General features: G+C 36.6%; 1 protein-coding gene across 1 annotated transcript; it reads left to right on the forward strand.

Annotated features, from left to right (window-relative positions):
• The first annotated feature begins 4677 nt into the window (after window positions 1–4677).
• Window positions 4678–74262, forward strand: LOC149816745 (P-loop containing nucleoside triphosphate hydrolases superfamily protein). Its single transcript, XM_089986766.1, has 15 exons — window positions 4678–4914; window positions 5103–5261; window positions 21591–21680; window positions 22809–22937; window positions 31185–31285; window positions 32847–32961; window positions 52853–52984; window positions 60980–61045; window positions 70278–70454; window positions 70908–71003; window positions 71816–71956; window positions 72273–72355; window positions 73222–73259; window positions 73360–73577; window positions 73841–74262. The coding sequence occupies exons 1-15, from the start codon at window positions 4726–4728 to the stop codon at window positions 73940–73942; spliced, it is 1836 nt and encodes a 611-aa protein (XP_089842892.1). The 5' UTR covers window positions 4678–4725; the 3' UTR covers window positions 73943–74262.
• The last annotated feature ends 69917 nt before the right edge of the window (window positions 74263–144179 follow it).

Below are 144179 nucleotides of genomic sequence, written 5' to 3' on the forward strand. Positions count from 1 at the left end.
TACAACTTAACAATCATTAGGGCATCTGCAACTTAACAGTCATAAGAGCATATGCAGCTTAATAGGCATTTGAGCATTATTAATTTCAAAACATTTTGGTCATTGAATATTTCAGAAAATCATTAATGACATAAATTAGTTTATGAAATTTCAGGGATTTTCAAGGACAAACAACAAGAATTCATATGAGCAACATCTGTCTTGAATGATTAACTATTTGTAGCTAGAGCAAAACAGAATTTGAACCTACTAGGTATAGACGTTTCAAGTTAGAGAAATCGACAACCACATCATTCATTTTTAACACATTTATGAAAGAACTCCTAGCATTACCTATAATCTTTAAAATATAAACATAGATTAATCTATGTTAGGTAGTTAACAGGGAAAATCATTGAAGTTTTGGGTTTTCGTCAATGTCCAATAAGAATGTCCTTTAATTGAATCAATAACATATCCTTCAACATAGTTCACAAGATGCATACTAATGCAGATGTTTTAAAGTATATTTCATGGGTATGTATGTATATATATATATATATATATATATATATATATATATATATATATATATATATATCAGATATTCCATGTATCATGTTACACGAAAAGGGATTTAATGTTCACGCTGATAGTCTATGCTTGCACATGAAACCAATTGCTAACTAAATATAATACATGTTGTTTAAACAATAAAATTCCAATACAACTCAATACAAGGAAACCAATAACCACAAACTTCGATGTCCAACCTAAATATTTGACATGTTAAATTTTAAACGACAGACCTCACAAGTTGCAGGAATGATAATACTACCTCAGACTTATTATTATTGCTCGCTTGACCGACTGCAACTAGTGTAAAACACAGGTTTGTAGCATTTTCTATATGTGCAAAGTCGTATGTAACACAAGTTTACAGGTACTAATGTATGATTGTGAAAGGAGTTAGCCCAATCTTAACCCACATGGTAATTACATATATTTTTCAAAGGACATGACTTTGAAATAGTTTCTGTCCATACTCCTACTGCCGCCAGACCAATATTGCCTGCTAATACTAATAAAAAAGTAACTCTAATGCATTTGTTGCAGAACAATGTAAAAAAAAACATTTGGATCTTAAGTTTATCTTGCTTGTCCAAAAAATATACACATGTTAGGACTAAGGCAATACTATAACCTAATGTCCAAGCTCAGTAAGCAGATTAGTAGAAAAAAATTTGCATTCAACCCTAGAGCATGCAGAATCATTCTGTTTCTTACATACTAATGTTAAAATATATAGACCAGTTGGATTCATTCTTCATGGTACACAGTTAGGAAATTGTGATGACCAAATCAATAGACACTTTGATACGAATAGTCACATGCAGAGAAGTTAACAAAGCCTGACTAGAGACAAATCCAAGGGGATATTATGCTGGACTGAACCAGGATGAGGATTCCCCCATATCTAGGTTTGGCCCCAACTGGCTGCAAGTGGTAAAATCTTTCTAAGACCGTTGAATCAGGACTCCCAATCCAATCTTATAGTGCATAGCACATAAGCAGAAGCAAGGTTATGTGTTTTCCCCATTTTTAACGACGAAAATGGTTTGTGCCGCAATAACTCACACACTTGCAACAAAGGATACTGCAAGGTCGTAGAAAACCTACATTACATGCTTGCAACGCAGAACTATATCATGAAATTCAAAAGAAGATAGATACAAAACTAAATCGTGAAATCCAAGGGAATATACATAGGTCTAAACCATGCATTTCAAAAGAATATACCTGGGGTCAGCTCATGAAATCTACAAGAATATGTACAGGATTTAAGCATGCATCTATCATTGATTAATCTGATGAAAGAAAACACAAGTCATTTACAACATTTAGGCATGATAAGCATATTGCCTTTTCACCTAATACAAAAGTAATAAAAAAAATGATCACTATTAGGCGATGTATACAAGCATGAATCCTAGTCAATATCTCAAATACATAATCATTTAACTCAATAATTACATACAGATTTTTCCAACACAGATCATGCAAATATAACGGTCGGTGCTAGCACATACGTATAACTAAGATTCTGCGTTTGTGCTATGCCGAACAAACAAAATGGATTGTGACACCCTAGTTCGTATGCTTGCATAAGATACACTGCAATTCAGTTGCACAATAAAAAAAAAGATAGGCAAGGCTCATTAAAACGACTTAATGAAATTAAATTTTTTTGCAGAGTCAACACATCGATGTACCTGGGCTAGCATCAAACCCCTTAACAACCCTTCGATTTGGGAGGTACTAAAATAGAATACGGGCACCACCTAATATAGTTAGGCACAAAGACCATGAATATGGATTTCCACAGGGATTGAGGAGCCTACCAGATCCAGATCATATTAGCTCTTTATGCTATATCACGTGTATTTTATATGAAGCGTGGATTTGGATTTATCTGAATTCAAAAAGGGCCTCAACCATTTATAACACCATAATGAAATCCAACTAAACACTTATTTGTTAATGAGAAACCAATATCCAAACCCGATCTAAAAGAAGTTATGGAAAGTAAACGAGCCTATCAACTCGAGATTTTTGGGATTTCGGATACCCTAACCCCCACACCTTCCTTTCGATAAAAGACTCACACTCATCCGAGACCCACAACCTGTAAACATTCTAAATCAACCCTCCTTCTGAAATCCAAAATCCCTCAAATAAGAGATTTGAGGTTTTCGGTAGCATAAGCCCCCAACCCCCCTTACTATCCGAATTAGGGTTTCTCCGCAACCCACATTGACTGCTCGAACACACTCAATACCCAAACAAGTAAAAATATCAGTAAGACCTATATTGTTTTTTGCGCTTGGTAGTTGTTGCCACGAGTGAGAGGATTCCGCCAGCCTCGACCGCTCCACCGAGACTGGGATTCGAGGGGGGAGCGAGAAAGGGAACAAGAGGCAGTTGGGGAGGACCGAGAGAGAGAGAGAGAGAGTTCGGCTAAATAAAAGGGAAGGAGGCGAGATATGGAAGGGAGCCACGAAAATTGGAAGGGGATCTGTTATCCTCCCCTTCACCTGGCGGCTGCGCATCCCCCTTCCTCAGCCTCCTCACCTCTACGCTGTGTTAGGGTTCAAAAACGAACCCTAACACTCATTTTTATCAGGTAGGGCTTTTGTTTTATTTTGTTTTTTATTTCACGGGGTGCAGTCCGGGTCTGAGACCGAGACCCAGGATCCGAACACGGTCTGGATCCGCGGCACCTCCACAGTGTGGATCCACAGGTTGGATCCACAGGTTGGATCCAAATGGATCCAACTGCAGATCCTAGCATTATGTTTATTTATTTTATTATTATTATTATTATTATTTTTTTTTTCTTTTTCTAATAGGTTTATATGTATAAGAATTTATACGTATGTATGGATCCTAGTTAAATCACTATGGATCCAAATACATTATCATGGATCCCAAATGATCTTATGGGTCTTTCATAGGTTAATATGGATCCCAGATCCAATTTGAATTTTAATTGAATCCTTACCATACTTAAATCATCGATGTTCAGGATCCATGTGAAGTAATATGGATTCCGAACATCGCATAGGCTGTTATGAATTTTAAATAAAGTGTTATAGACCGGATATAGAAATTTTCTCTTTAACATTTGATTTAAACTTCGCGGATTCATTGAATTCGACCTGGATCCAATGTCAAATTTGACCTTGATACTGAAGATCCGAAACCAGAGACCCGATCTATTTGACCAAAATCTATTATTGGTTATCTAATTAAAATGTTCGTGATGCGTTATTTAAGATTCAAATGGAATATTGAAGATCCGAACATGATACTAAGAATCCAACATTGAAGATCCAAATAAGATATCCGATATCCAAGTATGACTAAACAATTAAAACAATAAAATATATTTGTACCAGCTTAAGGACACAAATTTTAAGTTTATTTATCTGATAAAATTTATGGGTATTACACATAGTGTTGTGAAAAGTGTTGAGGCGTAGCGAGGCATTTTGCGGGGCCCAGCTTTCCCTCGATCTATAGTCATTCCTTGGAAGGATTGGGGACGAGACGGGGTGGGGCAAGGCGGGGTGGGGGAAAGCGTAAGTCCATCCCTGCCTCCATCCCCGGGGATAGATTTTAAACTTCATCCCCATTTCATGCCCTTCATCCCCGGTCCAAATGGGGTGAGGTGGGGCGGGCCCGTTGTCCCAGAGTCCACTGCCATCCGTAGACCTAAACCACTCACTCAATCTGATTCTGACAATAATTTGAATATTTAAAATCGTAATATGATATGAATGCATTACATGTCATAATGACAAACATGTTTAAAATGACAAAACATTGGCAACCAAAAAAATGAGAGAAATAGATTTTTTTTTTGAAAAATTAGTGTTTTTGGGCAAAATAATCGGTTATAAAAACAAATGGAAAAATTGTAAAATAGTTTTTCATGAAAATTATAAATTAAAATATGTAAAAAATGAAAATGCACAAAAATTTGGATAAAAAACTGTAAAAAATGCAAATATCGTAATTAATACACGATATTTATGTCTTTAAGAAAAAACGTGATATGTTGAAAAAACGTGATATGCTGAAGAGGGTTTATCCTTTTAGGGTTTCTCTCTCTCTCCACAAAACTCAGAAAATTCTCAATATTTCCCGCTCTGAAAACACACGGAGAGAGTCCCTGCGTCTCACATGGCGGTCGATGAAAACGAGAAAGTGGCAAAGAAGGCGGATTCCAAACAAGTAGCGGAAGAAGAGGAAGAAGAAGAAATCCGAAGCTTTGAAGAGATGGGCTTGGACCCTCGTCTCATACGCGCCCTCTCGAAGAAAGGCATAACGCATCCCACGCCCATCCAGTCCGCGGCCATCCCTCTGATTCTCGTAAGCAAAGAAAAAAAGAAAAGAGAAAAAGAAAAAAATCGGTTTTCCACGAGACCCCAATTCACCAATTTCTCTATACTCTTTGTCTTTCAATGGGTTTTACCATATTTTGACGTTTTCTTATCTAAAATTCTCTCTGTTATTGATGATTTAGTCAATGATACTTTTGTTGGTGGTTCTGCATATAGCAAGGCAAGGATCTGGTCACCCGAGCGAAGACTGGGTCTGGTAAAACCTACGCCTACCTGCTCCCTATGCTCCAGAATTTGTTCTCGGATGCCAGAAATGCGGTGAAGTCCGCTCCGAGGGCGTTGGTTCTTGTTCCAACCCGGGAGCTAACCTGTCAAGTAATTCTCGAACTGTTGCTTGTTCTATTGATTTTGAAATCGAACCTCAGTATGTACTTTTTGTAGTGTGTGTCATGAGAATGATACTTATGTTGATTCACGTTTGAGTAGTTGGGTGTCCCTGAACCGGGTCAACTTTGTCCAGTCTGTTTGTCTGAAGGCAGATCTCGCGGCGTAATTCTAGTTAGTTAGAGCGAGAAACGACTTGGTTTAAGCCTTAAGGTGCATTTGTGCTCTCAATTGTGCCAAATTTGAAAATTTTGTTTAGAATAAGATAATCTTGTTTACACAATTTTCTTTTAATAGTGGCACAAAGATTGATCTTCTTCTGAAAAGAGAAGGCTCTATGAGTACGAGGACCAGTTTTCTTATCAGCGAGAAATTGGAATTCAGATTGTCCAGTATGGATTATGAGGCTGAAACTTGTCACATGCGGAGATTCAGATGCTTTCCCGGCTAAACTTATAAGCTACATCAACAATTTGGTGGAAGAACATAAACATTTATGTTAGTTATGGACGATGTTAAGTCGATTAGGCAAGCTGGGTTATGATACAGGAATTAACAGTATGAGTTGGAACAAAGGAGTTGGAAGTGAAGAAAAACCTTGATTAGAGGTGCTTAAAAGCTAGTTAAAAGAAAATAGAAGGTAGGCAAAATTGCTACTTGTATGGAAGGCAAGTGATGGAAAGTTATGGTCAAAATAGAAAACGTTATAAGTGAGGAAGAATGTAGAGTGACCAATAGTTTAGCATTAGGTTATTAGATGGAACCAAATGGAAAAATAAAATTCAAGGTTACTCCTGTATGGATAGGGAATGCTTACTGTGAATTATATATTGGTTTACTACAATGATATTATGGTCAGAGAATAGTTACGAAAGTATATGTTGGCTATTTGTGAGCCTTTTATATGAAAAGAGTTTGTTTCTGTGCATTGTCTATACCTTAAACGACACTATGTTCTAATATAAACAACCTCTTATATATGACAATGGAAGCTCACTTGAATCAATCGTGAAGCATTGCCACATTATTGTATAGTGGTGATTAAGTTTATAGCAAGGCCATTTTTAGAAACCAAATGGCTGCCTAACCTACTCAATTATAACAAAGATAAGGAGTCTATGAATTATTGACTATGTCAAGATTTGCGCAATGGCCCTTCACCCCTTTCTAAATGTTGGGCAAAGACAAATTTTAATTGTAAATTGCTTATCTTGTTGTAGACTTTTGCGGACTCAAGATTAACACCGTTAACCACTTTTAAGAGAGGAACATGCATCTGTTTCTGGATTGCTTCAATTACTGGATCCGCATGCCACCCATCTAAGTGGAGTGGTTTTATCAGCTTGGTACCTGCTGGAGGCACCCTCAACATCTGTTCCTGGTACCAAAAAGGACCTATCGTTTGACATCATCCATATTGATCCTAGCCATCCAACTGACACATCTAGACAGTTAGGATTAGTCCACATCAAAGTGAGAATGTGGAGTAATCTTAGTGGTTGGTTGGACACCTAGGATTAAATGCAGGATGGATCCCATCATATGTCAGATGATTGAATCAATTCTGAGCATGTACCTTGAAAACACAGGATCATGTTTGCAACACCCAATGATTATGAAATTTTCACAGATTCTTGTAATTCCAAATCACAATCACATCGGAATCACAGGGCATTGCAAACATGAGAAATTTGGTTGAACTTGTGACCAACTTTCACGAGCATTAGATGTTCATTTGAGAATCTGCAAAAGCAGTGACATGATGTTCCCAACTGATTTTTACATTGTTTTCATTTGCATGTGTAGAGTGTTAAGAACAATGAGAAAATAGAGGAAAAAGAAGGGTTCAAGATGGAGAGCAAAAAGCAAGTATTCTTCCAATATGCGATGTCGTGAGAGAGGGTTCTCTCTTACATAAAAAAGGTCGGCCCCTTTAGAGTACAACAAAAGAAAATTAAAAATGTCTAATATGAAAGCCATGCTCAAGATCTTGGAGACTTGTCCATTCCTTTTCATGAGATGAATCGTGACTTCATGCCCAAGATTCAAAAGAAAGAAATTGTAGAGGCTTTGAAGAAAATGAAATCAAGTAGGGCAGTTGGCCCAGATGGTATACCTATCGAGGCTTGGAAATGCTTGGGAGAGAAAGTTTTAGAATGGTTGAAAAATCTTTTTAACAAGATTTGGCGGACAAATAAGATGCCTAATGAGTGGAGGAAGAGTACTTTGGTGCCTCTATATAAGAATAAGGGTGATATACAAGATTGCACAAACTATCGTGGTATAAAACTCATGAGTCATACTATGAAACTTTGGGAGAGGGTGATTGAGTCTAGGTTGAGGAAGATTGTCATGATATCGGAGAATCAATTTGGTTTTATGCCTGGAAGATCAACTATGGAAGCTATACATCTTCTTAGACAACTTATTGAGAGAAATAGAGAGAGGAACAAAGATTTGCATATGGTTTTTATTGATTTGGAGAAGGCATACGATAGAGTACCTAGGGACGTTCTCTGGTGGACAATGATGAAGAAAGGTGTTTCTCTCAAGTACATTAGTATAATCAAGGATATGTCTGAAGGAGTAGTAACCAATGTCCGCACTTGTGGAGGGGTGACAACCAATTTTCCTATAACGGTTGGGTTACATCAAGGATCTGCTTTAAGCCCTTTCCTATTTGCTATAGTGATGGATGAACTTACGAGATCAATTCAAGAAAATGTGCCGTGGTGTATGTTGTTTGTTGATGATATTGTTTTGATTGATGAGTCTAGAGCTGGGGTTAATGCTAAGTTAGAATTATGGAGACAAACATTGGAAGCAAGAGGTTTTAAGTTGAGTAAGAGTAAGACAAAATACATGGAATGTCGGTTTAGTAAGCAATGAAGTAGTGATGGGAGTGTAGTGAAGCTTGGTGAGCAAGAAATACCGGTGGATGATTGTTTCAAATATTTGGGATCTATCATTCAAAAGTATGGAGAAATTGATGGAGATGTAAATCATAGGATAAAGGTTGGGTGGATGAAATGGAAAAGTGCAACTGGAGTATTGTGCGATCGTAGAATGCCATTACGGTTGAAGGGAAAGTTTTATAGGACGACTATTAGGCCCGCTTTACTATATGGTACAGAATGTTGGGCTGCCAAGAGACATCATATTCAAAAAATGAGTGTAGCTGAGATGCGTATGCTGAGATGGATGTGTGGAAATACAATAAAAGATAAGATTCGAAACGAGGAGATACGTAAGAAGGTAGGCGTTGCACCCATTGAAAATAAGATGAGAGAGAATCGTTTATGGTGGTTTGGACATATTCGGCGAAGGCCTAATGATGCTCCAGTTAGAAGGATGGAGAAATGGGAAAATATATTAGTTAAAAGAGGTCGGGGTAGGCCTAGGAAGACATGGATGGAGGTGATAGGAGAGGATATGAATGCTTTGAACCTCACCGAGGACATGGCATTGGATAGAAATGATTGGAGGAGAAGGATTCATGTGGAAGACCCAAAATGATTTTCTTTTTTGGTTCATATCGCCGACCCCAATGTTTTGGGATGAAGGCGTAGTTGTTGTTGTATACCCCCTCTTAATAGGTATGTACATAAAGCCCTAATAAAGTTACATTACACAAAACTATACTACATTATATTACATAGAATTTCAATACTCCCCTTCAAACTTGGAAGGATGCAAAGGAATCATCCAAGTTTGGAAAGGAAAGAACTGAAATGTAATCTGATTCTTTGAGCTGACATGCACCAATGCTGACATGCACCAATGCTATAATTCCATCTTCATAAGCCCTTCTTGTATAATGTGAATCTATTTCAATGTGCTTGGTGCGCTAATGAAACTCTGGATTTTTGGCAATATGAATAACGCTCATATTGTGAGAATATATTTAATTTTTCTTTTCACATGAAATTCTTAATTCATTTAATAGCCATTGTATCCAAATAATCTCAGCTACAACTTGAGCCATAGCTTTGTATTCTTGCATTAGACAAATCAACCCTAAACTGCGTCTTGCTCTTGTTAGTTTTGGATCATGGATCTGACCCGCACCACATTCCAAGGATCCACCTCGGGATGCGTGGGTGGTGGCATATTTGCAATTTGTTTTTATTACTTGTGTAATGTTATACCCTGTACAATACTTATAAGTAATAAGAGAAAAGGGAAAACCCTATTCCCGCCGACTCCTCTCTTCTCTCTTTACCTCACCTTTGTCTCTTGCAGGTTGATCTTTTTGACATGGTATCAGAGCACAGGCGCGAAAATCAATCATCTAGAAGACCTATAAAGACCAGCACGTGCTTCTAAAGGACGTAGGATTTATTTCTGTCCCTTTTCCTTAATCAGATTTATTTCTTTCTCTTTTTCCTTAATCCTTTTTCACGTCATTCTAGTTTCTCTTTTGGTTATTTTCATTTTCAATAATTTTCTGGTACGCACGTCTTAATATTCTGTTCCAGTCTGTCGAATCTTTGTTTTTCTCCCCAAAAATATTTCTGTTCAATATTTTTCTGGTTCGCACGTCACTATTCCTCTGTGTGACGAAGGCACTGATATTATTTTCAGCACATAACATTGCTGTTTTTCTCTCAATATATTTCTGTTCAATATTTTTCTGGTTCGCACGTCACTACTCCTCTGTGTGACGAAGGCACTGATATTATTTTCAGCACACAACATTGCTGTTTTTCCCTCAATACACTGTCAGTACAGTTGTCATTCATCATTCTATTTTGGAATCATCCCATTCCTATTTCCTATCTGTTATTGCATCTCATTCTTCATATAATCCATGGATTCCAAGTTGAACCCCAGTTTTCTTACTCACCTCATGACCCACAAGTTATCCCATGATAACTACTTACTTTGGAAGCGTCAGATTGTGCCTTTTATTCGCAGTCATGGTCTTTATGGGCATCTAGATGGACGATCACCCGCCCCACCTACACATATCATGCAAGAAATAACAGGTGAAGATGGGAAGGTGAGTCAACTTCGAACCACCAATCCTGCTTATGACATATGGGTACAACGGGATCAGACATTAGTTGCTTACATAACTTCCACACTTTTTGATCGTGTTTTACAAACTATTTCTGATGATCAATCTGCTGCCGAGTTGTGGAATGGACTAGCTTATTCCTTTTCTCAGGTTTCCGAATCTCGGGCTTTGCAACTCAAGTGGCAATTCCAATCCATGCGAAAAAGAAACAAATCTATTACAGAGTTCATGGGGGATGTCAGGGTGATTACAGATCAGTTAGCTGCCATTGGAAGTCCTGTATCAGATAAGGATATGATACAACATGTATTAGGTAGCCTTGGACCTGAATATCGCATGTTTTGTACGACACTCCAGGTTGTCTCAGTTCTTCCATGTTTTGATGATCTTCAATCTAAGCTTTTGCAATATGAGGTTAGTTTAAATCAGGAACACGCGTCAGATGATGCTCATCCTGTGATGATGGCATATACGCCTATTCAAACATGAGTCTTATTTACTCCTCCTCGTCCCAATGGAACACCTATGAACAAAGGAGGATTACTACTTACACCAGGTGGAGGAGGTATTGGCTCAGGCAGTGTACCATGAGTGGGACGTGTTCCTACTTGTTTTCTATGCAATAAGCGGGGACATGTTAAAGCAAATTGCTGGTACAATCCTCAGAACCATAACAAAACAGGGAGGCCAGGGCAGAAGGCAACTCAGACGTTTGCACGCACTCCTCAGGGACAGGTTCTTCTACAGGACGTACAAAATATCCTTATGACTATTTTCAATCAGATGAACTTGCGCCAAAATGATGAAGGTATATGATATATTGATTCAGGGGCAGCATCACATGTTACTTCTGATGCAGGTAAATTTTCTCACTTGACTCCATACACTGGAAATGACACTATAGTCATAGGAGATGGATCTCACCACCCCATCTCTCACACTGGAAATGTCTCTCTTTCTTTGCCTGAATCTCAATTACCCTTGTCAAATGTCTTACTTACACCTGCTATTCAAAAGAATATTCTATCTGTGTCAAAATTAGTTGATGAAACAAATTCTTCTGTTGAATTTACTCTTTCTGTTTATCTTAAGGATCTTCACACCAAGAAGACGCTCGCTAAGGGTGAACGGCGCGGGAACATGTACGTCTTTGAAGAATCTCATGTGCCTTTGAAGACGTCGTCTTCCTTTGTCGTGGTTTCTTCAGCTTCTTCCTTTCTAATATTTTTGAGTCAATCTACAGATCATAGTTCTTCATCTAGAGTCTTGAAACTTAATAAGCCAGACTTATGACATCTCCATTTGGGTCATTGTAGTCAAGTTTTTCTTGACAAGTTGTCTGCTAAAGGTTTAATACCCGCAGTCAGTTTAGAGTCAAAATGTCCAAGTTGTCACTTATGCAAAAGTCATGTACTTCATTTTCATAGTATCAATAAAAGAGCAACAAAGCCTTTTGAGATTATATGCTCAGATGTTTGGGGTCCTGTGCCCACTGCCTCTCTTTCTGGATCTCGATACTATGTACTCTTTCTTGACTCTTACACTCGTTTTAGTTGGATTTACTTCATGAAAAACAAACATGAAGTTTGTCAAGTTGTTCAAACAGTTTCATGCACTAGTCCAAAACCAATTCAATACCAATGTTGTATATTTCCAGTGTGATGGGGGGGGAGAATACATATCCCATGATTTTAGTGAATATTTGAAGGAGCATGGCATTATACGTAACATTTCTTGCCCTCATACCCCTCAACAAAATGAAGTAACTGAGAGAAAACACAGACATATTGTTGAGACAACCTTGAGCATGATGCACATTGTGGGTATTCCTTTCTCTCTTTGGACAGAGGCTTTCCATACAACTGTTTACGTTATCAACAGGTTGCCCATGACCATCCTTGAAGATAATTCTTTGTATTTTGTTCTTTATAATTGTCATCCATCATATGAAGAACTACATCCTTTTGGTTGTGTATGTTATGTTCATATTGATCATTCATTGAGAAATAAGTTTCAAGACAGAGCTGTACAGTGCAAGTTTCTTGGGTATGCAGATGACTATAAGGGATTCAAGTGTTATGATCCTCGTATAGGCAAAATTCGGGTATCTAGAAATGTTGTTTTTGATGATGAAAATTTTGACAATTTGGGTTCATCTTCCACAGATACACAGGACAATTATGATCCTTGGCTCAGTGACTCACTTTTATATGACTCGTTGCCTTATGAGGATTCATCTTTATTGACAGACAATGAACCTTATACTTTCGATGTGGAACCGCATATGGAAGACATTCCTCCTACAACAACATCCTTACGTTTTTCTGGTCTTGTTTATTCTCGTAGAGCTCATCCAGTCAATGATGAGACTCCTCTACGACATTCCACTCGGATTAGACATCCTATAGATCGCTGGGTAAGTTATAACAATTTCTCTTTGGATTTTCAAACATTTCTAACTAGAGTGTCCAAAGAAACAAAACCTTCCTCTTTTCATGAGGCTGTACATTCCCGTGCCTGGGTAGAGGCGATGAATGAGGAAATGGAAGCATTGCATGAATGCAATACATGGGAATTTGTACCAAGGCCAGATAACAAGAATGTTGTAGGATCCAAATGGGTGTACAAGATCAAGCACAAACCGGATGGCAGTGTTGAGCGCTATAAGGCTCGTCTGGTTGCACGAGGCTTCACACAACAGTATGGGCAGGACTATGATGAAACGTTCAGCCCAGTAGTAAAATTGGGCACCGTCAGGATTATCATTGCATTGGCGTTACAACATGGATGGTCACTCAGTCAACTTGATGTTAAAAATGCTTTTCTGCATGGTGAACTAAAGGAAGAAGTTTACATGGAGCAGCCACCTGGTTATAGCATGCATGATCCATCCAATTGGGTATGTAAACTTCGACGCTCTCTTTATGGCTTGAAACAAGCTTCTCGATCTTGGTTTGAAAGTTTTTCCACGGAGATCCAACATCATGGGTTCACTAAAAGTGTTCTAGACCATTCATTGTTCATATTCAAAAGTGATTCAGCTATTGTTTGGGTGCTTATATATGTTGATGACATCATTATTACCGAGAGTGATGAGGTTCACATATCTTGGGTTAAGTCTATGCTGATGGCTAAATTCAAGATGAAAGACTTGGGTCCCTTGTGATATTTTTTGGGTGTGGAAGTTGATAGTCGACATGAGACTATTACATTGAGCCAACATAAGTACACTATTGATATTTTACTTGCTACAGGGATGGAGAATTGTAAACCAATTAGCACACCTTGCCTTCTAAATCATAAGCTAAGTGCTAAAGAAGGCACTATTTATCATGATCCTACTTTGTATCGTCGAGTTGTAGGGATGTTACAATACTTAACATTCACTAGGCCTGACATAGCATACTCTGTCAATCAGGCTTCACAATTTATGCATGCTCCTATAGATGTACATATGGAAGGAGTAAAAAGGATCCTTCGGTATTTAAAGGGTACGATTGGAGATGGCTTGATGTATACCAATTACACAACTTATACGTCAGGGCATCGACTATTCACCTACACAGACGCGGACTGGGCTGGTGATCCTGACGAGCGCAGATCAGTTTCGGGGTATTGCATTCTTATCGGCAATAATATTGTAACATGGAGTAGCAAGAAGCAAAAGGCAGTGGCGCGATCTAGTACTGAAGCAGAGTATCGTGCAATGGCAGCAGGAACAACCGATGTTACATGGGTGAGTCATCTACTGCAAGAATTACAAAAACATATCTCGTCCTCTATGATTCTTTGCGATAATCAGAGTGCTATTAATATTGCCTTCAGTCCCATCCTTCATTGTCACACGAAGCATATCAAGATCGATCAACACTTTGTTAGACAAAAGGTGGAAGAAAAAGAAATTGAACCTGCATATGTTCGGTCAGATATGCAAGTTGCTGACATCTTTACCAAGGGATTATCCACTCATCAGTTTTGGGCACTCAAAGACAAGTTGAGCATGATCAAAGACCATACTCAACTTGAGGGAGGCTGTTAGTTTTGGATCATGGATCCGACCCGCACCACATTCCAAGGATCCACCTCGGGATGCGTGGGTGGTGGCATATTTGTAATTTGTTTTTATTACTTGTGTAATGTTATACCCTGTACAATACTTATAAGTAATAAGAGAAAAGGGAAAACCCTATTGCCGCCGACTCCCCTCTTCTCTCTCTTCTCTCTTTACCTCACCTTTGTCTCTTGCAGGTTGATCTTTCTGACAGCTCTTCCACGAGATCATGGAGCTTCCCAGGAAAACACAAAACGCTGTAGTGGAAAGTCTATCTTAGCCTCCAAAGTCAGCATCACAAAAGGCTCTCAACTCTTTGCCATCACACTTATAAATTGATTGACTACATAGTCAAATATATATGGCTCCCAACTAACCGCTTGTATACTACATGATCCTTTAACTCAACACCATTAGTTGCCCTCATCTTCAAATTTGCGTCTATGATGGAATTTACTTTTTTTGAGTCATATGCTAATATTGCTTTCACAACCAAATCTGTAACATACTTATGTTGGGACAAGTACAGTCCCCTTGGAGAGTAAACTATCTCAAGCCTGAGAAAATACTTTAAACACCTCAAATCTTTCATCTCGAACATATTAGCTAGTTTCTTTTTGGTCTCTTCAATCTTTTTTATGTCATCTTCAGTGAGAATCATGTCATCTACATAAAGAAGCAATATGCATTTTCCAAGAGCAGAGGAAGACACACTAGAGCAGGATCATAGTGACTATGCTCAAAACCAAGTGATCTCAGTGCTGAACTGGACTTCTCAATCCAAGCTCAAGGTACTTGTTTGAGACCATATAGAGCTCTGCAAAGCCTGCACACTCTACCTTGTAGATCTGAGTATCCTTGTGGTAGTTTCATATACACTTCCTCTTGTAAATCCTCATTCAAGAATGCATTCTTGACATCTAACTGCCAAAGATCTCACTGACAGCTACTGCTAATAGGGTACGAATTGTGGTCATATGAGCCACATGAGCAAAAGTTTGAGAAAAATCAATTTCAAAACGTTGACCGTATCCCTTAGCTACCAATCTGGTTTTATACCTCTCCATCAACCCATTTGTTTTTGTCTTTACCTTATACACCCATTTGCTATCAATAATATTTTTCTTTGGAGGAGGTTTTACTAGTTCCCATGCCCGCATTATTTCAAGTGCATTCATTTCATCAACTATAGTTCTTTGCCACTTCTCCTTTCTTGTTGCATCTATATAGGATTCAAGCTCAACATAGGAATGAATTAAAGCTAAAAAAGCATAATGATGATGTGCAAAAGACTCAGGATACAAAACGCGACAAAAGTACAAAAGGTCTAGAACTTTTATGTACCTGAGAAGACGCGGAAGAAGAAGACGATAATTCTAAGTTTTGTTGTTGTCCTGGATCCGCTGTTGCAGGAATGAGATCAAGATTGACCTCTTCACTTTCTTGCTCTTCCACTTGATCTAAAAATGGAATTTCAATCACATCTTCATGTCTCATTGAGTAGGTTTGGCCAAACCTATTTTCTCTAGCCAAGACTTGCTCCCCTTTCTCCCCTTGACTCTCGATCCTCTCTTTCCCACCTCCTCTTTCTTCAAAGGGAATAAAAAAAGACAAGTCAATCTCATTTTCTGTATTTTCTCCATACTTACTAAAATGTAGCACACTCTCCTGAAAAACATGCTGAAATATCTACACTTTCTTTCCAACTGGATCACAACACTTTTTTTCTTTTTGGCCATCAGTGAAATCAAGAAAACAACATTTGACAACTTTAGGAGATAACTTGTCTCTGTATCTCTTAGCTCGCAAGACAAAACATACACAACCAAACACCTTCAACACATCATAGTTTAGAGCTTTTATATAAAGTTTTTGAAAGGCGGATATGACTTTAAGTACTTCAGAAGGCTTATGATTTATCTGATAAATGCTCAGTGGAACTGCATCTGCTCAAAATACTTTGGGTACTTCTCCTCCAAACAAAAGAACTCTTGCTGTCTCCAAGATATGCCTGTTTTTCCTCTCAGCTACACCATTTTGCTCAAGAGTGTAGGGACAAGACTTTTGATGAACCACACCTCTGTTTTGCAGGAATCCTTTAAACACATAACTAATATATTCACCATCATAATCAATTTACAGAGTTTTAATCTTAGTTGCAAATTGATTCTCAACCATAGTACAAAAACATAAATTTTTTAAAAAGGTCACTTCTATTTTTTATAAAATATATCCATGTAAATCTTGTACAATCATCTATTAAAGTCACAAAATAGGATGATCTTCTTTTTGACACAAGAGAAGGACCCTATACATCTGAATATACCAAATCAAAATGACTCTATGATTCCTTATCACTAGAGTTGAATGGGAGGACATGACTCTTGGTCAATGTACAACTCACACAATCTTTGACATGATTTGACACAACTAACTTGGATTTTTCAAACCTTTTCGAGGACAGTAAACTTTGCAACCTAGAGCTGAAAATATGCCTGTCTCTGGTGCCACAAAATAGACTCATCTAAAACTGAAGCTCGATATCTGATTCCAACTTCCTTCTGCTTTCTCATATCAATCCATTTCAGGTAGTACAAGTCTCATTTTCTATGACCAATCCCAATCTTCTTTCCTGACAACTGATCCTGCATAATACAACCAATAAAAAAGAATATAACATTACAATTAAGTTTGATAATTTAATCCACTGAAATAAGATTCATAGCAAGAGATGAAACATGATAAACTTGAGAAATATTCAATTTACTACCAGGATAAGAGTCACAAGTAATTGAACCTACTTTGAAGACAAACATAAAGAAATCATCTGCAGTGCAAAAAATGCCATTGTAAAGGCGACAATTAGTTAGAACAGACTCATGAGGTGTCATATGGTATGAAGCCCCATAGTATATTAGCCAACCAGAAGAAGGACCTGAGAAAGCAGTACAGTTGGAGGAGGCAGGAGTGACAGATGAAGAAGGACCAATGACTGACTGAGCACTGCAATTGCTGGATCTGATGCTGAATCTGCCCTAATCTCTGAAGCTGCCCACTACCTATCACTTCGCCACCAGTAGATGCTGGAGGAACTGATTGCTTATTCTTGGGCATTACACCCTCACTCTCAGTAGAAGCTTCATATGCACCACCTTTCTTTTTATTGAGAATGAGACAATAATTTTTCATATGGTCAAAACCTTTGCAATAGTAACACTGAATATAACTAAGGTTCCCTCTTCTGTCAAATCCCAACTCTCCTTGTCCTCTAGTCCTACCACCACCTCTTCCACCAATTCTACCACCCATCTGGTTAGATACAACCATGACATTATCCCCTAAAGAGCATGATCCAAGAGACTTTAATTTAGTCTCTTATGCAATTAACTATGCAATGACTTGAGTTACATATGGTAAGTGAAAACGATGCAAAATGACACTCCTCGTTCCATCAAATATTTGTTCTAAGAGCCATGAGAAACTCAATAGCTCTGTCAGTCTCTCTGTACTTATCAAGAAGCCCTGAACAAGTTTATCATGATGTGCAAGACACACATTTTGTACATTTCTTCTGGCCTTCCATAAGTGCAAGAGCATCCTAGATTCTCTCTGAATAAAATTCTTTAATGGATTTACTTCCTTGGTGCATACTTCTCAATTCTTGAGTGAGTTGATAATGCCTTGCCTAGTTTTCTTGTCTATAGACTTGCCTGAGGTACGCCCAAGCTTCTTTTGCTTCATAAAATTTTGAAATATTCATGGCAATTCTCGGTTCCACTGACTCAAGAATTCAAGCCTTAACTCTCTCATTGTTCATGACCCATTCCTCTATAGATTTATCAAAACCCTCATTAGAAACCTTGGGTTTTGCCTTTAAACCATCCAAGTAGCCTTCCAAACTATGTCACATGGACTCGGCTAGGGAGGCGCCGCACCCGAGTCGACACGCCCCGACACGGGTGCGGCTTCGAACACGGCCCAGACTCGGTCAATGCTGAGTCCGTCCTTTTTTGTACTCGGTCAACGTTGATTGAGTCCAAAAATTATCCATTTTTAGGGTAAAAAACAAAAAAATGATCTTTTTATATATATATTTTAAAAAAATATATATAGTATGAGTCTCAAACTTAAACCCCAGAACGCCCCCCGCCAGGGGCGGCCCCCTTTGGACCCCCACCCGCTGACCGTGCAGCGGGACCCGCGACGGGGGGGGGAGCCCCCGGACCCCCTTTTCTGCAAGGGCAAAAATACAATTTGCAAAGTTTATAAAAACACTCATGCTTGTGCCAAACTTTAGAGGACAATATCCACATATATGCACACAGGCTCTATATATATATATATATATATATATATATATATATATATATATATATATATATATATATATATATATATATATATACAGCCGAGTCTCCGTGTCCAAAATTTTTAAAATTGCGCCGCACCCGCACCCATGTGACATAGCTCCCAAACCTTTCTTGACAACCACTGCTTCCAAGAAATCAGCCCAATATGCATAATTTGTCCAATTTAAATTAACTAGGATAATTTGAATCCCTTCCTTCTTCGTGTTACCACCAACAACCAATATTACCAAAAATAGAAGGTTTTAAGCTCACCAAAATGTCAACCAAGATACTCCAAGAATCAAGTGAAAGGCACAAGGCACAAACGGAAGTCATAATACACTTTTTATGCACAAGAAATGCTGAATCAACACAAACACAGCACAAACACAACAAATAAGGGCAGTCGATACTTCAAAAAAACTCTAAATATAGCTTACCGCAAGCTATGAGTACCTCAAACCTTGCTCAACTCTCCTCCACGAACACCAAATCAGCTGTTGCAAGAAGTTTTCTTCAACCTTCTATAGTAACATGATCAAAATAGGTGCAGCACCAAACAACTAGGCCAAACACATCTGCTAAGGCCCAAAACAGACTTTCCGCTACCTATTTCTCACTTGAAAAATCCTCAAAACTCTCCAAATCCAAGTCTAATCCACACCAAGGTTGATTTCAGACTCTTCTAATGCAAAAACGACCCAAACAATACCAATCTCACAACTTAAAACCCCAAAATATGGACAGAACCAACAGATTCCCAAATCTGTCCAGATATGCACATTAAAATCCAGAAATTCTTAGAAATCCACTAGAAAATCCAAAACTTACGCAAATTGCATGAGGTTTGCTTCGAAAATCTCCTAAAATCACCAACAAGCTGATGCTTAGGTCAGCTTCTTCAACCCCAGCCACCACAGCCCAGTCGTTGGGTTGGATGAAGGCACCAGGACGTGAATGACGAGCTCCTCTATTCCTGCAGTCCAAAAACAAGCCCTAATAAAGTTACATTACACAAAACTATACCACATTATATTACATAGACTTTCAATATAGAGCACTAGTTTGGAGCACCTAGTTTTTGTGAAGATATCATGTTTTTTGTTCTGAAGTAAGACATATGATCGGCTTTCTAAATGGACGATAGATGCATGGGAAATAGAACATTAGATTGTATTATCTGGCTTTCACAGAAGAAAAGATGTTTTCATTTGTCAAATAAGCTTTCAAGTTCCATTATACCTAGTGGTTACATACGATAAACTTTTCAAAAAGATGATGGGTACATGAGAAGCCATAAACCTCTTCTTCTATCTTCCTGTCTCACTACTCCCTTGTCCTGATTTTCTTGGCTTCCTCTCCTCATGCCCCTCTACTAATCAACCTTCTTGGCATTGGCCGTCACATCTCCCCAGTTTGAGCGTCTTTTGTCCTTTTTGCATGAGCCCCACATCTCTTGGCCCACTAGAGGAACATTATGACCTGGCTTTAAGGAGGCCTTCTGCTAGGCTCCTTTTGTTAGTAGTCGGTACCAAGATTTTTAATCTAAAACCAGCATCACAAATGTGAAATAGCAAGTATATTTATAATAAAACTAGAATACAATACCTCAATGAAAGTTAGCATGAGAAACAGTTCGTGCAAATACATGTAAAATCTTACCTCTCTGTCATTGTAATTCCTGTACTTGATATGAAGTTAAGTTAGATAAGCGTATGTGGACCTGGCCAACAAGCTGGTTTCACCCAGTAGTGGACAGTGGCAGCCCAGTTGACTTGGACAAGTCACCAACTCAAACCACCTTTTTTTTAAACTTTGGGCTCCATGCTTACAACTTTTAGATGTTATGTTCTCTTGCTGTAGATTGCTTTCTTGACTGTTATTAATGACAGGCATTTAGTCTTTCCACCTTCCGCCTATTATTTTGAGTTTCTTCTTTCTCAGCTCCTGTCACATAGTCCCATTTTAGGCTTGCTTTCTCCTGTGCCTCAGACCTCTTCCCATTTTGTCCTTCAATTGTCTCATATTAACATGTGTCTTAAGGAGTGTTGCCTTTCAGTGGAACTAGGAGATGCTGACAAAGCTGACTGGTGTTGGGTGATGACATTACTAGTCATGTGCCAACTTCTACCGATAGACTTCCACTGAACTTCAGTTTGAAGTTAGCAGAGAGCAAGCACTTCAGTATACAAGATTGATCAATGTTGCATGCTTCCTTTAGAATAAGATCTGGGAACTGACCTATAACTAAGAACTGTTGTATCTCTTTGGCAGGTTGATTTTGCTTAACAATTGGCTGCTGGTGAACTCCTTGACCATTAGTTGGATTCCAGTTATATAATGCGATTGATGTGTATAATTGGTTGGAAAAAAATATTTTGCACTTTCTCCTTTCAATCCTAGAGCATCTTGTTTGGTATTTTTCATTTTCTCAATGGCCTCTCACCATGGAATGGCTCCAGGGGGGGTACCAATGGAGCAAAACAATATCAGGCCATTGTTGCTGACATTGTGCTCTTCTGGCTATAAATGAAGAAACCTTTATCTATCTATGCTTCGTCAAAGGACTGTTATATCATGGTGGAATGTTAAGTGGCCTATGGACAATCTATTGTGCCTTGATGATTCATTTAGTTTAGGCTATTTCATTTCTATTATGGTGACATCTTGCCACCCACCTAATAATTTCCTTATACTTCTCATACTTTCATGTTAGCCATTTCTGTGAAAATGAGAATACTTGTTGATTCCTTTGGTGAAAGGGAATCAAACATCATGTCTTAGTAATCCGATTTGACATTGTTGTTACCATTCTTCAGTTACACTTGGTTGTACTTGTATATTCATTTTCTTCTCTTTGTCTGGGTCACGGTGAATTAATGTTACACTCCTTGCTTCAGGTCTCTTTGGAGATCTCATCTCTGCTTGAACTTTGTAGAGCTCATTTGAAAGTTGTACAGTTGACAGCTGCCATGTCTGATGCTGATTTGGTAAGCTCGCCATTCCTGTTACCGCATGATAGTAAAAAACATATTGAGTTGTGAAAGTTTGAAAATTTGTTTTATCCATTATTCAGTGGAACTTCTAAACTTTCAAATGCTTTTTGTGCACTTTAGCATAAAGTTTGAAAATTTGTTCTAAATTATAGTCACCAATATTGTTCTTGGCAATTTTTTGATAAGGTTTTTTTTGGGAGTTTTTTTTGAAAAAGTTGTTTTTCTCAAAAATATCTCAAGAAAATATTGGAAGTTTTAAATTTTTTAAAAATGTAAGGAATAACAAAAAATATAAGAAATAATAGTCTTTCTAGTATTTTTTCTTGCAAAAATATAAAGAAGCAATTACAAAAGTTTTTAAAAATAAAATAAACAAGAAAAACAAAAAATATATAAACAAGATGTTTTTTTAAAATCTCAGCAATATCTCGGGAAAATATCGCTATATTACATGTTTTGGTGATACTTTGAAAATATCTGGAAAATCTTGGAAAAATATCGGTTAGCCTTGAAATACCGATAATATTGTGATATTTTCAAAATATTGGCCCTATTGGTGACTATGTTCTAAATCATAGTCATCAATATTGTCAATATTTTCAAATTATCATAATATTATTGGGTTCTTCATAGTAGCTGATAAAAAAACTTCAAGATATATCGAAATTTTTAGAATATCAGTGATACATATATCATTATATTATAGCAATAATATCACGATATTTCAAAAACTTTCTTTTGTTTTAAGTATATAAATTTTCTGATTTTTGTTTCTTTTATTTTGAAAACTTTTCTAACTGTTTCTTTATATTTTCATAAGAAAAATACTGCTAAATCCTATTCTTTCTTATCCTTTCTAATTTCTATTTACATTTATGTATTTATTTTTTAAAACATCAGAGGTTTTTCCTGGGAAAAGCCATTTTTGAAAAGAACTCCCCGCAAAAACTAGCAGAGAAATTGCCGAGAATGAGATTGGTGACATTTTGAACCTGTGTTCACTGAAAGTTCTAAGTTCCCAAATGCTGTTTTATGTTCTTTAGCATAATTTTGGATTTCTGTAGATATGGTAATATATGTTAAGCATCCTTGTGTGTTGGTTATTGGCTCCCCATCTTGCAGAGAGCAGCATTTATTGGTTCTCCAGATATTCTGGTTTCATCGCCCGCTTGCATTTCCAAATGCATGTCGAAGGATGTCTTTCAAGCATCATCGTTTCAAGGTTCACTTTCCATGTTAGTTTTAGATGAGGTACGAATTTTAAGATTCACTTGTAAGAGCATCAATCACATAAGATAATACTAGAATTGATTTAATTTGGTTTGATATCTTCTTTAATATTCATGGTTATGATTTTGCTATCTCCTCAAAAATTGTCTTTATGCTTCAAATTGGACCTTACATAAATGAAAGCAAAACTAAAGAGGGAGAGAAGAGATTCATGGGAAAATAAACCATATGCATTTGTGTGTGTCTGGGTGGGGTTGTGCATGTGCATGTGCATGTGTGCATGCATGTGGCTAGAATTGGTTCAATAAGAATATACAATGGCATCTAACCAAGAAAGTCCCTTATCTAGAACAACCCTATAGGTAACTAATCTTTTTCCATTAAACTCCGTGTGCAAAGTTTATCTATCAATGGTTCCCACTCGGTGATCTCTGAGTTAATAGGAAGTCACATTTGAAACACTAAGGTATCGTTTGGATGATGCTCAAAACCAGGTTAAAAACTTGGTTTTGAGCGTTAACCAGGTTTTCAAACTGTTTGAATCAAGGTTGTATCATATTGTAACCCGTATTGGTCGAGCCCAAAATAAGATACGTATCATATTGTATCATAAAAAATTGTAAATTTTGAAAAAAAATATATTTTTTAAAAAAATCAGGAAAAATAGCAAAAATTCTAAAAATTCATAACACATGAAACAATGATGAAATGCACAAAATGCAACCATAAAATCACATATGAAGCGTTTATGTCTCTGTGAGCTACATCATCAATCATCAACTATCTCACAAGAACAATGCTAAATATTAATATCTTGCAATTAAGAACATGCCAAAAGATTCATACTTTCATATTACATAAACAAAAAATAAAATAACCAAGTTTATGAATACTTAACAGTTATATAACCAAGTTTTTTAAAAGTATATCATCGATCATCATCATCTTCTTATTCTTCTTCTCCTCCTCCTTCGATATTCAAATCATCTCCAATTTACGTGGGCTCTTCGTCATCTACGTCCTGAGCTTCTTCCACATTTATCCACTGAATGTCCTTTTCATTCAGAAGGTCTGCTTCTTCTTGAACCCATGCATCCAATATATCAAAGTTTTCCAAACTAATGGGATCAAATTGTTCATGATGCCTCCTTGATGATAGCTTTTCTATTGCCTCAAAAGATGACATGAAAAATTAAAATTAGTTGGGTTTGTATGCATAAAAACATTAAATAAACACATGAATATGACAAATAAACTTTATAAATTTATATACCTTTGCCTCAATAGTAAGTTGTAGTGAGCATACACAAGGTCATTGAGCCATAGTTGGCAAACTCGTGATTCAGATTCGGATCATCCAACCCAAGACTCGCGAGTCAGCGGGTCGACTTGGTAACTCGGATTAGTTAGGACTATGCATTTTCTAGTGTTAAGATATGAAAAAATCAAAATTCATTATGTATAATCACTAAATCTAGCATATGACATCAATGACTAAGCTATATAAGTATTCAGCTATACATAATTGTTAATATTTTCGATTTAAAAACATATGATTCTTTATAAAAAGTATTCTTTTATGGGCATTATGCATTAAAATCACAAAATGCATGAAGAAACACATAAGAGGCATGTAGATTGGCAGTCTTGAATCAATGATCTAGTTGGGGTTCGATCCGGGTTGACTCGGCCAATTCCCAAGTCGACTCGCCTGGTTTGCCAACTATGCATTGAGCCTTTTGTGCTCCAATCTATTTCGTTGTTTTGTATATGCTCAAATATGCTCAAATTTCTTTTGCATCCACTTGCACTACATGTTTGACTTAGAATGCGAATGACAAAAGCTCTCAAGTTTAGAATATCACTTCCAAACCTAGTCCACCACGTCTCTAAAAAACAAGAAAATGAGAAATCAATAACACAATAACTGATACAATCATACAAAACATTATAACTAAATAACAATATAAAATTAAATTGAAATAAAAAAAATAAAATCATAGTGGTACGATTTCGCGCTACTGCAGGTCTCCCCATATTATACATTGTATTGTCATAAACTTTTATTTCTTCATGAATCTGATCTTGAATGCCATAATTAGAATTCAACCTTTCGTTGCAATCCAAGAGACCCTGGTTGACTTCCTTGTCCATTTTAAATGTAGGGGAATATCTAAATGCATGATTTAAATAATACGTTGCAACATGAAGAGGCTGATTAAGTTGCCCAATCCACCTATGATCAATGATGTTACATACATGCAAGTACAATTTTTTCTTTCTATTCAATTTATCTCTAATGACTTTTTTTTGCCTTATCTATGGCCTTATGGAGATAACCTATAGCTGGTTTGTCTTCACTGTCAACCAATCTAAGTACCTTCACCAAAGGTATAGTTATTATCAACAATTTAACACATGAATCCCAGAATTTACTTTTAAATATAATATCTACAATTTCTCTTGGCTTTCTTTTTTGTGAATGGGGATATGCATTCCAGGCAATTGATAAAAATATTTTTTTAGTGCACTTCTATTATTTAGTAAACTTTAACTGTCAAAAATTTGTAGCAAATCTAGTAACTGTCAACTCAACACCATTAATATACTTTCTCATTAGGCTCAAAACCTATGCATGATTATAAATAAATTTAGTAATTTCTTGGCAGCATTCAACTGTATGCTGTATCTTATCCATGTTGCCGATTTCCTCAAGCATGAATTCTAGATGCGTTCAATGACGAGCTAGCATGAATAGTGTCGACTATCAAACCTTCATTGGACATGGCTGGGTCTGACACAGATCCGAGTTTGATTTGCTGGTCTACTGGGTGTGGGTCTAGGCTCAATTGTCTTTTTTTTTACAGTGAAAGCTGGGGTTGGGTAGACCCCTACCAGTTATACGACCATTGGGATTCAAATTTGCATCGTCCCAACACAAGGTGACATGCACTAATTGCTCTTGCTAGACATGCGGAGCCCCCGTTGGTAGGCTCAATCGACTTACCATAAAGAAAACCATATTTAGGATCTTCCATTAGTTGCACTATGTGGAGTCGCTACTCACTATAGTTAAAAGGGTTTTTTTATTGGCGCAAAATGTTTTACGATCATTTCATTGGCGCAACTACAGTCTGTGCCATTGAAAAGTATTTTTTTTGGCGCATCTAGTTGCGCTAGATAAATATAATTTTTCACTAGCGTAGCATATCATACACTTGCACCAGTGAAAATATCTTTTCTGCCGCAGAACTGTGCCAGTGAAAACTGTTTCACTGGCGCAAAACTGCACTAGTGAAAATATGGCATAAGCTTGCGCTAGTGAAAATAAGACGTGGAAACTTCACTGGCACAAATCTGCACTAGTAAAACAATTTTTACTTGCACAAATATTGCTCCAGTAAAACAATTTTTACTTGCGCAAATATTACGCCAATAAAAACTTCTCATTGACACAAATTTATGCCAGTGAAAACCGTTTCACTGTCCATTAGAAATCTTCATTGGCGCAAATCTGTGCCAGGGAAAGGTTTTTACTGGTGCAGACTTTGCACTAGTAAAAACACATTTTAATTGGCGAACGTAAACTGCGCCAGTAAAATGTATTACCGACAATACCTGGGACCAAAAGAATGACTTATAATTTTCTGCCAATTCTTTACTTGTTGCCCTATAATTTGTTGCATTATCAGTAATGAATTGAATAATGTTTTGATGTTGAACCTCTTCCACGACTTGATCAAAAGCTCTGAGCAATACATCTGTTGTCTTGGGCATATCAGATAGATCAATTGACTTCAAAAACATAGTTCCTTTGGGGTAATAGATAAGAAAATTGATTAATCTGTTTGTCCACCCATCTGTCATGATGCCACCGTTTCTATCCATGACTACCTCATCTCGTTACAATATGCCTACACTTCATTCAAATTAGTATCTAAATTTTTTTCTCTCAAAATATAATATGAAGATACTTTATATACAGACTCGATACTGGTTATGACATTTGCGATGAATAAAAATGAAAAGAATTTACCACATTGAAAGGAATGCAAGTATCATAGAACCATCTCTCAACCGTGACATTCGCCTGCTCGACTAAATGTTGAGGAGTCATAGCAGTACAAATGTCGGGTTGCACCCCAGGAACAGTCCTAGGAGGAAAAAAGCTCCTAATTGAGCCTCTAGCTCTACCTCCTCTCGAAGAACTCCCTTCTACTCCTCTTTCTCTTCTTTTTGTGCCTGAGGTATTACTACTACTAGCACCAGCTATATCTTTCTCCTTCGCTGCAAAACTTCATATTGTGCTATGCTAGGAGTTATAGGATCATAAGTAGGGAGCTCATCTTCATCCTCTCAGGGCTGCATATACCCCCATTTCTACTTCACTCATATTTTTTCTCTCAGATCATTTAGTAATTGCTGGCATTGCCATTTCACGACATCCGATAAATTCCTTGACATGCAGGGGCAACATTCTGACGTGTCTTGGCTAAATGATGCTTTAACCGAGAGATACCACCTATAAAAATAGTATGACAATAGTTGCACTTGATTTTTAATCGGTTTTCACTCATTACTCGAGTGCTTTATTGTCATGCTGGATCATTTGATGCTAATAAGGTTTTTTTTACCTTAACCCACTTTCTTGAGTAAAAAATGGTGAAAATTCACTCTTGATGAAATTGCAAAAGCCCCTTATCCCTCCCACACGGATCGGCCATCAACTCGCTCCCGCATCTCCTAGGGTGCGTGAATACCTCTCTAATGACCTCTACACAAATGAGGGAGTCGGTCCTCAAGAGGTGTTTAAAACCCAAAAATGCGAAATTACTTTTTGGCCCTTTTTAAAGTGCAGTGACACTGTACAGACTAATGTTGTACGATAAGGATACGATACACACTACGAGTGTGTATTGTATCGTTTTTCTAAAAAGTAACGATACGTATCGTACGATATACTACGATAGAGACAACATTGGTTTGGACAGTTTGAATGCCACCAAAACAAATTGGGTTTTCAAAGAAAGTCCTTTTTGTACAAAAACCCCCACACCTGTTTTTTCATTTACCCAATTGTCAAGGGTGGGGGCGTGGGGTGGCTGTCCTCTCACCACCGTCACCTGCCACCCCTCCCATTGCTCTTTGACACAAGCAACCACCGTCTGACCATTTTCTGGAAAATGACCAGATTCTTTTTTAAATCCATGGCTGTTTGACCATTTTCCGGCTGGGATTTTTTTTAATCCATGGCTGTCAGGCCATTTTCTGGCCAGCCACCATCTGGAAAATGGTCAGCAAATTTTTTTTTTTCGGTTTTAAGACATCCTGCCATGGAAGGGGACACCATCCGGTCATTTCTCAGCCGGTGGGTGGCACTTTTATTTTTAACATTTCGACCATTTTCCGGCCAGCCACTGGCCGGGATGGTGCTTCCCAACAAGGGCGGCACCATCCCGGCCGGTGGCTGGCCAATACTAATTTTTTTTAGCTTTTTAAGGACCAAAAAACCTGATTTTCAGGTTTTGGTCACTCAAACAGGTTAACTTGACCATGTTTTGGGTCTAAACCTGGATTTCTCATAACCAGGTTTTGCACCTTGTCATCCAAACAGGGCCTAAGTTTCCGCCAGTAATCAATGATCCTTTATTTTTAACCTAGCAAGTGAGAAGATTGCTGAGAACCATGTGGAAAAAGGAGTCGATCCTATCTAATTATCATTTGAAATCTGGAGATGCGACATATTCTGCAACCCCGATCTAGCACTCTCCTTAGGAACCTGAAGAACCATCATTGAGTTCATTCCATAAAAAATCGAATTACATAATTCTGTAGGGGGCGCCATGCTATCAAAAAGAGTTTTACACTATACACACAGCACACCACTCGCAAGCACACACCGGACATTCACCTACGCGCACACACACACACACACACTGTAGACAACTACATTCATATATACACTACAGTGTCACACACACAGTGACACACTCGTTCACATACAAACACACACAATGCACACACTCACAGAGCACATATACGCATGTACACCACATGTTCACCTATACACAGGTCATAGCATTCATCACAAATCCCACATTCATGCACACACAACATTTGTTGCACATACAGCTGCAGAAAAGAAAAAGAGGAAGAAGAAAGACCAAAAAAAGAACAAAGGAGAAAAATGAAAGAAACGAAGAGGAGAAAAGAAAAGAAAACGGAAAAGAAGAAGAATAAAGGAAAAAGAAGAAAAGAAGAAGAAAGAAAGAGAAAGGAAGAAGGAGAAGAAGAAAAAAGAAGAAAAAAGAAAAATAAATAAATAAAAAAAAGAAAAGAACAGAAAGAAAAGAAGGAAATAACAAAAAGAAAAGAAGAGAGAGAGAGTACTCATGGGTTTCTGGAGGGGCCGGAGATGTTGCTGCTGCTGATGGATTGCTGGACTCATCGCCGCTGGTGGAAGGGAGGATGAGAAGGGGGAATGTGGCCCTGATCGATCTGGCACTCCCTCTCCTTTTACATTTTTTGTTTTCCTTTTTCTAATGAATTAAAGAGTCAAATGGGGACTCTGACCCCATTTGACCACAGGGGTATGAGGTGAGGCACACCTCAAGACCCCGCTTGACCACATGAATATGAGGTGAGGCATGCCTCGAGGCACATGAGGCGCATACCTCAGACCCGTATGTGCTTTATAGGTGCGCCTCGAGACAAAACTGCCTGCATGTCACTTCAAAGCACACTTTTTGCACCTCGAAGCAAGTTTTGAACAACACTGCTAAACTATGTCACAGGGATTCGGCTAGCAGGGTGCCGCACCCGCGTTGACGCAACTTGACGCGGGTGTGGTCAACCCGATCCTGGGTGCGTTGACCGCACCCAGGATCATTTAGGTCCATTTTTTTTTTTAAATTTGCCCTATGAAATGGGCTGCGATTTTTTTTTTTTTAAATTCTGCTGACAACAGCTGTCTGTCAGGGCTGCGATTTTTTTTTTAAAAAAAATTCTGCTGTCAGCAGAAAAACCCGCGTCGGGGAACCCCCGACCCCTTTTATATATATATATATTTATTTTTTTTTACATTTTTGCCCCTGCCACACCCCCGCACCCGCGCCCGTGCCCGCACCCGCACCCGCACCCATGTGACATAGCTGCTAAATAGTAAGGTAGTGGATCCCCTTGAGGAAGATTGAAGGTTTGAAAAGAAGGGACCTAGTTCTATATTGATGCCCATGATATCTTACATTTTCAAAATGTCATCATATTATCATGAGATTTTCATAAAACAAGATTAGAGGTGTTAAATCAAACATTCTCAATATATCAATAATTTTCATTACATAGTGATTTATGTTGTGAAATTTTTAAATATAAATCGCTTTTGTTGTGATTTTTTTAAATACAAATGAACATAGTTATTTATATTGTGAATTTTTTAAATATAAATGCTATTCCATAATATTAGTTTATTTATTCTTCAAAACGAAATGTGGTTTTATATGGTTAGTAGAGTAGTTATTATGGATTGTATTCTTTTGTTTTTTGATAGACTCTGCTTAGAAAATTCACAGTTATGTCTTTTTATAGAGTAAAATTATTTTTCTAAAACTCTAACCATCTTTTTGTTAATGTACTTAGGGGTATTTTGTCATTTCAGTATGGGTATTTTTGTCATTTCACTAGGGTGTATATAGGATTCTTTTTGTATTTTTATTCTTTAATTTTCTGTATTTTTGTTGTATTTATTTTTCTGTTTTTATACCCTTTTCCATAAGGGTATTTATGTAATAAGGCTAGCATATAGCTAGCCTTTGGGATATACTAGTCGTTAGCCGCTAGTTCAACTAGCTGTTAGAAGCTCTCGAACAGCTACTTCTTGCTGTGTATATATATATAGAGGCTTTAAGCCTCTTTGTAGGTAGGCTTTTGTAAAAGCATTTTACGAGGAACTTAATAAAGACTATTTATTTTTGTTTGGTCTGTGCATTCGTGAGATATTTGGGGATTATTTTAGGGATTTCTTGGATTCAAATACCATTTTACACTTTTATCTTGCAAAATAGAGGGGCTTTTTTGGTTATGTAGGATAATTTAACTGGTTAATCAGTGCTGTGCAGTGTGCAGTTTTGGTTTTATTTGCACCAAACTGAATGAAGCTTTTCCTGCCATATTATCATCATCTCATTATGTATAATCTTGTTGAAAAAAAAAATTACTGGATGAGGCATTCTTTAAGAATTCGTTTCATGTTTTTCATTTTATCTCCAGGCTGATCTCTTATTGTCCTATGGATATGAAGAGGACTTGAATACCCTTGTACCTCATCTTCCTCGCCATTGCCAATGTCTTCTCATGTCTGCAACTTTAAGGTATTTTTAATAACATCTTCTTGACATACGCTGTTTTTGGTACTTGTTGGTTGATTTTTGTGGTTGGTTTTTTAATATGTTCATACTTCATATACAGATACATGTATGCACTTTTCGATGGGTACATATTATCATAATGGCGGATCTTTTAAGCCTTCTATGCTCAATAAGGCCTAAATTTGCATGGCTTCTTCTGTTTCCGTTGATACCATTTGTGATATTTTTGTGTTCTTGAACATAGTCTGTTCTCTGCTTTGCTCTTTGGTGGCCATCTTATGACTCTGGCTTTCAGAAACTTGTTGTGAAAACATTTGTCTATCTGTGTAAGTGTATTTACCTGTGATGTGTCATTCTCTTTATTTTTTCCACAAATGGAGAGTTTAATATTATTCTCTTTCTAGCATGTACTTCATGGAATCTTTGTTCTCATCCAAGCTAATGACATTACATAGTTCTTTTGCTCTAACTGTACAAGCTAATGATATTACATAGTTCTTTTGCTCTGACTGTACCAGAGCACAAGTCTCTTTGAAGCTGTATCTCTGTTAATATAAAGGCTTTTATCTTTCACCAATCTTGCCAGATCAGGCGTTGGGTTCCTTGCAGAGCATTGGTTTTACAGGGAAGGAAATAGTTATGAGACCAATTATCCTTGTAGCATTTTGGGTTCTTTTTTTTAATCAAATTAATCACAAAAACCAGAATAAGGGATTTCTATTTTTTTATATATTTTCTTGCAGTATAACTACAGGCATTGGTTTTACTTAAAGTACAGTTTTATTTCTTGGAAAATCAAGGTTTTTGATCCACATTTTTGGGCTTTCTGAGCGATGGCTATCTTTTCATTTTGGGTGACTCAAGTCGCTGTATTCAGTTTTGTTCCTCTTTTCTCATAATATGTTGTATTGGAATGTGCAACATTATGTCTTTTGGTCCTTGTGTGAAGTTCTTTTTGTTAGTGACAAGTATATTTCTCTGTTTTTCTTGCCTAAGGGTTCCTTCTATGTCTGCAAACTCTTGGCTAATTCGTTGTTGGTTTGTCTTATTTAACTCCTTTGTTATTGTGGGATGATGGTATCAGCCTTTTGGATGAAAATTTTCTCTTGAAAACTTTTACTCATGGTGGTATATGATTAGGCCTCTTCAAATTCCATCATTAGTCTTAAGCATTTTGTCTTTTAGCACAATGGGTAAGTTAGAATATGTCCAAATCTGCATTATACATTCCTCTACTGTAATTTTATTTCTGAGTCTCCATTATTGATTCCTCTCCCAAAATTGTATGCATGGTTCCTATTTCTATGCCTCTTAAAAGAGGGCAGACTGAACTTTTCTCACAAAGGATTGCTGATCTTCCATCTCAACATTCTACTTTTATGTTATAATGATAGCAGTTTTTTCTGCAATCTGTATAAATACATTGCAATGTCCCTCTAAGGAGGTTGCTTCATTATCCATCTCCATGACAGCATTTTGACTGATATTTATGTTGCCGTTCTGAATCTTATAAGACTGCAATAGGCTGACAATTTTAACTTTTTTTTTCTGCAAATTGTCACAGTACTGATGTTGATAAGTTGAAGAATCTTGTCTTGCATAGCCCTTATATTTTGACATTACCAGAAGATGCTGACCCTAAGGAGGGCGTTGTCCCAAGGAGCGTGCAGCAGTTTTGGGTAATAGAACTTTTGTGCAGTCTTATGCTTTATAGTGAAGTTACACCATGTGATTGTTTCCTCTTCATGCTACTTCTTAATACTGCCATTTATGTATTTAACCTTAATAGTATGGCCTGCTCATTTATGTAACTATACTTCTCTCTTAAGTGGTTTTTCCTTTTTCAGATTTCTAGTTAGCCCTGTGTACAATTGTAATGAAACTAGAAAAAGAGTACAAGTGGGTGCCTCTTACAAGAACACAAAAACATACACAATCAAGACACTTTTGGGTCAATACAAATACAAGCATAGAAGCCACTTAGGAGCTAAAACACAAGTAAAAAATATAGGTATTATTAAGGATCAAAATGCTTGAGAAAACATTGGATACAAGAAGGGGATTTACCCCTTTATATAGGCAAAGAGAGGCACTAGGAGTCATTGGGAGCATCCCCCCAATGACTTCAAACATAGCCGTTGGGGAGCTTCCAACGTCTCTTATATCAAGGGCATTATAAAGAGTATAATGCCCTTAGCAAAAAGTAAAAAGACAAAAAATAAAAGAAACAGAAAAAGTCTAAAGTGCCCCCTAATGGGCACATCTATTACATAGGTGAAATGATAAAAATACCCCTAATGGGTATTATTTATTACAATATATATACATATTTATATGTATATATGTATACAACCATATTATATAGGTATATATCAGAGTTCTGGAAGCTTCTTAGGTAGGTGGGAAGTTCGCTTCCCGGAAACTCGCTTCGGAAGCACGATACTCCTCGCTTCCGAAACTTCATGAGAATCTCGATTCCCCCACGCTTCTTCTATGCTTCCCACACACATGCTCTATGCTTCATATATGCTTTTCTCGCGGTTCTTTGCAAGGTTTTCATATATTTTTTTCTCACGCTTTCGCTCACTTTCCATGTACTTTCTTTAAATTAGTAATCATCATTGTTAGATTTTAACAAAAATTTAACTCTTTTACTGAAAAATCACGAAATATAAGAATGAACAATTTTATTTTAGTTTTTATTTGTTTCTTGTTCGATTCCTATTCAATTACCATATTGCTTCATTTTTTTTTAATATTTCGCTTTTAATATGATACTTCGCTTCCCGCTTCCTATAAATTTGAAAATGCCTCGCTTCTCGCTTCCACTTCTTGTATCGTTTCCTGCTTTCGCTTCCTAGTTTGGCAACCTTGGTATATATAGCTATATATATACCTATATATACACTTTAACACTCTCCCTCAAACTTAGGGTGTAGTCACCAAAAGTTTGTCAAGCAAAAAAATGAAACCGGAGAGAAGTGCTTTCGTAAAGAAGTCAGCCAACTGAAATTCCGCTGCTGCATAGGGTAGGATGATATTATTCTTCAGATATTCTTCACGAACCTAGTGACAGTCCATCACGATATGCTTGATTCTCTCATGAAATGTATGATTGCCAACTATGTAGATAACACTTTTATTGTCACAACATAACTTTGAGGTTGATTGCAGATACACTCCCATGTCTTTCAATAATCTTCTTAACCATACTATTTCTGATGTCGTGGTAGCAATGACTCGATATTCGGCTTCGGTTGATGACAATGACACTTTCTGCTTCTACTTACATTTTCAGGTTACCATTGAATTACCTACAAACACACTAAAACCATTTGTTGAGCGTCTATCATTAGTGTTCTCGTCCCTAGTTAGAATTAGTATATGTAATTAATTCAAGTGGAGAGGAGGAGGATAGTAATAATAATTTAGAAACAAAATTTTGCAAATATCGAATAATTCACATAACCATACTCATGTGCGCAATAGTAGGAGAATGTTGAAACATGCTTACTGTATGCATTGCATGAGAAATGTCAGGTGAAGTTAAGTGCGGATCCTAATCATTTGCCGATAAGGAGTGGGGTCGGGGTCTTCCAAGGGTGTTTCATCATCTATCTTCATCTTTGTATTAATTACTTCAGGAGTGTCCGCCTTCTTTTCATTTGTAATTCCAGATCTGTCAATAATCTCATTTGCAAACTTGGATTAAGTTAATAAATATCCATGCGTAAAATGTACTACATCAATCCCCAAAAAATATCTAAGAAAAACTAGATCAGTCATTTTGAAGCTTTGTTTTAAAATACTTTTAAACTCCGCCTGTGTAGTTATACACTGCCGGTCCCAAGCCTGGATAAAGGAGGAGGGTTGCGGTAGGCCTGTGACAGCCAACATAAAAACTTTGTCATATCCTATGAAAATGAACCAATATGAGAATTTCGTTGGGGCGTTCCCTACTGAGCGACGCGCTGTACTCTCTAGGCCCGGAGGCAGTGATAAATGTGCAAGGGTTGCTAGGTCGTCGCCCAGAAGCGACGCGTCACACCGGCGCCCGGGTGTGGTGTCAAATAGGCAAGGGTTCCCTCACTTTGTTGGACGGGTGGGGGTAAAGAAGTTAGTCCAAGACCATAAAATTAGGTTAGCCACTTGGAACATAGGGTCTTTAACTGGTAAGTTGGTAGAGTTAGTAGATGTTATGTGTAGGAGAAAGATTGATATTTTATGTCTTCAAGAGACCAAATGGGTAGGTGAGAAAGCTAAAGTGATAGAACCTTGGGGATATAAGATTTGGTATACAGGAATAAATAGGAATAGGAATGGAGTAGGGATTGTTATGAGTCGTCAGTTTATAGATAATGTAGTTGAGGTCCGTAGGAAGGGTGATAGAATTTTACTTATTAAATTAGTATTAGGTACGTATATTATTAATATTATTAGTGTTTATGCACCTCAAGTAGGTTTAGATGATTCCGTTAAGCATCAATTTTGGGAAGATTTAGATGGAGTAGTACAAGAGACATCTTATGGAGAAAAGCTTTTCATCGGCGGTGACCTTAATGGACACGTAGGCATTAGTAGGGATGGATTTGAGAATATCCATGGAGGCTATGGTATAGGAGAAAGAAATGAAAGTGGAGAAAGAATTTTAGATTTTTGTTTGTCCTATGATATGATCTTAGCAAACACTTGGTTTAGGAAGAGAGAGTCTCACCTAGTAACATTTAAAAGTGGGGTTAATACGAGTCAGATAGATTTTTTCCTACTTAGAAAGAGAGATAGGGGTTGTTGCATCGATTGTAAGGTTATACCAGGAGAAAGTGTAGCTACGCAACATAGAGTCTTAATTTTAGATCTTAGAATTAGACAATGCTGCAAAAGGGATAGACATAGGATAGATCCTAGAATTAAGTGGTGGGCACTGAAAGGAGCTAAACAAGGAATGTTTGTAGAGCAGGTAGTTAAGGAAGTTGATTGGTGTCTCGAGGAGGATTCAGAATCAATGTGGAATAAGATAGCGGGTGGTATGAGAAAAGTAGCTAAGGAGGTATTGGGTGAGTCTAAAGGCGGTGCACCACTAGGTAAGGATACATCATGGTGGAACGAGGATGTCAAATTAGCTATTAAGGTTAAAAGAGAGTGTTATAGAAATCTAAGTAAGAGTCGTGATAATGAGAATTTGGAGAAGTATATGATAGCAAAGAAGGAAGCTAAAAAAGTTGTTCGAAACGCGAGGGCTAAGGTATATAAGGAGGTTTATGACAAGTTGGATACCAAAGAAGGCGAGAAGGATATTTATAGGCTTGCAAAGATGAGAGATAGGAAATCGAAGGATTTGGGTATGGTTAGATGTATCAAAGATGAAACGCAAAGGGTTTTAGTCAAAGATGAGGAGATTAAGGAGAGATGGAAAGATTATTTTGATAAGCTATTTAATGATAGTCATGCTCAAGATCTTGGAGACTTCTCCATTCCTTTTTATGAGATAAATCGTGACTTCATGCGCAAGATTCAAAAGAAAGAAATTGCAGAGGCTTTGAAGAAAATGAAATCAAGAAGGGCAGTTGGCCCAGATGGTATACCTATCGAGGCTTGGAAATGCTTGGGAGAGAAAGGCTTAGAATGGTTGACAAATCTTTTTAACTTGATTTGGCGAACAAATAAGATGCCTAATGAGTGGAGGAAGAGTACTTTGGTGCCTTTATATAAGAATAAGGGTGATATACAAGATTGCACAAACTATCGTGGTATAAAACTCATGAGTCATACTATGAAACTTTGGGAGAGGGTGATTGAGTCTAGGTTGAGGAAGATTGTCATGATATCGGAGAATCAATTTGGTTTTATGCCTGGAAGATCAACTATGGAAGCTATACATCTTCTTAGACAACTTATTGAAAGATATAGAGAGAGGAACAAAGATTTGCATATGGTTTTTATTGATTTAGAGAAGGCATACGATAGAGTACCTAGGGACGTTCTCTGGTGGACAATGATGAAGAAAGGTGTTTCTCTCAAGTACATTAGTATAATTAAAGATATGTATGAAGGAGTAGTAACCAATGTCCGCACTTGTGGAGGAGTGACAACCAATTTTCCGATAACGGTTGGGTTACATCAAGGATCTGCTTTAAGCCCTTTCCTATTTGCGATAGTGATGGATGAGCTTACGAGATCAATTCAAGAAAATGTACCGTGGTGTATGTTGTTTGCTGATGATATTGTTTTGATTGATGAGTCTAGAGCTGGGGTTAATGCTAAGTTAGAATTATGGAGACAGACATTGGAAGCTAGAGGTTTTAAGTTGAGTAAGAGTAAGACTGAATATATGGAATGTCGGTTTAGTAAGCAACGAAGTAGTGATGGGAGTGTAGTGAAGCTTGGTGAGCAAGATATACCGGTGAATGATTATTTCAAATATTTGGGATCCATCATTCAAAAGTATGGAGAAATTGATGGAGATGTAAATCATAGGATAAAGGTTGGGTGGATGAAATGGAAAAGTGCTACTGGAGTGCTGTGCGATCGTAGAATGCCATTGCGGTTGAAGGGAAAGTTTTATAGGACGACTATTGGACCCGCTTTACTATATGGTACGGAATGTTGGGCTGCCAAGAGACATCATATTCAAAAAATGAGTGTAGCTGAGATGCGGATGCTTAGATGGATGTGTGGAAATACAATAAAAGATAAGATTCAGAACGAAGAGATACGTAAGAAGGTAGGTGTTGCACCCATTGAAAATAAGATGCGAGAGAATCGTTTACGGTGGTTTGGACATATTCGGCGAAGGCCTAATGATGCTCCAGTTAGAAGGTTGGAGAAATGGGAAAATATATTAGTTAAAAGAGGTCGGGGTAGGCCTAGGAAGACTTGGATGGAGATGATAGGAAAGGATAGGAATGCTTTGAACCTCACCGAGGACATGGCGTTGGATAAAAATGATTGGAGGAAAAGGATTCATGTGGAAGACCCAAAATGAATTTCTTTTTTGGTTCATATCGCTGACCCCAATTGTTTTGGGATGAAGGCGTAGTTGTTGTTGTTGTTGTTTTAAAATACTTTTAATGTAATTAACTCTCTGTTTGTCTCATCCAGTAATGATCATGTCGTCAACATAGAGGAGTAGAATAATAACACCTGTATCAAATTTCTTCACAAACATAACAATGTCAGTATAAGAAGTAAAGCCAAGTTTAACCATAACATAACTAAATCGATCATACCATGGCTTAGGAACCTGTTTTAAACCATAAAGAACCTTTCTTGTTGGAATTTTATATCTTGGTGGAGGATCCATTTTACTTCTTCCTTCACTTCATTGTTTAAGAATGCATTTTTGACATCCATCTGATAGATATGTCAATTCTTAATGACAACTATAGCTATGAGAGTTCTAACCGAAGTCATTCTAGCTATTGACGCAAAGGTTTGACCGTAGTCTATAGCATATTCTTGTGCATAACTCTTGGCTACTAACCTAGCCTTGTATTGTTCTAGGGAGCCATCACTCTGGTGAAATGTGTCAATTCCTAATGACAGCTATAGCTATGAGAGTTCTAACTAAAGTCATTCTAGCTATTGACACAAAAGTTTCATCGTAGTCTATAGCATATTCCTGTGCATAACCCTTGGCTACTAACTTAGCCTTACATTGATCTAGGGAGCCATCACTTTTAGTTTTTACCTTGTATATACCCACCTACAACCTATGAACTTTTTCTCTTTTGGAAGATTTGCTATTTTTCACGTGTTAGCTTTTTCTAAAGCTTCAAGCTAAATGTTTATGGCATCTATCCACTCGGGATGTTTTTGGGCTTGTTTATATGTAGTGGGTTTGAAATAGGAGAATATTTTTGCTAGGCATGCTCTATATTGATGGAAAAACAACTCATAGGACACAGGGGGTCTAGATTTCTTAGTGGATTTTCTAAGGGTATCAACAGGAGTATTCAGTTGAGGTTCTTCATTTACAATATCAATACTCAAAGAATCTTCCTTATTTTTAGGAAGCACTTCAAATAAAAAAGGAATATGTACTAGCTTTCTTAGGCACACTTTGATTAAATGAACTTTATTTTTCCAAAAATGTCATATTTCGAGAAATATAGAGTTTATCATTTTTTAGATCATAGCATTTAAAACCTTTTTGGGTTTTACAATATACAAGAAAAACACAAGGTATGTCTCTAGGGGGACAATTTGCCATTTTTGTTGGTAAGAACAAAACATTTGCGACCCAAAATCCTCAATCTAGAGTAATCATGGAAGTTTTGTAAAAATTTTCAAGAGGTGAAATGTTTTGAAGTTCGACTTAGACCCAAAAGATAAACAATGGTAAGTGCAACTTAGACCCAAAATTCTTTTGGAACATTTTTCGAAATGAGTAGAGTTCTAGTAGTTTCTACAATATGTCCATGTTTTCGTTCTGCCAATCCATTTTGTTGAGGAGTGTTAGCACAAGATCTTTTGATGTAAAATTTCGTTAATTTTCAAATATGTTTTGAAATCATTTGACATAAATTCTCCTCCAGAATCAGAGCAAAAAATAAATATATTAGTTTTGAATAAATTTTTGACTAGATGGTGAAAAGATTTGAAAATTTCAAATACTTCACTTTTGTGCCTAAGAAAGTAAATCCATGTGTATCGAGAATAATCATTTACAAAGATCACATAATAAGTAAAGCCACCCTTAGATACAATAGGTGTTGGTTCCCATTCATCCGAATGTATGAATTCAAGTGGTTTAGTAGGAAAAAGGTTCTCTCTTTAAAGAGAAATGCCTTCAATTTTTCAAGAATGCAATTTGTGCAATCAAGTTTTTCATTACAAATTTTCAAATGCGGTACATTGGATAATTTAGATATTCTAGGATCACCTAGCCTTTGATGCCTCAAAAAAATATTCAAATATTGTACATTGCAACAAAATATATTTTTAGGAATAATCAGTCGATCCATGTATTAAAGATATCATTTTCTATGTTTTTCCTCAATCTGCATCCTAGACCGAAGATCCCGCACCAAACATTGGTCCGATGAGAAGGAGATTTTACAACCATGATCGGTTATTTGAGAAATGAAAAAATGATTTAAGTTGAGTTTTGAAACAAATTTTATTTTGGGTATGAAAAATTTGAAGAATTTTTACAATCACCAATCCCTTTTATGTCAAGAGAGGAATCATCAACGACAAAAATATTAGATCTAGTTGAATTACTTCTATATTAGGAAAGTAAACCATTATTGGGGGTCATATGGAAAGATGCATCAAAGTTGAAGAGCCAAAAAAATTTACCGAGAGGAGAAGAGAAAGAAACTGCAACACCAGTAAAGGAATAAGATGATCCCTTGAGAAGGGGTTATGGGGCCTTTGCTAGTTGAGATAATGACATAGTCTCAATGGATTTGGAATCTCTATGAGTCCCATTCTTATCTTCATATGATGCTTTTATGCTTGCCACCCTTCTCTCATCTTTTCCTTTGAATTTGGGCAATAAGGCTTAATATGCCCCAATTCTCTGCAATTATGACATATAATCTTCTTCCTATTATTAGGTTTGGTGAAGTGAGGAGGCCTATACGCATAGTGTTGGCACCGAGTCTTAAGACAAACCAACACATTGTCTTTGGATTCTTTAGGCTCAAACATGGTTTTAAATCTTGTTTCTTCTATACATACTTCAGCCAAGACCTCGTGTAGGGGTGGAAGATCATCTTTATTATGATGAGTGATAGTGACCCATACTTGTTCAAACTCGGGTCCAAGTCCCTTCATAAATTGAAAAAATTGCTCTTCTAGGATTTGCTTTTTTTTTCTTAGATGAGCATTATTGGGTATGTCCCAATGAGGCTCCAATTCAAGGTTGTAAGTATCGTATCCCAAATAGGCTCCAATTCAAGGGTTTCTTCTTTAAATTCACCATTTTCTTCCATAATAACCTTGGTAAGAATAGGTTGGCATTTCGAAGTAGAACCATCAACTAAGTGCCACAACTCCTTTCCTACTAGAATTCTTTTTATCGCGGTGGCATACATGTTGTAGTTGGTCTCATCAAATTTGTTGAGAATAATGGATACAACTTCCTTGTCGGCCATGGAAGTAAAGAGAATAAAAGAGGAAAGAAGTAAAGAGAGGAGAAGGAAATGACAAGAAAGTGTTGAAGATGGTTGATGGCATGCTTCTCGAAGCAACGAAGAAACAAGGCAACACTCCCCCGATTTCGTGATCTACCTCTTGATCTTCAAGTACAAGTTACAATCCAAGAGCAACAAAGCTTTGATACCATGTAATGAATCTAGAAAGAGTACAAGTGGGTGCCTTTTATGTGCATACAAGAACACACACAATCAGGACCACTTATGGGTCAATGCAAAACACAAACATACAAGCCACTTAGGGGCTAAAACACAAGTAAAAAATATAGGTATTATTGAGGATCAAAATGCTTGAGAAAGTATTGAATACAAGAAGGGGATTAATAGGCAAAGAGTGGCACTAAGAGCCATTGGGAGCACCCCCAATGTCTCTTAGATCAAGGACATTATAAAGACTATAATGCCCTTGACAAAAAGTAAAAAAACAAAAAATAAAAGAAACATAAAAAGTCTAAAGTGCCCCTAATGGGCACATCCTATTACATAGGTGAAATGACAAAAATACCCCTAATGGGTATTACTTATTATATATATATATTAGACAATGTACTTGTTTTGTATTTAAGTTTGGATCCAGATCCAAATCCAAACTACTTGTGTGTACCATGTCCACAACATAACGGCATACTTGTAAATACCCTCAACTTGTCAGGGTTATTGTGAAGGCTATGTATTAGGGCTTTTGCCTATATATTAATGAAATAGGTCACGGTTTCTCATTATGAAAACCGTGACTCATTGCAGCCTCTCTCTTCTCTTAATTTCTCGTTCGCAGGTTCCGGAGAAAACTCACATGGTATCAGAGCACGTCTGATTCGAGGGCTGAAATTCTTCTACACAGGTACGTCCATACAAGATCTTCCTTTCTTTCTGTACTTTCTCAAATCTTCCTTCCTCTCTTTTCTTATTCGCTGTGGTTGCTGGAATACGAGCACGAGCCCAAATCTTTCTTCATCTATTCGTCTGCTGGAATACGAGCCCCAGGTACTTCTTCAATCTTCTAGTTCCTTTCTGCAACAAGTCAGTCTGATTTGCGTATCAGATCTGACGTCTTACCTTCCCATTCTTCTTCACATCTCTTTGCATCAAATTTGATTGCTGAAACTGATTTGGGTCTGGGCCAAATCAGTTTTCACGATATTTTTGTCCATCAAATCAGTTGATCTTTCAAACTGATTTGGATTTGCTGATTTGGATTTGTGCCAAATCAGCTTTCACGATTTCTCTGCTTTCACGATATCTTTTGGGGTTTTATCGACTGCTCCAGATCTGTACATCAGATCCGTTCAAGCGATATTCTTTTTGTTTATGTTTTACTATTGCTGTGTGCAGTTTTTATATATATACAAAAAAAGGAAAAGTCTTAGCTTCTTTGATGAAATCAGATTACACCTGATAATCTGGGTATCAGTTCTGATAATCAGATTCACGCTGAATACTCAGCTTTCTACTAGTTAAAAAAAATTGCTGCATTTATATACTGATTGCACATGCCAATAATATTCTTTTTCTTGTTCTAAGTCATGGATTCTTCTTCTTCTCAAACTTTTCTCTCTTCCAACTTTCTTGGCCAACTCATTTCTGAAAAACTTACCAATTCCAATTTCTTGATCTGGAAGAGACAAATTCTTTCATTCATTAAAAGTCAAGGTCTTTCTGGACATTTAAATGGATCAATTTCAGCCCCTTCAGAATTTATCATACAAGAAACTAAGGATGAAAATGAGGCTGATTTTATACAATGAATACCAAATCCCCAATATGAGAATTGGATGAAGTTGCTTTCCTTATCTCCACTATCTCTCAAGAAGTATTGGTGGCAATTCCGAATGAGTGTTCAACAAAAGAATTATGGGACAGGCTAGTGAAGACATATTCTCAGATTTCAGAGGCTAGAATTTCCTTTCTTCAGCGTGAATTTCAACTCCTCACTAAGGGTTCCATGTCTGTCATGGAGTACTTGAACAAGGTTAAGAGCATAAGTGATCAACTAGCTGTTGTCGGGTATGAAGTGACAAACAAAGATAAAGTCAGGCAAGCCTTGAATGGATTGGGACCAAAATTTCATGTTCTTTCGACCTTATTGTTATGTCTACCCAGCTTACCATCGTTTGAAGACTTGCAAGCGAAACTACTTCAATATGAGATGACCTTAAAGGGGATGTCACATATCAACTAGCTGTTGTCAGGTATGAAGTGACAGGCAAAGATAAAGTCAGGCAAGCCTTGAATGGATTGAGACCGAAATTTCATGTTCTTTTGACCTCATTGTTATGTCTACCCAGCTTACCATCGTTTGAAGACTTGCAAGCGAAACTACTTCAATATGAGATGACCTTAAAGGGGATGTCACATGACACTGGTGGACAGGTTCTTGCTACTGGTGTTTCTTTTGGCCAGAGACGTGGTGATAGTCATTTTGGTGCAGGCAGAGGATGAGGACGAGGTACTCCAAGGGGGCGTGGGTTACTACCCACCCCGAATGCCTCTCCTTCTTATAATGTGAAAAGCGTGCCCACCTGTTATCTCTGTAACAAGCGAGGTCACGTCAAAGCCAACTGTTGGCACAATCCACAGAACAAAGGAAAGTTCCAGAAATGTGAGAGCTTGTCAGGACGAAAGGAGAACCTTTCAAAGTTTGGTGGAGATGTGAAAGAGCTTCTTTTGGCCACATTGTCTGAACTTGATCTGAAACACGATGATAAAGGAGTCTGGTACATTGATTCAGAGGCAACTACTCATGTCACAGGTAATGCAGGTAAATTCTCTACTTTAATTCCCTATTTTGAAAAAAGTAACATCGTCACTGGAGACGGGTCGCACCACCCCCATCACCCACATTGGAAATGTTTCTATCCCCTTTCCTAAATCTCCACTTCATCTTTCTAATGTTCTTCATGCCCCAAATATTACAAAAAATATTGTTTCCGTTTTCTAAGCTTGTTGATCATACCAATTCTTCCGTTGAATTCACTCCGTCTTTTGTTTATGTCAAGGATCTACAAACGAAGAAGACATTCGCTAGAGGGGAACGCCGGGGAAATATGTGTCTTCCAGGAGGATCCTTCTACTTGTGTTCGACCTACCTTGAAGTCATCTCCTCAGTCTATGTCGTCAAAGAATATTCATGTGTTCAATTTGCAATCTTCAAATAAATATAATAAGCCCGATTTTTGGCATTTGCGTCTTGGTGATTGTGGTCGAGTCTTTGTTGAGCGACTAGTATCTAATGGTCTTATTCCTGAGTCTAGCCGGATTCCTAGACCAGATAATAAAATGTGTTCAAGTTGTCAAATGTGTAAGAGTCATGTTCTTCCTTTTCATTCAATAAATGAGAGAGCTTCAAGGCCTTTTGAAATCGTCTGTTTTGATGTATGGGGACCGACTCCTAATCCTTCTAATTCTGGCAGCAAATATTATGTTATTTTTATTGATAATTTCTCCCGCTTCACTTGGATATATTTCATGAAGAATAAATCAGAAGTCTTCTCTATTTTTCGTTGTTTTCATGCATTTGTCAAAACTCACTTTTCTTGTAATATTTTACATTTCCAATGTGATGGTGGTGGGGGGGATACTCCTCCAGGGATTTTATCAATTACCTCCAAGATAATGGGATAAATTGTAGAGTATCTTGCCCGCATACACCCCAACAGAATGGAGTTGCAGAACGGAAACAACGTCACATTGTGGAAAGCGTTATGAGCATGATGCACGGAAGTCATACTCCCATAGGACTCTGGACAGAGGCCTTTCACTCTGCTGTTCACATTATTAATCGTCTGTCCATGAAGCTTTTAGAAAATAAATCACCTTATTTCATCATATTTGGGAAACATCCTGATTATGATGAACTAAATTTTTTTGGCTGCATGTGTTATGTTCATATTGACTCTTCTCTGCGAAACAAGTTTCAGGTTAAAGCATCCAAGTGTAGATTTTTCGGATATGTAGATCACTACAAAGGGTACAGGTGTTATGATCTTGACAGCAGACCAATTAAGATATCTAGGAATGTAGTTTTTGATGAAAATGATTTTGGAGATGGAGAATATGTTTCTGCTCAAACCAATATGAATGCGCTATTTTATGATCCATGGCTCAGTGCAAAGCTCTTTTCTGCAACCAACAATGAGTATTCTTCCTCCTGTGCTCAAGGAACATCCTGTCAAGATGGATACAGTGGCATACAAGAACTTGAAATAGAACATCCTCCAGAGATTAACAAGTTTGCTGGGCAAGTTTATAGGAGAAGACAAAGGGACTCACTCTTGACTCCGGATGATATTGAACAAGAAAAGTATATGTTTCATCCATCCAACGCCATCACTTCTCAATTTCTAATACAGTAGCAATTCCGATCAGACGATCTGAAAGAGCTCGGCATCCTATTGAAAGGTGGGTCAGTTATGAGAATTTCACCATGGATTTTCAGTTATTTTTGTCACAGATTGAGAAAGAGACCGAGCCTAGACATTTTCATCAAGCCATTAATTCCAAAAAATGGATTCAAGCTATGAATGAAGAGATGAAAGCTTTGTACCAATGTCAAACATGGACAGTTGTCCCTCGACCTCCAGATAAAAATGTTGTTGGCTCACGATGGGTCTACAAGATCAAATACAAACCGGATGGGAGTGTTGAACGATACAAAGCTCGTCTCGTAGCAAATGGATTCACTCAAGAGTTTGGACAGGACTATGATGAAACTTTTAGTCCAGTTGTGAAAATGGGCACAATTTGCATTGTTCTTTCATTGGCTGTAGATTATGGTTGGAGAATAAGTCAGCTAGATGCGAAAAATGCCTTTCTTCATGGGGATTTGAAGGAAGAAGTATACATGGAACAACCGCCAGGATATACAGGAGATTCGAAAGAGTATGTATGCAGATTAAATTGAGCACTCTATGGACTACAACAAGCATCTTGATCTTGGTTTGAGAGTTTCTCCCTAGAAATTCAAAGACATGGTTTTTATCAATCGCAATTGGATCACTCCCTCTTTATTCTTCGAGGTAAGGAGTTTACTACCTTCTTGTTGATATATGTTGATGATATAATTATTACAGGAAGTAGTGAGAGTCATATTCAAGAAACTAAAGATCTTCTGAGTCAAAGGTTCAAAATGAAGGACCTTGGAAACCTTCGGTATTTTCTTGGAGTAGATGTGGATGATCAAGGAAATAAACTTACTTTGACCCAACATAAATACACCCTGAATTTGTTAGAAAAGGGTGAAATGAAAGATTGCAAGCCTCTTGCTACTCCTAGTGTGCTTAACCAGAAACTAAGTGTGCAAGACAGAGACTTGTATCATGATCCCACCAAATATCGGAGTCTAGTGGGAATGCTTCAATATCTTACTTTTACCAGGCCCGATATTACATATTCAGTCAATCAAGTTTCTCAATTCATGCATGAGCCAAGGACGGGACACATGGATGCAGTAAAAAGGATACTGAGGTACTTGAAGAGTACTGTTTGAGATGGATTTTTGTACACCAAAAGCAGATCCATGAATACTGTTCATGACATAATTGCTTATTCAGATGTAGACTGGGCCGGAGATCCTGATGATCGAAAGTCAGTTTCAGGGTATGGCGTTTTCATTGGTGTCAATCTTGTTTCCTGAAGTAGTAGAAAACAGAAAGCAATGACTATATCTAGCACAAAAGCAGAATACAGGGCGATGGCTGCTGCTACAGCAGAAGTAACATGGAGTAGACATTTGTTAACAGAGCTAAAAGAGCCGATTGCTAGTTGTTCTCTCTTTTGTGACAACCAAAGTGCTATTCAAATATCTCTTAATCCCATTCATCACAGCAATACTAAGCACATTGAGATTGATCAATATTTTATCAGGCAGAAGATTGAAGAAAAAGAGATTAAGCCCCATTATATTAGAATAGAAGACCAAGTGGCTGATTTGTTCACTAAAGGACTCACAAAGTGCCGTTTTTGGTTCCTAAAGAGCAAGTTGTCCATGATCTAAAATCATGCACAACTTGAGGGAGACTATTAGACCGTGTACTTGTTTTGTATTTAAGTTTGGATCTGGATCCGGATCCAAACTACTTGTATGTACCATGTCCACAATATAATGGCATACTTGTAAATACCCTCAACTTGTCAGGGTTATTGTGAAGGCTATGTATTAGGGATTTTGCCTATATATTAATGAAATAGGTCACAGTTTCTCATTATGAAAACCGTGACTCATTGCAACCTCTCTCTCTTCCTTCTCTTAATTTCTCGTTCGCAGGTTCTGGAGAAAACTCACAATATACACATATTTATATGTATATATATCTATACAACCATATTATATAGGTATATATAGCTATATATATACCTTTATACATTTTAACACCAATTACTCTCTCTGCATTCCTTTAGTGCATTGTAACTGATTAGTGGTTTATCATTATACATGCAAATTCTTTTAAGAACTTATGATATAATAAATGTTATAGTTTACTTTTTTAACTTCTTTTGTGAAGAGAAACTGAATCTGTGAGATTCAGAGATCCGTCTTGGACCAGTGCAATCTACTGGTTTCTGGGCATGAAGATTGATAGGTGCTTTAGTCAATGTAGGGTCTGAATGCTGAATATAACCAATATCACCTGAGATTGTTTTCTGTAGTTTGTTGACTGTTCAGAATTTGGAACATGTTTTTTAGCAGAATCTTCATTCCCATATTTTTTGTAATTCAAACTTGATGATGCTGTATACAATGGAAGTCCAGCAATAACTAGTGCTTAAGAGTTGAGAATCACCAAAACTATTATACAACTAGATGTTTGTTTCAAGATTCTGTATTATTCAAGTAATTGGGATCAATACGACTAGCAGGAGATGTAATTGCTCTCTTGAGAAGAAAGTTCTTTAATTTAAAACCATAATTTTATGACCACTTCCAACCATGAAATTAGAATAAGAAATAGAGAGTAGTTGGTAGTAAGAGTGGACGAGGAATACTTGTGGGTGCTTTTGAAAGATCCTGCTGTATTATAGCCCTTAGTGACACATGTAAGAAAAAGAGAGTAGTTGGTAGTAAGAGTGGACAAGGAAAACTATCACATCTATAACTTTATTATCCTCTCTGCTGTATTATAGCCCTTAATGACACATGTGAGAAGCTGTTGATAACATGATCAATGATATAGTGTGACAATTTAGCAGGATTTTGAAATGTGTAGGTTCTGTCCACTACCAGATATCCACCATGACCTTCAAGACCTTACCCTCTACACCATTCTTGTAAGTATCGTACGATATGGTACTATACATATCGTTACTATTTACTCTAACGATATGATATACAGACTCGGGTGTATCGTATAATACACTTCAAATGCATTTTAAAAGCGCCATTTTTTTTTTTACTTTGGATTTTAAAGACCTTCCTAAGGCCGATTTCTCCATTTGCGTAGAGGCCATTAGAGGGAAACCACACACCCATAGGAGACTTGAGAGTGTTTTGGGGTCCGATCCTTGCGCGTGGAAGAGGCCTTTGTGATTTTCTCACGTAAGAGTGCATTTTCACCTAATTTTCACTTAAGGAAGTGAGATAAGGTAAAAGGTCATTGTTCTTTGCTTCATTTGTGTATGCTTGAAGTTGAAGGAGGGTAAGCTCCTTTTTTTTTGATGATTTTAAAAGATATTACTTTACTTTTAGTTTTTTTACCCTTGATCCAATTTTTTGTGCCCTTAGAACTCAAAATTTGTCCTTAAATGTGTTAGTAATCCGTGCTCTAGGAGGTCGATAGAGGGTGGAGGTCTTGTGGATGCCTCTCAAGGGATCCTGCTTTGAAATATTGTACACCAGTTGACTTGGAGATGCATTTGAAAGGAATAGTAAATTGTAACTTTTGTGGTTTTGTAATGCATAGAGGATTGTATAGATTTAAATCAGAGTTATCAAAAGCTTCTTAGATAGATGAGAAGTCTGCTTACTGAAACTCGCTTCGGAAGCGCGATACTCGCTTCCGAAACTTGATGGGAATCTCGATTCTCCTACGCTTCTCCTATTCTTTTCACACGCTTCATCTTTTCTTCTTATATATTTTTTTACTCTACTTTTCATGTTTTTATGTGTTTCCTCTCATGCTTCTCATCCACTTCCATGTGCTTTCTCTAAATTGACAATCATTATTTTTAGATTTTGTTAAAAATTTAATTCTTACACTAAAAAATTATGAAATTTAAGAATAATCATTTTTATTTTAGTTTTTATTTGCTTTGCATTTCGATTCTCATTCAATTCTTATATTGTTTTTTTTATTCCTCACTTCTTGCTTCCTATACATTTTAAAATGCATCGCTTCTTGCTTCTGCTTCCTGTATCGTTTTTCGCTTCTGTTTCCTGTATCGTTTTTCGCTTCTGCTTCTTAGCTTGGCAACCTTGATTTAAATGTCATGTTATCGGGCATAACAACTCCACTGAGAAATTATGTATGCATCTCATTTGTTCTGAAATTCGTTTTAAGCTTCTTACTAGTCTTATAGAAGATGATAAAAGAAATGTACGAGTACGTGCAACATTTGTGGGCGAGAAATTGCGAGAGGTTGTCCTTGATTTAGAAGATGAAGATGGCCCATCATCATCTCAAGCCATTGAACGATGCAATAAACGAAGAAAATCATTGAGCTAAAGTTTGATACTAAAGATGACTTTTATATATAGACATATGTTTCTGAACTCTAGCTTGTATGCCTTTTCCCTTAGCATGGTTGCACAACCAAATGTGTGCTGTTAAATGTTGAATGACATATCTATGTTTAGTTAATCTTATTACATAAATATATTGTGTTATTGTATTCTATGATTTTTTTTTCAGTTTTTTTAGATTTTTAATTTTTTTTAGTGAAATTTATGATTTTTTACGATACACTACGATACTATATGTATCTTACTTTGGGCCCAACCGATATGGTTTACGATACACTACTTACAACCTTTCTCTACACTACATTGATGTTGATCGTTCCCATGCCAAAAATGGAAAATGTTGATGCCTTCCTCATAGCCAAAAATTCATATTGATGTTGCGTGTGGAATTATGACTAAAGCATCATTTAGGCCTCCAAAATAAGTTAATGAATCTCATTTTGGAAAAATCATCAAAATTTAGCTTCACTTGTGACTTCTTTTAACGGAAACATCTGAATAGGATATTCTAGTAAGGATGTGGAGTTATTAATAAGCTGTTGCAGGGAGTCTCAGCTTGTTTCTTGTTTTGTCCAATACTTCTTTAATCCTTTTGTTCCTGACGTGCAGTTGGAATGGGAGGATCTTGGAATGAGGGCATAAAGTCTTCTGACAAATTGGTTGATGCTCCTTTTGTGCCCACTGAAGAAGAAGATAGACATTGAGCGAAATTTTGTCATTTAGGATCTTCAGCTTCCACAGGGGAACCACTCATTTAATCTTTCTCCTAGGCCCCAGACTTCATTTATGATTCATAATGGTGGTGCCTTCTCGAGGTTGTTTTGATCGTGTAGCAGGTCTTCATGAGGAGCAATACTTCACTTTGGTCCCTATTTAGATATGTGTTCACATACCCTATCTGGGACCTGTGAAAGGTCAATGCGGATACAATCATGTCTCCTTTTGTTTTCTATGTAGGAGGCCTTTTTTGTCCAATCAGAGATCGATGTATTGCTTCATCCCTTATATTTTTCTTGAACCTTTTCCTATCCCCTGTCTCCCTTTTGAGTGATCTCCCTCTCCTCCTAGGGCTACATATCGGCATTTTGGAGCCTCAAGAAAATTGGACCTGCTGGTGAACTTTTGTTTCTTCAGAATCGCTGGCCATGATTATCACCGTATTAATACTTTTGGAACTTATTGGTTTTATTTCTAACATCATATGGTGACTTCTGGTGATGTCATCCTAAAATTTCTTCAGATCTATACCTGCCTGCCTTCAGTTCATCCTCTTTCACTTTCACTGACCTTATTCTTTGATTGCATCTCCTTTTGTGTCTTTCTTATTTGACATTGAGCTTATTTTGATCGTCTTATTTGCATTCATATTATAAAAAAGGGAAAATGCTGTCAATATATATATATATATATATATATATATATATATATATATATATATATATATATATTCTGTACATACGTATCCTAGAGGCATTTTAGTCTTTTCACACATGTACAATTTCTGTATGTATTTTTCCTTTGTTTGTTTTTCTATTTTTATTTTCTTATTATTTTATTATTCCCTGCCTCAAGGGCTTATTGGGAACTCCCCCAAAAGATTCGTTGGACTCTACCCAACGACTACATTTCTACCCGTTGGGTAGATCCCAACAACTCCTTTGAGCCTCCACAATGTGTATAAATATAGGGTTAGCGCCCCCATTCCTTGAATCACTTCTTGAAGGGATTATTCCCCAATAATATTCATTATTTTATGAGTGTTCTCATCCCTTAGTGGCTTATTCTTGTATTTTCATGTGTTGACCCATAAGAGGTCTTATTCTCTATGTGTTCTCTTGCCCATAAGTGGCACACCAAAGCATTTACTTCAGCTCGTGACAAATACATACATACATACATATGTATGTATGTATTCAGCTTCCTCGTTTCGGTTTATACACTGTCCATCTGTTGGACCAAGTAGATGGCACACAATTTTTCATCTATGTCCTCTCCTATTAACTTTTCCTTTCTTAGCTAATTGGTTAATGAGAAACTTGATTCCTTATATAACTTTAAAAAAGTGGATCATTCTGTTTATCAGAAATCTTGAGCTAATGGGACACCTTGATGAACCTAAGGCCGCTCTTGCTGGGTTTGACTCTTCGCATACTAGACAATGTTTGAGTGAAACAACATGCCTGCACATGCTAGACAAATTGGCTTATTCAACTAGTGGCGTCTCCAGATATAAAACCAACCTCAGGTCTAGTTAGTGTCATGATAATGCATAATGTATGATTTTGAGTTTTTCATGGAGGGAAATTGCTGATTCATGAACTTTGCTGAAAAATAGTACAAGAGGTTTGTCATGGATTTAGACATGCAGTTTACAGATTTTGAATGGATTGCGTACATAGAAAATACTTGTGCCTAGAGGTTTTGGAGAAGGATGCTTTATTAAATTAGGCTAGATAACTCATATCTACAAAAATATGTACATTGCAATGGCCGAGATGCTCTTGGCGTACATACATGTGAGAAAATATGCAATTGTAGATGAAATGACTAGAGAACTGATTGCAACTGCTACATGCTATTCAACATAAACATTCATTGGATGAAATCTGTTAAGATATGGCCAAAAGATCTCTTAGTTTTGCTTTTGCATTTTTGTTTCATTAGTAACATTCTTTTTTCCTTTGCAGTGGTTTGCAATTAATGGACCATGAAACTAAATTTCCTTTTTTTTTGCAGATATCCTGTAGTGCTCAAGATAAACTGCTGAATATTCTTGCTCTTTTGAAGTTGGAACTAGTTCAAAAGAAAGTGCTGATCTTTGTCAATAGTATTAACATGGGATTTAAGTTAAAACTCTTTCTTGAACAGGTGAGAGTACAAGTAGCTTGAATAATGGGGTTTGAAACACATGCATTGATTATAAAATATGTGTAGAGGAAGTAGAGCTGATGCTAGCATTCGAATCATAATTATCATTGCCGTGAGAAACTGAATTTGTTCTATTTTCAAGAAGACTTTGGAAAGGCTCTACATCGTGAAACTTCACTGCAAACTGTATGATATTGATAAGATATTAAAATTTTAATTTAATGTCAATTCCCTTTTCTAGAATTTCCATAATTTCTCAGAAAATTATTATTTCTAAATCTTCTGAAGAATTGTGTATAACCATGATACTAGTAGTGGTTATGGCAGTTAATAAATGCAGTAGATGAACATCGTCTTGGATAGATATATACTTGCATCCACAATTCCACATGCATGCTTGCATTCCATTCGTAATGCGTAACTTTTCTGAAAGTTTTCTTCTTTATGTTCTGCAAAAATCAAATTCACTATAATGATACTGTTTTTGTAATTACATAATATTAGTTATATTAGATACTAGATAGTGTTTATTAAATCAGTTCGTGTTTTTACTAGTGCAAGCATAATTATATTCCCATCTTATCTTGCATCTTCCTTCTTCAAATAAACCTGTTACTGTCATATCTGATTTGTACATTGTGTTCTTCAATGCTGTACTCTAAGAACATGAGAGAAAGGCTAGAATAAGGGAATAAAAAGAATTACTTGCCGGAGTCCCAAAACCTGGATCAGTGGGCACGTGGGATATCATTTACAGTAATGGGCCTCCTAGTGTAAATTGCAAAATGCCCTTGCTATGTGTAGAAAGTACAAAAATGGTAATGTGTAATATGACTACACTAGATAAAAAACCTAAAGATTACAACTATCTCCTTGTCAAACCAAGCTGGTCCAATCATAGTGTAAGACCCTCGAGAGTTCATCCTTGATGATGTTATTTTGAATGAAGTCAATGAGTCAGTCAGTCATAGTTGAATTGGTAATTGAGACACCCTAGCATATCGTGCAAGTATCAGTACCAGATACTAGTATCAAACTCGTTTTGGAAACCACAAATAGAAGCATCAGATGTTTCAGAAACGCATCCGAATTGCTTTAGAAACTCATAGTATCTAAAGTAGAAGCTCGTTTTTATTATATTATGAATGAGTACTAAACCCATTTTTATCAGGATTTCTACATACAATTAAAATCCATTACTGCAATGACACTATTTTCATTAAGACTTTAAATCTTGACTTACGAAGAAATTATAATATAATACTAATTGAATAAATATAGAGAGAAAAGAAGGAAAGTGAGGGAAACACCATGTACTTCATTGAAGAAGAATTAAATGGATACAAAAATATATGGGAGCTGACCCCTATTAGCTCACTAAAAGACAAAAACCAGTGACTTTACAGCAACCCATGGCTAAGCACAAGAATACCCCTCTAAATAATAAGATGTACAAGTAAGGAGGGGTAGCACAAATAACAATAATACATATATATATTACATTGCTTAACAGTTACCAATTTTTTGGAAACCATGTCAACATTTTTTACAAGCTTGTACCAAATTTTTTGAAGTTGTCTCAAATTCTCAATACAAATTTCAAGTAAAAATCTATCTGAAACTTTTTAAACCCTCACATACCACTATTAATACATTGTACCATACCAATACCTTATATATGTACCAGTATCAATACCAATTCTGGCAACTATGGGCATAAGTCATATTTCACAATTTACAATTGAGTCCCAACAAATCTTGTCTCATCTCTTGATTCTCCACCTTTTCTTGGGAAAAGGTTTTATCGTGTTTGGTTTTATTATGCTGTACATGATTCATAGAGATAGAAATTACATTGGGATCATCACAATGCAATATAGATTTACCCGAAGCTTTTAATGGAAAGATAAGAAGGTGCCAAATCCAAGTATCCTCGACTGTCATAGATGCCATTGCATCGTATTCATTTTCTGTGCTAGATTTAGCCACAATTCTTTATTTCCTGCTGCTCGATGGAACCAAATGTCTTTAGATAAACATAATATCTTGAAACTAAACTCCTTGTTTTACAATCCCTTGCCCAATCAGCATTTAAGTAAGCCATAGTGCTGATCTTGGGCTGATTTGGAGTAAATGAGAATCTTTTGTATGAGTCCTTCAGTGGAAGTCTCTTTAGCCACAATTCTTTATTTCCTGATGCTCGATGGAACCAAATGTCTTTAGATAAACATAATATCTTGAAACTAAACTCCTTGTTTTACAATCCCTTGCCCAATCAGCATTTAAGTAAGCCATAGTGCTGATCTTGGGCTGAGTTGGAGTAAATGAGAATCTTTTGTATGAGTTCTTCAGCGGCAGTCTCTTTAGCGTAGAACAAAATTCTCTTGACTGCATTTATAAGACACAATATATAGAATATAATATATTAGGTTTTGTGAAGGTTAGGTATTGTAAGGCACCAACTATGCTCCTCAGGATGTGGCAACTCTCAATCATCATTCCTCAATGGAGTCTCTATGGCAATAGACATCTTCATTGGTTTGCAATCAGTCATCTGTTCTACTCAGGATGCAGCAACAACTCTCCATCATCATCCTTCAGTCATGTCCCCAAGGCCATAGGTGTCCTCTTCAGTTTGCAATCAATCATACCTGTGAACTAGGTTGTCCATGTCTGCTTTAGGCCATATATCACCTTTGGTCAACTTTTTTGCAGGTCTCTTTGGGCATAGATGGATGGTTGGTTTTTATTCAAGAAGACATTGTTTACGCTCATTTGGTGCAAATTTCAACAGTATGCGACAGCCAAAGATAAACTCCTTAGATTTTTCCCATTCTCGCAATTGGACTAAAAGTTTTGTCACAGTACAATCAAAGTCCTTGGATGTATCCCTTTGCACCAGTCTCGCTTTAAACTTCATAATGGTCTTGTTGGCCTTGTACTTGATTTTTTACACCCACTTGCTGATATCTTCTTGTTCCTTAGTCGATCAACTGCATCCCAGATACCACACTTAAGAAAGCTTGCACCTCTATATTCATGGCTTTAACCCATCTTCTGTGAGTGCATGTTTGATAGTAGGTTTCCTCCTTCCTGTTATTTGTAAGGGTTTGACAAAAGTACAGTTGGAGTTGTGTTGATTTGTGGGTTTGGACTTGAGAGTCTTATGGCCTCATGGGTCTTATGGTTCTAGTTTTTGGGTTGCATCACAGATCTAATAAAGGGGTTGTCCAATTATAAAAAGTCTAGGGTTTGCTTAGGGTTTGTTTAATACTCTCATGTATTGGTAATTTGAAATATGAAATAAAGTATCTTGTAGGCCAAACAATCGGCTGTGGAGGTCAAGGTTCCTTTAAAGCAACTCTGAATAGATCGCTTCCCATCTTTTCCTCTTGCACACCTCTCTCTCTCTCTTTAATTTCTTTTATCCTTTTTTTTTGTTGGTGAGCAGCCACTATCTTTGACTTTTCCCTCTTGTGGCCGCTTTAGCTGGGAAATCAGCAGCATTGACTTCTCCCTCTCATGGCTGCTTTAGATGGGAGATCAGAAGCAAGCTCTCTCTTTCTCTCTCTGAGGTGCATCTATGGCATGCAGTGCTAGTTGAGGATCAACCAACTATGTGTCGCAGGCCCTAAGCTGCAGTGGCGTGGCAGGTCTAGGCCAGTTCGGTCAACTTAAACCGACCAGATTCAATTGGCCGTCAGTCAGGCATCCAACCCTCTTCATTTTGACATTTGCTAGGCCGATCTGCAGTTGCTACACCTGTCCGCTTCTAGGTTTGAACTTGGCTGACCAATCAAGCACCTTGGGCATGAAATCTGCCCTAGTAGCCTTGATGCTAAGGTTTCTTGATCCCACATAGGTGAGGGCAAACACTTATGCTTCTATTATTTATACTAAAATCCTAATAAGGTCTGTTACAAAGGGATATTAATCTTACATAAAAAGTAGCAAAATAACAAGTTAACAAATTGCCATCACAAAATATTACAACAAAGAATACAAAATAATCAAATATTATGAAAGTGCCAAAACAGATGCTAATGCAGGTCCGCCAACATAGAATTATGAAAAATACCCCTGGCTGATAAAACGACTAAAGCACCCCCATCATCCTAACAAGAACATGCGAAAAAGGAGATGGAGAAGAAAAACAGCTTGTGGAACTCCTAGCAGTTGAAAATTACATTAATACCCCTGCTATGTGTAAAACCTAGAAAATTGGTAAGATGTGTAATAACTATACTACATGTAGAAAAAAGTGGAAATTACAACTATCTCTTTGTCAACAACTTGCTTCTCGCAGTTACAATAAGTAAAGATGCTTTCTTTTTTATCTTTTTTATTCTAATGCTCTTTATTTTACCTGCCATGACAAACACTCCTGATGGAATGAATTGAGATGTAGATTACACCTGCGAGGTTTTATTCTAAAAAAAGAAATTTAAGACTGTCCTCAACCCCCTACTGTTGGGAGGAACTATATATTATATAGAGTGAGTGGTAGCTGTGTCAGCTACCAACAAGATGTGTGTGGCCATCCATCACAGTGCGTGATGGACGGCCACAGTCGAAAAAAATGCGAAAAAGGGGCAAAAATATGAATTTGCTCATTTTTACCCCTTTAATGGCAGTTTTCGACCACTGCTAAAGGTCTCAATTCCACCGCTAAAGGGCAAAAACGTGAATTTTTTTCGGTTTGCCCTTTTTTTTGCATTTTTTGGATGGACGGCCAGTGCTATTCCACTGTAGCTGCACACCTAAGGGTTGCACTGCTATATATATATATATATATATATATATATATATATATATATATATATATATATATATGGCCACTAGAAATATGAGAACTACCGTGCGAACTTGGCATTTCCAACATTTTTTTTGCAAATCCAACCATGCAGATGTGTTTGGCATGGTGAATTTGCTAGGAATCAATTGTTGGATAGTGTATTTTCGATGAAAAAACATGATGCTTGGATGCTTAAATATTTATGAAGATTCTGAGCCATTGATTTTAAAGCTTTAAAAATCTTGCTTATGCATCATAATCGGATGATTTAAGAGCTGGTCCCAATAAAACCAAGCATGTAGGTCACACCCGTACGGTTAGATTTAAGAGAAAAGAAATAAAAACCCATGAAAATCGTGGTTCACATAGTAGTTCTCATGTTTCCCGTTGTCATATTCTAGTGACCCTATATATATATATATATATATATATATATATATATATATATATATATATATATGCTAGTTGTGTACCACTTTTCTGGCCTATGCCTACCGGGCTTTTGAAGGGTTTTTTCCCCATTTTTTCCTTAAATCTGACCATATAGATGACTTCTACATGTTTGATTTTATAAGAATCAACTCTTGGATAATCCGATTTCAACATGCAGGTAGGTTTTTATAAGATTTAAAAATTGACGGTCTAAAATTTTCATAAATATTCAAGGCTTAAAAAATAATATATATCTTTTATCGAAAATACAAGATTCAAATCTACCATGCTAAACACATCTGCAAGGTCAAATTTGCTAAAAACAACCTGAAAATGTATGTTCACTCGTGGTAGGCAGCTACCACTTTTCTGTCTCTCTCTCTCTCTCTCTATATATATATATATATATATATATAAAAGAAAAGAGTGGTTTCTATTGAATAGTTCTGTATCTTCATTAGTAGCAAGTATTTACCCTATATATATGTACAAAAATTGGATCCTCTACATTGCGGACAGTGCTGATTTTTGATGTTCCAAGCCATGTTGGCAAATCTGGCCCCACAGATTTTGATGAAAATAATATGAATTTATGACTTAGATTTATAAAATTTCTGAGTTGCCGATTTTTGAAGCCTTATCAAAACCTGCTCACATGTCATAATCTGATGATCAAAAGGCCTATTTCTAGTAAATAGAGCATTTAGATTATAATTGTGAAGTCACATTCTCCCCCAAAAAATTAACAAGTTTAAAAATTAAGACTGTCTGCAACCTCCTATTGTTAGGAGGAACCAATTGCTCTCTCTCTCTCTCTATATATATATATATCTATCTATATATATATAGGGGTTTAACTAACTTGAAACTAGTTATATTAATGTTAGTAGAGTTCAATTGATTGAAATGACCAATACATAGTTACTTTTTGGCGTCAAAGAAGACATTTTTGCTTTTTAAATTTGAATTAATAGAGTATGCCTGGTTACTTTTGAAAAATATGATTGATATTAGTTACTATTTTGGGTCAAAAAAGGCATTTTGCTTTTCAAATTCAAATTACTAAAGTTTACCTTGTTACTTTTTGAAAAATCTACTTAATATTTTGTTTTTCTCCAAAATAAAAGACTTGCTTTTCCCCTAAAATAACTATGTATTTTAAAAGATGCAATTGTTTTTAAAGGTGTCCTTGTCATTTCAACGAGGTGTATTCTTCTATGTTAATATATTGACAAGTATTGGCATTTAAAAAAAACATGGCATTTTCCAGCCATTTAAAATGTTAAATACATCCAAAACTATGTCACAGGGATTCGGCCAGATAGGTGCCACAGCCGCGTCGACGCGGGTGCTGGTGCGGCACCCTGTGCGGTCAACCCGACCCTGGGTGCGGTCAATGCACCCAGGGTCATTTTGGTCCATTTTTGGATTTTTTTTTTTAAATTTTTGCCCTATGAAATGGGCTGCGGAATTTTAAAAAAAAAATCTTAAGGGGGGGGGGGGGCTACCCCCCTATACCCCCCCCCCGCCAGGGGCGGCCCCACTGGACCCCCGGACCCCCCCTTCTATATATATATATATTATTTTTTTTTGCCGCACCCAAGGTTTTTGAAAGTGCCGAACCCCCACACCCACACCCATATGACATAGATCCAAAACATTAAATTTCATGTTTACAATTTTTTATTTATAAATATTTGGTTATTCATTTTTTAATTAAAATTAAAAAAATGGTGACAAAAACATGGAAAATAAAAAATTCAATATCTCACAAGAGAAAGGCTGGCGTTATTTCTCCTTTTAAACTTTCATCACTATGAACATTAATATAACTACTTTAAAGTTAGATAAATTCTCTCTCTCTCTCTCTATATATATTATATATGCTACAATCGATTGTACCTACTCGAGTTGGAATCTCATGATACAAGTTTTTTTGACACAATCTAACCCCATAAATGTGTTCATAACTTCATCATGCTAGATTTAGTAGGAATCGACTCTTATATCATGTTTTTAGGACGAAAAAACATGTTTTTATGACTTGGGAAAAATTGATACATTCATAGTCATTGATTTTTGGATTGCCATAAAAACCTGTAACAGGTCGGCGATCCAAAATCTGATTCCCACGAAATAAAACATGTAGATCACATCTATGGTGTTACATGTGAGAAAAAAGGGGTTCCACGACTTTGCTAGGTCGATTGAATTTACAATCAAGCGTAGCAAATATATATATATATATATATATATATATATATATATATACATATTGGAAGCTAAATTTGGGTGTTGGATTTCATATGAAAATCTTTTAGCTTCTTTAGTGGGTTAATGTGTTCCTCATTGGCAATATCTGTGGTTGTATCTTGTCATGAATCTTAAGGACACATTTGCTTGGCTCCTTGTGATAAACATTCTCTTATATTTGTGAGACAATGTTTTTCACAAGCCCCATTTTGTGACATCATTTCAAACATGAGAAAATGGTGCTGTGAGAATGAATCAAATGTGGTTCGTTCTCTGAATCTCTCACAAAATGTGAGAGTTGGACCCATAACGTTGGCACTTGTGACTCTATTTGTCATGAGTATTGGAGTCAAGCCAACATGCTCTAAATGTGATGAATCATGTCACAAAACCATAAGCTCTTATTAAGATGCCATGCAATTCTTTGACTGCTTGTGATTATGCTAGCTTTATATTTTTGATTGTATCCCTTTTTCAAATGTTTATTCTCATATTCTTTTTGGTTGCATCAACAGTTTGGGATTAAAACTGCAGTGTTGAATGCTGAGTTGCCACAGAATTCTCGACTCCACATTCTAGAGGTATGATCATCATATTGTCTCCCCTTGTCTTTCTTTTGCTTGAATGTGTAATTTCTTCTTTTAGGAGTCAAAATAGAAAGCTTTATTAAAACATTTGAAAGGTAAGACCGGCATATCTGTGTTCAAAGAAGCTTGTTTCTATGTGGCATGAACCAATCCAAGTTAGATTTTTCCCAACCATTTTATATTCATCAGATATTCTTTTTAAATTTTATTATTTATCATGAGCTATTAGTCAACTGGCTGGAGGTTCTCTTCAACATTCAGTTTTTTTTCTTTTCTAAGTGGCACACCAAAGTAGCCACCATTCATCTCATGGTAAACCATATCTTCCCCATGCTTTTAGGGATGGTTATTAAGATGTTCAAACTTTAGTTATTGCTGCAGGCTCGATCATGAATCTAATACTCTGGGCTCAATTATGGGTCTCAGCTTTGACTATTAATCTGGTTGAACTCTAGAAAAACCAAGATTGGCTTGGGTCAACTCTATAATGATGGTCATAGCTATATAATAATCCGACATACTATCGTTATACGTAGCAGTCATACATGTTTGATTGATATTAACCATTCTGTAGTAAGAAAGTGTGGTAGTCCTGCATACCTATGTTCATGAATTTTAAATAATTATCGCATTTGAAATGTCATATTTTCTTAAGATGGAGGCCGAGTTTTTTGGTTGGTTTGCTAATAAAAAAAATAGCCCAAAATGGAGGTCGTGCTTGATATAAACTTAGTTGTTAGAAGTGATAGTTGGAAGACCCCTAAAAGGACTGGTCGGGGCCTAGGCGGGACCAAATTTTTTTTCAAGAAAAGCAGAAATATTACAATAAATAGTTGATTTTAGTAACAAACGTATGATTATAACTATGAATGAAGTGTGTAATTCAGTGTAACATATTGCAAAATTTATAAAATTTCATAACATTGAACATAAAACATTCTCTGTCTATTGTATAATGTGTCTACAAAAATATATATAAAATATATATGTGTGTGTGTGCACGCACAACACACACATATATCTGTAAAAAAACACAGGCATACATTTTAAGAACAAAAATAAAAAAGGAAAAAAGGGGGGAAAGGAAAAAAAAAGGAAAAAGAAGAAGAAGAAGAAGAAGAAGAAGAAGAAGAAGAAGAAGAAGAGAGTGGAGGGGAGAGAGGAGGAAGAAAAAAAAAAGAACGAAAAAAGAAGGGAAAAAATGAAAAGGGGAAAGAGGAAGAAAAAGAACAAGAAGACGAGGAAGAAGGAAAAGAGAAGAAGGTATAAGGGTGAAAGGAGGAGGAAGAAGAAAAATATAAGGTAAAAAAGAAAAGGAAAAGAAGAAGAAAATGAGAGAAGAAAGAAAGAAAGAAAAAACATTCGGGGCCGGAGGAAGAAGAAAAAGAAAGAAAGAAATGAGACAAAAAAATGACAATCATGTCCCCGCAGCCAAGGTGTGGACTGTTAAACAAAGATCGTCCACCAAAACCAAGAGGAAGAAGGAGAAATAGAGAGAGAGAGAGGAGACTGCTGTGAATACCCAGAAATGTTAACCGCTTGGACATGTGGGAGTTTCCTTATTATATTGATAACCTTTCAATAACTGTTATAACAGAAAATACAATATTACCCCCAGACTATAAATTATAGCTACTAAATGATAAGGGCCAAACTAGTCAGATAAAATACAATAACTCAAGGCATGTTACACAAAAGAGACGTATTTAACAACAAATGTTAATGTCGATCCAAATCTGGTTTAAATTATATTTTATTGACAACTTTATTTGTTAAGAATTCTAATGCAGAAAATGTTATTTTGTTTCTTCATGTTAATGATATGATCATCAATATGAATTAAATGGGTAGTTTGTCACGAAATATGCAGAAAAACAAGAACAAGAGCCTCAAAGGGCTTACAATAACACAAACACAATGTGCACATGCACAAGTCTACCATGGGACAATACAAGGTGCCAACATAGGCAATACAAACATCCACTAATGGCAATACCATGCATTAAAGCACTAAAGCAAGAATAAAATAAATAACATTTTATTCATAATATACTCACAAAATGAGTTAGAATGCTTTAGAATAGCATTAAGGAATGAAAGGGAACAAAGCCCCTATTTATACAATGCCTACAAAGGGCAAGATCACAAACCCAAACCCACAAAGGGGTTTATTAATTTATGAAATGCACAAAGAATGCATGGTTCAAATAAAGACCATAAGTCCCATATATATACAAAGTAGAGGGAAGAGAGAGAAACCATATAGCCATAGGGAGCTCCCAACGGCTAGCTGGTCAAAATGACCAAAATACCCTTGGACAAAAATAAAAATACAAACAAATATTCATATATATTAGAATACAGATCAGATTTGGATCCAATAGAGGATCTATATAGATCACGTGTATGCTATATTGTAATGTAATATACATTACTAATTAGGGGTAGTCTTGCCCAGTGTTTTAAAACTCGCCGAGTCAACTCATTGACTCGGCTGACTCGGCTCGGCTCGCCCCTCCAGCGAGTCAACCCGGCAAGGCAAACTCGGTTTGCCAAAACTCGGGCTTGACTCGGCCTGACTCGGGCGAGTTTTGGGATGTTTTAAATTTGTTTTTTGAGTTTCAAATCACAGTTTCGAAATATATAAGTACATATATTTTAACAAGGGTTACCCCCAGATTTTGTATAAAAAAGAAAATAAAAATCATTTAAAGATAAAAAAACATTTAGATCCATAGAATAAAATCGCCATGTTGTTCGAACTACTGTTCACCCTGTGTTATCAACTTATTCTAGCAAAATATTTTAAAGAAATGATTCTCACTATATATGGCGGGTCAACTGTGCCTATGGGAAGTCACATTTAGGTTTCATCATCCATTTGTTATGTGAACAAGCATTGTACATATTCAAATATTAGTAGTCTTTTTATAGTTGTGCCATTAATATATTTCTTGCATAGTTTTATACATGGGAAAATTGCTTATTTATGTTGATATTGGGCATTCTGTAAACTTTCAATATGCACATATATCCCTGTTTTACATTTATGAATTTGTTAGAGAGGGAATTAAAACTTTTAAAACAAGCTAGCATATATGATTGGCCATTTTAGGAACCTTAGGTAGTAGCAGACTGAACTCATGGTGACCAAATCCTCTAATTCAAGTCATGAATTAGTCAAAGTGCTTGTATAGATATCAAATTCAATTATTCAAGCAAACCTCTATAGCTCTTTGCAGTTGTTTTTATATTCTTACAGACATTTGGAGACTATGTTTACTCAAAAACATGGTTTCAGACAAATTATATATTGTTTTTCTTTTAAAATCAAAAGTTAACAAAACCCGGTCCGAGTCACCAAGTTGACCCGCCGAGTCACGAGTCAATAAAGAACGAGTCGAGTTCCGAGTCACGGGTTTTAAAACCTTGGTCTTGCCATTGTAAAAGATTTGTAAACCTATTTTATCTTAATGAAGTTTAGTGCAGCCACAAAAAAAATCAGTGTGGCTGCCAATTCCAAGGAAAGAACACGCTCTCTCCTCCTTTCTTCCACTGCCAATTGAAGGCAGTTTTAACATGGTATCAGAGCAGCGATTGCTCTAGGCGTAAAAGTGCCTTTATCAGGGAACGTGAAAGGGCCTGCTCCATTGGCCACGATCAACCGAGCCTGCTAAATGCCTTCATCAGGGAACATGAAAGGGCCTGCTCCATTGGCCACGATCTGCCGAGCCTGCTCCACGTCTTCTCCAGACGAGTTCACAGGGCTCCATTGGCCACGATCTTCAGCCGAGCCTTGCTCTCTTTCTCCCCTTCCGACGAGTTCACAGACAGGTCACGTCTCTTTCGTCTATCTTCTTCTTTTGTTTCTTTCTTCCTTCTGCTGAAATATTTCTTTCCTTTTAACTACATCATCCTCTGTTTCTTCTACTTTCTTTCGCTGAGTTTCTCTGTCACAAATCTGAAGTAGTTTCAGATATGTTAATTGTTCCTTCTTAGAGCTAAATTCCCTTCCAGTTTCATTCCCATATCACGCAAATTGTTTTTCCTCACGCTGCTGCTGTTTTCTGATTTTATTCTCTATCGGTTCTGAACATCACATTACTGCTGGTCTGAAAACTGCCTTGTCACATCTGCTTTATTCTCTTTTACTTTAACCTTTTTCTTGCACTCCTTTGTCAGTTTTTTTTTTCTTTTCAGTTTCAGCCACAAGTGTTTCATTTCAGTTTCAGTCACTAGTGTCTTCCCATTGTCAACCAGCTACCAATGGATACTTCAGGCAATTCGGGTCTTTCTTCCAACTTCCTTGGACAGCTAGTTTCGGAAAAGTTAACTACCAACAACTATCTGACTTGGAAAAGGCAAATTGCTCCTTTTATTCGAAGTCAAGACCTTTCAGGCCACTTAGATGGCTCTACTCCAATGCCTCCAGAATTTATCACAACCGAAGCCAAAGAGGATGGAGGATTGCGAATATTATTCGCAATCCTGCATTCGTTTCTTGGATGAAGCGCAATCAGGCTCTTGTCGCATACATAACTTCCACATTATCACAAGAAGTATTGATTTCCATTCCTGATGATTGCACATCCAAAGTTTTGTGGGAGGTTTTAGCTCAGGCATATTCTCAGATAACAGAAGCTAAAGTGCTGTTTCTCAAACACGAATTTCAGATGTTAAAAAAGGGGGCAATGAGCATTATTGAATTCTTAAATCAAGTTAAAAGCATTACAGACCAGTTAGCCATGGTTGGATATCCAGTGTCAAATAAAGAAAAGGTGCAGCAGACACTGAATGCCTTGGGATCAGAATATCATGTCCTTGTGACCTCTTTATTATGCTTACCTACGCTACTCAATTTTGAGGAATTACGTGCCAAACTCCTTTAGTACGAAATGACTCTGAAGAGCATGTCTGATGCTTCAGCTGGACAATCATCTACGCATGAGGTTCTTGCCACAAGGATGATAGTTGATCGTGCATGAGGAGGACGTGGCAGAGGAACTACCATCCAGGGTGGACGTGGATTATTACCTACACCAAATTCCACAGTCAGTTTTTCAAGGAATGTTCCCACATGTTATCAGTGTAATAAACGATGCCACATCAAAGCCAACTGTTGATTCAACCCGCAAAATCGAAATAGAGCGCAAAACAATAGAAATGTTGCTACACCTGGAACTGCAGGTACTTTTCAGGTCAGTGATGATGCTAAGGATCTTCTCCTATCTGCGATGGTCAACTTGAACCTGAAACAGAATGATGATGGAATATGGTATGTTGACTCTGGGGCAACGGCTCATGTCACTGGCAATGCAGGTAAATTCTCTACTTTGGTTCTCTATTTTGGAAAATCTAATATTGTAACTGGAGATGGGACTCACCACCCTATTTCAAACATAGGCAATGTCCTTATTCTTTTGTCTGAGTCGTCTATTTCTTTATCTGATGTTTTTCATGCACCAAATATAAATAAAAATATTGTCTCTATATCTAAACTTGTTGACTCTACCAATTCATATGTGGAATTTACTCCTACTTCTGTCTTTGTCAAGGATCTTCAAACGAATGAGATGTTTGCTAAAGGAGAGCGACGTGAAAACATGTATGCCTTCAATGAAGATCCAACCTCCAGTGTCTTGAAGCCCAAGTCTGATCATGTCTCTAAAAACGTCCTAAGTTTATCCAAATGTAATAAGCCAGATCTCTGGCATTCTCGTCTTGGTCATTGTAGTCAAGTCTTTATTGAAAAGTTAGTGTCCAATGGTTTTCTTTCAGAGACTGTTTCACCTTCATTGAAGAATAAAATGTGTCACAGTTGTCAAGTTTGCAATAGTCATGTACTTCCTTTTTATCAAATAAATAAAAGAGCTTCTATTCCTTTTGAGATAATATGTTCTGATGTTTGGGGTCCAGCTTCCAATCCTTCTTCTTCTGGAAGTAGATACTATGTATCTTTTATTAACAGTTTCTCTCGTTTTACCTGGATATTCTTCATGAAACACAAATCAGAGGTTTTTCTTATTTTTCGTCACTTTCATGTCTATGTTAAAAATCAATTCTCCCAAAATATTCAAATTCTCCAATGTGATGGAGGTGGTGAGTATTCCTCCAGCGAGTTTTTAGATTTCCTCCAAGATAATAGGACACATCGTAGAGTTTCTTGCCCGTATACTCTACAACAAAATGAAATTGTTGAACGTAAACACAGACATATTGTGGAAAGTGCAATGAGTATGATGCATGGTTGTAGCTTGCCCATCAACCTTTGGATAAAAGTCTTTCACACTGTCACTCATGTGATAAATCGTCTTCCTATGCCTATCCTTGAAAATCAGTCTCTCTATTATGTTCTCTTTGGTATACACCTTGATTATGATGAGTTACAAGTTTTTGGATGTACATGTTATGTTCATATTGATAAATCCATGAGAACTAAATTTCAAGACAAAGCCTCTATATGCCAATTTGTAGGTTATGCAGATGAACACAAGGGGTACAGGTGCTGTGACCCTATCAATAAGAAGATCAGAATTTTCAGAAATGTTGTTTTTGATGAAAATAGCTTTCTAGAAAATAAAGTCAACTATGATCGTGAACATGGTGATATGACTGATAATTGGTATGATCCATGGCTCAATGCTGAACTTATTTCACATGTTGCTGAATGTACCACTTTGGCTCCTGAAAACATACATGATGAGACGACTTCAGATAAGGTATCAAAAACAGAATGTCAGAGATACAAAGTGTATGTCTACACCATAAGACCCAGAGAGCAAACATATGCTCCTGTTGGAGAACACGTGACATTACCCAGTAACAGAGAGGCACCAAGAATATCAAGCAAGATAAGGCATCCAATTGAAAAATGGGTAAGTTATGATAACTTCTCTATGGATTTTCAGATCTTTCTATCCAAGATTGAAAAACATGAGGAACCACTTGGGTTTTGTCAAGCTGTTCAATCTAACAAATGGATTGAGGTGATGAATGAGGATATAGAGGCACTTCATGAGTGTCGAACATGGGAGATAGTTGGTCGTCTCCCAGATAAAAATGTTGTTGGCTCGAAATGGGTGTATAAGATTAAATATAAACCGGATGAGAGCATTGAACGATACAAGACACGTCTTGTTGCTAAAGGTTTCACCCAAGAATATGGTGAAGATTATGATGAGCCCTTCAGCCCAGTGGTGAAAATGGGAACCATTCGTATTATCCTTGGCCTGACTATTGAACATGGTTGGAGCCTTAGTCAGCTTGATGTTAAAAATGCGTTTCTTCATGGGGATTTAAAAGAAGAGGTCTACATGGAGCAGCCTCAAGGTTATGCAGAGGGAGACCCAAAAGAATATGTATGTAAATTAACCAGAGCATTGTACGGTTTAAAGCAAGCCTCCAGGCCATGGTTTGAAAGTTTCTCCTCAAAGATTCAGAACCACGGTTTTATTCGTTCCTAACTAGATCATTCCTTATTCATATACAGGGATGGAAGCGCTGTGGTTTTCTTACTTATATATGTTGATGATATAGTGGTCATTGGTAATGCTCCAGAGCATATTCAACAAATTAAAGTTTTACTAAGTATGTGATTCAAGATGAAAGATCTTGGAGAACTAAGATATTTTCTTGGTGTAGAGGTGGACAGACAGGATGAAAAAATATCATTAACTCAACACAAATACACTCTTGATCTTTTGGCCAAAGCAAGAATGACAGATTGCAAACCTGTGCCTACTCCCAGTGTTTTCAATTAAAAACTCAACATTTGTGATGGTGAGTTGTATCTTGATGCAAGAAAGTATCGCAGTTTAGTGGGCATGTTACAATATCTTACTTTTACTAGACCAGATATTGTATATTTTGTAAATCAAGTATCTCAGTTTATGCATGAACCAAAGACTGGTCATATGGATGCCATCAAACGTATTCTCCGATATCTAAAAGGCACGGTGGGTGATCGACTCATATATGCTCAATCTTCATGGGTAACACCGAAACATGACATATTGGCCTATACAGATGCAGACTGGGCAGGGGACCCAGATGAAAGGAGGTCTGTTTCAGGATACTGTGTTTTCATTAGAAACAATCTTATCTCATGGAGTAGCAGAAAACAGAAAGCTGTGGCAAGATCTAGGACGGAGGCAGAATATAGATCTATGGCAGCTACCACAGCAGAAGTAACCTGGATTAGGCATCTCCTTACAGTGATGGGAGAGAGTATCTGAAGTTCAACCTTCATGTGTGATAATAGAAGTGCTATGCAAATTGCTTTCAATCCTGTTCATCACAGTCGGACAAAACATATTGAGATTGACCAACATTTCATCAGACAAAAGGTAGCAAACAAAGAGATTGAACCACTTTATGTGTCTTCAGAAGACCAAGCTTCTGATATGTTCACAAAGGTCTCACAAGTAACTGCTTTTGGTATCTGAAGAACAAGTTGCACATGGTTCAATCCCATGCACAACTTGAGGGAGGGTATTAGAATACAGATCTGATATGGATCCAGTAGAGGATCCAGTAGAGGATCCATATAGATCATGTGTATGCTATATTGTAATGTAATATACATTACTAACTAGGGGTAGTCTTGCCATTGTAAAAGATTTGTAAACCTATTTTATCTTAATGAAGTTTAGTGCAGCCACAGGAAAAATCAGTGTGGCTGCCGATTCCAAGTAAAGAACGTGCTCTCTCCTCTCTCCTCCCTTCTTCCACTTCTCGGTTTTCAAGTCAAACTGCCAACCCAAGGCAGTTTTAACAATATATACAAAATACAATATACATATATATGTACACATGTACATTAACATACATATCTTAACAGAAAGTTCTCCAGGATTATTACTCTGTGAAGGAATGCAATCTTGAAATCTGATGGCGAGCATGGCTATTTAGTGTGATTTTACTATGTTGGTTTGCACTTGAAAGTTGAAACTAATTATTGATTAAGGGAAAACTGTATAGTCTGTATTTCATGTAGTTTTCACTAGATGAACACAAATGATGTGTGCTGGGCTTCACTTGAATAACATACTATGATGGTTGCACAGGCCTGCTCATTGCATATTTATATCCACTTGTGTTCTTGTAAGAATCTGATGTACTTTTCCTTCTTGTTGTGAATGGCTGATTATTAGAATGCTCTCTCTCTCTTTCTGAGTTGCTGCATATTCTCGATTTTCATTCTGATCTGCATTATCCAACTTATCAGGAGTTCAATGCATCACTTTTTGATTATCTAATAGCTACTGACGATTGCAAAGTAGAGATGGAGAAGTCCCATGGTGATGATAATGTGTCAGATAAAAGGTCCAAGAAGAATTTGAAGCGAAAGTTGGATTCTGAGTTTGGCGTGGTACGAGGGATTGACTTCAAAAATGTCTTCACGGTAAAGAACATGAGTTTTTTTAGCCATGCAAGGTCGATAATTGTTTTGCTTTATTGTTGAAAACCTAATTTTAGGTGCATTTATATTAATGAACTCCCATGGAAATTGGATGTTCCATTCAGAGTATCTCACAAAAGCACAAGTTGGAAAGCATTTTGATACTTGGTCCATTAAGTTTACCTTCAAAAAGAGTCAATACATGGTCCACTAACCTTCATAGATATTACTTCCATTCATTGTTACTGGTTCATTCACTTACATTTGCTTGAGATTTAGTTCTAACGGTTAGACACTACTTTCTAGTGAACAATTTGGTCAAACACACTCAATAGTTTTTATGGCATTTTTAATTTAAGGCATATTGATTTAGTTCATAATTAGTTGTCACTTGTCCCAGTTAGTTCATAATGATTAATTAGTTGTCACACTCTGATTTTTTGCTCCTTTTGGCAGGTTATAAATTTTGAGATGCCTCAGAGTCCATCAAGGTACATACATCGAATTGGACGTACAGGAAGAGCACATAACACTGGTGCATCTGTTTCACTTGTAAGTTAAAATATTAGCTCTAGGTTGCTTTTTAAAGAACAATAATTAATCATTTGTTAATAAAACCCTGATCAGAATGAATTCTTTAATGCATATTGGTACTAATTTGCTGCCTGCTTGTTCTGAATTTTTTGACGTTAAAGGTAATTAATTTCAACCTGCAAGTGATTATGTTCAACAATTGATAAAAATAGTTCTAATTTTGAAGGGTGGAAAAAATGTTTTTTATTTAAGAAAAGGGACCAATGTATAATAGATGCCTATCAGAAAATTTCCAGCCATCTTAGTTGCATTTAAGGAATGCATTAGAGAATGCATACTTACAATGGAGGTTTAACTTTTAAAATTCTATCCATTAGAGAGATCTAACAGCTAGTTTAATTAGCCATTAGACCTCTCTAACAGCTAGTTCAATCTAATGGTTAGCTTAGCTAGTTTATGTACTACAATGCCCTCAATAAAATAAGAAAAATAAAAGTCCAAAATCATAAAGAAAATACAAAAGAATCAAAAGAAAAAATAGAAAATAATATTTACAAAAATCTATGTGCATTCTAACATATCTTTTGTTTTATCCTCATGACCTAATGATATTTGGTGTAAAAGACTTATTGACATTATTTAGTTCACAAGCTATTGCCAATACTATGAGAAATGGTTTGTGTCGTGTGTGCTTGTGTTTTTCTATTAGTCATGAAAATGTTAATTCTAAAGGATGCTGGGTTTGTAGAGAGAGTATGCATGTGGATGTGTTCCTTTGTGTATTGAAGAAATGTCTGATAGATGAATTTCATCTGGCTATTATTTCATAGGTTTCTCCAGATGAAGAAGAGGTTTTTGAAGAGATTAAAGCTATGCTGGGTGATTATGATAGTCCTGATTCATCAAAGTTGATTGCTCCTTTTCCTTTACTTACAAAAAATGCTGTGGATAACTTGCGGTACAGAGTTGAGGTAAGAAGTTTGCACCACAGTTTATTCTCCAAATTTTGCTGTCAGCAAATACCTGCTTAACTATCCACAACAATCATGAAGGGTTGGTTCACATTTCTATGCAAATAATCTGAAGCTAGCATAAAAAATCTACTAGTGAACAAATGTTTTTTCCCATGGGAAAAACAGTTGTCAGCTGCTAAAAATAAGTTTTTGTTTCTTTGGTTGAAGAAAAAAAAATTAACCTTCACCGTTATACTGTCTGTTCATTTATCATCATAAAACTTAGTCTTGCAATTTCTTTATATTGCCCTAATGCGCATCTTATTTTGTGCAGGACATTGCAAAAGGGATCACAAAAGCTAGTGTCAGGGAGTCTAGAGCCCAGGATTTAAGGAATGAGATTCTTAATTCAGAGAAGTGAGTATGATGGAGTTCATGCCTTTAACCCAAGGTTGCCAAACGAGGAAGCGGAAATGGGAAACGATACGGGAAGCGGAAGCGAGGCATTTTAAAATTTATACGAAGCGGGAAGCGAAGTTTCAATTTAAAAGCAAAATATGAATAAAAAATGAAGCAATATGGAATCAAACAAGAAACAAATAAAATCTAAAATAAAATTGATCATTCTTATATTTCATGATTTTTCTGTAAAAGAGTTTAATTTTTTGTTAAAATCTAACAATGCTGGTTACCAATATAAAGAAAGTACATAGAAAGCGAGTGAAAGTGTGGGAGAAAATACATGAAAAAGATGAAAAGAAACATAGAAGAAGCATGGGGGAATCGAGCTTCCCATGAAGTTTCGGAAGCGAGGAGTATCGCGCTTCCGAAGCGAGCTTCCCATGAAGTTTCGGAAGCGAGTTTCCCGGAAGCGAGCTTCCCACCTACCTAAGAAGCTTCCGGTAACTCTGCTTTAACCTCATATTGTAGATGACAAAGAACAATTTGGTGTTTGACAAATTTTTGTATTGCATTCCATGTGAAAATAAAAACCTACTTGAATGACTCGAAAACTCGAGAACTAAAAGAGCTTAGGGGTTTGATTGTGAGCTGAACTACCATGACAAAAAGCAATTCAATGACATTTACAGTCATAACTTTTTGAGCTCACTTTTGCCCATCTGGGCGAGGCAAAAATAATATATTTCTCTACATCAAAATAGCTCACCAAATTCCTAAGCTTTCTACTGGACCAACTTGGGTCAATTTTTGCCAATCCCTTTTTCTTTTTTGTTGCAACCTACTTTGAGTTGTTTGACAGTGGGTTACTCTTGTGGTTTCAGGTTGAAGGCTCATTTTGAACATAATCCAAGAGACTTAGGTAAACAACAATACCAACATATTCTGCTATGGTTACAATCTGTGTATCTGGATAGGGATCGTCATGGTGACCTTACTGTTTAATTCGTTCGGCTTGTCAGATCTACTAAAGCATGACAAAGTACTAAGCAAGAAGAAACCTCCATCTCATCTGAAAGCAGTGCCTGATTACCTGGTGGATCCTGTTACACTGGAAGCTAGCAAGATCGTCAAACTCTCCAGGGCAGCAATGCACAAGACTGGCTCTTCTCGCCATCAACGTGGTCCAAAAAGGAGATTTGGTAAAAGTAAAGATCCATTGAAGACTTTCTCAGCCGAGGTACTCGGAAAAGCTGCCATCATGCTTTTCTTATATAGCACTCTATTCATTACTTTGCGCTTTTTTCTTTTCTGTTCACCTGTTTATGATTATGGGAACTCCTGTTTATGATTATGGGGAACAATCATTTGCACCAAACTACATGTGGAATGTTCACAAATTTGTGCTTCTGGTTGCTGCAAATTGCATTTGTCATCTCTGTGCATGACCATTGCGAACTCTAGTTTCATGGAGCGCTAAGTATTTTCAATTATTGTTGTCAGATTCCGAAGAAAATGCAGTGGCATGACAGGAAGAGGGTGAAAGTCAGAGATGGAGCAACCGAGGGTGGGAGACGAATGAAGAAGGCAAAAGGCAGTAGCTGAATCCTTTTGCACTGATGTAAAAATACTAGCTTTTATTTATGGATTTTTGTTTAAATTCCTCGGGGCTCGGCTCTTCAATTTTGTAATCATCGTTAGTTATTTTTCATCTGAGCAGTCGTTTTGGCCAAATTGGATTTGTTTGTCCTGGCTGAAGAGAGCAGTGAAGTACTTCAATGCTCCTCCCATCATGGTGGAATGCCGTTGGAACTTTGTTGTGTGCTGGCAGTTAGGGATGCAAGTGGATCGCTCTGATCTAATCCAACACCGTATTCTCAGATATGGATCTTAAAATAAGATACTAAATTATGATCTGATTTGAGTTGTATCCTTGATGGAGGACACTAGATGCAGTTTGAGGCAACAATTTTTTTCAGATTTATGTTAAATCTGATCACCTTGTCACGTAAAAAACTTTTTTTTTGAAAGGCAACGTAAAAAACTTATTTCGATCAGTCATTTTGCTCCGGGGTAGTTATAACAATATTTTTTATCTGGACTCATTTCATTGGATATTATGTGGATCCATATTAGAATGTGAACTTAGAATAAGGATGTGGATTCTGAATTTTCATCATCTATCACTATATTCGACCCATTTTCAACCTTATGGACCCTTGGACTTGGCTCGCTTTATGCTTGATCTGCAGCCTAGAGGGATTTTCTTCTTTGGATGCAACCTGGTGCTACTAAATCCAGAATAACTTGAAAATTATCATTTGGATGACAAACACATCTAATGGCTCATATTGAGTAAAAACAACTGGAAAGTATGATTTTTAGAGGGTCCGGACCAAACAAAAAAAAGGTAGGGTACATCTAGCGATTCAGATCAAGTAAAAAATACAGAAAATAACCAGTATTGTTCTTGTAAAATAATGTTATTTTGAAAATGCTTCACAATTTGTCAAAATCTTTTTCATATCCCGAATGTTTGATTCTTGACTTTTTAGGATATTTTTACCCTTGGCACAAGTGAACATGCTAATGTTCACATGATAGATATGTATTCCGTTTCAAGGTCACATCTTAATAAAAATGAGATTTGCATGAACATTTTGCGAACTTAATAAAATTCTCATAAAAAAATTTACGAACCTGGTTAAGTTGAATCTCAACAAAGAAAATTCATATATCAAATATACACGTCTTCTAAGGTTCGCAAGTCCTGCATAAGTTTATGATATAATTTACAAAAAATGTAGCATTATTAAGATGAGGTCGAGATTGTTGTGATCAAATAAGAAGCTTCAGACATATTCACTAAAAAATGAGGGTTTAATAAGATTTTTTTTTGCTTTTAAAAAGGTTGATGCTCTTATGTCTACAATCATGTCTCTCATCTAGGAAGTATCTAAAGAGAATGTTAGTAAGCAGTCAATGATTAAGAAGTGTAAGGAGCTATTGACTTTGGATCGCTCGATAGTTACTAACATGTATATTCGACTGAAGGAAGCAAGTGATATAGTCATCTGCAGTAGCAATGATGAGACTGAGAGAAGGTAAACACGATAAGGGTAGAGGGGGTAGAGGAAGAACCTTAGTAAGGGGAGAATGCCAATGCTGAAGTGGAGGGAGTGCAAAAAAAAGAGAAAATATGCCTAAAAAAATAGAGAGGCTAATGCTGCGGTAGAGAGTGAGGTTGTTGGTGGTGAGAAGGCAAAGGAGACACCTTAGCAAAGGAAAAAGGCGAAGAGTGAATGCATGGTTAGTGAGAAGGTAGAGGAGGATCTCTAGCAAATGGAAGAGGCTGACGTGGAGGAGAGAGAGGATGATAATGATAAGAGAGTGGAGAAGGGGGGGGGATCATCCCATAGAGGCAGAAGTGCATGCTCTCATGAAAAGGTCGCAACGGGTCACAAGGTCTAATACTCATGGATAGGAACTTTCTTAATTTGTTGGTGTAAGCAATAATGAATAATGTTTGTAAGATATTTGCAATCAATTTTAATATTATATTCAATGATTAAATTATGACATATGAGTCTTTGTAAAGCATGTTTATAAAACAACCAGTTTGAATAGTATAATTCATTATCATGTATTCAATTATTGATGTGTATGCAATAGTGTATCAATATTTTATTGATGTGTGCAGTTGTAACTAATAAACTTAAATGTAATCAATTTTAATGTTATATTCACTTATTAAATTATGATATGTGAGTGTATGCGAAGCATGCTTGTAAGATAATAAGTTTGAATATAGCAATTCATGATAATGTATTCATTGATTGATGTGTATGCAATAGTGGATCAATATTTTGTTGATGTGATAGTTTTAACTAGTAAAATAAAATGAATTGATTTTAGTGAATATATTCAATGTTTAAATTGTGATATGTGAGTGTGTGAAGCATGTTTGTAAGAGAATCAATTATATATTACAATTCATAATCATGTATTTAATGATTGAGGTGTATGCATTAGTGGTCAATTATTTGTTAATGCATGCAATTATATTTAGTCTACTAAAATAAATTAATTTTAATATTATATTTAATGATTGACTTGTGATATGCAATTGATTCTATACAAATTCTTGTCAATGTGTGCAGTTGTAAATAGTCTACTAAAATGAATCAATTTTAGTGTTATATTCAATGATTGATGTGTGATATGTGATTGATTTCATGCAAATTCTATTGTCATTATAAGATCCATAATCACAATTAGCAGAGGATCCACAATGCTTGACATATCGCTTCTATTGATTACAAGCACACTAGTGGTTTGTAATGCTATCAGAGAAGAAAAAATGATCGTTTGGATCAAATGCAGTTTCGACAATTCTTCGGCGTTGCACTATGGGCCATTGTTTATAATTTGTTGATTCATGATGCAATTTTGAAATCACATAATAAACACTTTTTAATTCTCTGAATTTGAGCTTACCATCACCTTGGAAGACATGAGACGTATCGCATGATTAAAGTGCCATGAGAAGCTAGTCAATGCACCACAGTTTGTAAACTTCTAGTACAAATGTAAAGTATTATTGAGAGCAACCAAGGATACATTGAAGGTGATAAGGTGAAACTGTCATGGGGACATATGACAACAAAGCAAGAAGACTAAAGAGAAAGATACCATGTGTGGGAGGCAAGACCAGTTATAGACTAGACAAGGAGTTGAAGACATTCTTGATATATTTATTTAGCATATGTGCATTCATCGACGCTGGTGGGAAGAATGTTCATGCATTTTATGTGCAATGTGTGCAAGACCTAGATCGTGTCAATGACTTTGCATGGTGTGTGTGTGTGTGTGGGGGGGGGGGGGGGGGCATCTTCACTTGCATACCTATATGCAATTCCGACTCAGGCAAAGCAAGGAAGAAAAAATTAGCTGACATGCTAGTTTTATTAGAGGTAGGAAAATTAATTAATTAATTTAATTTGATTTATATGAAAAATCTGAATTTATAATCCTTAATGTTTTAATTTGTGTATTGATCCTTACAGGGTTAGATATGAGAGCACATATCTATTGAAATGCTCCTTAGACGTGACCTAGTGCATGGGTTTTCACATACGACTATGTGAAGTAGGTCACATAAGAGAGATAACAAAAATGAAAAAGAAAATGATGGAAGTGAGAAGGGTCATCCCATAGGAAGGGCTATTTAGAATGTGAAGTTGTGCGTGCTAACCAAAACACATTGTGCGTATACATGAAGCAAGCAGTTCTTTATTTTATAAATATTGTAATATACTTATTAATGAATGAAAGTTCGTTATGTACGTAACGTGGTGCCCCTACAGAGAAAATGAAGATGATGATGTGGATGTGATCGTTCATGTGATGAAGCTTGCCGAAAATGACATTTGGTTGCATAAGATTAATGAAGTCAAACGTCAAATGGTGAGCTAAGTGATCTTATAATTTGGCTATGGTCAACCACCACCTAGTCATCCTCTCTGTGGAAAAAAAATCATTTCATGTTATTTGAAGGATTTGTCGAATGATTACCTCACCCAGTTTTAATACCAAGAGGGGCTATGAGATGATAATGCAAATTATATACTTAAATTACCTCATACACTTTGATATTCATAATTTTAGTATCAAACTTATATATATACTTTGATTACAAATGCAATGAGACCGAACAAATTAGGGCTAGGAGTCTAAAACATAGAAGGACTTCAAGTAGAGTGGGAGTTGCAACTAATTGGATGGATGCAAATATAGAATTAGCAACTGCAAAGGCTGAAATTTGTCAACTATATGAATTACTTGCGATAAAAGAGAAGCTTCTACATGCCTAAGAATAGTTGTTCGCTAAGAAGGAGAAGCTTCTACAAGCCTAGAAAAAACTGCTCTCTATGAAGGATAACAAGCTTCAGGACCTTAGAGAATGCATGCAGGATGTGCAACATCGAGTTGCAACCCCTAGTTTTCTTAGCTATGTGATCCTTAAGAAACATAAAATTTTGTGTAGATACTTTTTATAATATTGTACTGTATATAATTTATTGTAATGTTATATAAATCAATGAATGTATTATCAGATTTATACTTTATTTGAATGCATGAATGTATATTTTGTGTTTGAATGAATGAATGTATTGACAAGTTTATACTATGCTTGAATGAATATTTTTATATACTGTGTTTAAATGTATGGATGTATATATTGTGTTTGAAGGAATAAATGTATTGGTAGGTTTATATTGTGCTTGAATGTATAGATATATTGGTAGGATTTGACGAAATGTATGTATTGACAAGGTTTTAATGTATTTTGACAGAAATATGAGATGTATTGGTTGTGTTTGAAGAAGTGAATATATTGGTAGTGTTCAAATGAGTGGATGTATTGTCAAGGCTTGAATGAGTGAATGTATCGGTAGAGTTTGAGTGTTTGTAACAAGTTTTTTATACTGTGTATAGATGTATTGTCAAGATTAAGTGTTTGTAATATTTTTTTATACTATGTATGGATGAATTAGAAGGATTAAGTGTTTGTAAAAAAGAACATTTGCACAATTGATTAACCTTATTATTTGGTTATGTTATGGTGCTAGATCCAGAAAATATGTCAAAACCATTGCTCCATGATCCAAATGCCACCTTATCAAGTCAAAAGGTCTTTCTAACTCTAGGTAGGGCTCAAGGAGGTGATATGGCTGTTGACATAACTCCTCTCCTAGAAGAAAATTCAGTGGACATATGCCTACACCAAAATCAATGAGTGTTGGCCAATGGGGCTCATAGGGAGGGCGCCAACTTGGAAGGAGTGAGGGATTTCTTCCTCTCTCTAAAAATGTCTTCTACTTCTTATAATTGTGTAGAGTCTAGCCAAAACATATTTTTCTAATTATTTTTATTTTTAGGTAATTACGCTTAGTGAAGAGTTCATTTAGAAAAGGACTTTAGACTCCCTTCTCTAGTTTAGTTCTTGTTGCCAGTTAAGACTCATTTTGTCAACTAGAGCGTGTTTGGGTTTATTAAGTTAGCTTTTATTTTTGAGCTAAAATTGGACTCTACCCTAAGTTCCAAAGCTATAAATATAGGTCTAAGACCCCCTTATGAAATATGATTAGTTTTGGAATAGAACTTGCCTTCCCCCTTACTCTCTCTCTCTTTCTCTCTCCATTTCTCCCTAAGCGTCTAGGATGTCTCTATCTTTCTCTCTCTATTTCTCCCTAAACGTCTAGGACATATCTTTCTTTCATCTCCCTCTTCTCTTCTCTTTGTTATTTTTTTTGAAACAAGTGAAGACTAGGCCCCTAGGCTGGTTGGTCATCTCTTCCAAAGAGCCCTAGCTCTTGACGCATAGGCAGGAATAACTTTTCTTTTTTCGACGAGTCAATCGATGTTTCTCTATTGTAAACTGTACTTTAGCACTCCAGAACATAGAAGATTCTTCCTCCATCTGCTACAAACCTATAAGTGACCTTTAATCTAAAGCCACAACCTTAGCCTATACTCTATCTACTTTACCGAATCGAAAACCTAAAATCGTATCTTACCAATTAAGAAAAATGTGTAGTTTTAACTGTTCGACCTCACCAGCCCTTTCCTCGGCCCAACTTGATATGTTAGACCTATGAAACATATATCAAACCTCTACACACATTCCAAGACACCTATACAACTCTGATACCACGTCCTACCAATCATAGACCAATATCTTTGACTGAACCATCCACTGAATCAAAACTGCACCTATTGAGCTAGTTGTTTGACCTAGTCCTGCTGTTCCACTTTGTTTGCAATAATGAGAAACCTACGACCTCTTCCTCACTCTATCCACAATGGTGTTGAACCCTAGACACAACACCTATTGGCCTCAAGGCCTAGACCTCACATGTTTGACCCACTAGAGTCCATCGAACTCCAATTAGAATACCCATATGTTGCAAACTCGGATCTCCCAACTGGTTCCCAACTCTGGTTTGTCCAATACGAGCCCAATTTTTTTTGGGGTATAACCGATGTTTGCACACTCTAACATGCAAACATCATCTAAAAAGAAGGTTAATCAACTGCGCAAATGTCTTAACATTCACATACTGTGATGTGCGAACATCATCTAATCATACGGTTAGTCAACTATGTGAATGTCTTAATGTTCATATATCAGAGTGTGTGAACATCATGATATTTGCATAATTATTAACCTTATCATTAAATGATATTCACACTCTAGCATGAGAACATCATATAATCAGAAGGTTAATCATATGCACGAATGGCTTGACGTTCACACACTTTGATGTGGAAACATTATTTAATTATAAGGTTAATCAATTGCACAAATGTCCCAACCTTCGCACACTCTGACATGCAAATATCATCTAATCAGAAGGTTAATCAACTAGATGAATGCCCTGATGCTCACATATCAGAGTGTGTGAACATGACATTCACACAGTTGATTAACCTTGTTATAAGATGATGTTTGCACACTTTGGCATGCTAAGGTAAGGATGTTCGCAATATATGTTTGTGAAGTTCAAGATATATATTTGCAAATATATGTTCAGACTTTATGCAAGTTTTAATTAAAGGAGGTTAACATAGTATATGTGCAAAGGTCGTAACGTCTATAATTGTATGACACGAACCTCCCGAGCTTGAATCAGAAAACATGCAAAGTTTAGGGACATTTGCAACACTGATTTGTGAAGGTCAGACATACATTTGTGAATATACTTCTTGACTTTTAGCGAGTTTTCAGTTAAAGGAGGTTCACATGATGTCTGTGCGAATATCCTGATGTTAGAACACTCTAATATGCAACACCAAGACATTTGCATAATTGATTAACCTTATGATTAAATGATGTTTGCATATCAGAGTGTGAGAACATCAAAACATTCATGTAGTTGATTAACCTTATGATTAGATGATGTTACTATGTGAATGTCTTGAGGTTTGCATACTGAGATATGTGAACATTACCAAATTATGAGATTAAGTTACTGCGCTAATGTTATGAGTTCATAGACTCTGATGCACAAACATTATTTAGACCTTACCAATACATTCATACATTTAGATACAACATAAAAAACTTGTTATTTATATAAAATATCATATTTCTGTAAAAAATACAATATAGAAAATGACATCACATTCATCCCTTCAAATGCATCCAATACATCCACTCTTTCAACTCATCTTTTTTGTAAAAAATCATAAATAATTACAACATTATAAGTAACTGCTAATACATTTATACATTAAAAAATAATACAAAAAATCATTATAATACATTTATTTCTTAAAATGCTGCCAATACATCCACTCATTCAACTCATCTTTATGTAAAAAATAATAAAGAATTATAACATTACAAGTATCTGCCAATACATTCATACATTAAAAAACACTACAAAAAACCTAGCCAAATATACCCATTCCTTCAAATGTTGCCAATACATCCACTCATTCAACTCATCTTTCTATAAAAATTTATAAAGAATTACATTACAAGTAACTGCCAATACATTCATACATATCAATCACAGTATAAATAAGGTACGTTATTTATAAAACATTTCATGTCTCTTTAAGAATTAAAGTACACAATAATCCAACTCGTGATGTTCCATATTTTTTCAAGAGCAACTTTTTTATCATAAGCCTCCAGCTTATCTCGACCAGTTGTAGGAGTCACTATCATTCATAAATTTAATACATGTTCGCGATTGAATTTAACACAAAACATAGATAAAAAATCATATAAAATAATTTTCTTAAAAAAATCATTTGATTTATGATACAACTCCAAAAATGGTTTTCGTAAAAATAGTTTTGGAGATTTTAATACTCAATAGAGTGAATAACATCATTACCTATACGAATCATGGCTTTTATATATATATATATATATATATATATATATATATATATATATATATATATATATATACATACATCTAGGAATCATATTTCAGTATGCTCATGGTCCTTAGCATCATACATACACCCATAGTTAGAGTGTACCTACATCAACTTCAAAAAAATAATCAGAAAAAAGCTTTCTCATAACTGTGAACATAGATGGACATTCTCCTATGTATGAGCACCTCCGAGATGCAGTCACATCAACTTCAACACTTTCTCCAAAGAAGGGGCATGTGATAAGAGAGAGAGAGAGAGAGAGAGAGAGAGAGAGAGAGAGAGAGAGAGAGAGAGAGAGAGAGAGAGAGAGATTCATGTTAATGCAAGTTCTCTTGGTGAATAAATGAAAGAAATAATGAAAGAAAGAAAAAAACAAGGGGGAAAAGTTAAAAAGGAAAGAAGGGGAGAGAGAAAAATAGGGAAGAGAAAGAGAAAGAGAGAAATAAAGGAGGCATGAGATAGGGAGAGGGAGAAAGAAATAAGAAAATAAATAGAAAGAGAGAGTTTTTATTTTATTAACCTACTCTAGAGACCCCAAGCTATTAGGTCTCCCAATTCAATTAGGTTAAGTAGAAAGGTCACACATGGGCGGGGGGGGGGGGGGGGGGGGGGTCCCACCCTCTTGGATTCTATTTCCATAATAATGTAAACTAATTCCTAATGTATTTCAAAATCCTAATTCAAATTAAGTTCAAATTTTAAATTAATTTTTTAATTCCAATTTAAATTCACATTGTAATTCAATTAAATCTCAAATTCAAATTCACATTTAATTCCAAATTAAGTTCAAATTGAAATCCAATCCAAACTGATCTTAAATTCTAAATTGAAATTAAATCTCAAATGAAATTCAACTCAAATTGAAATTAAATCCCAAATAAAATTCAACTCAAATTGAAATTAACTCTCAAATAAAATTCAACTCAAATTAAAATTAAATCTCAAATAAATTTCAACTCAAATTGAAATTAAATTTCAAATTGAAATTCAAATCAACTTGAGATTCAAACTCAAATTGGAATTCAAATTAAATTCTAATTCAAACCAAATTTGAGATGAAAAGTTTATCTTTATTTATTACATAATTATAAAAAATTCGAAAGTATTACAGCAGAAGCAATCTAGATTTCGACTTCAGGTAGTTGCTGTGTATGGGATCTCATCTGATGGGGGAGGAGAAGAGCTCTCTTTCATAGGTGCTTCGGTGGCGATATTTGTCTGGATTGGGTGAGGTGGTCAACCCCTTTGACTAGATCTCGATTCGAAGGAATAGTAAGAGAGGGTAGTGTCTATAACTTCTTTGGCTAAACATTGTTTTGTTTGGTTGTTTCAAAATTTTCCCATGTGGACTTTGTATATTGATGTTAGGTAGACCGAACTTCTTTGAGATCCTTGATCTAGGGCCACCCCAATAGTAGATTGTATGATGTGGGGATCTCCACAACATGGAATAATGTCTTTTTGGAAAGTGGATTGACTCCCACATCCAAGATGATAGTGCCCAAGGTCATGGTGACATTGTTGTCATATCCACTTATCTGATTTTTTGTGGTCACCAAACTCTAACCTGGTGATATCCAACTTTTGAGTGATAATGTAGAGACAAAAAATTAAACCACCCCCTCTATCTACAAGACAAAGTAGAATGAAAAAGCCCTTTATTTGCAATGTAATATGCAAGGCCTTTGTATGTGGGAAGAGAGGACATGGTGTCTCATCCTCTAAGAAGCTTATAGACATATGAGTCATGATCTACGAGACTGGCGTTGCCAAGTTGCTCGGTTTAGTGGACGGGGGCACCCTGACTTTGTTCAAAATGTCCTCAATTGCCTATCTGTGTTTTGTTGATACTTGGATTAATTCCAAAATGAAAATCAAAGCCACAACTTTAGACAAGTGACTCCAGATATCATACCACCTCTTTTTGTTGGAGCTTTCCCTTGTTGGAGCGTCCAAGACTTATGCTTTAGGTTCTTGATGAGACTTAGATCCAATCTAGTGGGGGAGAAGGAGAGCACCTTTTATGAGATGTTCAAGTTCTTGATGAGACTTAGATCCAATCTAGTGGGGGAGAAGGCAAGCACTTTTTATGAGATGTTCTGGCTGATAGACTCTCTCTGATCATGTAATATGACTTGACGCTTTTGCGGGGACATGACCCAAAGGAAGGGAAATGGTAGGGATTACTTTTGACAACATCCACCTATTGTTGACTGGATTGTTTTGGCTTGACTTTCTGCTCCACTTTAACAACTGATATAGAGCTCAATTTTGGGATGACCTACAATTTTCTTAGGTCCTCTGAATCGATAGTGACTCGAGGGATGATCGCACTACCTTCTTTGTTTGGATTGGATGAATGATTTAGCCTTGGTTTAAAGCTTTGCCCACAATTTCTATACTATCATTTTCAAGAATAGATTTGTATATATGCCAAGGTTCTCATTCTTTGTAGGCCTTTCCTCACCAATGAGTTGTAATTCTCTCTTATCCAAATAATCCTAAATGATGCGGCATAGAATTATGCATTGATCAATATCATGCCTCACGGTTAGATGATACTTGCAAAACTTCATAGCTTTTGACACCTCCAGTAGCCTGATCATGTTGGCTCTGAGAAAAATTTCAGCACTCCCATGAGTGATTGCCGAAATCAGGTGAACTTCCTTTCACAACTCTAATTGGGGTTCCATGTTGAACTTGATTGCCTCAGTTTTTAGCCACCTTGTTGCCTGGGTGGACCTTGTGATTGTCTTTACTGATTATGATTCTGAGACCGTCGATTCTGAGACCGTCCTAACTGACTCTTACCCTTGTCAAACTATTTTGTATTGAAAACATTCACTTGGCTCTTGTGGTGAGGCTTTTTAGACCCAAAATTGTGGTTTCACTAGTTTTAACTATGATGCGCTCGTATACCCCCCTTTTCAAATTACTCTCCATCCAGGAAGCAATATTCATTATGTCCATAAAGGTGTCACACTTTTGGGTGGCTAGAAGCCCCTAAGTGGATGATTAAAATTGTCCAATAGGATATTGAGAATATGAGATTCCTTTATTGGGTCTTTCATCTTATGATAGGCTTCCCTCCATCGATTGATGAAGTCCTAGACATCTTTCTTTGTTTTAGGTTATATAGATGACTAATAATTTGTAGGGTATTGACCTTATATCTGAACCTTTCAATGAATAGGTTCATCAGAGTTTGACATTCATAGATTTGGTAGATGTTTAGAGTTAAAAACCATGTCGAAGAATTTCCTTCCAAACTCCTGAGAAACCACCTGATTAAAATTTGCTAATTGCTTTGCTTATCCCCAGAAGCATCCAAGAAAGGGGCAACATGAATCTCAAGGTTCCCTACCTCGCTATATTTGATAAACTTTGGTAGGACAATACTCACGAGTTCATTGCTTTCACCAAGGATGAATCCATGAATCTTGTAAGGTCTCCTTTCACCCTTGACACTTTTGATTTGGCAGTTTGCATTCCTCAACTCTTCTTCTAACATTTGAACCCAAACTATTTTTCCAAAACGAGAAAGATCTTTGAAAACAATTTTCAGATTTAGAAGACATGAAAATAAAAATCAGATTTGTAATTTTTTTTTGAGGATTGACTATATTAAATTTCAAACTGCAAGATCTATATATATAGTGATAAATAAGTTCAAATATCTCTATGTTCATAAATAAATAAATATATATATATATATATATATATATACAACAATTCAGTTTCAACAACTGACATAATAAAAATCAAAATAAGAATCTAAGGTCCAGCATCACGCTGGACTGACGGATGTGGACAAGCTGACACTGAAGTGGCTTCAACGTTGGCCATCCAACATTCAACGTCCAAGGTGTTGGACGAGTCTAGTTGACACTTGAAATGAATGACAACAAAGACTATGCCATAGTTGATTTTTTTCAAGCATACATACAAGCTTTTAGCAACTCCAATCTTATCAATCAACGCAGTATGACAAAAGCGATTGTAACTTCAGTATTGCAGAAATATGTTTAACAGGAAATGTGATTCAAGTAATAAGAAATGAGCAGGAAAATAGGGAGATTCAATCCACGTTAACACACCAAATCAAACAAATTTGGATCAGTTTAGAAACCACACTAATGTGAATAGGCTTAAAATGTTGATTAGTAAATTTAGTTTACGCAATCAAGCATGAATCCAAGCTAACACAGAACGATCACACGATTTATCTCAAGGATTTCAATTTCATGGGAAAGTGAGTTCTAATAATATAACACAGTTAAACCTGCAATTTTGAAGAATGTAAACACACTTTGTGTTCTATCAGCAGTGGTAAACAACACTACCTACGTTTTTGCGCATAAAGACTTTCAAAGAAAAAATCGCACCAGGCGCAATACACAGAAATTAAGATGAGATTCCAACCAATCAACAGATACTATGCACGGGTTCCACACGAGTTTATAGCAACTATTCAAGAACTAAAAATTTTCAATATTGGACTTCTAAACAAAAATCTGATTGAGATATTTTAGCAACACATTAAATGGATTTACGCCTCTAGCGATTCAAGCATGCAAACAATATACAAAAAAATATTTTTAATGCAAAGAATGAGTATCTGGAATTATATATGTTGGATTAACCACCACGATTAACGTGGTGGTTATCCATAATGTGGATACATCCTCAATAAGGGATGATCCTGTCGATAAATCAGCATAAGATAAGGGGGAACGGTTACGCAAACCGTTCCCACCCTATGCTTATAAAAACATGGTATCATGAGCGACCCTGATACGGAATATAACAAAAGTGAAAAAGAAGGTCTACTCATCGACTGCATCCGGAAGCATGGGCTCGTGGAGGGCAGTAGTCCGACTGAGTAGAGAAACTCCGGCGACCATCTCCGACGAGCATAGCAGCTCCACCAATGGCGACATCAAGTACGCGTGCTCTGTGTTATTTCTGTTTTTACGTAGGGCCACCACTGCTCAGGGGTGTTGATTGAGGCTTCGCCAGAAATCCACCGCCGGAACTGGAAAACCCCCAACAATGGGTTATGGGCCCACGCCACGCTTTCGCTGCGAGGTTTCCAGCAACTGTCGCCATTGGGCGACAGTGTTTTCTAGCCACAGTCGCCATGGGGTGACATACCCCCTTTTCCGGCGACTGTCGTCGTCGGGCGACAGACAGCAAAAAAAAAATAATAAATAAGGGTTTTGGGTTTTTTCTTTACGTGAGGCCATAAGGCTGCTGTATCACCAGGAAACTGGAGCTTTTTGATGGATGTATCACCGGAATCGAAGACGAATCCGATGATGTACGACATCCGAGGCACTCCGACGTCCTATTTCAGAGCAGCAGGATGTGTTGGGCGGCAATATTTTTTTTGCTGGTGGTGTGTCGCCGGCGGAGCTCCGGTGTACGTCTCCGTCAGAGCTCCTGCGTGGGTCATCGGTGGGTCGTCGGCGGGTGACATCGGTCGCCGGCTGCAAGAAGGGAAAAACCCCTCATTTCAGAAAATCCAGATTTTCTGTTTCTGCCCATTACATGTTTTTTTTTAACGGGTGGAACTGGACCGGGTCCGACCCGGATCTGGTAAACCCCGGGTCAGACCCGGATTCAGTTATTACTGGGTCTGGCTCAGATCCAGTAAAAACTGGGTCCGGCCTGGATCCAGTAAAAACCGAGTCTGGCCCAGATCCAGTTTATTACCGGGTCCGGCCCGGATTCGGTTCCAACCGGGTCCGACCCGGATCTAGATATTACCGAATCCGACCCGGATCCAGTAATTACCGGGTCCGACCCAGATCCGGTTAGTACAGGGTCCGACTCGGATCCGATTAGTACCGGGTCTAACCCAGATCCAGTAGGGTCTAGGCACTATTTGGCCTGAACCGGATCAGGGACTGATTTGGCCCCCTTTTCAGGACCGGTTCGGAGCCGTTTTTGACCGGTTCCTTCTAGTATCTCACTGGTTTCGAGATGCTAAGTCCCTGTTTTCTTAAATATAAAAAAATACAGGGATTTTGGCATACACTTATAGGGGTTTTATGAACTTTTGTCCATATGTGACCCAGTTCATAAGGTTCAAAACCGGTTCGGATCCTTGGATGACCGGTTCTGGGCTGTTTCAGACTGATTCAGAGTGCTTTCAAGTCGGTTCCTACTTGAGGACCCAAGGTTTTACCCATTTAAGTTTGGCTTGGATTATTGTTCATGCATTTATTTGTAATTATGCATATATAAATGTGTATATAATATTGGCATCAAGGATAGTTAGATAAATTAGTGTATTCATGTCACCAAAGTGACTGAATACACGTATGCTGTCAAAATGTTGTACTATCATATGATTTTAGTCAATATTATTGTTGTACTTATATTCATGAAACAATAAACGACCCAAAGGTAGTTTTATCGTGTTTGAAATTTAAGTAGGGTAAAATAAGGTGAATGTGTTGAGATACATCACACATGTGTATCCAAAGGTACCTTGTGTTGATGGTCTAACTTCACAAGAACCTTAGTTTTACCAAATATGGTCGGTAGGCGAAGTGGTTTCGCGTGTCGGAGCTCTTACCAAAGTAGGACTCCGATGACCCCCTTCATTCGCCTGGAAATAAGCATATCAAGGGCCTTTATTCTTTTGCTTTTTCTATTAAAGTTTAGTCTCGTACGAATGCTTCTTGATACATGTTTTTTGTCATGCAATTTCTAGTTCTGTGATTTTAGATGGCTCAATCTCTATACCTTTTCTTGATGGATCTAATTTTAGTGATTGAAAAGAAACTGTTCTTTTTGCATTAGGGTATATGGATCTAGATCTGGCCCTAAGGATAGATGAACCCGCTGCTCTCACTGATCAGAGCACTGTTGATCAAAAGATTGCTTTTGAGAAGTGGGAGCGCTCAAATAGGCTTAGCTTGTTGTTTTTGCAATCTAAAGTAGCTAAGAATATTCGTAGTGCTATCCCATAATGCAGAACAGTGAGAAAATTCATGAATGCCATTGAGGCACAGTTTGTGAGTTCAAACAAGGCCAGAGCCAATACCCTAATGTATAAACTCATATCTATGAAATATACTGGAGGGAGAAACATTCGCCAACATATTTTGGAGATAAGGAACATAGCATCTCAGCTGAATGACATGAAGCTCACCATCTCTGATTCTTTCATAGTGCATTTAGTCCTAACATCCTTACCCTTGGAATATGAACCTTTCAAAATATCGTACAACACACATAATGATGAATGAACATTTAATGAACTCATGTCCAAGTGTGTTGAAGAAGAAGGGAAGATGAAAGGTGAAAAGGTGCAGAGTGCACATATGACTTCTCATACGTCCAAAGTAGGACCAAGGAAGAATGCATTTAAGAGAAATGCTAGGAAGAAGTCAACTGAGGATAAGTCATCCCAAGACAAGCAATCCAACTCTGCTCCCATAAAGTGCTTCTTTTGCAAGAAGAAGGGACACATGAAGGCAGATTGCATAAAGTATAAGAAGTGGTTGGAAAAGAGAGGTAATTTGTCATTTGTTTCTCATGAATGTAATTTATTATAAATTCCTGAAAATAGCTGGTGGATTGATTCTGGTGCTACTGTTCATATTTCAAACTGTTTACAGTTGTTCCTGAGTAGAAGGGAACCAACAATGCATGAAAAAAGCATCTATTCGGGAAACAAGATGCGTTCACATGTGAAGGGTGTTGGAACCTGCATGATTACTCTGGATACAAGCGTAGTTTTAGATCTTCATGATGTCTTTTATATTCAATCATATAGTAGAAACTTAATTTCAATTTCAAAGTTGGATAAATTTGGATATTGTTTTAAGTTTGAAAATTCCAAATTGTTCATATTCAGAAATTCAATTGAAATTGGTTCTGCATCAGTTTATGATGGTTTATATAGATTGAATGTGAAGATCCAAACTCAGGAGTCTTTGACTTCTGTATACGCATTGGTTGGAAATAAACGTAGCATGACCAATGATAAATCTTACATGCTTTGGCATTGAAGGTTGGGTCATATCTCTGAAAAGAGAATAAAGAGAGTCGTAAATGAAGGAATCTTGAAATCTCTAGATTTTACCAACAATGACCCATGTGTTGATTGCATAAAGGCTAAGCATACAAACACATATAAAGAGGGTGCCAAACGCAGCAGTGAGATGTTGGAGATAGTCCATGCGGATGTATGTGGACCGTTTTCCCCTTGTTACACAGGCGAAAAATATTTTGTCACCTTTATTGATGACTATTCTCGATATATGTATCTTTACTTGATCTTTAAAAAATCTGATGTTTTTCAGATGTTTAAGGAATTTAAGAAAGAAGTAGAGAAACAAACTGATAAGGTTATTAAGATAGTCAGGTCTGATAGAGGTGGCGAATATTATGGTAGATTTACTGAGATGGGGCAAAGGGAAGGACCATTAGCGCGATTTCTTAAAGAGAAAGGCATTGTACCTCAATATACCATGCCTAGTAGTGCTTATCAGAATGGTGTAGCGAAAAGGAGAAATTATACACTTAAAGAAATGGTCAGAGCCATGTTGAATTATTCAACACTTCCCATAAAGTTGTGGGGTGAAGCCTTAAGGATTGTTGTATATATTTTGAATAAGGTTCTTATGAAATCTGTGCCTAAAACTCCTTACGAGCTGTGGACAGGTAGGAAACCATCACTGTCTTATATGCACATATGGGGATGTCCTGCAGAGGCTAAACTGTATAACCCCCACATTAAAGCCTTTGATCCAAGAACAACCAGTGGATATTTCATTGATTATCCAAAAAGATCAAAAGGGTACAAGTTTTATTACCCATCTCACTCACCACAGATTGTTGAAACGGATAAGGCAAGATTCCTAGAAGATGGTTTAGTAGGATTAAGTGCACTTCAAAGCCTTGGTTTTGAGGAAGTACAGGATCCAGTTTCGTCACCTGTTAAGGAAAACATCGAAAGATACCATATTGTTATTCCTAATGATGGTGTGGTTGATCATTCGATTGTTAATGCACAAATCCAAAATGAACCTATTGTGGACAATGCGGAAGAGCACGAACAGGATGATCAGGTTCAATCTGAGCTTGAGGAACAACCTGTTTGGAGATCCACAAGGATTAGAAGATCTGCCATACATCCTGATTATGTGGTGTACCTTTAGGAGCCTGGTGATTTCATAGATATGGATGATGACCTGTTGACTTTTATGGAAGTTGTTGAAAGCAAACAATCTTCGCACTGGATAGAAGCCATGAAAGAAGAGTTAGACTTTATGGCTAAAAATCAAGTGTAGGATCTTGTCACGTTACCTAAAAGAGTAAAGCCCGTAGGGTGCAAATGGGTCTTTAAGACCAAGAAGGACTCCAAAGCTAACATAGAGAGACATAAAGCAAGATTGGTTGCTAAAGGATTCACCTAGATGGAGGGCATTGACTATAATGAGACATTTTCTCTTGTCTCAACTAAGGAGTCAATGAGGATAATTTTGGCCCTCGTAGCTCATTATGACTTAGAGCTACATCAGATGGATGTGAAAACAACGTTCCTCAATGGGGATTTGAATGAAGAGGTATACATGGAACAACCTCTTGGTTTATCTGAAAATGATCATTTGGTTTGCAAGCTTAACAAATCAATATATGGACTTAAACAGGCCTCCCGACAGTGGTATATTAAATTTTCCCAAGTCATTGTGACTTTCGGGTTTACAGAAAACATTATTGATCAATGTATATACCTTAAGGAAAGTGGGAGTAAGTTCATTATATTGATATTGTATGTGGATGACATCTTACTTGCAACCAACGATATAAAGTTACTTTCAAAGACAAAACAGTTTCTTGCATCACATTTTGATATGAAAGATATGGGTGAAGCTGATTACGTTCTTGGCATTGAGATTCGTCGAGACCGAACAAAAGGTTTTCTAGGCCTCTCCCAAAGATCCTATATAGAAAAGGTGTTAAAGCGATATGGGATGGAGAATTATTCTTCTATTTCTACACCCATATCAAAAGGTGATAAGCTGAGCCTAAAGGATTGTCCACAGAACGACATTGACAAAGCACAGATGAGTGTTTATCCATATGCATCAGTTGTTGACAGCTTGCAGTACGCGCAAACATGTTCTCGACCAGATATTTCTTTTGCAGTAGGGGTACTTGACAGATTTCAGTCTAATATAGGTTTACCCCATTGGAAGGCTGCGAAGAAAGTCTTGCGGTACTTGCAAGGGACAAAAGACTATATGTTGACATATCATAAAGTTGATCACCTCGAGGTCATTGGCTACTCAGATGCGGATTTAGGAGGATGCCTTGATAGTAGAAAGTCTACTACTGGGTATGTCTTCTTACTTGCTGGGGGCACGATCTCTTGGTGGAATGGGAAGTAGACGACCACTACTGCCCACACCATGAAAGCAGAATTCATAGCATTGCACGAGACTACTTCGCAGGCTATATGGTTAAAGAACTTCATATTACAGTTAAAGGTGGTTGATTCCATTGGGAAGCCACTGAAGGTCTACTGTGATAATGAAGCTGCAATGTCCTTTTTGAACAACAACAAAAGTACTACGTCATGCAAGCATATGGAATTGAAGTATTTTGTTGTTAAAGAAAGGAGGAAGAATCATTTAATGCATATTGTTAATATTGGTACCAAAGATATGATCGTTGATCCTCTTACTAAAGGGCTAGTACCGGGATTATATTCCGAACATGTAATGAGGATGTGATTGTTAAACTCTTTTTGACATATGCATATAAATAAAGTGATCACTTTCAGTTTTTTATTCTCATTATGGTTGTTGTTAATCTCATAAGGATTAGAGATTCAACTAAGGACCTTTAGAATAGATTATAAAGGCCAATCTATTCATCAAGTTATTTTCATAAGTTTTCTGATTAAAAAGATTTATCGTCGGGTCAAGTGGGAGAATGTTGGATTAACCACCACGATTAACGTGGTGGTTATCCACAATGTGGATACATCCTCAATAAGGGATGATCTTGCCGATAAATCAGCATAAGATAAGGGGGAACAGTTACGCAAACCGTTCCCACCCTATGCTTATAAAAATAGGGTATCATGAGCGACCCTGATACGAAATATAACAAAAGTGAAAAAGAAGTTCTACTCACCGACTGCATCCGGAAGCCTGAGCTCGTGGAGGGCAACAGTCCGGCTGAGCAGAGAAACTTTGGCGACCATCTCCGACGAGCATAGCAGCTCCACCAATGGCGGCATCAGGTACGCGTGCTCTGTGTTATTTCTATTTTTACGCACGGCCACCGCTGCTCAGGGGTGCCGATTGAGGCTTCGCCGGAAATCCACCACCGGAACTGGAAAACCCCCAACAATATAGCCACAAGTTCAACTTCCTTGCGAACTCCATGGAAACTCCAAGGTTCACCATGGCCAAGAAGAGTCCAGCCATGGCAACAACATATTCACTGTCCGGCAACAACTGACTCAGGCCCAACACAGAATGCACGATACTAGTTCAGCAACAAACTCGGGTTCACTCACGTCACATGGCAAAGATGCCTCTAGCAGCAAGCGTGAGAGGCCTAGAGGGGTGCCAACTTGTTCGTCCAAGAGGAGGGTGTCTCAACGACCTCTCCTTGGCTCTTCAATGAGTTGATTCACAAGGTTGAAAACAACATTTCTTTTTCACCATTCATGTTTCCTCCAACTAATTTTTTACCAAATCTAAGAATTTCTATTTTTCAAAGAAAGAAGACCAACCCAACGTTTTTTAGAATCCTTTTTAAAAGGAGAAGAAAGTTTGAATCTCGTTGTCCCTCATGAGTGGCCACCTCATTTGAGGCCAATGAGAGACAACCTTCTTTTGGGTTTGTCTCTTTCTCCTCTTGGTTGGCCAATTAGGAGCCACCAAGTGTCTATCACGAACTTTCATTGGTTCGGTCCATTCGTTCGATGGTGAATTCTCTTTATTCTTGCGAGGCATCTTTACTATAAACAATAGTGAGTCAGTAATTAGCAAGGCCCAACATTTCACTAGGCCAAAAAACAAGAGAGCATAGCAACTCAAAAGCAAGACTCACTATTGTGGTCATATATATACATGTATTACAAAAGTTCACACCCAAAAAGTTTGGCTCACAACTATGGCCGTATATACACGTATCACAAAAAGTTCACACCCAAAAATTCTCAACCTTGCTAGTTTAACTGTATAAGGAAGAACTAACTACAAAAATATTTGTTAGTTCCTTTTCTACAAAAATGGTACGTCCATACCCTTCTAGGGGGCATTGGAGAAGTGCTTGATATACTCTCTCTAATTCCTAGAATGACTGACCCTACATGGTGCTTATGGTACCTCCCTTGGAATCTGTGCCAACAAAACAAGTGTTGGAATCTTGTGGGGGTGCCAGATGGTTGCGAGGATTCGAAACTTCAGCAAGAAGGTTTCCTGCTATGCATTGTCTTCTGTCAATAGCTATTCTAAGATGACACTCATATATGGAGTGCCCTATGTCCCCACAAAAATGACATTTCTCTCATTCCCATTGACACTCTTCCCCGGAGTGAAATCCTCGATAACGGTGACACTCTAGCCCAACACCCATTGTTGGAGGGGAGGGTGTTGTGTGTTCTCCCCGGAACACCAATTTGCGTGTTTTGGTGTGTATGAAGGAATATCTTGGGACCCGCAATAATTCATATGCCAATGTTGCCCACGATGACTTTATAATAAAATAACATATAAAAAAGGTAGATATTCTTTTGACTGAAATGTCCTCCTGTAAGATAGATATGTGTTGGAAGAAAATGTCCTCCCGCTCCCCGTAAATAGATTTGCACGTTCCGCCTTTGTTTTTAGCTTGTGCTACAACACATGGCCGCCTTCTCATAAAACTTTTTTGAGTTCGTTCCTACCTCATATAAATTGAACGACTGGTTCGATCATTGTTGGGCATCATAAAGAGATTTGTTGGCCATCTCTTTTTACAGTCTTCTCTTCTTCTTTATTTTTGTTAGGAAGTATGGCACAACAAGTGCCATTAAAGTGTGGTGAATACATTTCCATGTCATCATGTTATTGTTGAAGAACGTATGTCGGTGTGAGTGTCATTAAGGCGTTGTTTCTTTATTGCAGGTAGATTTTATCGTTCGACAGTTAGAAAGTTGAAGATATTTATAAGGTGGTGGGATCTGTTGACAAGAATGCTTGGTTACGGATGCGAGCAAGGGCCTCTACCCCATCCAGTATCGTCCATTCACTTAGTATATGCAATGTAACACAAATCCCGGTTGTAGTAACATGTATATCGATTTGTGAGATATTATTTTGTTGTTAATATCGATTTGTGAGATATTATGTTGAATTCTCGTATATCGATTTGTAAGATATTATATATTTTTTAGTGTCGATTTGTGAGATATTGATTTGTTTGTTAATATCGATTTGTAATATATTATGATGAATTGTTGTATATCGATTCGTAAGATATTATGTGTTTTCTATTGTTGATTTGTGAGATATTTTTTTTTGTTTGTTAATATCGATTTATAATATATTATGTTGAATTGTCGTATATCGATTTGTAAGATATTATGTGTTTTCTAGTGTCGATTTGTGAGATATTTATTGTTTTGGTTGTTAATATCGATTTGTAATATATTATGTTAAATTGTTGTATATCGATTTATAAGATATCATGTGTTTTCTATTGTCGATTTGTGAGATATTGTTTTGTTTGTTAATATTGATTTATAATATATTATGTTGAATTGCCGTATATCGATTTGTAAGATATTATGTATTTTCTATTGTCAATTTGTAAAATATTATGTGTTTTCTAGTGTCAATTTATGAGATATTGTTTTGGTTGTTAATATCGATTTGTAATAATATTATGCTGAATTATCATATATCGATTTGTAATAATATTATGCTGAATTATCGTATATCGATTTGTAAGATATTATGTTGAATTGCCTTATACCGATTTGTAATATATTATGCTGAATTGCCTTATACCGATTTATAATATATTATGCTCAATTGTCGTATATCGATTTGTGAGATATTATGTGTTTTCTAGTATCGATTTGTGAGATATGGTTTTGTTTGTTAATATCAATTTGTAAGGTATTATGTTGAATCTTTGATACTTTGATTCATTCAATCATTTCTTTGACTTGCTTAACTAATCGGTAGTCTTTTTTATATGCATCTTGAATAAATTGTAGTAAACGTATGCACTGGCTAACGCAAATTGATATTTTGCTCATGATAGTGTTGATCATATCAACTAGTTGGAGTGTAGATGATGTATCTCAATCATTGGAAAGTCATGGAACAACAGGCAACCATACTATCGACGCACCTGAAGAAGTGAATATGTGCACTAATGATGCACATGATAAAAAGGGTACAAGCATTGGATTCACTCTTGACTTGAATATTCCAGCAGGCGAAATATAATTCGATAATGAGGTAGACAATCATGACTGTGCACTTGACAAAGGTGCAGGTGCCTCAAGTCTACATGATAGTACACTTGACTATGTTCCCTTAGAGGGAAAACAATTTAATGAGGAAGCTGCATACAAATTTTACAATGATTATGCCTTAAAACTTAGCTTCAGTGTTAGAAGGTATTCTTGGGCAAAAAATGCATAGGATGTCATGGTAAGAAAGGCATATGTTTGTTCTAAGCAAGGTTGGAAGAAGTCAAATGAAAATCCAACAAGGATCAAGCCAGATTCAAGATGCGGTTGTCCAGCAAAAATGGTGTTAAGAAGACTTCCGAATGAGAAATATATAGTTCATACTTTAATCAATGATAATAACCATGAATTAGCTGCTTCATTTATGACTTCTATGTTAAGGTCGCTGTAAACACCCCAAATTTTCTACCTTTGCTCACAAACCCTTTCCTCTTGCCACTGGGACCCACTCTTTGAAGCCTTCAGGGAACCAACTGGTCAACATCTGAGTCAGAGCCATCCAGAACCCAAAGTTTGCACCAAATTTCAATACTTCATCTTGCAATCAAGATTTAATATCTATTTTGGCTTGATTTCAACCATCAATGTTCAAATTCTTTATCTTTGCCAGGGGTCTAGGATTCCAAGTCCCTCATCCAGGGTTTGCATTTCATGTGTCATTATATATCACTGCATGCATTTGGCATATCATCTCATACCATCCCATATCATTTCATGGCATTGTATGTCATTGCATCTCATTTTTGAGATCCAACACTCCTATTTTTCAAAATCTTTTAATCCAGATTCGAGTTTTTAAAACCCTATTTCAAAATCAATTTCAAAAAAACTGGGTTTTTAGATCAATATTTACCTTTTGTCAACCCCCAGGATCTAATATTTCAAAATATTTTCCTTAGAAAGCGACCTGGATTCATTTTAAACTCAATTTTAACTGATCTCAATTCTCAAATGAGACCCATCTCGATGGTGTCGCTTCTGAATCCCTTCTTTCATCTAGATTTCTCAAATTTTCAGAGTCCTAGTTGGATCAGGACTCTGTCTTTTTACATTTTTGAACCCTTCAAAATTCCATTTTGATTTTAAACCAGAAGAAGTCTTATCCCTTGTCCATTCCTTTTATTTTGGCCAAAATCTCAAAGTCCCAGTTGAACTAGGATTTTTTTCAGAGTTTCAGACGGATCAGGACTCTACCTTTCACTTATATTTTTATCTTTTTCGAGAAAACCTTTCATTTTGGCCAAAATTTTAGAGTTTCAGTTGAACTAGGACTCTGTCCCAGAGTTTTAGTCGGATTAGGACTCTATCCCGATTTCATTCTTTAATCCCGTTTTTCACTTGTTTTTAAAAACCTTCTCATCTAACTTTCAAAAGAGTCAAAATCTTAAAGTTTCAGTCAACTAGCTCTAAAACAAAGTTTCAGTCAGACTAGGACCCTGTCCTTCATCTCTATTTTTACTTGTTTTTAATAAAATTTATCAAAATCTTTCATTTTTCCAAAATTTTAGAGTTTTAGTCGAACTAGGACTATTTCAGAGTTTTAGTCTGATCAGAACTCTATATTTTATTGTCATTTTTACATGTTTTCAAGAAATTCTTTCAAAGGAAGTCAAAATTTTAGAGTTTTAATTGAACTAGGACTCTATCTTAGAGTTTCAGTTGGATTATGACTCTAATCTTGAATTCAAATTTTATCTTATTACCACCTGTTTTCTAAAATTCTCTCAATTATTGTCAGAAAAACAAAAAAATCCAAAGTTTCAGTTCGATCAGGACTCTGTTCCAAAGTCCTAATCCAGTTAGGACTCTATTTTGAATTTTGTTTCTACTTCCATTTTCGTTCTCTTAACTTGTTTTTTGAAAATTAGTCCATTTTGTAGAGTCCCAGTTGATTCAGGACTCTATTTCAGAGTTTCGATTAATTTAGGACTCTAACCCTGACTGCATTTTCTGACTTATTTTCATTAGTTTTGAGAAAATCCTTCAAAAACTTCTTCGTTTGGCTTTCAAAAACCTAAATGTCAAAGTTTTAGTTGGTTTAGGACTCTAGTCTAGAGTTTCAGTTCGCTTAGGACTCTATTTTCAAAACCTTTGATTGTCATCTGGTGATTTCAGCTTTATTTCAAAACCCTTTCTAGCCTTTATTTCAATTTTTTCACAACTCTGATGTAGGGCCCACTCAGTTGGTGTCATATCTGGAGGAGTCTTGATCCATTCAGGACTCTGATGGACTCAAAACTTCTAATTTCAAAACTAATTCCATTATATATCTCTTTTAAAAATTGGTATCTTCAAGTTTTAAAATCATTTTTGAAAAATCAAGTGGGCCCACCCTGACTGCATTTTCTGACTTATTTTCATTAGTTTTGAGAAAATCCTTCAAAAACTTCTTCGTTTGGCTTTCAAAAACCTAAATGTCAAAGTTTTAGTTGGTTTAGGACTCTAGTCTAGAGTTTCAGTTCGCTTAGGACTCTATTTTCAAAACCTTTGATTGTCATCTGGTGATTTCAACTTTATTTCAAAACCCTTTTAAGCCTTTATTTCATTTTTTTCACAACTCTGATGTAGGGCCCACTTAGTTGGTGTCACATCTGGATGAGTCTTGATCCATTCTAGACTCTAATGGACTCAAAACTTCTAATTTCAAAACCAATTCCATTATAGATCTCTTTTGAAAACTGATATCTTCAAGTTTTAAAATCATTTTTGAAAAAATCAAGTGGGGCCTACTCTGGGTTAGTAATTAGAGTCTCACCTAGGTTAGGATCCCACCAAAAATTGCCCCCTCTAGTTGGTTTTAGATAGAATTTTAAAAAATTCAACATTAGCATTAATTACACCCTAATTCTACGGTTTTCAAAAAACTATAAAAAGGAACCCCAAAGGGGGGTCGACCCCTATGCTCTTTCTCTCCTTTTCTTGCTCTCTCTCTCTCTCTCTCTCTCTCTCTCTCTCTCTCTCTCTCTCTCCCCTTCTGCAGCTTTCCCTCCTCCATTGTTGCAGCAACCTCCAAGGTAAGTCGTCTCCACCTTATTTCATTAACTTTATTAATTTTTTTATACTTGTTTCTATGATTTTCACCATTGCCGCCCCTTGCATATGGATTTCAGGCTTCTTTTTCATTTAAGAATCATAAAATCGATTCAAGAAAGTGATCTATGTCTGTGTATGGATGATTTTCATGATTTCAAACTGTTGAAATCGTTTAAATTATCATTTTTTATGTTTAAGCCAAAAAAAAGATGAGATTCGTCTGTTTAATGGGTTGAATATCTCTTTTAGAGGGCTAAATTGAATTCTAATCGTCCGTTTAATGTTCATGCTATTTTGATTATTCGAATGTCAAATCCAAATTCGTGGTGCTATTTTCATGTTTTCTTTATTATTTTTCATGTTTAGATTAGGCTTTTCATGCTTTATCGATAATACATGGATTTCGATCCCGAGCATGCGGGAACTATGTTATTTTATGTTTGAGTTTCTGTCAAAAAAATACATTTTTTTAGGGTTAAACCATGAACATGTCAGTCATTTCCTATAAAAAAATAGATTATTTTGGGTTATGTAACCCTGTCAAAAAAATAAAAAACCAACTCTGCTTTTTAAACTGTGAAAATGCTATATGGATTCAGGAACAACTTGCCGAGGTGATATCTCCCTTGTTGGAGATTCGATCGACGATCCATAAGTTGCAGTGTCTTCGTTATTATGTCTAGTATTTTTTATAAAAAATTTAGATATTTATGATTTTGTTTGTTGTTTTTCCTCTGTAAAAAAATAGAATCGGTTTTACAGAACCTGTTATGCATTGTCTAAACCCTAGATCAACTTGCATCAATTGTATCTTCCTCGTCAAAAACTTGATCGATAATCCGTAAAAAGAAAAAATTTTCTCTATATATCTATTTTTATCTTCTAAAATTTTATAATTTTTTAACATGATTTGCTATATTTCACTGTACCCGAAACCGAATGTATTTATTTAAACTCGTTATATATTCACCATAATCGAGCATATATTGTCGGAATGATATCTCACTAACCAGAGATGATTTTTCTGATATGTAAAAAGAAAAATCTCTGTTTTTATGTCTAGTATCTCTTTGTAAAATTTTATAAATTTTCATGGTGATTTGATACCTGATTTGGGTCTGAAACTGTGACAGGTACATGCCCACTAGCAAAATCACATATTTTAAGGCTTTATTCAATTTTTATATTAAAATAATATCAAAAATATTTTTTTTTGAATTCAGTTTAATTTTAAGGTTATCAGAACTATCCATATCAATTTTTACAGATTTTAGAATTCATTTGATATATTATTTGATTAAATCATGAAAACGGGATGACCACGGAGTCCCGGTTCGAATAAAACACTGGCAAAAATCACTATTTTTGTGATATTTCAAATTTTTTATAAAAAACTTCATGTTTTTAATGTTTGATCATGTTTATAATCATGCTAGGGTGTTTTATACCCGATTTGGAGTTTATTTGAATCTATTTGAGCCCTAAATCCAAAGTTTTACAAATTTTTTCTGAAAACTCTAATTTCAATGCCATAGTCTTGTTTTCAAGGGTATTTTTGTTATTTTATCTAAATTCTGAATTTTAAAGTTATTTATTTTTATTATTTTATAAATTTTATATAATCTTTTATTATATTTATCTCAAGAAAATATGAAAAAGGCTTATATCTAGATAAATCCAGTAATTTTCAGATATTATTGGATAAATCTCGAAAAGCCAACATTTTTGCCACTAACAAGTTTGCTAGTTTTGCAGGGATATCCAAGACTATATTTTTTTATTTTCATTTATTTTCTTTCAATTCAATTGATGTAAAAATGTAATTGTAAACTTTGGAATAAGAGTTTAATTTCTTGCTTAGATTAGGGTTTGCATTTACATATAATTTACTTTTAGATATTAATTGTGTGATGAATGATGATTCTTGCATAGTCAAACTCACCATGGTCTACACAAATGACACGTTCACTACCTTCTAAAGAGTTGATAAACTCAGTGGGTTTCATATTTATGGTCATAGTCAGAATATGAACGAAACCCAGATTTATCATCTTTTTCTAAGCCACAAATGACCTACACTCTTAGGCATTTTCAAAAATCATTGCATATTTTCAAAGTTTTCTAAATATTTTTTCCTTTTAGAATCAAATAAACTATATTCAATACATATTTGTAGTCATAATCAGAGATATGTAAAGAATATATTTCATCTAAGTTCTATACGGCACAAAAAAATCTTTTTCTCAAAGATTTTCCTTAAATTCTTTAGAAAATATTTTTGCAAATTGCATTCATTCATTCATCTAAGTTAGACTGCATCATGAATAGCTTTTCACAGAGCTACATGCCCATTCTTTTGATCAATTTATAAATTCATCTAAAAAATTTTGATTTTCTCCAAGTTGTCCTGAATTTTCCCAAAAAGATCTCCTTTTCTTTAGAAATCAATTTTTTGTTTCTTCAAAAAGACTTATCAAATGTGATTCACGATTTTCAAAGTGTTCCTTTTTCCAAGAACTTTTCAATTATTCTAAGCAAACATCATGTTTTCAATATGCATTTTCTGAAATTCATAGCACATGCTTGATTCTTTGTGCATTTAGGAAATTAAACATCGGTTTAGACAAGTTGAGCAAAGCAAAGTACACAATTGATCCTTGATTCGATTACCCCTGGTTATGGTGCCAGGAATGATTGAACCTCGTACCGACAGGCGAGTCCCATTCTTTGAAATTATCCTGCATTTTAAAACGGAGGCAAGTTATTTTTAAAATCTTTTTCAAAGGTCAGTTTGACTTGCCAAAGTAAAATTTTGCAATGAAAACAATCATATCGTAAAGTAACTGAAGCACATGCTACAATTGCTGAAATGGCTGATAGCGTCGGCATTGCACCAAGGAAGACATATAATTTGTGTGCGCATGTAGTTGGTGGTTATGAGAATGTACCATTCACACCTATGGATCTAAGAAACCACTTGAGAAGGAAGATGTCAGAAAACATGAAGAATGAAGGAATATATTCTTTGATTGATTACTTACAGAAGCATTCAAGCAATGACCCTGGTTTCTTTAGTGCAATGCAACTGGATGAAGATGGGTATGCTGTGAATATGTTTTGGGCAGATTCAAAGTCAAGAGTAGATTATGAATGCTTCAATGATGTGCTTATTTTTTATACGATAGTGAAGATTAATACAAAATAGTGGTCATTTGCGCAGTTTGTCGGAGTGAACCGTCACTCACGGAGTTGCATATTAGGTTGCACTTTTTTGTATGACTAGACGAAGGAAACCTTGGAGTGGTTGTTTAAAGTATTTACACAGGCAATGAATGAAAAGCACCCTAGAGTTGTACTTATAGATGGTGATCATGCAATTGTGGCTACAGTGTCTCATGTATGACCATATGCACATCATCGCCTATGTTTGTAGCATATTTTTCAAAATGCAACAAAGAACATATGACACATTTTTAATCAGAAGTCAGGGTTTGATAAAAAGTTTAGACAATGTGTACTTGAGAGCATAGACGAGGTCACCTTTATGTCTGATTGGGAGCAAATGATTCAGATGTACGACCTTGAAGATTGTGTGTGGTTACAACATTTATAGGCAGACAAAGAGAAGTAGGCATTGGCATATGGAAGACAATACTTTTGTGCAGGTATGATAAGCACACAAAGAGCTTATTCTATGCATGACACACTGAAAAAAACCTTGTATTCATGTTTAACAATGTTTCGCTTCATGGAACAATATGAATTATTTGTAGATGGTCTTAGACAGAATGAGCTTGAACAATATGTGAAATGCTTCAACACCCGCCTTGTAACTTTGGGCATGAAAATATTGACGCAACCTGCAAATCTGTATACACTAACTGTATTTGAATGGACTAAGAAGAAAGTTATACAGGTAATGAATTGCAATATAAAAGGACATATGCAATATGAAAATATGCACAAATATCATGTTGTATGGGAGGGTGAAGAGCATCCAAAAAGTCAAGAAACACATATTACGTATAATGTTAACAACAAAATAGTTGAATGTACGTGCAAAATATTTGAATTCAAAGGTATTTTATGTCGTCATGCATTAAAGACACTTAATCAAGAGAAGATACAAGAAATACCTAAGTCATTTATAATGCGAAGGTGGACGAGACCAACAAAGATTGAACTACTGAATACAAATAATGTCAGTCCATCTAGTGTTGATGAGAAGTGCCACATAGCCTCCCGTTACCAACAACTATATAGGTCACTTATGCATGTTGCAGATTTGGCATCGAAAAGCGAAGAAGCTTATGTATGTATGAGAAAAGTGTCAAGGGAATTACTTGAAAAAGTGCAGTTAATTCACCATGAGTCTGTTGCTGCTCGTGAAAACCAATCTAATAAAATGGGATCGAATAGCATAGGTAAAAATCATGCTTCCCCTGACCCTTGTGAGATGTTGCACCGAAGAGTAAACATCATCTTCGACAAGTCAAGCGTAAACATTGTAGATTATGATGAAAATATTCACCTAGCGAAGGGTATAGAAAAGAAACCTGCCTCTGATCGCAGTCGTCGTAGGAGAAAGGGTGCACTGAAATTGGTTGGCAAGAAAATGTCTAAGAAACAACCAACCCCTAAGCAACCAAGCCCTTCGCATGAACAAGTATGTAATACAGTATATTGCTTCCCATGTAAATTGTATTACGTGCAACCTATCAATATCTAACTTGTGTAATTTTCAACATGCAGCAATACCATATAGACATGCACTACAATGTTAGAACCTGCAATCCACCCGACCTGTTTGAGTGGAACGATGGCATGAGTTTGACAAGTCTTTTGATATGTAACAATTTTGGGAGGATGTTTGCATTTCTTATTGAACTTAATGTAGTGTCTCATATTGTTTTGTTTCATGACAGGCTTAGTTCAATTCAAAAGTGAGTAACGCAACACAAGAATCACGTGTGGAATCTTCAGCTACAAAATAGTTGTAGCATTTAACTTTCATTAGTGTATATCATTGTAATGTTTAGTATTTTATAATTCGTTGTCGTAAATCGATAATTATTTATTGTAAATCGATAATTCTTTGTTGTAATGTTATAATTCTTTGTTGTAATTTTATAATAGAATTCATACTACAAATATCATAAAAAATTGATACTAGAAAACACATAATATCTTACAAATCAATATATAGCAATTGAGCATAATATATTACAAATCGATATGCAATTCAACATAATAGCTTACAAATCGATATTAATAAACAAAACCATATCTCACAAATTGACACTAGAAACACATATTATCTTACAAATCGATATACCATAATTCAGCATAATATATTACAAATCAATATTAAGCAATTCAACATACTACTGAAGTTATGTGATGCTTCATTCATTTATTCTTCACGTCGTTTTAAGTCCCCCCACTTTTCAAAAATCACACCTAAAGAATATTAACAAATAAATAAATTACATTATGCATTAATTAAAAGATGTTTCATTTGCTAGTATCACTGGAACGACGTTAGTATGTGTAAATGAATGACACATCGCATAACATCAGTAGCATGTCAGATGACGTTTCCCTAAATTATGGTAACTTTTGAAGTGGTATCATCATCAATCAAATCGTGGTAACTTCATAATTGCTATACCTAGTAATCGCTATACAAAATAAACTCAAAACTAGTAATCGCTATAGGATTTAGCAAACGTAAGTACAAATCATGGTAACTTCATAATCGCTATAGTAAGTAATCGCTATCACAAGAAACACTATAAGTAAATCGCTATACGATTTAGCAAAAATAAGTACAAATCATGGTAACTTCATAGTTGCTATATTGAGTAACGCTATTACAGGAATCACTATAAATAATAAACTCAAAACTAGTAATTGCTATACGATTTAGCAAACGTAGGTACAATCGTGGTAACTTTATAATTGCTATACCTATTAATCGCTAAACTAAGTAATCGTTATCACAGAAAACACTATAAATAATAAACCCTAAACCAATAATCGCTATACAATTTAGCAAACGTAAATACAAATCATGGCATCTTTACAATCACTGTCACAGGAAACACTATAAGTAATAAACCCTAAACTAGTAATCGCTATACGATTTAGCAAACATAAGTACAAATTGTGGTAACTTCATAATCGCTATATTGAGTAATCGACATATTAAGTAATCGTTATCACAGAAAATGCTATAAGTAATAAACCCTAAACTAGTAATCGCTATATGATTTAGCAAACGTAAGTACAAATCATGATAACTTTATAATCGCTATACATAGTAATCGTTATACAGAGCAATCGCTATCACAGGAATCACGATACATAATAAAGCCTAAGCCAGTAATTGTTATACGATTTAGCAAACATAAGTATAAATTATAAAAAAATTATATAATTACAAACCCAAGTTTATGTAGTCTTGTGGATTTTTCAGTGACACTTCTGTGTTACACTTATTAAGGAAAGAATTATATAATTACAACAAAGAATGATAGAATTACAACATAGAATTATCAGGATACACAAATCACATAATATGTTTATTCACTGGCACTTGACGACTCAGATGGACATATAAATCGTTTCTTTCTTAGACTTGGTGGAGTCTCTTTATTCAATAGTCTCTTTGTTTCCTTGATTTTATTAAACCCACTAGTAATCATCTCAACCAGTGACCCAATTTGTCTACTCAAATTCTACACGTCTTTCCATAACTCTTTATTCTCACTCTCCAACATCGCTAACCTTTGGTCGGATAATACCTTCTCCTTTGGGAGTTGTGTTTACTCCTTATTGTGTACTGCAACAAATGAAATCGTAGTATCCACTAAATGAACACGATGGATGTTATGTCTATGCTGGAAGATGACATGCTCGGTGACAAGAGTGACCTCACTTTCAGGTTGCTTCTCCTCAATCTATCGATTTCTATGCACGGGTTGCCAATATTGTTTGAAATAGTTGGGGTCATATTATCGTTCTTTATAATCATATGGTATGACATGAACACCTCTTTTGTTCCTGCTATCCAATTATTTCCTGAAGCGTTCATGCTAATTCACTATTCATCTTCCTTTTCAATACCACAGACAATTTTGGTATCGACTATCCCAAGCCAGCTTATAGGAGTACTCAACTACCATAATGCAACTCGGCTTCACATTTGCTAAAAAGCCAAATATCGCAGACAGACAGTCTCGCAGCCTCAGCAACAACCTCGTCGTCCTCATCCTCCCCATCCCCATACGGTCTCCACACAACCTATACAATCGAGATTGTGGTTTAAATATAGACATAATTATTCATGCAAAATGCTGAATACGATAACGATTTGTACTAAGGAAGACAAAATGCTGAATACGATGATTACTTAAGAATGCTAAACATTACAACAATTTACGCTAATAAAAGTTAGATGCAAATGTGATAACGATTTATACTAAGAAATACAAAATCCTAAAGCGATGATTACTTAAGAATGCTAAACATTATAACGATTTATGCTAATAAAAGTTAGATGCAAATGCAATAATGATTTGTAATAAGGAAAACAAAATCCTAAAGCGATATTACTTAAGAATGCTAAACATTATAACAATTTACGCTAATGAAAGTTAGATGCTAAGGAGATAACGATTTGTACTAAGGAAGACAAAATTCTAAAGTGATAATTACTTAAGAATGCTAAACATTATAACAATTTTCGTTAATGAAAGTTAGATGTTAAGCAGATAACCATTTGTACTAAGGAAGACAAAATCCTTAAGCGATGATTAATTAAGAATGCTAAACATTATAACGATTTACGCTAATGAAAGTTAGATGCTAAGGAGATAACGATTTGTATTAAGGAAGACAAAATCCTAAAGCGATGATTACTTAAGAATGCTAAACATTATAATGATTTACGCTGATGAAAGTTAGATGCTAAAGAGATAACGATTTGTACTAAGGAAGACAAAATCCTAAAGTGATGATTAATTAAGAATGCTAAACATTATAACAATTTACGTTGATGAAAGTTAGATGCTAAGGAGATAACCATTTGTATTAAGGAAGACAAAATCCTAAAGTGATGATTAATTAAGAATGCTAAACATTACAATGATTTACGCTAATGAAAGTTAGATGCTAAGGAAATAATGATTTGTACTAAAGAAGATAAAATTGTAAAGTGATGATTACTTAAGAATGCTAAACATTACAATAATTTTAAACCATTTACCTCATTTAATTGCAGCCCATCTAAAATGAACTGATCATTTTTCTCCTTGACATTTATTGAAGCCCACTAACCGATTTTGGGAAAACCATAAACAACAGGGCCACACTGAGGATGCAAGGCGACAATATGCTCCCACGTTCAGGCCTACAAAAATAATATATTAGTAAGACTACAACCTTCAACGAGCTTAGTCCACAAGCACTAAATATGTAATAAACAAATATCTGAACAAATGGCCAAAACTCTCCAACGGTTTTTGTACCCTTACTTGCACGGTAAAGTTGATTGTACAAGTGTGCGAGCATAGCAGCACCTCATGCCCAGTTGCCGACTTCATCTAAGTCTTCTAGAAACTGCAGCCATAAGTAACTTATTCTCGGACCAAAATAATCGGAAAATAAAGTAAGTCCAAAAAAATAAAGAAGGAAAGCCATGTAACGCTTTGGTCAGCTGCTTCATATGCACATGCAGTAGACTAGCCTTCCCATTTATTACGAAAAAAATAAACTTTCATCGATGAGGAATTGCTTCCACCAGAAATATACTCACGCCATTCCTCCATCGACATTCTTAGAAGGGTGGTGCAATTGTCTCTTGGGTTATAGTTTGAATCCCATGTTAGGACAACACTTTCATGGCACTTAAGAACCGTAATGCGTGCCACATCTTCTAGGGTCATGGTGATCTCAAAACCCCCAAACTGGAACGTGTTTGTTGTATGGTTCTACTTATTGACCAGGTGGATCATGGTGTTCCAACAATTTTCAAAATAATATTGGTTTAGAAGGCCGCAAAAATGCATCTTTCATAATCGGTCCTTCTAATTTTCACTCAGCTTTCTGAACCACGACAGAACTACAGACCACTCGCACCACCCTTTCAGCTTTTCACCTGCTGCTATGCTTCTCTTTTGACATGCCTGTAAGACAAAATATCAAATCACTATACATAGTAATCACTATTGCAGTAATCGCTATCGCATTAATCGCTATCGCAGTAATCGCTATACATAATAATCGCTATACAGAGTAATTGTTATTCATAGTAATTGCTATACATAGTAATCACTATACATAATAATACCTACAATAGTACATCGTGACATACAATAGCGATTAACTTACCTTGGTCACACTTTTCTCTTCTTCATCCCCTCCCTTCCTCTACTTTTGTACTTCTTCCTTCCTTCTGTCCTTTGCGTCCATCGTCTGCTTTTTCCTTTCCCTTTCCTTCTCTTCCTCGTTCTGCTTCTTCTTTTCTTTTTCCTTCTCTTCCTCGTCCTGCTTCTTCTTTTCTCTTTCATTCTCTTCTTTGTCCTCCTTCTCTTCCTTGTTCTCCATATCCTTCCTTTGCCTTTCCTTCTCTTCCTCGTCCGCCTTCTCCTTCTTTTGTCTTTCCTTCTCTATCTCATCCTCTTTCTTCTTCCTTTGCCTTTCCTTCTCTTCCTCATCCCGAATCTGCTTCCTTTATCTTTCCTCTTCCTTCTTCTTCAATTGTCTTTACTTCTCTTCCTCCTTCTTTTTCAACTGTCTTTGCTTCTCTTCCTCCTCTTTCTTCTTCAATTGCCTTCGCTTCTCTTCCTCCTCCTTATTCTTCCTTTGCTTTCCCCTCTCCTCCTTCTTTTGCCTTCGCTTCTCTTCCTCATCCTTATTCTTTTTTTGCTTTTCTCTCTCCTCCTCCTCCTCCTTTTGCCTTTGATTCTCTTCCTCCTTTTCCTTATTCTTCCTGTGCTTTTCTCTCTCCTCCACCTCCTTCTTTTGCCTTCGCTTCTCTTCCTCCTCCTTATTATTCCTTTGCTTTCCCCTATCCTCCACCTCCTCCTTTTGCCTTGATTTTCTTTGCTTTTTTTCATTATCCACCTCCTTCCTTTCATTTTGCTTCTCTTCGTCATCCTTCTTCTTCTTTTTCATTTGTACTTCTTCCTCATCATTCTTCGTTGGATTATCATCTTCAATATTTGGCGGATTAGGCTTCGCTCTATACTTTACTAGCAATTGCTCCCTTTCTTTATCATTCTCAATCTTTATTATTCTGTAGTATGCTTCTAATTGCTCATAGAAAGAATATTGTTCGATGATTTTGTCAAGAGATTTCCCCGTTGATGACGAAGCGTTTCTTCTCTTACGAATGTAAGCCATTTGTAACCTGCACAACAAAAAAACTCACTGAGACGGCAAAGGGTGCTCCGGCGAAAGAAGATAAAGCGTTAGATTTTTTATGGAACGTTTAGGGGGAAATATTATGAAGAGCTTCTTTTATAGCCAAGGAATTTAATGCTTATGGGACCCGCCAAAGATTTTTTGGCGGTTCACATTTTATAATGACGTCTTTGTCAATCACAAAGATTTGCCTTTGTTACGAAAATATTGTCATAGTATAATGTAAATCGATGATCAAATATCATACAAATCGATATAGAAATTACTATTGATAGCTTATAAATCGATGTACAGAATCAGGATAGAAATCGATATTTAGAATCAAAATAATATCTTAAATCGATATTAAGAATCAAAACATCTTAAATCGATATGAAAATTCCTATTGATATCTTAAAAATCGATATTTAGAATCAAAACAATGTCTTAAATCAATATTAAGAATCAAAACAATATCTTAAATTGACATTAAGAATCAATGTAGAAATAGATATTAAAATTCAGAACAATATCTTAAATCAAATTAGAAATTCATATTGATATATTAAAAATCGATATTTAGAATCAAAATAATATCTTAAATCGATATTACGATTCAAAACAACATCTTAAATCGATATAAAAATTCCTATTGATATCTTAAAAATTGATATTTAGAATCAAAACAATATCTTAAATTGATATTAAGAATCAAAACAATATCTTAAATCGATATTAAGAATCAACATAGAAATCAATATTAAGATTCAGAACAATATCTTAAATCGATTTGAAATTTCGCTTTGATATCTTAAAAATTGATATTTAGAATCAAAACAATATCTTAAATCAATATTAATAATCAAAACAATATCTTAAGGGTTTAGGGTTTAGGTTTAGGGTTAGGGTTTTTAGGGTTTAGGGTTTTTAGGGTTTAGGGTTTAGGGTTTAGAGTTTAGGGTTTAGGGTTAAAGGGTTTACGGTTAAAGGGTTTAGGGTTTAGTGTTTAGTAATATATTATGGGTTTAAGGTTAGGGTTTAGTAAGATATTAAGGGTTTAGGGTTTAGAGTATAGGGTTAGGTATAATAATATATTATGGGATATATGTACCGATTTGTAAAATATTAAGTGCTTTCTAGTGTCAATTTGTTAGATATTGTAGTATATAATTGAAAACTGTGCATGAGGAATTTACATTGTAGCGACATGAGGTGGCCATTTGAGTGTTTAAATAGTTGCTCATTTAGCAATTTCTATGGAAATTGCTTCAAATCTTCGTACCTATAATTAAATAGTTGTCATGTGAATCACTATCGTCAACAAGTATACATCGCTATTTTATCAAACGTATAAATCGTTCCTGCTTTAAACATACAAATCGCTGCTTCAAACGTACAAATCAATGTAGAATTTGCACCCTTCATAAGTACATATCATTGTAACGTTTGGGATTCAACAGTAAACAATGTTTCACATCCCACTCATTGTAAAATATCGATATGCCTTATGAGACCTAGATTTTGATTGATGATTTATGCGATTTACGCAATGACGTATATGTCGGCCATAACGATTTGCCTTTGTATAGAAAATATTGGAATAGTATAACACAAATCGTGATGTGTAAGCTACTATGATGATTTTTTGTATCGATTTGTAATATATTATGTGATATGTATATCGATTTGTAACATATTATGTGTTTGCTAGTGTCGATTTGTAAGATATTTATATTATGATATTGAAACATGTGCGTGCGACATTTACATTATTGTGTGATTGCGGTGGCGATTTGCATATTCAAATCAATGTTTATTTAGCTATTAAAATTGAAATTGCTTCACAGCGTCGTAACTATCATTAAATCGTTGTCACGTGAATCACTATCGTCAACACACATATACGATAAGTCATTTCTTTAATTAGCACGGTAAATAACAACTCGATGCATAGTATAGTGTGATGCAACTGGCGATCATGACAGATAACATGAAGAATGATGTGCATGTAGATTTAATCTTGCATGGTCGACAGGAAGAAATCATTTTGCCTCATAAGTGCATGTAATTTTCATTCTCCTCCTCCTTCTTCCTTTGCTTTTCCTTCTCTTCGTCATCCTTCTTCTTCTTCTTCATCCTTAGTTCTTCCTCATCTTTCATTGTTTGCTTTTCATCTTCAATATCTGATGGATCAGGCTCCGCATAATAAATATCCAACAATTTGTTCCTATCTTTTTCATGGTCAATGTTCATTATATTTTGGTACTTTACATAACCCTCATATATATCGGGTTGGCGGATGATATCTCCAAGAGTCATCCCCTCCAACGGCGAAGGCTTTCTTGTCTTACGAATTATAGTCATTGCTAACCTGTACAACACATAAATTTAACCGCAAATCGTTGTAGAAATCGAACCCTTCATAAGTACATATCATTGTAAATCATAAATTGCTATTGCATTAAATGTATAAATCATGGTTGCTTTAAATGTATAAATCATGAATCATAAATCGGCTAAATCGCTACTACTTGAAACGTATAAATCGTTGCTACATCGAACAAATCGCTATTGCATTAAATGTATAAATCATTGTTAAATTCAAATATACAAATCATTGTAGAAATTTAGCCTTCATAAGTACATATTGTTGAAATGTTTGGCCTTCATAAGAACAAATTGTGCTAACTGTTTTTTTATGCCCAGAAGGTGGATAGGTGCAAATCGATTTATTTCAGTATGAAAATAGGTGTTATTTAGCATGAATAGTATAACCAGTTATAAGATTTAGCGTTCGGATTTACATAAAAAAAATCAATTTGTTTACATAACAAAACCTTATACAAAACTCACCGAAAGAACACAAATTTTTCCAATCTGATAGTGGAGGAGAAACACCTAGAAAGTGGATGCAGCTGATGGTGGCAACAGTTCTCTGACTACGCTTCGACGGCATTAGACGATGAAAAGGGGTGCTCCAACGGCAATAGACAACGAAAAGATGTGATCCGACGACAGCAGACGATGACAAAGGGTGATCCCGCAGCAGCAAACGATGTCAAAGAGTACGTCATCAAAGGGAGCTCCTATTACAGCAAATGGTGCATCGTCAAAGAGTGAGTCAGAACGTTTAGGGTGACATATTGCAAAGAGCTTCTGTTAAAGCAAAATTGTTTACTCCTTAGGGCGAAAATGATGATGATTTTAACCCTTTCTCTCTTCTGGCGGGAGGACATTTTTGTCCTTCACTCAAAATGTTGTTTCATGGCGCTAATGGCGGGAAAGGGTACTTAAGTCTTTGCAAACAAACCGAACTCTGATGCTAAGTGATGCTGACACACATGGGGAAACAAGTCCCACGTGCTTACATACGTGGAGCTCATTCAGACCCGAGAACACATAATTGCATGTTTCGGGGGGGGGACATATAACCTGCTTCGCTGCTGAAGGTATTGTAACATTTCCTGAACTACAGCTATGTGATGTTGTATGGCCTCGGTCAAGGCATTTAATGCCTCAACAATCTCATTGGGCTAGTTGGCTCCAACCAAAGGCATTTCTATTACAAATAAATGCAATACCAAGTATACAGTGTGACATAGATGTCAAACGATCCAGAACCACTTCTCTTTGTTTTTCTCTGATACTAAATCTACAACGCCTCAAAAATCTCTAACTTGTAAAAATGAGGAAATTTTTGAAAGGAATCATTTTCATAATCGTATTACAGAAAAATCAGCGGAAGAGATTCAAAATCCCGAAGGTAGACCTTTGGTGGGTCACGAGAGGGTGCTTATCTATACGGATTGGGACTCCAAATGCATTGGATTTGGATTTGAATCCCCATGCATTCATATGAGAAATAGGTAATCAAATCAAAAGTTTAATAAAAATAGTCCATTCACAAATAATCCTTACATACAAAACATCCAAAACATTCCTAGAGTGAAACAACAAAAAGGAGAATCCTTGCACCACTTTGTCATCATATCATCGCCCATAGTAGTTATTCCTCACCTCTGGTAGGGATAAAAACAATTTCGTACAAGGGTAAGGAATCAAGACATATATGACTAGTAAGCAATAAAACATGTATTTAAAATTATGCAATCACAAATATATATATATATATATATATAGGCATTTAACAACAAGCAATCATAATATGCATTAAATAATCATCAGGAAAGAAACTATTGGGTGATATCAATCCATGCCATAAAGGTTCCCTTTCTAAACCATGTCAGTGTAAGTGGCTTACCAAAAATATAGTGAGATACATAACATGCAATCATTAATGTCTGGCATTTATAAGGCATGTTTTTATTCCAGTGAAATGTAATGTTATGAGGTCTTTGTTTTGATATTTAGCCTACTTAGAGACAACTGAGATCATCACAAGAGTCTATTATATCATGTATTTTAAATCCCTTAAATGACTAGCTGAACCTGCTCCAAAAAAGATGATATAATAATCAAGAGATTCCTCAGAGGTAGGTCCTTCAAATTGAAAAAATAAAGATGCGCAGAAGTACGTGGGTCTTACTACCTAGGACAAATTGATAGACTGTCCCTCTAACCTCTAAGTGGTTGAGGACCAAACAGACACGTTGATTTTAAAACTAAAACATGTTACTGGGGTTGTACCAACTACCCTCTCCAATATAGGTTGTAGACTGAATGAATTACTGGATAATCTTATTACAGGGTCTTGTGTCTCATACTGTGGACACAATAGAGGCCAATAGCTCGTCAATTGGGTAATCAATTTATATGTACCCAACCCATTTCAATATTACTCCAAAGATTTTAGCTCATATAAGCACTTCACACTTCGCTCATGAAAACAGATCCTGAATTAGTGTGAATGTGATATATATTTTTATCTTTTTTTTTGTTTCATAATTGGGTGCCTCATCGCACCCCTGGGGTTGTCACAACCCATAGTTTTTCACGAGCAGCCGCTTCACATACTTGTATATGTGTTAATGTCTCAACAATCCACATGCCACAACGACGCAACTACCATGGCTCCCATGAACCGTATGCTCCCTTTTGAGCAACCAATGCATGCAATTATGTCTCACGTGTCCAACAACACTACATGTAATTTGCAAGTTACGAATATTTTTCTCATGTTGTGATTGCATAAAAGAGCCATGTGTCACATTACAGCAGGATATAATCATTCACTCAATCAATCATAGTTTGTGGGGTCCCATTTATCGTCTTGGATCACCAAAGTTCATGCAATTGCAATTATAGACTAATGGGGTACATCGGGAAGGCAATCTGCACAAATAGATATTTTTATAGATATAAATGCTCAGATCTCGATGTCATTGAGTTTTCCGAGTACATATGGGTAGGAAATTTGCGAAAACTCAAACAAGTCTCAAAATGCCTATCATACCCATTTCGCATCAATTGTGCATACAACCAATCATGCATAGAAAACTTAGAATTTCCATATACATATTCAGGCATAAGAAACTCATGCACGCATCATTTAAAAGCTTGTAATTCATGCCCAAAATGCCAAAAGCTCATCATTTCATGCAAATAATATTAAAAGCTTGTAGATATGTTTTAAAGCTCATAAAGTACCACAAACATTATCATAAGCTCATAATTTTATGTGATCTTGTAAAAACATGAGTCTTCCTATAATGAGCTTGTAATCCTACCAGTAAGGCCTAAGAAATCTCATGCTTAGGAACTCACAAGGCATATCATAAAGTTCGTAATCATTTTAGAAGATTTGTAAAATATCCATGCATGTATTTAAACATATACATGCATTAAAGATTACATAACATTTCATGCAGGCCATGCACAAGCTCCATAAACACATTTCAATCGATCATAGACACTCCATCATTAGCACATATATATGCATACAAAACATGTTGTGTTTCAGGAAAAAATTCTGAAAAGCTCATAAGAGTATTTGAAATTTCATGCGAACCTATACGACACATGTAAAACCTACTGCATGTCCAAGGCTTATAATTAAATACCAAATTAGCATTGGCATATGCAAAACTTGTAATTTATATAAGAAAACATTTGCTATCCTAAACCAGTATTAATGATACCCTACGCATATACGAGTTGTCCTAGTGAAACCCTACCCACGTAGTCTAGGAAACAAATTAGGTCATGGTGAATATGAGCCTTCTACTCATGCTAAAATCATGGCCGACCATTGTCAGATCACGTAGATATTGTAACTATAAATGGGAAGATTGGGTCTTTTCCAGGTTTTAGGGAGATGTTCCTCTTATTGAGGCATAGATCCCAAGGCCAAAGACTTAAAATCAGAAAAAACATTAAACAAAGAAAACTTAGATCTAGGTCTTAGATTAAAAAAAAAAAACTGCTTAAAAAGATGTACTCCGATGATTGAGATATGACATCCACATTGAAATTTGTTAGAGTGAACATAACGTAATCCCAAAATCTAGAGCTAGATTCTGGTGACAAGAAAAAGATCACCAAAAAACAAAACTTGGATGTTGAGATATTGCCTCTATAATGGGGACTAGCCATGAAAAAACTTAGGACAGAAGGGCTATGTTCTCAGGCTTTATGTAGAAAATAAGGATTTTTAAAATGAATTTGCTTTTCTACTGAAAAGGTCGAATGTATCAATGTGAATCAATTTTTGAATGCCTCATGAATCTCAACAAAATGACTCACAGTCATTGTGATACACACAAAATAGCAAAGATGGGTCAAAAAAAGGACTTACCAAGATACTCTATATAGATCCAAATCTTTGGTAGCTTCAATGGAAATTCCAAGTCCCACTAGGCGTGCCAAAAACTATGGATATGTTGATTTTCTAACAAAATTAGGGTTCTTTTAAAAGATAAACAATGTTTTTAAATCAGATCTTGTGAAAGTATGGGTGCTCGGCTAGCATGTTAATCACCTTTCCTCCCCAAGCGGTGAGGGATCAGCTCCAACAAGATTTTAGCTCCTTGGATTAGTTCTTCATGTATTTTGGGTTATGCCTTGAAAATAAGAAAACATAACCTTGATGGTACTAGGCACTATCAAAGCTCAATAAAAACACAAAAAATGATACAAAATATAAGGAGTTAGACAAACTGGTTTATATGCAATAAATCTAGATGAAATGATAAAATATGAAAAATGAGAGGAAAAGTGACTCACCACGGGCTTAGGTATCCCTCCTAGATGAACTGGCGAGCATGGGATGAATCTGATAGAGCTTCAGTAGGGTAGGAGTTCTATGGACATAAGTTTTGGCAAAGTGGACCTAGTAGGCTAGGTAGATTGATCTAGAACTAGTAGAATAGGGTTATGTTGGTTCAACAGAGTAGGGTTGACCTAGGCTCAGGTGGGCTCAGAGTTTAGCAAAGTCTCCTTACTCCAATTCTAGATTCTAGATGGCTGGAATAGAGGGGGTAGGCCTTTATTTATAGATTTTATGATGGACCATTGACTCTGGATCTCATATCCAGGATCTAATTCTAATGAATTATGGATCTAAATATTCATGTATGGATGCTTCACAACAGCCAAAATCTAATTGGCTAGTTATCTAGGTGTCAAGCTTTGATTGGCCTGAGTTATGCAGCTTATCCTAAAGGATATTTTGGTAATTAAGTAGAACAAGCTTTTGGCAGGTTGGGTGGGCTTGGTCTTGTTTAAGGAATGATTAATTATGATTTTTTGTGATTTTGGAAGGTGGGGATAAGCCTTATGCTTGTTTTCACACATGTCATTGGCAAAAAATGGGCAACCTTCTATCTGATGACAAGTCAATTTTCTTGACTTGTCGTATGACTTTGTCTAACAATAAGTATGCCTAGTTTGATGAAAAGCATGGGTTTTAGACCCCAGTCATATGACAAATCAAGTTGTCTAACAATTGTTTAAGTTTGTTTGACGACATGTATGACAATGTCTAACATCAGGTTAGATTTTCTAACTTGTCATATGATAGAATGAGTAAAAACAACTCCATGAAGTTGACTTGTTTTGGTCATAACTCTGTAACCGTGGATTCTTTTGAGGTGCGGTTTGGTGTGTTGAAAAGCTACGATCTTCTAGTTTAGCTCATATTTTTAGTGCAAAGCCATTTTTAATATATTTGAGGTAAAAATCACACTCTCAACAAGAAAGTGAGAGAGAGATCAGACAGCTGGAGAGAAGGAGAGAGAGAGAGAGAGTCATATTTTGGGTGGTGGGTGTTTGGATCAGGTGGGAAATGAAAAAGGGCCCTCACCCAAAACCGTTAAATCAAAGTAGATTAAATGGTTATAACTAGTTCTTATATTTTTTAGTTCCCATGTTCTAGAAACTCTATATATATACATAGTCAAAAATATGTTTTTGCCAAACAAGTTATTTGCAAATATTGTTTTAAAGACATTTGTAAAATTTGTGTTTGTTAAACTTTGTTTTGGTAACCTCAAAATTGCTACAAGTTTCTAGAGCCTTATTTTAAATAGAATATTACTTAATAAGGGATGACCTTATCAAAGAAATCAACATGTGCAGCCAAGAGGCAAACCCAACTTCACTCCATTGTGATCTTAAACCTAGGTTGGACACAAAAGCTTGAGCTTGATTAATTTTTTATAAAGGTTTAAATTAAAGCAAGTTGATATAGTCATGTCATTTTTCTCTTCTTTTTCAATAAATATAAGTTGGTGAGCTTTGGCTGGTAAAAGGTACACTTTCTCTTTCTTTCTATTGATGTTGTTAGGAGCTTTTCATATATTATATATTAAAATTCATAGATGGTTTTATTATCCAATTTTTTGGTCAGATCTTGACACAAAATTGAGTAGCACCTAATATAGTCAACTTTTGAAAACCATGACTTTGCAATTGAATATTGAAATTCCAAGATTTTTTATCCATTGGGAAGCTAATTCAATTCTCTAAATAATTTTTTTTTGCATTAAAAGATAAATTCCTCCTCTTTCATGTTTGAAATTGCATCACAATCAAACTTTTGCATTTTGACTAATTCTATTACTTATTTAAGTAAGTTTGATCTTATTTGTGATTTAATTAGAATCATGTTGATGATTGCTTAATGATTTGATTTAATGATTATCACAAAGTATAGATTAATTGAAATTAGATCTATTTAAATATGATTATATGTTTTAATCAACTATAGATAGTCTCATATATTAATTTAGAATATTGATTTGAATATTAAGATTTTATTTGTATATTTATATTGATATGTCATATGCATCATGTATAAGACTATATAATTATCTCATTAACAAGATTATAGATGCAAAAATCTACAAATATATATATTTGATCTTATTTATGATTTTAATTAGAATCATGTTGATGATTATTTAATGATTGATTTAATGATTCTCATAAAGTATAGATTATTTGAAATTAAATCTATCTAAATATGATTATATATTTTTATCAACTATATATAGTCTCATATATTATTTTAGAATGTTGATTTGAATATGAAGATTTTATTTGTATATTTATATTGATATGTCATATGGATCACGTATAAAGAGTATATAATTATCTCAATAGCATGATTATAGATGCAAAAATCTAGAATATATATATATATATATATATATATATATATATATATATATATATATATTGAAAGATTTACAAAAGATTTTTTCTTTACAAAACTAGCTTTGATTTCAAGAATGATGGGATCACCTGCTAATACAAGACCACGTTATTCCTCCCAAATAGCAAGGTGTAACTTGATCAAGGTTGGAACTTTTCACAAGAATCGCTTTCCTAGCCTCTTTGAACTCCTACATGCACATGTGAGATAAGCCTAGAGTGGTGGACCCACCCAAGCTCAAACCAAATAATAAAATAAAGGGAGAGAGAGAATGTGTGTGTGTTAGCAAAATGTGTTCACAAGTAATATTCTCAAGACGATAAATAAGAAAAGAGGAGAGAAAATACTTGAGCTTTAAGAAGCCCTAGCCCCTTGCTCATAGTGATAGTTTGACAGAACCTCCGTGTGAGTGCTTTTAAGTGAGAATTTTGATAGAGTTTTGGTACTCTAATCAGACTTTTCTAGTGGGAAAAGGGGCTTTCTCATATAGAAAGAACTCTACTTAGTTAGGAGAGGGAAATCCATGCTCAAGAGATTATTCTTGAGGATTTGCCAAAGCTTAGAGAAGAATATTAGTGGAGAAATTCCAAGAAACACCCCTAGGAAGAAAGTAGGTTTTCTAGGAAAATAGGCATAGAAAACTAGCCTAAGAACTAGTTTAGAGAAGGAAAATACCTTGGGGTCACTCGCTGAATCGAAGCATGAAGGTAGGCACAACCGAACTTAAAGGAGGAGATAAACCCTAAGAACCCCAAGGGACATGCTCTTAAACATAGAAGACCTCAAATGAGCTAAAATGGAGCAATCGAGGATGAAATGGGGAGTATTTGTAGCCCCATGTCCCCTCAAGATGTCTCACACATGGTTTGGTGCCAACCCTTAGGGTTGGCGCTGGCCTTTGGTTGCTTAATATATTTTTATAAAGACACAATTACTCCTTATCTTGTGTTCATTTAACATGGACTTTAATGCATTAGAAATCTGACATCCTCCTCTACATTTTGTAAAGTGAAAAACTAAATTCAAAAGTTTTGGGGGTAAAAGATGCATTCAAATTGGGGACTACTTTTGGAATAAGTTTTTTTAAGGAAAACCAACTTGTTTTAGTTATTACTTTTCACCTCGATGTCTAATGGCTGTGATTTTTGTCTTGTTTAACCTAAAAGACTAGTTTTTATGAGATATTTAAAGGGTGTTATTTTATGGGTTAAAATATGGTGAAAACCAAGTTTTTTTTCTAAAGCTAGATTTTTCAAAAAAAAACTTTTAAAATTCTAGATATTTCTTATTATTTTCAAAAAATAGTTGAATTTGAGCTCCACTTCTTGAGTTCAAAATTATGTCAAAAAGTGTTCCTTCTAGAAATACTTCGTATTGTCAAAAAGTAACAAAGTAATTCACACCTAAAATGTCTCGAATGTGAACTAGCACCCCATGTTTCGATGAGTCATCAATGTGACTTTGTGTCAAGACCAACAAACTGTTAGTTGGGAACTTAGAAAATTTTTATTGCCTATAGATGTCTTTCTTTATTGTCAAGCAAGTGAAGCTCGGTTGATAAGAAATAAGTAGATGTTGGATTTTGGCTCAAAACTACCTAAGTTTACATTCTAATTTTCTAATTTTTTTTTTTAAGTATGTGGGTATAGGGTTCCTTACAAAAGTTTAGTCTCATATTGAAAATTGTAGGAACTTTCTTGGTCCTTATATAGAAGAGCGGTGCCTTAGAGTGCATAACCCTCAAGGGCATTAGATTTTGAGTTTAAACAAACCTTTAATCTTGGAATATAAACATTATATATTTGGATTTGGATTTGGATTTGGGTTTGGGTTGGGTTTGGGTTTGCGTTTGGGTTTGCGGTTTGGAACCCAAATTTGAACCTCACCCCGTCTCAGTTTGGTCTGGTCTTTGACTTTCTTTTAATACTTAAGATGGTTTTAATCCTTAAGTATATTTTTTACCTTTGACCAACTGTGAACACCCCAAATTTTTCAAAATGTTGCAAATATTCCCTTTTTGCCTCTGATTCCACTTTCTGAGTAACAGAGTCAGTTTTTGAATCTAAATTTCTATTTATTTCTCAGATTTTGTTGGAATTAAGTTCATTTTATACATCTAACTCGGTTTCGGATCCAGATCTGGGTAAAAGATCTGAATCTGAACCTCATCGTCCAATTTTCAAATTAAAATTACAAAAATACCAAAAATAGCTTTTGAATGGCCCAGACAGTCCATCTGACATCTATTTGGATTTATTCCTCAATTCGAGGTTAAAAACTTGAAAATCTTCTCAAATTTTGAATCCAAACTCATTTTCTGAAGAAATCAAACCCAATTTTTTGTAAATTTTTACCAAAAAAATATAGTTTTTGTCCCTCATATTTTCTTAGGTTTTTATTTCCAAAACAACAAAAAAGAAAAATCAGAAAAAAAAACTGAGAAAAAAACAAAAAAAGAAAATAAAGAAAAATTACAAAAAAAAATTGTTTTTCTAAAAAACCGTTTTTGAATAAAAACTTCTTAAAAAGGCCCCTTTTTGGAAAATTTTACTTTCTTAAAGGTCGAGTTAGGGTTTGAAACCCTCTCTCTCGCCTTCTCGCCTTCTTTTTTTCACCTTTCAGAAGTCTCTCTCCCTCTCTCAACATCTCCTTCATCCTACCGAACCCTCCATCGCACTCTCTCCTTCGGACCCTCCATCAACCGCCTGATCCCTTCCCATGGCCTTCCTCCGAACCCTCCATCACCAACGGCCTCGCAGACCTTCCTCCACCTTCCGATCGATGTATCCAGACCCTCAGCCACTGATCTCCAACCACATTGCACGTTTCAAAAGCCCCTCTCCCTCTATAAAGAGAATACGCAAAAGGAGGAGGGGCATCCATGAATCAGGTACCCATCGCCTCCTTACTCTTCCCTTCTTACCTCATTTCCTCTACCTCTTCCGGTGGTGTGATGAAGAAGCATCGCCCTGTTGCGTATATCCAAGCAACGCACTTTCCCACCCGAATCAGATCCTAGCTTTGGTAAGTCTTTTTCCCCTTCTTTGATTTTAATGCGCGCATTTCTCTGGTTTTTCCTTCTCTCTCATCTCCATTAGAGCATCCCTGCAACGACGGTTTGCTCTTTAGCAAAACCGACCGGCAGACATGCAATATCAACGGGATGAGGAATCCCAACATCTTTTACGGTTGTGTAGATTATTTCATCAAATTTCTTCAATCTATGTAAATGTAGATTTCAATTAATATCGCTTAGATATGATATGTCTTTGCAAATCCTGTGACCCTTCTGGCTAACGCAGGATTATCAGTTTAATTTATGCGTAATCCCCTTTTCTTTTCTTTTCTTTTTTTTAATCCCTTTACATTTCAGCGAATTGAATGACTGCTAGTTCAGGGTTCTTGAACCCCCTTTTTTTTCTTTTCTCTCTCTCATTCTGATTTTTTATTTTCAAACGTATATTGGGTCACTTGTTTGCATTTACTCTTTAGAGGTGATAATGTTCGTAGTTCATCTCATTCATCTCATCTTTCTCATTTTTTTTATTTATTCTTCTCTTTATGCTGCGATCTTGGGCTCAGGCTGTCGGATTCAAGAATCCGACAAGGTTCATCCGAACCCCAGCCCGATTTAGTTGTTAAAAACCGCCTCCATCTCGGTTTTTTTGCTGAAACTCAAATTTCCTGTATAATATTTGTTTATATATCTGAGTTCCTGCTCTTATTGCTCATAAGATTTTAACTTTCATAGATGATATTATCGCTGGAAATTCGTTTAGATCTGATATTCATTACAGTTGTTTGATGCTCTGCATTTTGTTTACCTTACATTCTATATTTCACTGGCGTTAGATCGTTTTCCTTCTTAATCTATAGGTATTTCGTTTTGTTCAAATAGAATGCTATGGTGGTTGAAAAGCTATATTCAACGAATTGTTGATTGTTATTTCCCTGATTCATTTTGAAGCTTCCGCAATCTAGCGTCATCATCTGTATATATGTCCTCGTTTTACAAATAAATTTGTGTGGCCAGTAGTTACTTTTTTTTTACATTAGCATCACTATAGCCACCTTTGCACTATATTTCAGCTATTTTTTTTATTAGCCCCATCTTATCGTTGACATCAGTGAGACAAAACACTTGTTGTGTATCATGTACCTTAGCATCACGTATCCTTGTGATAGCCATCTCTTTGGTTCTCTGCACCATGAAGCTCCATCCCGGAGAATTCAGAATTCTTCATGACTTAAGAAAGATTGCTCTGAGTTTTTTCCTCTTATTAATTGATACAGCTACTGAAATTTCCAAATTAGCAGCATCTGGCTTCAAGACTAAGCCGAGTCTGTCTCATGGATATCGGCATAACATTGGGAGAGCTCCCTGCTTAGTGTTACAATGAAAAGGAAATGAATCGAATGGCTTTGATTCAAGATGCGAAATTCGGCCACCCATCCTTCAGAAATTGAATCAATGATATTACAGTAAGTCAATAAGACTCGACTGGAAGACCATCTGGGAGGAAGAGGACAGGGCAGGATGACTGAGAAAACTTTCTTCAAAGTCCTATCTGAGATTGAAATACAGGAGTGTTAACCAATTATTTTCCAGAAAAGGTGGAGTTTGGCTAATCTTATGCAAAATTCAAGCAACCTTTTATTGAATTTCATTTTTTTTTGGTTCATGATAAGCTTGTGATTTTGTTTTTAAATCTACTTGTCATATCAATTCTTTAAATATGTCTTGTTTCAAGTCTTCGGCATCATCATCTTTACTGTCCGCGCCTTCAGCCGATGGACCACCTATAGGTGTCGCGTGGCGTATAACCAATGCTGGTTATCTTCTCATAGTCCATTTGCAGTGATTCCTTGGTCATACCCAGCATCCCATCTATCCACTACATTGCTTTCAGACTGGAAAGAGATATTCGTAATTTGAAAATATAACTGTTAGCAGAGGTCCTTGATGAAAGTTGGCCTAAGTCTGTTGCATTCCTAAATAAAGTTGCCATCGTTGCTGTTTCAATAACCACAACACCCCCAACATTTGTTGCTGAGGTAATAATCAAGTTTTTTGTAATTCCATCAATTTTTTTTTATATTGAGCCAGAATTAAGCATGCTTTGGCCTCATCAGTTTGTGAATTTTTCGCTAATAAGAAAAAAAAAAGGGGAGAGAAAGGTTGTCCTATAGACAGATGGAAATAACTGATGAGATCTCATGCCATCAAAACCACTGTTACGAGGATGTTGTTGTTAGATATGGGCAGCCGGTTGCAGTAAGGGACAGTTACGAAGGGATTCAACTGTTGGAAATTAATCTATCGACAACCTGCACATCCATCAGCCAACACTCAGTATCTTTCACCTGTCACCCATATACTATGCCCACATCATTCGCACATCTAACCTATATATGTTGTCGATTTAGAACAGAAGTTGTGAAATTTTGTTGATTTTACATAGGATCTGTGTGATTTGACAATAGATAATAAACCCTTCTTTTTCTTTTATTTTGGAGGGATTGGATGCAGCCATATTAACCATGATGATTTCTTTGTTTTGGATTCAGAATAAACAGTGTGATCTGATATTCACAGGGTGGAGGTGGCATTACCAGCTATTTGATCATCGGTCACCACCTCCCAGCCAGGTATGTTTGATAGTTACATTTTTATGTCTGTGTACAGGATCATGGTAATCAATCATTATATCTAAATCATACCATGTTGTTTTAACCAAATTTTACATCATTCTTCCATTGAAATTTCATTGCTATGGTTCTTCTGGGAAGATGGGGAATCGGCCTCTAGCAAGTCACATGTAGTTATGCTACTCAGACTCTAGTAAACGATTCTGATCCATTGAAATACTTTGATCTTCCAGAAGCAAGGAATATCCAAAATGATAAATACTAGTCCTGCCAATAGTCATGTTGACAGATCAGTTGGATGTTCAACTCAACTTGATGATATACAGTCTGAATCAAATGTCATTTTTTTTATGATTATTGTTGATGGCCTGGAATGGATGTTAGACTAGATGGTGTATATTGCTTGTTCAGGTAACCAATAAGTTTTGCATGATTTATCTTAGCAAGCTAATGGTAAAAGTGAATTCCAGGAGGTGTCAAATAGTAGATGGGTCAGTCCTTGCAAATAGACTGTGCTTATGTGGGCATGTGTTGATGGTTCATCTAAAGCATCTATTGTTGTCAAAAACCTGCATTAGTGTTTGTTAAGATCATAAGTTATCGGTTAGCATGGGCATTAATAGTTAGCATAGAGCATATCTAAGCATTTAGCATATATCAGCCCTGTAATTAATATTGCATCACGTAGGTCCCTGCTGCCTCCTTCCACCTACTGTAGGTGTCTCAACAGCCCCTGTTGTTGCCAGCAATAGCATTACATCCCCAGCCCTCCTCTCGGGGTAGCCCCACAGAGTTAAATTTTCTTTTCTTTAGCAACCCACAGGAAAAGATATTGTAGATTCTCTTCCTCAAGGCAATTTACCAAAAGAACTGCCACAAGCTATGATGTCTCCCAGTGGTTCACAAAAGCCACTATGATCTTCCATTTCCAAGAATAGTTCATCACAAGCAGTGATGGCTATTGTGTTTCGTGATGGTTTACCTTGAACCGTCTGGGCTCTTGTCTTCATCCGTTGCATACCCCCTTTCACATAGGTTTTCGTTTACCCATGGTGCTACATGTACACGTATATGTACATATATGCATATACATATACATGTATATATACACATTCTCTCATAAATACAGTATATGTCATTGCCTCTCATATATGCATTTTCTTCTTAATTGAATATGAATATCTATTTAGGCATGTCTATCTAATTATCGGTATCTTTGGGTTCAATGTAAATATTTTGTTGTTTCCATTTTTCTCTCACTTTATCCTAACTGAGTGATTTGCAGGAAATATTCAGAAATTGTTGAAATTGCCTTAGATCTAGGATTTTATTATTTCTTTGCATTCCCAAAGTTGTAATAGGCTAGATATTAATGAAAACTCTACATTTCCAGTCTTTAATTAGAATGTATGAGCATATACATATTGCTTGTTTTCATATCATTTCCTTCTTTTATTTTGAGAATTCACCAATGATGAAACACAAATGACACGTGCACCATTCTAATAGGAGGTGATTAATCCTAAGTTGATGATTTGCATCAATGGCCATAGTCAGGATGTGAACAAAACTTAGAATTTTCATCTTTTATGGAATAACATTGGATCCACATTGGATTCTCTTCCAAAATCATCATACTTTTAAATACCTTCTTCTTTTATTAGAGTTTAATTTAAAATTGGCTCAAAATATATATCAATGGCCATAGTGAGGATATATTGAGAGTTAATTTCATTTTAAACTCTATAAAAGCACCAAAATATGTTTTATTCTTCATGTGAATTTAAATATAGATTATTATAGAATAAAATATGTTTTTCAAAAGCCAATTTCAAAATTCTTTAAATTCATTTCATCATTTAGGATAGAATTGCATCATATTTTCAAAATTCCTTTTCCAAAACTCCAAGTGATCTCAAATATCCTTCTTCAATCTCCATTTCAATTCATTCTTCTTATTTCAAAGATTTAAGATTTTAATTTCAAAGTCCAATTTGACCTTGAAATTTCAAATTCAATGTTATATTCAAAATTCCATTCCCAAACTCAAATCCAATTTCAAAGCTCAATTTAAACTTTGAAATACCTGATTCATCTTCTAAATTTAAACTTCAAAAAATCCAATTCTAGATCTAGAATCCAATTTCACTCTGGATCTCAGACTTCAGATCCAAATTCAATTTAGGTTTCAGATTTCATATCAAATCCAATCTTGGATCTCAGACTTTGGATCTAAATTCCAATTTAGGATCCAGGACCCAAAACTCATTTCATGATCCAGAATCCAACTCTATCTTGGATCTCAAACTTCAGATCCAAAATCCATTTTAGGGTCCAGAGTCCAATTCTCCTTTAGAATCCATATTTCAGATCCAACTTCATCTCGGATCTCAGACTTCTGATCCAATTCCATTTAGGCTCCAGAATTTAATTATATCTTGGACCTTAGATTTCGGATCCAATCCCACTTAGAATTTTGGAACTCGGATTCAACCCTATCTCGGATCTTCAAATCTCAGATCCAGTTCCATCTCAGATATTAGATCAAAATTTCATTTCAAATTTAATTTCATCTCCAAATTCTCAAAGCCGATTTCAAATTTATCTCTCAAGTCTAAATTCAAATTCCTATTTTTTAATTCAAAATCAATTCTTGAAAATCGATTCTAATTCAAAAGTCTATTATGACTTTGAAGAATCATTCTTATTTCAAAATGCCAATTCTAAATTCCTTTTCTCTTCATCCACAGATTTATCTCTCCAAATCTTGATCATTCCAAGACTTGAAAATTCAAAGTCTCTTCTTTCAGATCTATTTCAAATCCTGAGTTGGATTCTAAATCTGAGATCCAAAACAATCCTTTAAAGCATTTTCATCTCAAAAAACTTAGAAATTTTTCAAATCATTTTTTCAAAAGAGCATACATCTTTGCATTGCACAAGCATGATTCTTTGTGCATTTTAGACCTAGAAAAAATTCTTAGATAATATTTTAGCAAAGCAAAGGGCATAAGTTCGATCCTTGGTTCGATTACCCCTGGTAAAGGCGCTAGGAATGGTCAAACCTCGTACCGACGAGTGAATCCCGTCTCTCCATTTTTCCCACAGATTTTCAAAACAGAGGCGAGTAATTTTCTTAAATATTTTTTGAATCAAGGTCAAGTGAGACCTTCGCGAAAGAGTTCCTCTCTCTTCTTTCCTTTCTTTTCTCTTCTCTTTTCTGTCTTTTATTTTCTCCCTTCAAAAAGGAGAAAATAGAGGCTGGAAAGGAAAAAGAGAAGGAAGAGAGAGAAATACCAAAAGAAGAAAAATTTTGCGATGATCACAGTTTTGGCGATCGTGATGGGACCCATCTTCGTTCGGTCGGATCTATGCCTTTGCTTTGCTTTTATATAATCTAAGTCTTTATTCTATAAATGTCAGCTTCATTTTTTATGCAAAACCTTAGGATCCTAGATTTTGTCCTAAAGCTGACATCATTGCATATAAGATCTAAGTGTGGTTTGGTAGGACCATATTGAGGAGATTATTCCATGTTCACGTTAGACTTAGGTCTGAAATACAACTCTTCTTAATTTTAGGGATTGAATGCAAAACAATGTATGCAAGTGTATGCTTCTATTCATTTAAATTCTATCTCTTTAGGACTTGCATTAGAGCTTTCTGGTTTTATCGCATGTTGAACATGTTTTCGAAAACATCCCTACCTATATTGTCTTGGTCTTCACGTTGTTGGGCTGTCTCACTGAACCATAGTTCGAAAGAGAGCCTCACAACTGGACCACTTATTTGGGTTCGCGTCCCCCTACCACGTACCTAAGGGTCATAGTCCGAGGTATATCGGTAGGCACTCAAGGATGTTGGGAAGCCATTACCTTAGAACCGGAGGAATATTTCTATGCCACGTACTTCGAGCTTCGGCTTGGGTATATCGGCATACTTTGATTGAAATCAAATTATCTGAACCCTAGAGTTAGGATTAAGGTCCTACAAGCCATTTCAAATATTGCATTTAGAGTCAGCCTTTTAGGGAGTGTTGTGTGCGCATCCTTGTTTGTGCAGCTTTGATTATGCGATGTTTTCTTGTATTCTCCTATATATATCAAACCTTCTCAAAACCCTGGGTGTATTATTCAAAATTTCCCTTTATTTTCAAAAACCCCAGGTGTATACTTTTCCTTTACCTACATTATTTTCCTTTTTGTGTCAAATTTTCTTTAAAAACCCTGGAAATCCCTTTTTCTAAATTCCCTTGATCTTTCAAAATTTTCAGGCTTTGTGTCTTTTCTTTTTTTCAAGAGTCTATCCGTAAGTCCTGCGTTCTATCTAATTCTCTTCTTCTTTACCCCAGTATCATTTCCGATGGTGTCCGATTTCGTCGATGTTGTCTTTCCCAGAGATCATGTCTTCTATCAAATGAGGGATGAAACCCCGGATCATCGGGTTATCCAGTCTCATTCCTTCTTCCCTCGGTGGTATTATTCTTGGTTCGCCACCTTCTCACGTATGTTCCCAGACTATTTGGATGACTGTGGATTGGAAATGGCATCAACAGTTGGCAAGCGAACCATCAACGACAGTCTAATTCAGACTATGGCAGAACGGTGGAATCCACGTACCTGCATATTTTGGTTTCCATGGGGAGAGATGACTCTGCTAATGGACGAATTCACTGACATCATGGAATTGCCAGAGCCAGCTGGTCAGCCAGATGATCCGGTCGAGCAGCAGTTCCTGATCAATGTCAAGGGGATAGATGTTCGAGAAGCATTAGTCAGAGCTACAGAGAGCTGATCCTAGCCTCTCACTGAGATCAACGGGAGTCAGTTCCTCGATCTGTTCGGACTCTATCGCAAGTATGGAGCCTACGAGGAAGTTGACACTATGTATCAAGCAGTGAAAGAAAGAATTCAGCATGCCATGGTCCTATGCACAGTAGGATTGACATTCTTCCAAGACGGACAGAATTTCATTGATGTCAGAGTTGCCCAACATTTTCGCAAATGGAGAAGCAAGCAGACCCGTCAACTTTCAGTTTTCATGGCAGCTCTAGCCTTTCTCTACAGAGGCTTAGCTCGGTTTGCCCTTGGAGAGACCATTCTGGTGGAAGGATGCACTTATGCTTTGCAGTCTTGATTCCTACGACACGTGTCATCAAAAGCCAGTTCCTTCAGGTTCAGTAGCAAGAAGCCGAAGTGTGCAGTTCAGTATCGAGCTTCGATCGAGAGTCTGCATCAGGGAGAGATTGATTGGGATTACTTTGACAGGCAAAAGTCAGTCTCTCGCTACACTTATGCTCGTAGCAAGCGTTACAGGCTGCTTGGTCCCTTCTTCTGTGTCGACTATCAGCCAGAGAGGTGTCTCAGACAGTTCTCGCAGCGGCAGGTTCGCGCCAACATTCGCTTCCCGGCAGGCCATATGCCAGAATTCGATCTACAGTCGGATCAGTGGTCTGGGGCATACCATGTAACCAAATACACTTGGGACTCTTTCATTCCTTTGTCTGTATTTCCTGGACCCAATGTATCTTCTGAATATCGAGAATGGTAGCAAACTGTCTGCCCCCCTTCTCTTTGTATTTGAATTTTGTCATCAATAAAGATTAACTTTTGTTCTTAAGCTTTTTTGGTCAAATTTTATTCTTTTTGTTTTATAGCATAACTGGTCACGATTCTCGCGATGACCTCATCCCTAGTGATGAGACTTTTCTTTATATTCTTCTTCAAATTATATTTTTTCATGATGGACGACCTCGCCTAGGTAACAAGGCACATTTTTTTCGTTATCACAAAATGGTAACATAATTATCACAAAATTTGAGATGACCCGATCCCTGGTAATGGGATAACCTGTTTAATTGTCTATTAATTCCTCCTTTCTTGTCCTTTTCTCAAAAGGTCGTGTTTTCAAAAATTATTCCGCGCTCTAACCATTCCCTTATTCTGTCAAAAATCATTGGCATTGACAAGATGGTTCAGACAAGAACTGGAAAAGAGACAGCTCCTCAGCACAGCGACAGCGAAATCGAAGCAACAAACTCTCCCAAGTCAGTCAGAGGGTAGAGTCAGGGCAAAAGCGATGATATTGATTCTGCCATGTACAGTTTGTTTCAAAAGGTGATGGCCAGAATGATGTCAGAGCAGGCTGAGGCCAGTGAGAAAAAGGATGCTCCGAAGAGCAAACCAAAGAAGAAAGCTGTGAAAAAACCAGTCAGGATCGTCAGAAAGAAGGTCCAGCCTGACACTACTTCTGAGGAATCAAAATCAGCCGAAGAAGAATCAGAAGAGGAAGAGCAATTTGTCTACCATCAGAATCCTCCGCAACAGTTTGTGAAAATCACCGCGGAGCCTAAATCCATCAACAAACCCATTTTGGTTGAGGATCCGATGCACGAGCAGATGAGAGAAATGAATCGGGCAATTAAGGACATCCAGGCCAAAAGCAAGGGCAAGCAGACCTACTCTGGTGAAGACTTCTATAATGGCCTAGACGGGGATGACAATCTGAAGAATCTCCCTCAGAAATTCCTCAAGTTTGACGGAACAGGTAATCCCAAGGCTCATTTGGCCACATTCTATCCTGAGTGCGGCCGTTTTAGGAAAGACAACCGGGCGTTATTCATTTGCTCTCCTCGCAGCCTAGAGGGAACAACGGCCAGGTGGTATGCAGACCACATCAACCCTATTGAACTAAGAGAGATCGATAAAGTCGTGAATCTCTTCATTGAGTGCTTCATGTTCAACATGGAGGCCTCACCAACTCTCAAACCATCTGTACAATTTGAAACAGAACGAGAATGAGAGAGTCGGCGAATTCATCCACAGGTGGAGAAGCACTTGTAACAGAATGAAGGTTCCCATCCAGGAGAAGCACGCCCTGCAAATCATTTTAAATAACTTCGCTCAGCCTCTGAGGAACCTCATTTCCACATCTCCAGCAAAGTCCTTCATCAAACTGATTGAGAGAGCCGAGTGGCTCGAGACAGGACTGAATAATGGCCTATATGAGGGTTACCCTTTTGTCAGAGGGAATTCTGAGCAGAAGAAAAAGGCACACATGGCTTACTCCACGGATTTTTCCGGCAACAGCAGTAGGCCTGACAGCAAGAAGAGCAAGAAAAACTGCAACAAGAATTCAAGACACTCCAGGGCCGAAAGAACAAACTCTACAACACAAAAAGGGAAGTTTGTTAAGCCACAGCCTGTCCAGTCAGCGCCACAGCCGGAAGCAAAACAACAAGAGAGATGAAGCTATGATCGGGAGTTTACAGCTCTAGAGCAGTCCCGCGAAAACATCTTGGAATATATGATGTCAAAAGGGATGATTAAACTCCCCAAGGTCGCGGAGCCTCCTGTGGCTATGGGTAAATGGACTGATAAATTTTGCAAGTTTCACCGGACCGTCGGACATGACACTGAGCATTGTTTTGTCCTTAAAAACATCATTCAGGACTGTATTGACAAGAATTTGTTAATCGAGGATGAGGACGAAGAACAGCCAAAAATCTTGTCCAAACCATTTCTTAAGCATTCAGCTTCAGTCATCACAGAACAGACATTTTCTCTGTGAGGCAGTATCCAACCATGTTCCAGTCAGGACATTCAGGATCAACATCAGGTCCTAGTCCTTCGTCAAGCGCAGTCTTCTACCAAGAGGGTGGATAATACTATATTTTCTAGCAACAAGAAACCAACTAAGGAGCCAGTGAAGGTGACGCCAGAGATTGCCAAGCCAGTTTCTAGGATCTCGAAGCGCCTTATCAAGGCAGCTTCGAAGAAAGGAGAAACTTCAGGGTCAGTACAGAAGCCAATCAATGCTCTATCAAACATCTCTATCCTGGACTTGACCCATGCTTCGCCTGAACATCAGCAAGTGCTAGAAGACCTGCTAAGGAAGATCAAGGTCAAACCTAGCACCACTCCGTAGGATATGGCTCAGATCATCAACCAGGCCATGACGAACGCACCTATTACATTTTCTGATGAGGATTTGCCAAAACCTCATTCATTTAACAACAACGCCTTATACATAGTGGTGCAGACCAGGGGCATGACAGTCCCTCACGTGCTGGTTGACGGAGGCAGCAGCCTCAACATCTGTCCGAAGATGACAGTCAGGGTCTTGGGCCTGAAGGAAGAAGAATACACCCCAGATCCCATAACGATCTACGATTTCGACAACCATGGGCAGACAACCAGGGGAAAAGTCTTCCTTGAATTTTTTATCAATTACTCGGTGCATACCGTGCTTTTTCATGTGGTCAATGTGCCACCCACATACAACCTTTTGCTCGGGTGCACTTGGATTCACAACGCCAATGTTGTTCCTTCAACTCTTCACCAGTGCATCAAATGGTCAAAAGGAGGCATAATTACCACGGTCCTAGGAGAGGATCCGGAAGAGCGACTCCCACAATCGATGATCCCCCATCCTACTTTCACTGTCGACATCCCGCGCATCCAGGAAGTCAATGAAATCAATTTGAGTGAAAGCCTGGACATGCTGAAGTTGAAAGAAGTCCAGCCGGCAAAAAACATTGCAGCAGTTATCCAGTGGCAGGGACCTTGCTTCTTCAAGTTAGGTGGGCACCTCGATTGCACTTTATTCAAGGATCATCCTCTATTTCCTCAATTCTCGAAAACTAAAAAAGGGTTTGATCTTCTGATAAAACATGGCTACCAGCCCTTCAGGGGCCTTGGCAAGAATGGGGATGGCATTCTGGAGCCGATCATCCCCGCTCGGCATGTCACCAGCGCAGGTCTGGGTTTCATAGGTCAATCATCCGGTAGGAAGACCACCTTTGTCAAGGGAGCAGAATGAAGAAAACAATGCCAGTGTTTTATGTTTTCTTTCTTTATAACATCTTGTAGGGGCAAGTCCACCCCAGTTTTTCTCTCTTCATCAAACAAGCGTCTGTAAATATCAAATTTTGTTCAATCAATGAAATTTTGGTTTCCTCTTCTCATCTTGGCATGCATGATTCTTTGCTTATATCTTTTTCTATGTTGTCATTCTCTATCTTCTGTACAAAAGGCTATTTTCGAACATTTTACTTTTTTCTCAAGAAACTGTCTTTGCGCTTTCAGGATTGTCGGAATCATAGCTCCTAAATCGCTCAAAAGGCTCGTTATCAATTCTAATTTTTCTCAAAGTAATTCCAAACCGGCCAGAATCTGCAAGGCAAAGGCAAAGCCAGAGGTCAGCAAGATAGCAGGATATATCGAAGAGTTAGTAGAGTTCGACTCAGCGATTCAGAATTTGCCAGTATTCAGAAACAAGATGAACCATCGCCATTGGTTCAAGATCCGACAGAGGATGTCAACATCGGTTCAGAAGATGATCCAAAAGTCCTCAAAGTTGGTTCTAGTTTGAGTCCAGATGAGAAGGAAAGGCTCATCCATTTCCTCAAGCAGCACCAAAAAGTCATTGCTTGGACTTATGAAGATATGCCAGGCTTAAATCCCAAACTGGTCGAGCATCGCCTCGTGCGGAAGCCAGACTGCAAGCCAATCAAGCAAAAATTGAGGAAACTGGATCCCTGCGTGGCACCACAAGTTAAAGAAGGACTTGAAGAGTTGCTAAAGGCAGGATTTATCCGGACTATTGAGTATCCAGATTGGTTGGCAAACATCGTGGCAGTTCCCAAAAAGAATGGCAAAGTCCGGATTTGCATTGACTTCAGGGATCTGAACAAGGCCACCCTAAAAGATGATTATCCACTCCCCAACATCGATCTTTTGGTCGATAGCACGGCGGGCCACGCCATGTTTTCCTTTATGGATGGATACTCAGGCTACAATCAGATTAAATTGGTCGCTCGTGACCAATCCAAAACTTCTTTTACCACGCCTTGGGGCACATTTTGCTACACTGTCATGCCGTTTGGGCTCAAGAATGTTGGGGCAACCTATCAGAGAGCAATGGTAGTTATCTTTCATGACCAGATGCACAAGAACATGGGTGCCTATGTGGATAACATTTTGGTCAAATCCAAAGAAGGAGAGGATCATCTTGATGCTCTCGGCCAAGTCTTTGAAAGACTTATTCTCTACAAATTGAGACTTAATCCGCAGAAGTGTGTCTTTGGAGTGGAGTCAGGCAAACTGCTAGGCTATATGATCAGCAAGAAAGGCATAGAGGTGGATCTTGCCAAGGCAAAGGCAATCATTGATATGCCGACTCCCACCAATCTCAAAGAACTGAGGAGCCTCCAAGGTCGCATTCAATCTATTCGGCGCTTCATCTCCAATTTGGCCATGAGATGTGAGCCCTTCAATCACTTGTTGAGAAAAGAAGTGAAATTTGAGTGGGGACTAGAATGTCAGCTTTCATTTGAGCGCATCAAGCAGTATCTCCTTAATTCACCTGTTTTGAAACCACCATAACTTGGAAAGTCACTTCTCTTGTACATTTCTGTCAACCAGAATGCTTGTGGCAGATTTCTTGCACAGTACGAGGAAGACAGCCGGATAGAGCATGTCATCTACTACATAAGCAAGACCTTCATCGACTATGAGAAAAGATACTCTCAGATGAAAAAGACATGTCTAGCTTTAGTATGGATGTGTCAGAAGCTGAGACATTATCTGCTGGCCTCAAAAATCAAAATTTTGTCAAGGCTTAATCCTCTCAAGTATATCCTTGAGCAGCCTTTCCTTACTGGACGAATTGTAAAATGGCAAGTCTTCCTGATGCAGTATGATTTAGAGTATGTATCTCAGAAGTCAGTCAAGGGTCAGTTCATCGCAGATCAATTGGCAGATTTCCCGTTGACAGAAGAGATCAAGACAGAAGACGATTTTCCCGACGATCGCATCTGCAATATTCAGGAGTCCCCAGTTTGGACCCTTTTCTTTGATGAAGCCAGAAATATGTCTAGCATAGGAATTGGGATCTTGTTATTCACTCCCGAAAAGGAGATGATCCCTTATTCCCTCAAGCCCAACTTTCAATGTACTCACAACATGGCCAAGTATGAAGCTCTAATACAAGGCCTCACAATTTTGCAAGACTTCAATGTCAAGAGAGTACATGCCTTCGGAGATTCATTGCTTGTTGCCAGTCAAGTTAACGCTGAATGGCAAGTTAAAGATTCAAAATTAATTCCCTATTCGAAGATTGCCTTAGCTCTTATAGGCAACTTTGAAGAATTTCAGCTCAACCATGTCAAGAGAGAATGCAATCACATAGCCGATGGCCTAGCCTGTTTGGGCTCTATCTTGTCATTCAAAGACAGTGAATCCTGTCGTTCCTTCGAAATCGACAGACTTGATCAACCTGCCTACATTTCAGCTGAGCAAGTGAACCAAGCCGCTCAGAAAGAGAAGCCTTGGTACCAAGACATCAAAAGCTTTATCGAAACCGGTGAATTTCCATCGGAAATGCCGAGAAAGGAGCAACGTGTGATTCAGCACATGTCAGCCCGTTATTTCATCCTTGCCAATACCCTTTACCGTCGTGGATTCAGTTCTGAGTACGCCAGATGCTTAGATAAGGATGAAGCCATGGAAGTTGTCCGAGAGGCACACGAGGGAATTTGTGGTGGCCACGTCAGTTACCAAACGCTCGTTAAGCAGATTATTCGGGCAGGGTATTACTGAAAACCATGCAGCAAGATTGCCAGCATTTTATAAGGAAGTGCGTAAAATGTCAAATGCACGCACATTCCATCCATGTGTCAGCTGCATATCTGCAATCCATGGTTTCCCCTTGGCCTTTTTTTATGTGGGCCTTCGACGTGGTGGGCCCAATCACTCATTCAGCTTCCAATGACCACAGATATTTTCTCGCAGCTACAGAGTACTTCACCAAATGGGTCGAAGTTGTAACTCTGCGGACAGTAGAAGGCCGACATATGGTTTCTTTTATTCACAAGAATCTTCTCTGTCGTTTTGGTGTGCCACATGATATTGTGTCAGACAATGGCAGCCATTTCAAGAATGAGAAGATGAAGACCTTCTGTGCGAAGTTCAGGATTCATCATCACTTTTCAGCTCCTTATTATCCTCAAGGGAATGGCCAAGCAGAGGCTACCAACAAGATTTTGATCTGCATTCTGGAAAGAACTGTGGAAACAGACCGTGATTGGCACGAGAAGATGCATGATGCACTTTGGGCGTACCGAACCACCATTCGGACCCCAACCAACGCTACTCCTTTGGAGCTTGTTTATGGAACGGAAGTAGTATTACCTCTTCACGTATAGAAGCTCGCACTCAAGTTTGTGTCGCTTATTAAACTCCCGCTTGATCAGTATCAGCAGCAGAGATTGGTACAACTTGATCTGCTAGACGAGAAAAGACTCAAGGCGGCTGAGCATGCTCAAGTCTATCGTCAGAGGATCGCTCGACACTATACCAAATTAGTTATTGAGAGAAGATTCTGAGTCAATGATCTTGTGCTCAGATCGACAACTCATCTCAAGCATCGGTCGAAGGGCAAATGCTCACCCAATTGGGAAGGCCCTTATGTGGTTAAGGAAGCGCTGTCTCGCAATTCCTATCGTCTGATCAACGCAGATGGAGTGGAACTGCCAGATCCTATCAATGTTTTACATTTGAAAAGATTATACACTTAAATTGTTTCATCCTAGCCTTTTGTACTCTTCAAAAGTCTTTTGCAATAAAGCAATAATCTTTTATCAATTTCTCACATTCTTCTCCCTGATACTGGAGCATTTTTATTTTTTATCTATACTTGTCTTCCTTCATCATATGCAGGCAGGATCAGACGAATCTTTTTCTAAAAAAAAATTATCAACTTTTCGGTTAATCTTGTTATTTTTATTAATTTCATTCATTTTTTCTTTCAATTTAATCAAGTTTTCATCAATTTATTATCAATTTTCTCAAGTTTTATCAAGTTTTTATCAATTTTACTAAATTTTATCAATCTTTATAACCCTTTCAGGTTAAGGGACAAACCTGATGCCTCATTTCAATGGGGTATTTCCCTTTCAGGTTAAGGGATAAAACCTGAACCTCGTCTCGCGAGGCCCTTTATTTTCTTTCAAGACAGGGGATAATCCTAAATTCTTCTATCATCAATTTTTCCTTAAATTTCTATCAATTTCTACTAAATCTTTATTGTCAATTTCATTAATTTATTCCTTTTATCAATCCTTTTATCATTTATCAATTTCTATCAATCTTTTTAGAATTTGTCAAATTCTCTTCAGGATCAGGGATAATCCTGGAAACCATCATAAATAAAACTCAGATCTTAGGCCATCTTGGGTCAAGGACCTTGAATAAGTTTCTCATCGTCGGAATTTTTTCATATTTTTTGTCAATCCTTCTAAAATTCGACCTTTGGATAGGAGTTATTTCCTTCCCATCTGAGTTCCGACTCAGGTTTTGCTTTCATTTTATTCTTTATTTTTTGGAAGATTCGAGTTCCGACTCAGGTTTTCCCATTTATCTTTCGTTTGAAGTTTCGGGTTCCGAATCAGACTTCCTTTTGGATCCAATGCTTGTATTGGAACCAATTGCTACGTTGAGAATTCGAGTTCTCAAACTCGATTCTCATTTATTCTTTTATTTTTGAACAATTGGGTTCTGACTCATATTTTTCCTTTTGTATATTCTTATTTCTGAAGTTTCGGGTTCCGAATCGGACTTCCTTTTGGATCCAATGCTCGTATTGGAACCAATTGCTACGTTGAGAAATTGAGTTCTCAAACTCGATTCTCATTCATTCTTTTATTTTTGAAAAACCGGGTTCCGACTCGGATTTTCCCTTTTGTATATTCTTATTTCTGAACCTTCGAGTTCCGACTTGGGCTTCCTTTTGGTCCCGATGTTCGCATTGGACCAATTTCTACGTCGAGAGTTTGAATTCTCAAACTCGATTCTCATTCATTCTTTTATTTTGAAAAACCGGGTTTCGACTTGGATTTTTCCTTTTGTATATTCTTATTTCTGAAGCTTCGAGTTCTGACCTGGGCTTCCTTTTGATCCCGATGTTCGCATTGGACCAATTGCTACGTCGAGAATTCGAGTTCTCAAACTCGATTCTCATTCATTCTTTTATTTTGAAAAACCGGGTTCCGACTCGGATTCTTTCTTTTTTATATTCTTATTTCTGAAGCTTCGAGTTCCGACTTGGGCTTCCTTTTGGTCCTGATATTCGTATTGGACCAATTGTTACGTCGAGAATTTGAGTTCTCAAACTCGATTCTCATTCATTCTTTTATTTTGAAAAACCGGGTTCCGACTCAGATTTTTCCTTTTGTATATTTTTATTTCTGAAGCTTCGAGTTCCGACTTGGTCTTCCTTTTGCTCCCGATGTTCGCATTGGAACAATTGCTACGTCAAGAATTCGTGTTCTTAAACTCGATTCTCATTCATTCTTTTATTTTGAAAAACCGGGTTCTGACTCAGATTTTCCCTTTTTTATATTCTTATTTCTGAAGCTTCGAGTTCCGACTTGGACTTCCTTTTGGATCCAATGCCCGTGTTGGAACCAATCGTTGCGTCGAGAATTCGAGTTTGAGAACTCGATTCTCACTCATTCTTTTATTTTGAAAAACCGAGTTCCGACTCGGATTTTTGCTTTTGTATATTCTTATTTTCTCGAGTTCCGACTCGAATTTCCCCTATTGATCCAATGCTCGTATTGGACCAAAGTTCTCCTTGCCTTTTCCCTTTCAAGTTAAGAGAGAAAACCCGAACGTCCTCTTCAGGATAAGGGATAATCCTGAAACTTCGACAATCATTCTCACTTAATTCTCAAGTATCTTTGATGGTCGGTTTCTTCCTCAAAATTCAGTGCTCGTACTGGTACTTTTTCAAAATCCAGTGCTCATGCTGGTGTGTATTTCGAAAACCTAGTGCTCGTGCTGGTGTGCGCTTTCGAAAATCCAGTGCTCGTACTGGTATGCATTTTCGAAACCCAGTGCTCGTACTGGTGTGCACTTCGAAAACCTAGTGCTCGTACTGGTGTGCATTTTGAAAACCCAATGCTCGTGCTGGTGTGCACTTTCGAAAATCCAGTGCTCGTACTGGTATCCATTTTTTGAAACCCAATTCTTGTACTGGTGTGCACTTCGAAAACCTAGTGCTCGTACTGGTATGCATTTTCGAAACCCAGTGCTCGTACTAGTGTGCACTTTGAAAACCCAGTGCTCGTACTGGTGTGCATTTTCAAAACCCAGCGCTCGTACTGGTGTGCACTTCGAAAACTCAGTGTTCGTACTGGTGTGCATTTTTGAAACCCAGCACTCGTACTGGGGCATTTTTTGAAACCCAGTGCCCGTACTGGTGTGTTTTAAAAACCCAGTGCTCGTGCTGGTACATTTCCAAATCCAGTGCTGGTACATCTAGCGCTTGTGCTAGTGTCTGACTGACTGATCAAGTTAGCTCTTCAGGTTCAGTCTTTATACTAACCAATCATCAACAATTCAAGCTCTAAATTCTCAATTTCAACCTTCGGATTATCATTTTATCAAAAAATCAATCTTTTTCTCTTGTGAAGGACCTTCTTCAGGGAGAGTTCGAGGGAGCTCGTTCCTTTCGCATACAACCATCTTTCATTCGCAAGAACCCTCTTCCAGGGAGAGTTTGAAGGGACTCATTTTCTTCGCAAACAGTTTGCAAAACAACAACCAACTTTACACAAAAAGAACCATTTTTCCAGGGAGAGCTTCGACGGAAGCTCGTTTCTTTTTGTGGCCCCCGTTTTTCTCATCTTTGGCCAACCCCTTCACAGAGAACCCTCTTCTAGGGAGAGTGTGATGGACTCGTTCCTCTGTGATACTTTCTCAACTTTGTTTTTCGGCCACATTTCCATAAGAGAAGCCTAGAGATAGGGAGTTTTGACGAAAACTTAATTTCTCTTCGAAAGTTTTGTTTTGCAAACACCTCATCTTTGGGAAAGAGAGGAGTATTTCCAACTTCCCATTCAGGTAAGGGCTAAGCCTGAGTCTCTCTTTTTGGGGAAAAAGAAAGGAGAATTTTGTCATGGACAGGTCGATCGGCTGTCAAGCAATTACATTCATCAAGGATTTCAAGAATATTTTGCCGATTTGCTATCAAAAGTCATTGTTGATCTCAAAATTTTGTGCACAAAGAATTTTCTCAAATTACCTTCAGTATTATTTCCAAAAAACCAAGAATTTTGCGAAATAAGAACTAAATTCAAGCTTTTTCTGTTGGTCAACCAAGAGGATGAAGAAAAATCTTCGATATGACCGGCAAAGGAAAAATTCAATGATGTTGAAAAGCCATAAGCGAACTGATATTGATCATAGCTATGGCATATTCTTAAAGATCATTCTTTTGGCAGTAAGATAATGGAAATATCCTGGGCAGTAAAAAGAACCTACCCAATCCGTATCTCCTCAGTCCTTTGAGCTGCAATCAAATATCCGCAAAAGGGATCTCTCAATTGTCGTCAAGATGAAGACGAATATGCGAGCTAGACCTCCAAGGCCAAAGAAGATTTGGATAATCTCCGAGATGAAAGAGTTTGTGACGGATCCTTCCAGGGAATGTTCAGATCACCGCCAAGATGAAGGCGACTGCAATGAACCTCCCGACAAAACCCTAAAAGATATTTGATTTCTGTTATCATCTAAAGACCTTTTGAGCCAATATCATCAATATAATTCCTGAGATAAATGAAGGATCGGAACATCTCCAAGATGAATGAGTTTGTGACGTACCCTTCCCCCAAAAAGAGAGAAAAGTCAGGACATCTCCAAAATGAAGGATGATGTAAAAAGCCCAAGAAAGCTCCATGACTCAAAAGAGTGCAAAAGATCATCATGGGAAAAACCCCAGGATATCAAACTGCCCGTAACTGCCAGGAATCATCTTTATCTATGTGAAATTCTTTTATCAATATCTTTTCACTCAATTGCTTTTATGAAGCTAAGAATATTTTCTCTCTTTTCATATCAAGAAATTGATATCTTCCTTGAAGAAGCTCAACAACAATAAATTTTAGTTTGATTCTTGATTCTACAGAGTTAGCCTCATTGGAGTTAATACTCTAGGTAGAAAGAGGTGATATTCACACATATACGCACAATTCAATCATTCTGAATCAACTATAATTTTTGGCATCTTATTGGCAATATTTTTCTCGTTATCCCAACATGAAGTGAGAACATGATGTTCATTTTGATATATCCTGACGTCATCCCTCACTAGGACTAGAAAGTCTTTTCCTTCTGTCTGATCTGAGCGCTCTCAGATCTGCACACTTCCCTGCGTTCCCCACTGTCCCGCCATAGACAGTTTTCGCTTAGGATAAGGGTTAAACCTGAACCTTTTGCAAAAGGTCTGTTATTGTCAAAAGTTATTTTCAGTCTCAGCAATGAGGCGCCCAAGAACAACCCCTTTTCAAGCTTTAGTGTGAACACCCCAAAATTTTCAAATCTTTTAAATATCCTTTTTTTTTTCCTGATTTCATTTTTTGAGCAATTGAGTCACCTTTAAATCTAAATTCCAGTTCATTTCTCAAGTTTTACTGAAATTAAATTCATTTTATATGTCTGACTTGATTTCAGATCCGGATCCATTGTCTAGATCCAAATCTGAGTCTCGTTGTCCAACTTTTAAATTAAAATTACAGAAAATACCAAAAATAGTTTTAAAATAGCTCAGACAGTTCATCAGGCATCCGTTTGGATCCATCGCGTTGTATTTCTTGATTCGAGTTTTAAAACTTGAACATTTTCTCAAAACCTGAACCCAAACCCATTCTTCTGAAGAAATTTCCCCAAAATGGCCTGAAATTCTCGGAAAAACACTTTTGTAAATATTTCTCAGAAAAATACAAAAAAATTAGTGCTTAAACTTTGTTTTCCCGTAAAACTTTAGGATTTTATTCCAAAAATACAAAAAAATGGAAAAATAACACAAAAAACCAAAAAAAAATGAAAAACTATGAGAAAAATAAATGATTTCTAGCTTTTTGAAGTTATTTTTACTAAAAACTTCATCTTAAACTATTTTTCAGAAAAAATCTTAAAAGGAACCCTCTTTTTGAAAAAAAGAAAAAGTTCACAACGGTCTTTTCCCGCGCATCCTCCCTCTCGCTTTCCGCCATTGATCTTCAACAAACCTCTCTGGGGTCTCTCTCCACCCTGGATCTCCACCGAACCTCTTTGGAATGCTCCTCTTCCTCTTTAAAAAGGGGAAGCACATCGGGAGAAGGGGATCCGCTTTAAACCTCGCCACCCATCTTCTTCTTCATGCCTCTTTCCCCATTTCCTCTTTCTTCCTTCTTCTCCACCCAGAATCTCTCTTGATCTTCCCTTTCTCTAATCGAACAAAGGAAATCCGAATCTGCGCAGAGTTACAGAGCTATAGCAGCAGAAGATCTCCGCAGTAGAGGAGAAGAGCTCAGTTCCCCCCTTCAAAACTCTGAACAATCAGGTAAGTCACCACCTCTTTCCCCTCTTCCATCAGAATTTTTCTTCAGTTTCTGAATTTTGCTCGCTCCTGAATAAAAAAAAGAGGGCATGTCTGGTGGTCCTGAGTTGCTCATAGCTACTTCAGTCCATCCATGTGCGACAGTGATGGAACAACCATGTTCCGACATTTTTTTTATGTTTTTTTTTTTTTGGTTTAGCACTCTTCCATTCCTCTGACTCGATTCTCATTTCGTCTTGTTTTGTTTCTGCATACATTACCCATCGTATGTTGAGCTCAGCATTTGGTATCATATC

This window comes from Nuphar pumila, chromosome 14 (genome assembly GCF_984573655.1).
Source record: "Nuphar pumila chromosome 14, dmNupPumi1.hap1.1, whole genome shotgun sequence".
NCBI classification, from domain to species: domain Eukaryota; kingdom Viridiplantae; phylum Streptophyta; class Magnoliopsida; order Nymphaeales; family Nymphaeaceae; genus Nuphar; species Nuphar pumila.

Coding starts and splice junctions, on each gene's coding strand:
- LOC149816745 (XM_089986766.1), top strand. CDS start 4,726: ATGGCGGTCGATGAAAACGAGAAAGTGGCAAAGAAGGCGGATTCCAAA. Junction 21,681..22,808: donor CCATGTCTGATGCTGATTTG/GTAAGCTCGCCA, acceptor CCCATCTTGCAG/AGAGCAGCATTTATTGGTTC. Junction 52,985..60,979: donor TAAAACTCTTTCTTGAACAG/GTGAGAGTACAA, acceptor TTGCATCAACAG/TTTGGGATTAAAACTGCAGT.